The sequence below is a fragment of the Haemaphysalis longicornis genome, unplaced genomic scaffold (genome assembly GCF_048455015.1).
Source record: "Haemaphysalis longicornis isolate Haplotype H1 unplaced genomic scaffold, Haemaphysalis longicornis Haplotype H1 scaffold_6, whole genome shotgun sequence".
NCBI classification, from domain to species: Eukaryota; Metazoa; Arthropoda; class Arachnida; order Ixodida; family Ixodidae; genus Haemaphysalis; species Haemaphysalis longicornis.
Window position 1 is genome coordinate 124,564,342 of NW_027526407.1, and position 144,179 is coordinate 124,708,520.

General features: G+C 44.5%; 1 long non-coding RNA gene across 1 annotated transcript; it reads right to left on the bottom strand.

Annotated features, from left to right (window-relative positions):
* Window positions 1-53,154: 53,154 nt before the first annotated feature.
* On the bottom strand, window positions 53,155-108,507 carry LOC144141927 (uncharacterized). The gene is made up of 5 exons (XR_013316753.1): window positions 108,404-108,507; window positions 76,048-76,178; window positions 75,908-75,981; window positions 56,521-56,613; window positions 53,155-53,396 (listed from the first exon to the last, which is right to left on the bottom strand). It is a non-coding gene; the product is annotated as an uncharacterized LOC144141927 (long non-coding RNA).
* Between the last annotated feature and the right edge of the window lie 35,672 nt (window positions 108,508-144,179).

Genomic DNA, 144,179 nt, shown 5'->3' on the forward strand with positions numbered 1-144,179 from the left:
AGGAAATGTCCCCTTTTGCTTTCCCGCTCACCTCTCATGCTGTTCCTCTACCGTCGGGCTAATTCCTAGGTAAACACATCAAGGGTTTGCTCAAGAAGATTTGAATTTACCGCGTTCCACTGCTACAGGCCGGGTTCCTCGATGCCAGCACTTCAGTACGGTGGTGACGCGCGTAAATCGAGGGGGCCAAATTCAAGGTTTATACAACCGCGTGGCGGTGCTCCACGTGCGTTTCAAGCAGAACGTGGAACATAGTTTGTGGAACAACCGATTGAGCCCTGGCCAATTCCTCATTTTGGGTGCCTACCAAGATTGTTGAGTACATCATCATGATCTTCATCTTTCATTGCTGTGGTCGCGTGATTTTTCCTATTCTGCAGTAGATGTAAAATATATTTTCTATTACAAACGAAGAATCTATGAATTTTTTAATAACAGAGCACTGTAAAGATATCTTGTGTACTAAAAGTCTGTCCTATATTTGTTTAATGTCTTGTTCTTCTTCAACAAAACTGACAAGTAAGAACATATAAACCGCACTTAGACGTTTACCTTTGGCTGTGTGTATATGAGACTATTGCACAATATCTACATTGCTTTGGCCGGGAGGCTCAATCGAGTTCACAGACAGAGAGACAGAAAAACAGACATACAGACAGACCAAAATTTCTGGGTTTAAATAGCCCAAGAAAGACTATCGTCTTTAAAATTGCGGAGTATGTGCTCTTTTTTTTGCAAATGCGGTCGAAATACAATTTTCCGTCTCGTTCCTCCGAAGACAACACATATAAGTGTGCTCAAGCCAATTTAAATTTACAGCGCTGCACTGCTACAAGTCCGCTGTCTCGACGCCAGCGCTGCCATACTACAGAGACGCGCGTGAATTCAGGCACCCTACTAGAACGGTTACAGAACCATGTTCACCTACTCTACGAGCGTTCCAAGCGCTACGTAGATGCCCTCTAGTGGAACCTTTATTTCCTATTGCCCCTACATTTTTAATGCCGCTGGGGGTAACGCTGGCAAAAGTAGGCGACGGATGTGGTTTTTTCTTTAATTACACCGTTAGGCGGGCTAGTTGGTACTCAGAATTTATGCTGAATTTTTGCGCAGCGTTAGACAAGGACAGATACAACAAGGGATACGAAGACCAGCACGCTGGTCTTCGTATCCCTTGTTGTATCTGTCCTTGTCTTACGCTGCGCAAAAATTCAGCATGTTTTTTCTTGGTTATCGCAAAAACCACGTATTCATAGAGTTTAATAAAAGAACACTACAATTATCACATATGTATTGATTTGCTCCCTTATATTTCGGTAATGTCTTCTTCTTGCTTAACAACGTTGACAAATATAAACACTAACACCGGACGTTGACGTTAAGATGTTGCTGTAAGTATATAAGACTATTGTGCAGCTTTTGTTTGGCTTTAGCGGTTGGCTGAATGGAGTCATAGAACACAAGACCGAGAGACAGGCAGAGACACAGACAGACAGACCAAACTTTCCGCATTTAAAAAGCCCACGAAAGAATCTCGTCTTTAAAAACTGCCCACTACACACACGCAGGTAAATCTGTACGGTGGTAAACAGAACAGAGCGAGCTGCTGCCCTACTGCGGTAATACAGAATTATTGCGATAGCTCCCTCCCCACAAGGACGTCAACACACAAACATTTGTTTTAGCCAGCTCTCACTCGATACCTCTGAAGAAAGGGTTTTTCCGGAATAAAATGGCTGGGTTGCTCGGGCTGGAGTTACAGAATGAAAGCATCAGACTTTATGACTGAACGAGCGGACAAAATTTTCGCCTATCTTTTCCTTAAAAAATGCTTATTTATTTTCCGGCAATAGGGCTACACAAATGTTCTTGTTATTTTAAAGACGGAGAAGCCAGTTCTTTCATTTTGATAAAACGAGGCTCACTGCGTTATTATTGGCCTTTTTTACGAGCTTGAGAAGCGCCATGGTGCTTCTGCGGTGGCTTTTTACCAGTTATCGGCTTATGGGTTCCCGCTGCCAGTTTCTCTCGGTTCCATTTTCTACAGGGCGCTGGTGGGGCAGGCTACTCTGTCATGTTGCTTTACGGCGGCCTTATGTTCCAATTGAGGCGTTCTTGATTTCTCGACACCGTGTCTTTGGCCAGGTTCAGTGTGCTGATTGATAGCAAGCCAGCAGACTGAGTGGCCTTCGGCCAATCTGACGTGGCTGAAATTTATTCCTTTATCCCCTACCGAATGACTCATGACTGGCTTCTTCGACTTGCTGCCCCTTATGTTTCCCGAAACGCAGACATCGATTGTCGCTCTTCTGTTGTTTGCGAGCTCAAGCCTTCTTTAAGCTGTAGACAAAACAGACAATTGGGTGCCAAAAACCTTAACTCTTGCTACTAAAGAAAGTTCACAGAAGTGGGAATATTTTCTCACATAAAAACTAGTCAAAAAATTTGGAACGTTTGCTTAAGTTGTGTCCTGCTTTAGCTAACCGTTCATCCTGGAGATCTTCAGACCTTCAAACGTGCAAATCAGAAGCGTAAAATGAACTCATGCGGCAATTTTTCGCGTACAAGGAGAAAGAATCGGCGAATCATCTATAGTCTATATACCATTGCGTCATTTAAAAGACAAATGTTGAGGTTGTACTTTCTCATTATTACCGATGCGTGTATGGTCTTGTCTCGAATAGAACCGTTTTTTTCTGGCGCTTTTAGGTAACCATGTTTACACAATGAGTCTTTGGTTTCACGCAGGCGCAGTGTGTCTAGAAATCTTATCATAGCTTTTCGCTTGACCAACCACTCAATAAAAATGCATCTATTTTTTGACAGCAGCCCATTCGTCCTACTAACAAAGGTATTGCTTTAAAAGTACTCGCGATTTTACACACGAAGGGCGTTTCTTGGGCTACTCGGACGTAGACATTTGTGTCTCTATGGCAGTCTATTTCGCTGTCCGTCAGTTCGACCACCAGGCCAAAGTTAACACAAATGTTGAATGAGATTTTTTTGTACACGACACCATTTCTAGCCGTTTAGTTCTGGTGGCAATGTTCATAATGCTCAAAAGTATCGAGTAACAACCAAATATTAAACATGTTTGAGACAAAACTGCTTTACATAGTGGTATTTGCAGTGTCTCCTACGAATATTACACTAATGCGTGACTTCTCCGATAACACTTCAGACACAACACCGAACATAGAAAAAACGTTGGCCGTATAAAACATTTTCGAGGCATCCTGCACAGTTCTGGTACTGGTCCCATCTGCTACTTGCCATGTGCTTATCAGGGGCTGTTCCGTGCTTCCCAGGGGTAGTTTTAAGTGGCACCAACTATGTCAGCGGAAGTATATTTGCTGGTGCGTTCGTGGTTTTTTATTTTGTTGTTTCATTTCTGTGCTGCACGGCGACGAAATTGTTCTCAGTCGTTGATTACCGCATACATTGTGTGAGGAGTTGTAAATGCTCCAAACATGACGGCACAGATCACCCGGTTTTACACCCTACAATGACCGAAGAAGACAATAGTCAGTTTACGACAATTGGAGCGAAGCAAGAAGATACGTGCCCAATTTTCGTCGGCCATAACGACAAAGACCAGCATGAAAGAAGGCTATCTGTCTATGGGTGCTGCTTGCTAGAGTGGCGTAACATATTTGAGTGGCCAACGATGAATTTTTTTAGAAAAACTGCTAGGACAAACTACAGTTCGCCACATAAACACCGTTGCTGTAAAAAATCCAAGACGGCGTTTTAAGCAGCCTCCAGAACACAGCGATAGGCGGAGCGGTATTGGGACGACTATAACGGCCATGCACGGGCAATGGAAAAGCTGCTTGAGGACATTGTTTGGACCCCGTTGCAAGGAATTATTACGAAAAAAACTTCAAATGCCAGTTCGTTTAGAGAGAAAAGCTGAGGATAATCTGCAGCTTCGTTACAGATGTCGAAACAAACAGGCTACTCAGCCTCGTCTTGCCACAAGGCAAGTGAACGAATCATAGCCACCCCTCAAAACAACTGAAGCTGGAAATGACGAATTTTGATTAATCGAGGTTGTTCAAATTTCTCACTTTTAGCACGCTTTACCCACCAAGTCGCGATTCTGTACGAGGAAGATGTTTTTGCCCGAAGAACCAATCACTATTTTAGTGGCTTCAGCACTAACTAAATATCAAGTGACAGAGCAATGCTTCAAATCGGTGATTCGAATACTACAAATGTCATTCGGTGACCACAATAGGACATGTGGGTAATCTATATTATTACAGCTATATCCTGATCAACCGACGTTACACGAATAAAAAATCTGTATGGCAACGTATAGATACCCTGTAAAGTTTGTAGTGTTTTGAGATGAACGGTAACGTAGCATAGACAAAACTCAAACTAGAAAACCGTTTCAAAACAGTTTGAACTTTTTTGGCGAATATTTAATTGTCCAGCTTTCAGGAACAACGCATAACACAATGGCCAAGCCAGAGAAAGCGTGTGGAGTAGGAAATTTCGGTACATCGGTATTCTGCCGCAGTCCTAAAGCCACATCTACCGAGATCATAAAGTCCCTGTTTTATTTTTCATCACATGATAGAGTAGATTGTGTGGATGACATCATTACATAGAAGAAAAAGTACACCCTCAACAAATTTTAGACATGGTTTTTTTTATCGTCCACACGGGGAGACATCGACCAAAACCACAGTAACAAAGTTAATTTGCACGCCTTGCCAACGACAGGAAGTTCCCTCTGGGTAAAACGTAGACTCTGGGATTTATGAAACAAAAGTTAATACTGGTCTAATTCTCTCTGGTCTACTGGGCGGCGTGGTCCTACTTCAAACGCTGAACATCCAAGCAATAGGCTTCCGCAAGGTAGAAAGATGCCTAAGTCTCTTCGGCGGAGATAGTCAACGACCCTCAATAATATTGAAATGTCGGGGCCTTAGGGTGCGTGTTCTTATGAGAATCGTTTTCAATAGGTGCATTGCGAAGAAAAACCCAAAATATACCTCTAGAAATGTCTTGAGTTCAACAGTAAGCCATAAATTTGATTTCAACACACTGATCAAGCAAGCATGGGAGGTAACGTCCATCAGTAACCTGCCAATTCTGGTTCCAGATAATTGTTTTCTATACCAGAAATTTCACTCCATCTACACGGTGGCCGCATTGAATAACTCGGATTCCGACCAGAGCTTCTTAATTTCGATAGGGTCCTATATCTGTTGGGAAATCGCAACAGAGAACGTTATTACAGTTGGGATCAGAATTTGCGCTGTTGCATTGAGACTGGGCAAATGTGTGATGGACCCTTCCAACTTAAACAAATATTGAAATATTTTTACTGTATGAACACTATAGTTGCACATACTAGCCGATCCAACGTCACTTCCTCCAAGTATACCTTTTCGCAAATAGAGAAGACTGGCGCTTGGGGAAGAATATCTCGTAGAAGAGCCAGAAAACACACGCTTTTTGCACGCGCAAGAAAAAAAGATCCCCTTTACCTTAAAAGGAGGACACCAACGTAGGTGATGATTTTGAAGTAGCAGAGTGTATAGCTTTTCGTCACAAGCCCGATCAGCCCTTTGGCGCAGGAAGCGACAATTTGCTCACACCCTAACATAAAAACTGCTGAATCACTGCTGCACTCCTGGTGAAGCAGTGAATGACACCAACAGATATCTCGCACTGGTTGGATTTCCTGTCCAGAACAAATAACAGAACAGGCAAAAGAACAGGCTTTTACCCCTCTGGCATCGACCTATAATCCCCCACACATTGCCTGAAGGAGCTATTTGCTTTGAAAGCACCCATTACTCTTGTGGGTGTATAGATGTGACCACCCAAAATTTTATCAAGTCATTCATCCGGAATGGACGTGGACTGATACTTTTTGAGACGAACCAGCAAGCGCTAGAAAATTAGAGTAATGGAATGGGTACCAACGGGCGGGTATAGAAGGGGAACGCCAATTACGCGATGGGGGGATAAGATGTGGAACTTGGGGACTCGAGAAGCACAGGAGAGCCGTGGTTGGAGAACAATAATCAGGTCTGCGACGTACAGTAGACTTCGCAGGCTGATGATTATTAGCTGGGAGACAAAAATCCGTGGGCCGTCAACTACTCATGACATTTGAAAAACAGAAGACTAGTACGGCCTCTACAATTTCGGAAGGACCACGCTTCCCCCAGTCTCCATGGTTGAGCAATGCCTACGTTGCCTTGTTATTCAGTTCCGCACTACATCGTAGATTTTATTTTTATCTCACTGTTTTTCGGACTAAAAAAATAGATGTATATGCATAGATGTACAAAAGATGTAACACATAGAAGAACGTCCGCGAGGCTTGGCAAAAGGAGACTCATACGTCTCCTGACGAAGCCTCCAACCAGGAAGTAAAAATAGAACAGCAGTGTTTGCAGGAAAACAGAACAGTGCCAAACTTTTCACTAGAGCAGGACGACGAACACTTCGAACATTTAATAAGGATAGAACAAGCGAGGCCACTTGTTACAGTATAGAAATAAGAGGTTGGTTACATGCGCATTTGAACAGTAATCACATGTCTAAACTAATGTGCCCTGTCTCAACTAATATATGATCACATGTTCACATAGTTATTTTATTAGGTCGAATAATGGCTTCCGATTACAGAAGTGCAAGGTCCAGTAAAGGGAATAAAAGATTTGCATGGTCTGTCTAAAAACAACTTCTGGGGTTAAGGGAATAATGCAAGTATCATGATATAAACGGGGAAGAGTAACAGATAGAGAATTGAACCACGGAGAACGCCGTGTTTCATTTTACCAGGCACTGTCTGAAATTTACGGAGTCGTTTAAAAATATTTTACTGTAATGAGGTAGTGTTCGATGAGTTGACCAGACAGTCCACAAAATCTTTACATATATGTTTTTATTACGCCGCCTTGCTTGATAGAGCCGAAATCTTTGCAATCTTTTATAAAAATACTGATGATTGACACCTTGTGCTCGAATTTTGACAGTATTTTTAGTGTCTAGTAGAGCAGCATCAGCTGACTTACCCTTTTTATGCCCAATCAGCTGTTTACAAAACACGTATTGTTTTCAAGAAAATGTTCTTTCTCCTTGTGTATATAATATGCTGAGCTATAGTTGGGCATGGGAGCGGTGTAACTGCTAGCATGGCTGACACGTCGTGCCTTTCTTTCGTGCAGCTTTTAGTCTCGTTGCTGTCCTGCTTTCACCACGAAGCGGCCACTGCCTTCCCGTCGAGGGAAGTTCTGGGCGCTCCACAAACTGACGACCGTGTTTTCCATCGTCCAAGTGCTAGCTGCGCAGGCGCAAGGACTTTCATCGCAGGCATTACAACAGCAACATCGCCGGAGTCTGCCGCATCTGCGGTGGACTTAAAGAGCCCTTTGATGTGGAACCACTTCAGTGGGCATGGGAGCGGCGTAACTGTTAGCATTGCTTACACGTCGTGCCTTTCTTTCGTGCAGGTTAGTAAATCATACTCCATGTACGCCAAGCAGTCTAGTAACCGGCTCTTGTTGCTGTTCCCATTCCCAAGCGCTGTAATCAATGTTTTTGAAGAAATCGTTGATGTTCTTAGTATGATGTTACTTTGCTCTGGAGATGTCGAGCCCAACCCTGGTCCCGCACAACAAACACCAAACGCTAAAAATACTTCGACCCCTGCCACAGACGTGCAGACAGAAAACTACAACATCTGTGGGATCTCAAACGCCAGTCAGAAACTTTAACAAAGGGGCAAACTGAGCTCACGAAAGGTCAAGCTGCACTTTTGAAGGGCTTGAACGATGTCAGACTTGCGCAAGATGCCCTGGAAAATTAAAATCTAGCCATTACGAACGTTTAGCAAAAATTGAGGCCTGGACAAACGATCTGGACACCACTGAAGAAAACCTTCAGTCTGTGCAAGACTCAATTGGAAACGTAATACAACAGAGCGACGATTTCAGTAACCGTCTAGACGAGCTAGAAGACCGAAGTCGACGAAATAACCTAATTTTTTATGGAATTACGGATGCTAAGGAGGCGTCCGAGGAAACGGAAGAAAAGATTGTTAACATATTCAGAGAACACCTAGAACCCCCAATCGACTATAACCTAATCGAGCGTGCGCATCGCCTCGGCGGCCCTTATCGTGAACAGAATTGCCGGCCAGTTATTAGAGAGTTTGCAAATTTCAAAATAAGAGAGAAGGTTTTTGCACAGCAAACAAAACTTAAGGACTGTCGGAATCGGTTGGGGAAGACTTTTCACCTGGTACAAGGCACATTCGAAAAAAAATAAATAGCATTAGGGAAAGCACCGCCGCAATCGCCACAATTTAAGCTACGATACACAAAGCTTAGCGTTTGCAGCACAACATACGTTTATGACAAGCAGAGTGATAGCATCAAGGAGTCATCTCAGAACACCATGCATCGTGCTTTCACAAAAGGGAATGTGAGTTCTGGTGCAGGCCGGGCATCTAATACTCGGGCATGTGCCAATCAACAGATAGGCTTCTCTGGGCCGCAGCTGCCAAATACTGAGAGATAACAATTACCCAGGGGCGGTGGGGCGAACTGCCCCCTTTCTTCACCGATTTCAGTCTGTTTTGTAAATGTAAGAAGTGTCATGCGCAAGCGGGATGAATTTAATTATGTCGTAGGTTGTGCGACGCCGACTTAATCTTTTTAACTGAGACATGGCTCAGTGCAAAGTGCGCAGCAGCGAGATTTTTCAGAGGCGTAATAAATATGAAGATTACCGCTGCGACAGGAAGGGTAGGACTGGTGGCGGTACGTTGATAGCCATCTCTAAGAGCATTCCATCTACTCATATAAACGTGACTTCCAACTTGGAAAGTGTATGGGACTGTGCTACATTTAAAAGCAACAACATAATTTTTGGTGCCTGTTACCGTCATCCAGATGCTTCCTCAGCCTTTGTTGATGATCTTCATGACCTTGTTAAGAGTATTGTGTGCCGTTATATTTCTTTGCCAATTGTTTTGTTGGGAGATTTTAATTTTCCGAACATCTGTTGGTCCAGTTTATACCCTGTGCTTGATCTGTTTTCATCCGCCGGCCAAAACTTCCTAAATTTATGCACGTGTTTTAACTTTACTCAAGTAGTTAAGCAACCCACACGATGTACGGGTACCTGCTCTAACACATTAGATTTATTTTCTCATCGCACCCAGAACTTGTAAGTAGTCTTTCGTACCTGTCCGGGTTAAATGATCACATGTTGCATTTTTTTATTGATGTCACCATCTCGCGTATTGTTGACGCCATAAAAAAATTTGAGATTACGGCAAGGCAGATTTCGAGAAAATAACCCAGAATATGTGTAGGTATTTTGATACCTATTTATTAAAATTTAAACAGCGCAGTGTACATGAGAATTGGGACCTCTTTCAGAACATGGTGAATGAATTACCGATGCGCATGTCCCTATAAAATTTATTCGCTCGAACCCGGGAGCACCTTGGTTTAACAACAGCTTTAAACATCTATGCCATAAAAAGAAACGGTTGTTCCGCTCCTTAAAGCTGTGTAACCAAATCGATCGATGGGAGGTATACCGCAAATCGGAACCAGAATATAACAAGGCCGTTTGTGAAGCTAAAAAGCATTTTATAACAGCTACTTTACCAAACTTGTTGTCAAATGACCCCAAAAATTCTGGAATGCTGTAAACCCAAAAAAAGACAACACAATTTTTTTGCTGAACAATGATGGTGAGCCTGTTCTGCCCGCAGAGGGTGCTTTATTGTTAAATGGTTTTCTCCCATGCATTTTGCCTGCCATTGAATGTCCCTGTAGTTGGCGATGCTTTTGAGGAAGAATTTCATCTTATGTATCCTGTGGTTATTCAGCCCTGCAGTATTATGAAGGTATTCGAGTCCCTCAAAATATCATCGTCCTGCAGTATTGATAATTTAAATTCTAAATTTCTGAAACAGACTAAGGTGTACTCTTTTCTCTTTCTAAGTAAGTTATTTGAACAATCACTTCATTATGGCATCTTACCCCGACAGTGGAAAAGAGGAAAAGTAGTCCCGCAGTATAAATCTTGAAAGAGGCAGTCGCCACAGAACTATAGGCCAATTTCATTGACCTGTATACCATGTAAAATTATTTAACACGTACTGTACACTAAAAGTTTCAACTTTTTAGAATCAAACGGCTGTTTTTCTTCCGCTCAACATGGTTTCCGTCGTTCACTCCAATGTGAAACCCAGTTATTTCTTTTCACTCATTTTTTGCACGGCATACTTGATAAACTTTCACAAGCAGATTGCATTTTTCTTGATTTCCAATAGGCATTTGACAAGGTTAACCGCACATTACTTATGATAAAACTCTGAAGATTAGATTTAGACACTAAGATATTAACCTGGCTTGAATGCTTTCTTACTAACCCTGAACAGTATGTAACTCTTGATGATCATGATTCCCCTCTATTTGAAGTGACATCTGGTGTACCACAAGGTTCTGCATTAGGTCCATTACTCTTCCTTGTTTACATTAATGATTTACCCTGCTGTGTCTCTTCTCACATGCATTTATATGCAGACGACTGCGTCATTTATCGCGAAATCCATAATGACCATGACAAGTTTTATCTACAGCAAGATTTAGACAATATTATGTCATGGTGCGAGAGATGGAAGATGGAGGTAAATTCAGATAAGTGTAAATTAATGCGCATCTCACGTGTGAAGGAGGACCCCACAATATATAAGCTAAACAATATTCACTTAGAAAGCGTAAAATCTTACCGTTATCTTGTCGTGCACCTAACTTCCACATTATCGTGGAAACCACATATCGAGACCATAACAAGCACTGTGAACCGCATGCTAGGTTTCCTGCGAAGGAATTTTAGCAGAGCCCCCGCTTCATTAAAACTACTTTTCTACAAAACGTTAGTTCGACCCAATCTTGAATATGCCGCCGCCGTATGGGATTCATGTCACGCTAATCTTCATCAAACCATTGAACTTGTACAAAACAACGCATGTCGTTTCATCCTATCAAATTATAACCGCACTTCCAGTGTCCCATCCATAAAATCTGCACTGTCTTTACCTTGTCTATCGCTTCGTCGGAAAGGTTTTCGCCTTAGTCTCTTTTTCAATATATATAATTATGCCTCACTTAAACACAATCTTACCTCGCTGCCTGGGTACCGCTCTGCTCGTATAGATCACCAACATAAAGTCGCAAAAACACAATGTCGCACGAATACCTGCTTTTATAATTTCTTCCGAATACGGCAAATGACTGGAATCGTCTACCCAGCGACATTGCGCAGATATTTTACTTTACTCTTTTTCGTCAGACTTTATGTGCTTTTTTCTTGGGCGATGATGCGGCATGACTAATTTTTGTATTATTATATTACGTGAGCGGCTGAGAATGGCTTATGCTATCTTTTGGGTTGTTTTTGCAGTGCTGCTGTTCTTTCAATTTTTTTTTTGTATTACCAGTGCCACATATCAGCCCACGTGTGTTTTGTGTGAGAGTTTTGTCAGTGCCCCAATTATGTTCCCTTACATTTTCTGTTTTTTCTCTACCCCACTCCCCTCTACAACGCGTAAGTACTTGAGGGTATGTAAAATAAATAAATAAATAAATATTAGAAAAGTTTGTGATACATAAATCGGTCTATTCTTATTGAAGTCCGTTTTGTTGTGTCCATAAAAGTAATACAAACATGGGCAAAATACATTTTGTCGGGGAATTCACCAGTAAATAGCTTTCTGGTAAATATAGCGTAAGAGAACCTCTAATATAAAAACAATAGCTGCTCTGATAGGTGCATCTTCATTATCAACGTCCCCTGGAGAACAAGTGTTTGTCAATGCAATTATTATATGTCAGATTTCTTCTGATGAAGGCATTAAAAGAAGGAATCACTATATATGTAAAATATATACGAACAATTGAACTTTGCATGAGGCCGCTACTAAACGTTCTCAGTTGCGCTCGTATTCAAAAAATGTGAATTAAACTCATTTTTGCGAATTCGGGCACAGCAAGGAATTTTTTTCGCTAGAGCTGAAGGTAGTGATGGTTTCTGCCTACTACAAGTCGCTTTATTTCTTGCAACAGCAACTTACTGACCAAAACCAATACCGACGGAAACCACCCAATAAAAACTACCCCAGCATCAAATGCTGTGTTCCACACGGTTTTGTCACACTTGTTTTTTTTTTCTGCAACTGTGACATTGCTTGTCTATTCGACGGACTTTCGTGTTGATTTGTGTCACACAACCTCGTCTCCTTTGTTCCCACTGGGATGAATTATATTACTCTATTTTTGTATACTGTGTGGCGATATTAATTTTCCCGATATTCATTGAATAATCTGGTCGCTCATTCACCCCTTTCCAAAAATTTCCTTGATTTCTAAGTGATGTTTAATTTCGTCCAAACAGTTACGATGCCCACTATGGGTACTGACATACTTGATTTAGTTTTAGAATCAAGTCCTCAACTTGTGAAATTGGTTCTGTGTGTTGAGGATGTCAGTGACCACAATATGTTGTTGGTTAACCTATCCAATCCTAACCCTACCCGGCCACCTATCAATAAGTACATTTTAGATTACAATAAAGCCAACTTCTCTTTAAATAACGAACTAGGAATATTTTATAAAACATTCTTTCAATCTGCCGCTTGAAGAACTGTGGAACAAAATTGGCTGCTATTCAAAAACAAAATGCTGTCTTTCATTGACAGATGTGCCACTGGTCTGCATTCGTGAAGACGCCGTAAGACCCTGGTACACGAACTCTCTAAGACGGCTGTCAAAAAAGAAAAAAACGCCGTTTTAGAGAAGCCACATTAGTGAAATCCCCTGCTAAATGGGACAGGTATCGCGCATGCCCTGCGAGAGTACACCTCTTTGTTAAAGAATTCAAAAAGAAAATTTTTCAGTCATGTTTTGCTCGACATCCTTCGCTTCAACCCGAAGAAATTTTGAAAATACTTGGCTCCTAAAACCACCGCTGTGGATAAAGTATCCCTCACTTCCCCTGGTGGTCACTCTTTCTGATTGATCGGAAGTCATGAATACGTATTTCTCAACTGTCTTTACCCGCGAAGCCGACACCAACATCCCCTTTTTACCGCCTAGGAACTTCCCAGAAATGCCCCCTATCAATGTCACGAGCGAAGGAATCATGAAGATAATTGGCAACCTAAAGTTCTCGAGTGCCCATGGTCCGGATAACATTCCCAAGAAAATTTGAAAAGCACCAAAATAATATCCAGTCATATCTTACAAATCATTTTAACCAATCTCTGGACACTGATGTCATTCCAAGAGACTGGGAAATAAGCAAGGTCACCCCAGAACACAAATCCGGAAACCGTTCAGACACCTCAAACTACCACCCAATTTCTCTAATATGCATCGCCTGCAAGCGCCTAGAACACGTAATCTACTCCCACATCACAACGCTTTGGACCTAAATTCCTTCTTTTTTCGGAACCAGCATAGGTTCCGGCGTGAATTCTCGTGCGAGACGCAGCTGTATGAATTTACTACTGATCTTCATTTTAAACTTGACTCCTCCTTTCAAACCGACGTAATATACCTTGACTTTTCAAAAACATTGGATCGTGTCCCCCATCGGCGTCTTATAAGTAAACTTTCCTCCCTCAGCCATGACGCAATAATTATAGCTTGGATTAAACATTTCCTCACCGATAGGGTTCAATTTACTGTTGTGGAGAATCACCAATCAACTCACGTGAAGATAATATCTGGTGTTCCGCAAGGGTTAGTACTTCGGCCCCTTTTATTTCTGATCTTTATCAATGACATTCCAGACGAAATCTCATCAACCATTCGCCTGTTCGCAGATGACTGCGTACTCTACCGCCGCATTTGAAGTAGCTCTGACCAAAATATTTTTCAAAATGACCTATCAAACATACAAAAATGGTGTTCACGATGGCTGATGCAGTTAAACATAAATAACGGTAAAGTCATGCACGTTTCCCGCAAGCGCAGTAACTTTTCTTTACAGTATTCGGTAAACTCCAATTTCCTAACCCAGGCTGATTCGTAAGGATACCTCGGAGTAGTGATATCAAGCAATCTAACATGGTGCGATCACATACAGCAACTAACCGCCGCCTCGGCTAAATCACTCGGATATATCAAAAGATCGCTAACCTTCTGTCCCCCCCAAATCTGAAAACCGGCTTATGAAACTTTTACGCGTAGTAAACTTGAATATGCGTCGGCTATGTGGAGCCCCCACCAAAATTACTTGATCGACTCACTTTCGAGTCCCGCTAGATTTATTTCCTCCTAGTAGAACCCACGCGTATGTATTACCAGTATTAAATAATCTCTTAACCTCCCACCCACCAAATCCACCGAAACGTTACTCGGCTATGCCTCCTGCACAAAATATTTTATAATTTCCTCTCACAACGTGGTACAGTATTTCTCCCTCCTGCTCGTTCATAGCGTCGCCTTTTTAACTCATTAAGTTTGCAGCGCCTGCATGGGTCAACTAACGCTTTTAACGAATCCTTTTAACCTGAAGCCATAGAAGAGTGGAATAAACTACCCGAAACCATAGTCAATGAACGTGACCCCTCAGTGTTCAGGCAGTTAGTCAGAAACCATTTCAGTTGTTAAGTTCGGGCTCCTCTCTTCCGTTGGTATGCGGTCGTTCGCCAGGGCTGACGGGCTGACGGGAGGCGAGGGAAGGCCGAAAAGGCGCATGGCGTGGATGCCGGCTCGCCAAGGTTTACACAAGAATGCTACGCTGCGATTACAGCAGCTCTTCCCGCGAGTCCTGCTGCGGATAACGGCGTTCCTCGGGGGTATAGCAGCTACTCCGTCGTTGTGCCGGCGAGCGCGCGCGGACAACTGCGGGGTGTCGAGGCGAGGTCACTAGGATGTTGTCCGCGCGGGGACTGAGCTAGGCGTTCGGCTTTGGCCTTGTGTATGTGCTGCCTGCCTGGCGAAATGGTTTGACCACTCCGCGCGGTCAGTGACTCTGTCTATGAGTGCTATGTGTGCATGAGAGTGAGTGGTTAGAGGGACATGTGTGGGATCAATTGGTTCATGTGGCCAATCAATGGCTCATATAATTATTTTGAAAGGGGTCTTCGCTCCTTATTTTTATTGTTACAGTTTCTTTAGGTACATATATATATATAGTTGCTGCCATTTCTTTATGAATCTGCCTCACTTCTACGCCTGTACCATCGACCATCACCCGCTGTGGAATTTCTGTACTTGCTCCTCCTTTATGTAATACCCCGCAACGGGCCCTTAAGGGTATAAAAATGATGATGAAGATGTTGATGATGTATACCGCCGGCTGTAAGGCCTATTGGCGCTCCAGGTTATAAATAAATGGGTAAATGAACAAATAAAAATCAAGAAATAAACCAACAATAAATAAACAAACGTATATGTGAAGTATTCTGATCTGGATAATCCTTTAGGTCAGAATTCAGTGCATCACATAGTTTTTTAAAGTTTATAAGATCGTCATTAGGTCTCGCTTTAAAACATTAGGAAATATTCTATTGTTTTTGTTTATACGGTTATAAAAATCTGGCGTAAGGCAAGCCTGACTGGCTTTCTTCTGCTTTATTTGCTATACATTCAAGGGCATTGTCACAGTTTTAGGCAATTATGTAAACAAATATTCGTTCGCTTCAGACGGCTTTGGTTTACAGTATATTTGGGTCCGGTTAGTCGCTGCCATAGAAGAACAAAATCCACCATTGTTCCTCCGTTTATAGAACGTCGTGTCGATTTGGTGTCTCTGACATCTATCTGGAGCAGAAAAACACAGAAAAAATTATCACTAATCTGAAACTTTTACAACTGATAAGAAGTTAGGTACGGCTATACTTGTGAAACATACATGAATATTGTATCTAAATGCTCGGTAAGTGGTGTGGGTGAACCACTGATATTACATAACCGTATGACACAGTTATTTCAAGCAAGTTTACTTGGTTCACTATATGTTGCTTAACATCTATATTCTATATTCGAATCTCCAAAAACTATCACATCTTTATATTCGTGCGTGCATTTTCGAGAAAATACTGCACGTATTCGAAAACTACCTGAACTGTACCAGACGGGGGAAGATAGATAAGTAACATAGCTGTGTTGGGGTAGATTACAGCTGCAGTTCTTATATTATCCTGCAAAACAGCGTAATCATGCACTACATAATACTGTATGTTTTTTTTGCAATAAACTGAAAACTCCTAGACATAGTGTTTTTAAAATACGTATACTGTGAAAAATGAATAAACTCATTGATACCATCATCTAACAAGCAGCAGGTTTCTGAAAAACCAATAGTGCCAAACGTACACTTTAGTTGATGAAGGTCTGCTGGAATCTCTTTTATTTCTTTCGAAGACCTCGTGAATTGATGCGATACCAAAGGAACTTCTGCCGTGAGGAATAGTCATTACTTTTACGTCAGTTATGAAAAGTATCTGAAGTGAAATACACTGCCATGGTAAATTCTGGTTGACAGCAAATGAGCTGAGCGTAGCTTCAGAGCTAATCACTTGATTATATTGAGGGAGACGTCAAGGGCAGCCGTCACCCAGACGACACGTCGCAGAGGCAGTGAAAACAGCGCGTTTATTCTGAGTGGTAACCAAGAACTCCAGCCCCAGGAATGATGATGAGGATGGGTATGAAGAATAGATGAGGTACGGCATGATGATGATAATTGTCCTGGGAAGCAGACGAAGTATACGATGAATTGGCCACGACAGTAGAAGGGCCCTTATCCATGTCTCCTTGAAGTGGGCAATAGCACATCGGATAGATTGACTTTGACACTTTCCCCCTCCTGGCGAAGGCGAATAGACTGCAGTTGGTCCAGCCGTTGACAAGTCTTCCGGACATCACTGACGCTTGCAGGATTTTCCACAGCCAAAACGTTAAAGGCAAACGGACCGATACCCTTCATTACATGACGCACCCTGCAGCCTCTGGCATGGTTTCATCCACATGGCGACAAAGGGCGACGACGTCCTCAATGTAGGAGGCGAATGTCTCATCAGGGCGCTGAATACGAGCAGTAAGCGTTTGTCTGGCTACGTCAGCGCGAATGGACGGCGTGCCAAAATTTTGTCGTAGCTCCTGAGTAAAATTGGTCCAGTCGGTGATCGTGTGTTCGTTGTTACGGAAACACGTCTTGGCTGGCTCGTGCAGGTAGAAGGAGACGATTTGAAGCTTGAATGCGTCATCCCACCGATTAAAGCTGCTGACCCGATTATAGCTATCCAGCCAGTCGTCGACATCCTCACCTCGAAGGCCAGAACAAGCTGGCGGAACGCGTTGGTGGCTGGTGATTGTAAACGCAGCAGGCACAGCAGCTGGCGATCCGGGGGGGCTGTTCCCGCTCTCGTGCTGCATCATCAGAGGCAAGCGCCTACCGGAACGGAGCTCCAAGTGTGCAACTGGGAAAGACAGAGGACAGGACCGAGGTGCACCTATACCACTTGAGGGAGACATCAAGAGAAGCCGTCACCCAGAAAACACGTCGCAGAGGCAGTGGAAACAACGCGTTTATTCTGAGTGGCAACAAAGAACTCCAGCCCCAGGAATGATGATGAGGATGGGTATGAAGAATAGATGAGGAACGGCATGATGATGATAATTGTCCTGGGAAGCAGACGAATTATACTATGAATTGGCCACGACAGTACAAGGGCCCTTATCCATGTCTCCTTGAATTGGGCAATAGCGCATCGGACAGATTGACTCTCACAATATGCATTTTCCTTCGCCGCTTCAATGGATAATCTGTTTTGCAAGCCCTAACGGGAGTTGTTTTACTGGTTGTCTCATTTTCATCAGATACTGCGGGCAGAACATTACATAAAAAAGTAGTTTGCGTCCTTCACTGCTTCGTACTTTATTTCTAGAAGAGCTGTTTATCCCCAAAATCACGTCTACAAGAGTTCGCACAGCATTAAACAAGGATTACGCCATTATTATAGCGTTGCGAATTGTGGGAAAATGTATTCACCGAATATATTACACTTCCGGAAGGCCACTTCTACCCCTCTGTCTTATAAAATACCACCTCACAACTTCGGCGCAAAGAAGATATACATTGTCTTTGAAGAGAACAGGTTCATTTACATTGATCGCCATCGGACGGCTGCGCCTAGCCGATAGCTTCTGTGGAATTGAATCAATCTCCCTTGGAGGCATCAACATCACTAAATTTTATGCGCGTGACCGCACCCAATGTCCTTAATGATTTTTCCTGGCAATATTGTGTTAAAATGGCCGAGATGTTGTTCCTCTGCCTCCTTCAAATTAAAAGCTCCTTCATTTGATTTGACACATCCCGCAAGCTTTGTTGGCCTTTTAGGGTGTATGCCGTCCATGTCTCCAACAGTTTTTACAAGTTTCGAACTTGGTTAGTAAGGTGGCCAGAAGAAGTTGCTCGGACCGTTGCAGTGCGCTCTCACGCCCTGTCGCTCATACAACGGCCTGATTGTCCAATATAAACAGACTCGCCCCTTTCGTTCCACTATATTCAGGGTATCTCGTGTGGTGTTTCTTGCCCTAAACTGGCGTTTATGACCATGTGTTCACCTGGTGGCACATGCCGTTGGCTTTGTTAGTCGTGGAAAGGACAACCTTGACGCCATGTCTTGTCCCCTTTTTTAGTGGCCTGACAGAACCCATGAACGTATGATGAAACAGCAATATGTTTGCGGTTCTCTTTATTGTGTACCCAAGCCCGTCCCTGCTCTTTTCCGTTTATGCTCTCCAGAAGCACTCCAGAAAATGTTCTCAGCATGTGTTTCAGGTAGCCGGCATCCTGTAAAAGATTTGCCCGTGTTTCAAAGCTGAAGGCCATCCGGTGCGGACATGATTTCTTGCCTGCCGATAGCAAAGCTTTGGTGTCCACCGCTCTCTTACACTCTTAGAAAAACTAGAGATATGTAGGACAAAGGTTTTGAAGGAACGTGTTCGTACCAACAGCAGGCGTGTTGTTTGTCCCAGAAGTAAATGATGACGTTCACAAGCCTTATTCATGCTTTTTCGAGATAGGTGCTCAGCCTGGTCCCACCGTTGTCCAGTTAGCTCCCTAGATGCAGATGCACCTACCTAGAAGGTAGATGCAGGCAGGTCTGTCTGTCGTGATGGGTCAGCAATGTCTTTACCCCATTATCATCGCGAGCCAATGGTTTGTGTTAAAGGAGGCATTGCCTCTGTCGTTGCAGGTGTTGGAATTACAGGGCTTTCTCAGATATTCATTTCTCAGAATATGAAAAAACAGACCTCACCGATCAAGCAGATGCGACTTGTGACGCTGGGTATGTGTATTCAAGGGCACCTGATATAAGGGTTCCGTCTGAAAATTATCCTGAAGCGAGCGTATGCCCCAAGTAAATTTATATCATGAGCGACGTCAAGAGATTTATGGTAGCATTTTTTGTGTACGTATGCGTTCTTGCCGCATATTTTGTACGCTGCCTACCAATGATAAAAATTGCTTAAAAGAGGGCACGTAACAGGGTTTCAAATGAAGAGCACAAACACTTTTTTTGAAAGCTTAATGGGGCTGCCGTCATCGCCAATTTCAAAATGCACCGCGACTTTCTTAAATTTAACCAGTGGTAATCCCGCCACATATATTTAGGAACAATTTACTTACCGGTGTACCAATAAAAAGTGAAATAGCGAAATTACCTGATAGAAAAATTATGCATGCAAACTTTGTTTCTGTAATAAAGAGAAGACTTGTAACAAGAAACTCTGCCTCTAGAAAAAGGATTCTATGGAGGTGGATATATTTGAAAGGGAAGCATTTCCAATAAAGGGGAGGCGTTTTTTTGGCCAACCCTGTGTAAATAAATAAAATATACTCACAATGATGCATCACTCAGGCATCGAGCTCTTTCTAGAAAACAAAGTAAAAAGATTTTTAGAAGTTTGTTACAAACATAAAAAATAATTGCGATTTAATTATTCATGATTCGCGATGTGCTCAAAAACAATCTTCATCAGTGAAGTGGCCGTTTCAAAAAGCGAAAACATTTAGGAAACGTTACCTGAAGTTACAATAACCACATAAAAATACGCCGGTGAGTTTATTTGTGTAAACAAAATATGGTTTGCTATAGAAGTTCAAAAATGTTTGTTTTTTTATTTATGGAATCAAACGGTGGTTTGTAAACTCCATTCCTATTTGGGGTACATTTGAGAAGTGCAGGTAACGTGCTATAATAACACGAAGTCAGATTTGGGTGTTCTTGAATTTATGTTTTTCCTGTAGTCTTGTTTTACTTTTGTCAGAAAACGCAAGTGTGGCAGATGGAGCGCAGAAAATTCAGTGAGGAAACGGCCTTATACAGAAGGACTAAAAGTAGGTTTAATGCAAATGACATCGGTGACGCACCAAATGAAGCACTGGATCACGAAACACCGTATTGTAGGGCTAAAATTTGAATAAAGAGGTTATCACTCTCTAAACAGTTTTGTTTGTTACAACATATGCTGAGTTTTGAGGGCGAACTATAGAGAAAAAAAGAATGGAAATCCCGTAGATCAATATTAATATGCGGACAAGTTGTAGCGGCACGATTCATCAAGTAAGTGAGGACGAACTAATTGAGTGTTGAATATATGCTGCAAGAATTGCATTAGTGCATCGTTACACTGCGATGCGCCTCTTTTACGGTGCGAAGTATCTTCGCCGGAAATTTGAAGTTTTAGTTGAGCGGAAGTGGGGCATGGGGTTAGAACATCGTAAATGGGAACAGATGTGGCGAAGGAGGTTTCGAGAACGCGTCACGGAGAGAGAAACAAAAGTGACAATGGAGCTTTTGCCACTGCCTTACAAGCCACTGCCTTACAATACAAGCTGCCTTAGAGGTAAAGGTGCCGACGGAGAAAAACGAGGAGGGTACTGCATATGTAGAAACAGTCAAATGACCATGAAGGGAACCTGTTAGTTCTACTGCACGGTTAAGTAAATTGAGGCCAAATAATAAGCATGAAAACAAGAAGTTCAAAAGTTATTTCATTACGCCTTTTTCCTCGCTTTCTGAAAACACTTAAAGCACGACCCACAATGTTTGTTTTCTCACTAGCAAATAAAGTGACCCAGATTATCTAGTTGCTGCTTTTTGTGCTACTTTCTTTGCTTGGTGTCTGATATTAGGAGATTTACAATTGGGTTCTGTCTTTACCCCACACACCCTACTCTTCCCTTAAGGAACCTCTACCTGAATAAAATGTTTCTGGGGATGGCCATTCAAAGCTTCTCGCAAATTAGATAAGCCCGATTATTTATTACCTACTGATTTCTCCCAGTGTATATACACCAATTGGGCACAAAACTTCTAGTTAGTGCTGCGGCGTTTTTTTGGATACGTGTTCGTCGCGTCTGTTGACATGAGTGCTTTTGTGTTTGTTGTCTACAGAGGTTAAGGTTCAAAACGTGTCGATACCATTCTTGTTCGTGTATTACGTTCGTCGTTCAGGTTAAGGGCGCAATGAACTTTCCCTCGTTACTCGCGCCTCCAAGTACTGCGGTTGCTGCTAGCCGATCTGCTCGGACAAACCCACCACTCAACACTTGGTATTTCTTTGTAATCCGATATACCTGTATTGCCTCCACTCTGCCCTAATTTACGGGCTTCTTTAGCAGTCTAGAGTGGTTCTCCGCTTATGTCTGTCTAAGAGGAACATATTTTTGCGTCGGCCGTGCAAGCGTCGGCAAGTGAGTTGTTACTACGCTAAAGGGGCGTTCAAAACTAAATAGGAAGGCCTAAGCATAACATGCCCATTTACGAATATTTTTGGCGATTTTTACCCGCGAGGAGCGGCACGCTAGTGTTTCTTTCGTGCCGCTAAATTAAGCAGTAATGACGGGTTTGCTAAGGGACCCACGACTTCTTCGAAGAATGAAGCAAACGCTGTTTCGGTGGATGGCAACTCTTATGTTGAGCAACTGCTTTATAATGTCCTCGACACTGTAAACCAAATGGCCAAAGATATCCTATATATTAGAATTTTCACCATACTGTCCACGCTAGATTTGGTTCTTTAGATTCACATGTTACGGTCCTTGAATCTTCCCATCTCTTTTCTGCAGAGGTTGCTTCATCGGTATTACTTAGCAGTGAGTTTGCTGCGCTGACCAAGACGGTCAATGAACTGCGCTCAAAGAAAGATGACCTGGAAAGTAACATGACACACAGCATGTTAAAGGGGACCTTAAATACCTTCCACCGATGCATAAATGTGCATGCAACCAAATAAAGCAATGAATTAGCAATATCTTGCTGCAAGAAGTTTGTTAAAGGGATGAGTATTAGCTGAGAAGTCATAAATCAAAAACCGCGCAGTATCGTCGCGCCGTATTTCCTTCTCCTTTTAACATTTCTTTGCTGTTGACGGCGCGCGAGCCTTCCCTCCTATGATGCTGTGTTCTTCAGCGGTGACTTACTTCCGCTATTGCGCTCCTCATCATTGTTGACACCATGGACATGGCTTTTCATCTTTGTTGACACCATGGACATGAATCCCGAACTCTTCTCAAGGCTGGAAAAGCTAACAAAAGACCTGGCAGCATGAGTGCGGCCTAGCCTTGGCCGTTCGCGGTTTACCTTGCTGCAGTTGCTATCGGCGGCGAGCTCGCAGCCCCACAGGGAGAGTCGTATGCTCGTTCCCTTTGATGCACCGCGCACTGTTTATCCAAAAAGCCGTCTCAGATGCGACCCGCTGGTGCCGGGTTTTATTTTGCTACGGTGGTTATTCCTACCGGCGGCATGTGAAAAAAAACACCCGCATTTCCCCGAAGGGGAGCATGGGGAAGTGCGAATGCACGGGTGATGCTATGAGGGGGAGTTATGTTCAACAGTGTTGGCATTCGCCCGTTAGTTGCATTTAACACCCCCGCGTGATCAAGTGGGGATTCGCACACCCCGTTAGTCATTCTCTGGAAATCTTGGTGAATTAAAGTGTATGTTCAAGGAGATCACACACTCACGCAAGTAAAGTGAAACGACAGTATTCTTTATTCAGCACTTGATGGTGTTATCGTTGTAGTTGACGGACATTATGACCGCCTTGTGGTCACTGAAGTGTACGGCGGTGGACGCGTGATTCAGGGTCGCTTAAGAAGTGCATTCGCACTTAAAATTCACCCGCATTTCCCCGTAGGGGAGCATGGGGAAGTGGGAATGCATGGGTGATGCGAAAAAATTTTTCTTGGCCAATCGCCCTAAGTGGGTATGTGCTAAAGAAATAAGGAACTCTTCTTGGCCAATCGCCCTAAGTGGGTATGTGGTGCGGATGGACGGACGGCGGTGGACGCGTAATTCAGGGTCGCTTAAGAAGTGCATTCCCACTTAAAAGACATTTTAAATCGACACAGAACACGTGCACAAAACGCGCCGGATCGGATCGCTTTATCAGTAGCGATGAACGAGAAGGCGCAGAGCAAACAAGTGCCGCACTCGAGTAGGGAGCACCCCTGTTCTGACAAGCTGCACCCATGTGTTGCATTCAACATTGACGGGAAAGCGCTTGTTTGAAATTGTTTGGATTCCCGTAAAATGTCCATGGACTCCAGCACTCCGCTAGCATATCAGCGGGTGAGCCGACGCTGAGCAGACGACACATCTCTTTGCCGGAAGTGCGTGAAATAGCCGCCGAATAGCAGGATGTCTACCTCGTGACGAACATCAAGAATCGATGACGTAGACATGTGAAGATGGCGACGTCCAAAACACGCAGGGACGGGTGAGAAAAGGGCGAAAAATATTGCAACAAAAGTGTGAGCTTTCCGCTGCACGTAAAATAGTAATACTTGGCACAGCTCACGCTGACGACCCAATCTAACAATTGCGCTAGTTCGTTTAGTGTGCTCAAAACGCCTTTCAGGGCGACTTTATTCTTGCATGGCTTGAATAAAGAAGACGAAAATAGTGTTCAGTGTCCTGGCTAAAGTATGTCATGTACTTATTGATAACTTGCTCATAGACTGTCATGCCATTGAACATAGCCATATGCTAAGCCGGTCCCGAGTTAACCATGTTCGGCCCGTTATTATGAAGCTTCAAGACAATCAACATAAAATGAATTTACGAAGAACGGCTACAAGTTCAAAGTACCCCACTGGTACGTTACGGAATAATATTCCGAAATTGTGCGCGCTGTCCGAAGTAAGTTTTGGGATGCCCCTGCTTCAGTTTGTAACAGCGGGTCTGAAGTACGTTAGAGCTTTGATAAACTTTTTATTGATAACATTCAGTATATCCCAGATGCCACATCAAACACGCTTCGTAAAGCACCATTCCGTCAATCTTCATACCACCCTCCATTCCCTCCTGGATATTAGTCTCCTCCATGACTACCCATCCACCCATGTATTGACATATTAATTTTTAATGTCAATGCAAGAAGCCTATTTTATAAATTTCCTAGCTTTGTCTCCCTCACCATAACCAGTTTATCTCCCTAGTTTGCAGGTTTTCCACCAAATATTAGCTGTAACTGAATCAAGGCTACGTAAAGGAATTTATGACTGAGATAACTCCCGCCGGGTACGTCCTAGTTCGCAATGATCGACATAATGGCAAATGCATGGGTAGAGCTTCTCTATGTTTGTTTATTTTTCCCATGGCTCTAGATGGTGAAACGGTATGGTACAAGCTTTACTTAAAAAGCATCATCTTGTGGTTGGTGTCTGCTACCGCCTACCTTTCACCTCCGCCGATCTTATGCGCAATCTTAATAGTTATATTCCAATCTACAGTATCGATTTATCCAATATTATCTCTATACCACATTTCAATGCACCCTGAAATAATTGGCTTCTCTGAGACCGTCCAGTCGTGAACCAGGCCTCGGCCGAGAGCCAATCAATTTTTCACTGTCGCACGCCTTGGTGCAGTTGGTTGGTGATGCCACCTGACCGGATCCACTTCGCGTCCGAACATTTGTAAGCTCTCACATTGATGCAGCAGGATTTATATGTCAAGTTACCGAAGGTTGTCGGATCATGAGGAGGTCATCGTGACCCTGTCCTGTCCTGTGCTCAAAACGTTGTACTCGTTGCCAACAATCCTGGATTTTAATCGTACTAAAGATACTTCGATTTTGGACGCCCTTGCTGATGCTTTTTATCCAATTGAATCCATGATCAGAGTGAGCCAATAATAATATTGCGACGTACTTTAAACACGTTATAAAATATCGGAATAATCGCTTTTTTTAATAAAAAAAACAAAAAAACTTCCTTGGATGAACAGAGATATTCTTCACTTATCTTGCCGTGTAGAAAGACAGAGGCGTACCAAAAACTTTGATAAACCCGGAAGGGAGAACCACTGTGAGAAATCTAAAAGGACAACTTGCCGCAACAATGGCTTCTGCGAAGCGGAGTGTGTGCTACGCACCCTACATATTCGCAAGCTTGGCACATACGGGCGCTAGCTCCACACGCAACTAAATCCACTATCAATGAACATGTCCAACATATACTAATACCGGCGCTAAGGTTGCGTCATTGAAATAAAAGACGCACAATAGCTTAACGCCAGACACTGTCAATTCCTTAAAAACTTTGATTAGCACCAGAAGTACGAAAAGAAAATATTTCGCAATAAAAACATAAAATGAGTATTGATTGATTGATTGTAAGGTTTAACACGCAGACGCCGCACAGGCGATGAGGCACGCCTTAATAGAGGGCTTCAGATTACTTTTGACCACGCTCGAACATTTCACGTGCGACTAAATCTTGTTTACAAGGGAGTTTTCGCTTTTTGCCTTCATCAAAAGCGGCCGCAACGGCGGGGAATTCAACTACAGTCAAATCGCGTTATTTCGGACCTCAGATTGACGATTTTTTTAGATTACGGAACATTTTAAAAATTTCTTACCAAATCCCCAATAATTTCCATGTAAAAATACTTCTTTACTACGAATATAAGAACAGTGATTATTTCAGAATAACGTATCGAATTTTATCATCCTCATATAAAACAATACTTCAGAATACCGAATTCCGAGTGTACTAAATTACTCCTGTTTTGTTAACGACGACTAAATGTGGGAATGTACAACTGTCATCATCAGCATACTAAATTCACATAAGCTCTATCGCGATTTCCTGCGCTTGGGGGGTCTCACCACTATTCTAGCCTTCTGTCGCCGCCTTTGTTCCGTCGTCCAGCTAGGCAGCTACGTCGGCTAGCTACTCTTACAGATTTTTTGTTTATATGTGCGCGATGAGCTCCGGAGCAGTACGAAAAAGAAACGGACGCATTTTTCTTTGGACTAAAAAGGGGTCATTCTTCGTAAAGTGGACGCTGGGAAGAAACAAATCGACATCTCGAAGGACTGGGGAATGCCATCGTCAACGGTTGCAACAATTTTGAAGCATCGGCAAAAGGTCACGGAGTTGAACCGAGGGTCTGAACTTTCTCGTAACGCCGATGTTTTGCACTGCATAGAACAAACGCACAGTTTTTTTAGTAGGTGCACAAATGCCACCGAGGCAGTGCACAAGAACGTGGACAGCTTCGAATCGTCCATCTTGCAGCAGTTGAGTGGCACAGGTCCGGCAAAGATAACCGATTTCTTCAAATAAACGTGCATCCAGACCTGCGTTAGAGGCTAAAGCGATTGTGAACGTGTTCCCAGTAAAGGTAGGTGGAGCTGTTGTTACGTTCACAATTTTTGCCTTGCATTTTGAATTTTTTCACTATAACGATTATTCAAAATAACGAACTAATACTAGCCGTCCCTTGAAATTCGTTGTATCGAGATTTGACTCCAGCAAATTTTTGCTCAGCAGCACAACGTAAAACTTACTAGAAGGCTTAGTAGAAGTACAAGAAAACTTAGAAGAAACCTAGTAGAAAACTAAGTAGAAGTAGAAAAAGAAGCATTTCCAGTATTTTGAAATAATTTTTTTTAGTTTTTATGAGTTGACTGCACCACAAGCTCTGTCCTGCAAACTATGAATAGTGCCACACGGGAAATTAAAAAAAATTCTTAAAACATCATAATGTGATCTCAGAAAACTGTCATGTAAGAATCATTGGAATGGTGATACATAGAATCGGCAAAGACTATCAGGGAGTCGCAAAAACACAGAGGATATATCAACATAGGCATAGCATTGTAAAACGCCCATACACGGGCAACGGCCATAACGGGTCGAATATCGGTCAGCCTGCCGGACCAGAAACTTATCTCCACCTAAAAAAGCCAAATAATTGTCATTCTCAAACCAGCATATAGGGCAGCCGGGCGCGCGTGCTTCCTAATTTTCAAGATAGCCGCACACGTCCTAAAATGTCTGCTAATAACTTGTAATATGCTTGACAGACCCATTAGTTAGCACGACAGGAGCACCTGGAACAAAAATTGGGGCTTGCAATCCCAAGGAATATATGTCGCACTTTTAAACAAAAAAGTTCTGGACGTTACGATAGATATTTCACCAATCCAGCGGCCCACCGTTGATGCCCTCCTACTAAAGCTAAACATGGACCCAGACCTAGACAACAACACGCCAAAAGCTGGGATAAAAGTGTTTTAGCAAAGCTCTGAAAACATTAAACAGTATACGGTTACGCCGGGACATTTCAAACGACGAAGGCCGCAATTGTCGCAATGTACTATAGTGGCAATCGCTGTGGCTACGCTAGCCTCCACGCAGGAAAGGAAAGCAGAAATCGTCTTCGCAATCGGCCTAACAGGACTATGCTTAAACACCGCTGCACACGCTCACAAGGCAAATTAGTCTCTTGGTTGAAGCACAGTACCTAAACAGTTGAGGAGGATTCCTAAATCCACGAAGATGAAAGTTAACGCACCATTGAAATGAGGACACGGCGGACTGGAAGAGAGCGATGCAACGGACGAACATCTACACACACGCACATACCGTTTTCAAGGTTGACGACGACTATCACGCTTCTCTTGCTCAAAAATATTGGAAACTACGTATCTTATGCCTAACAATACCGTCTTTCCCCGTGCCACACAAGGATGTAAGCGCCGAACAACTGAAAACTGGACGCGCGATACCATCCAATACCTATATCCACAAGTCTACATAGGCGAAGATGTCGACACGTGCGACATTAAACATAAATTGTATCAAATAGAAGGCAAGACCTCCGTCTGCTTAAGCAACGTGGTCATATTCAAATTTATGCTCCGGGGCGAATAGCTTCAAACAAATCTTACTCAATAAGAGCTCCGAATCTGTCTTTCTCATTCTCTTGCTCTCTTACTACGCCTGTGTGTTATTAATAAACAAATAAATGTGGTGAGACACTGACACTGCCGACACTATAAGCCACATGAGCGGAAATGTACACTGTATTTCCTGTGTTGCTGCAGCTAGTGTATCTGTCGTCACTCAAATAAAAAAGCGTAAATTACAAACGCACGATTCACATCCAAAACACTGCCTCGCCGCCGAAATAATACTATAGCGCGATACAACTTCAGACCTATACATAGATGTCAAATAGAACATTTTCAACTTATTTCAACCCGCATTTCAACGGAATACCGTACACTATTTATTTGGGCTCCGTAGGCTGCAGGCCTCACACAGGGAAATTTGATGCTTCTTTAATGGCCGTTGAAGGGAGCATGCGGAATATATAAAAAAATTATGGGGACCATGATTTCTCAATGCGCTTCGTGTGAGCCGATATTACACCGCGACAAAATTCTAGGCAGAAGCCAGAACCAAAGAGGCGGGGAACTATTAGAGGCCAATCAGATAAAGAAAAACGCAGGCGATTGTGTTACCAAATGTTTGTATCTCTGTATGCAATCGAAATGTGTTGGTTCGACGACACTTTCTCGTGGTGAAGTTCCGCTCACAGCTCTTCCGCGCATTTTTCTTCGTTTCCTGTATACATCGTTCCACGTAATTTCTATAAAACCAATTGCTAGTAAGTGCCTTTCATGCGCTCTTCATTGTCTTAGTTTATTTTTATAGCTAAAACCATTTTGCAATCTTCTTAAGATTGTGGGAGAGCTGAATTGGGTACGGCATTGCCGCTATCCTTTTTCTGGGTTGAGTTGAGCCTGCAAGGTCGTCATGCTGGTTCCTCTTTATTTTTCTTATCAGGCCTTGATCCACTGATATCAAGCAGCGGCCGGTAGTACCCAGCAATTCTCCGCCGGTCAATATGCGAAAAAAAACCTTTCCTCGGTCAACTGTTCACAATTGTGTTCAACAACGCTTAAAATTTCTGCCAACTACATTGTTCAGAAACTGTAACCCGAAACGGCTGCTCTACGTAGTGGGTCCTATCAGAAAAGAAAATGTACACGCTCAAGTTATTGTTATTCTCGATGGACTTGACCTAGTGGCTCAATTCTAATTCTGTGCCACGATTCTGACTTTAAGATTTATTCTTCTTCAATGGCACGTTGTCCCGGCGGTCGAAGAACGGCATAATGGGATCAGAGGCTTTCTTCCTTGAAACATCGTGAGGTACCCCTGAAGATGCACCCTCCTTATTTGCAAGCAGAATCCACAACTGCTGCTGTGCCGGAAAATGGCAGCGCGTTTGAGAGGCACCACTTTGTCGAATGCGGTAGGACGGTCGAGTATATCGCCCCAATGCGACACGCAGGTGGCGTTTTCATCGTCAGGGGAACGTCTCGCAACCTACGAACAACTCACAGCAGCGCTGTCGCCCTTCTGGTTGGCTACACTGCCAGAAATAGCACCTAGCCGCTGTCCCTGGCCAACCTTCCATCCAGTGAACCTCCCAAGCAAGTCAGAGGCACCATCCATGTGTACACCATAGGAGGTATTGACCTTCCGGTTGACGTGCAACCTGTTCTGCAGCTCCGCCAAAAGTACGCGGTGGCGCCAGCCAGAAATGCGCCCGATCTCCTTGGAGTCGTTAGAAATGTGAAGAGACTTGACCATGAAGATAAAAGTGCCAGTAGCATGGCGCATGGATTGCATTTACTAGACATTTCCCCATCATTCGGGAAAGTGGTGCCTATCATGCGCGTTTCCAATTTTCTAGCAGAGGGAGATTTCTCTGCCTCCTATAGATAAAAACACTCGATTTCCATGGCTACCTAACGATGTGTTTGTGAAGAATTTATGATGTTATTCTTTCGGGGTTTTGGGCGGCTATAAATTATGTCGCTTTCTGCCGATAGCCTCTTGAAGTATTTTTTGGTGGTTGCAAAAATATCTTACTTAGGACACACATTTATTGTACCTACGCATATAATCAAAACTCGGCACTGCGATATACAAAGTACCAATAAATTTTGCGGTGATCAACACCATGTGCGGTTGCTTTTACTTTGGCCGTATACGTTTGAGCTAAGTGAATTTACTGCAGTTTAGTGTTTTCTAAGGTTGAATAAAATAAAATGTGGGATGTACAATATGCACATGTATCTCATTTTTCCTCGCGCTTTAAAACGTCCCGAGAATGGTCAAAGTCTATATTACAACATTCTTTAATTGGTTGTTTGAAGCATATATGAAATTTGGAGGGGAGCAATCTACAAAATATTCCTTTGATGCTCCTAAATAATAGGGCAACAGTGCTTTAAAGTATTTATTTATTTATTTATTTTGTAGTAAGCACGTTGCACGGCGAGGCGATGAAGTACGCAATGGTGCTGAAGCTACTGGGGTTACTTTATCTACGGAGAAGAATATTTGGTTATAATTCTAGCGATACAAAGTAACAAATATACACAATTTCTATGAAAAACCCACCTACCTAATGGTAGTTAGCTAACCATACTTGACTCACGGGGGATTCCTCGGTTGCTCTCTTTTGGTCAACCGACCCTCGTCTCTGCCTTTTCTAGATCGACCCCCAAGAACACCAAACACTTCAGTTTTATAACACAGAAACCGCACCTCTAAAAGCGTCTGCCAACAGATAGTGTGGAGAACATGCTAACTAAGGCAATCTAGGCCTCTCATTGGCCATAAAAAACAACAAATTTGGGCAAACAAGCTATAGGTTGATTTAAACTTTCTCTCATAAATTTCCGAATACTCATGAAAAAATACACGCGCACGACTAAAAAAATAAAACTATCCGCTATTCTGAGCGGTGCCCATCTATATTCGGACGACCTGTCTCAAGTACTCTCCATACGAAGCGCTCCAAAATTATGACCAACGGCTACAACAAGCCTATCTCTGTCAACATGGCAGGCGCAAAACAAGAAGAGCGGCCATTCTGTTGGAACTATTTCCGCAGTCTTAGCACCACTGTATACCCATGAGAAATCCAAACTCGCTTCATACCTTGTACGACGCGTCTCCTCCAGACAGGGTAGCAGGCCTTTCCCTATTCATAGTTGCTGAGCGTTCGGATGACCTCTCAACGAGCGGAACTCCATTACGCACTTAAGCTTTCATTACTTTAATAATTTTGGACGCTGGTGTCACAGGTGCCCTCTGCGCCGGTGGTAGTGAAGGCGACATATGTGTGGCTCTCCGCCACTTCCTGGACTTTCCAGAAAACCTATGAGGTGCAGAAATGGTATCTGCGGTAGCTAATCCCATCTTAAAACACGTCAGCCCACCCGGCACGAAGAATCCACGCAATCTATAAACAATAATAACGAAACTTCCCGGATACATATTTGATAAACGTTTTCACTTGAGCTTAGAATCCGGCTCCGGGTGTGACGTTTTCAAATAAATGCAAAAAGGCTCCCACGCTAACTTGCAAAAGAGTACACAAAATGACTTCCCGCCAATATCTCACATATTGAATACGCTTTCTCAACGGCCGTAGCCATAGTCGTCCAAGTTCCCGCACAATATAAACAGGGTAGGCTGCACCAAAAAATCATAAGGCAATATGGCAAATTTTGTTACGCAAAAAACTAAATATATTTTTCATATAAGATGAGTTTTCTGCACGTCGAAAGCCACAACCCCTAATGTATCTCCTTCCGCTTGGGTTTTTCCGTTAAGCCACAGTAGTCACTGTCATTCCAATTATGTTCACTTCCGTGCACGGTGTATTTAACACCGACTTTTAAAGATCTCTGAAACCATCTAACCTGGAATACATTTCTATGCTTTTAAAATTAAGTCACAAAACCGTCAGACATCACTCTACGGACGCCGCCTGTAGCCATTAGGTCATAGAATCATTCGGGCATGCATTCAGCGTAATGACTCGTTTTTTTCAATGAAATGTAAATGGGCTATATCGTTTATTCAAGAAAAACTTCACAGGCGTCGCCATCTACTATTCTTTTAATAATGCAGGATAGAGTAAATAAACAGCAAATGCTAAAAGGCACACCCACTTTACAATAAATTAGGCAGAAGAAAAGACAAGTGCGGTGGCGAAATCCCCAGCCTCTTTTAAAAAAAGTAAACTCACACTGTCAACATTATCGTAGGCAGCTGTTTTCTTATGTTATTCTACAATGATGGTACTCACACTGGATCTCTGGCCGGCGCTTTTCCTTTGCAGAAAAAAATGAAGCTGTTTTGCGCGATATTTTTGTGCAGGATGCTATGATGGCAAACTGCGCATTATAAGTAGGACAATGGTGTTAGAGTAACGTTTGCGGCTGCACGCGCCTCACTGCACAACGTGTACTGCCATCAGCTTCCCGAAGAAAATATGTAGCATATAATACACCCGTCTACTATATAACAAAAACATTGGTATTTTAAATGCCACAAACTCGTATGCCACAAAATAATACAGACCCAGTGCATTCGAACATAGTATAAAAAGCCTGCGCACTTGTGCTCATACTGCCGTATTTATGGCTCCACGTTTAAAGTACAAGTGAGGGCCACTACGGGTCATGGTTTGTAAATTTAGGCGAACAGCAAGCCAAGGATCGTCAATGGCGATAAAGCTGTTATCTGTTCAAAACGTTTCTTAAACTTTTATTAAAAATGGTTAAGTGTATCATGATTTTATTACCAGCTGGTATGGTTTGAAATGCACGCCGAGTAAATGAAGTTGAAGTTGAAGTTTATTTCACCACAACGATACACCGTGGTTTGCACAAAATAGAAACAATTGTGGCATGGAAAGTGGGAACAAAAGCTGCGCTATAGCAGCTTGACTAGCCCTACCTCCCATTTGTACAGGGCAACAGGAACAATGGCACACCAAACCCCATACGGTACTCACGTATGAAAGAACAGAAAACAATATTCTAGAGGTTGTTTTTCAAGTACAAAATAAATGCACACTTTTGTGTTCACAAGCAGATAAAATTATTGGGAAAAAAAGGCAACTTATACCACAATAAGACGCTACAACAAAAAGGGGTACACTTGAAATTTTCATGCATTTACAAGTACTGGGTACAATTTCTCTGGGTGTACAGTTCCTTATACAAACAGGTTTATTATATTCCTATCTGAAAGGAGACGCAAGTGGTCTTATATGAGCTTGAACTTGTTTAGTATGTGTGGAACAGAGTGTTTTAACATTAGGAGTCCGTAATTTGCTCGCGGTCGGGGGATGTGCCAGTGGTCAGAACTTTGCGTCGGACGCAAAAAAATTTTCCTCTGTAAATACGCTAAGCCTCTCAGGTTTACACACGTTTTTCGAATTTCAGACCTCAAAGACAACAACAGGTTATGTTCATATGCACCACAAAATTTTAAAACCTTACACTTGACAACTAAATGGGATGTGTTATCTCGGTAACCTAAATTCGCAGCAGCCCGTAAAGCGCATTTTTGAAGTGTATACAACTTTTGTTTTGATTTTTGAGTTCCAGAAGCCCATACCAACTGACAGTAGCGTAGATGAGAACAAAAAAGCGTAATAAAAATAAGAAGTTTCTGGGGGACCGGTAGAAACGTCTGACATCTTCTTAGCACGCCAAGGGCTTTTCTTAGCTTAATACACACTTGTTCAGTGTGAAAATCTCAGAACATATGTTGATGAAAGATGACGCCTAAAGTTTTGGCAGTCTCTGAACGTGTAATATTAAAATTATTTAGCAACAGTTTTTGTGTGTACGTACATGCCATTTCTTTCACACGGAAAAGAACGGCCTTGGTTTTAGAGCTGTTGATCTGTAACGAATTATGACAGGACCATTTCGAAAAATTTGCTAAGAACTTATTAGCTGCTGTTATCAAATCGTCTATATTTGTTCACGTAAAAAATAAGCGTGTATTGTCTGCATAGATAATGCACGTTATTGATTGATCCACCTGTACAATATCGTTGATATCAAGGGTAAATAAAAGAGGTCCTAATAAGCTTCCCTGCGGTACGCCGTGTTTGATTTTTCTGGGCGTAGATGTTTGCCTATTCATACACACACACTGGTAACGGTCACTAAGGTAGCTTTCTAATAAATCGCGCACGATGCCTCTAACCCCGTAATAAGACAATTTTTCTAACAAGGTTTGGTGATCAATCCGGTCGAACGCCTTCGTAAAATCTATGAATACCCCTAGTGTTAGCTTTCTTGCTTCAATGTTGCCCAGTGTGAACTCTTTTTGATGCAACAGTGCTGTATCCGTCGATACACCAGAGCTGAACCCGTATTGTGCTGTTTTAATCACAGAATGAGAGTTTAAAAATTTATAAAACCTAATGAAAATGATTTTTTCTAGAGCCTTTGAAAATATAGGTAGTACTGATATTGGCCGGTAATTACTCATTTCGTTTTTGTCACCAGCTTTGTAAAGTACTGCAACTTTGTCATTTTTCATCCACTTAGGGAACGTACCTGTGCTTAAAACGATATTAAAAATATGGGCCAGGCAGGGTAATAATAAAACAATAACAAAGATAACCGTTTCCTTTTACCTTTTTTATGACGTCAATGTCCTCACATTTGCTTTTTTTAGGTTTCATAAAAACGTTGTTTAGCTCAGTTTTCTCCGTAGGGTCAACAAATATTGAGGGGGCTATAGGTGTTGGCATGTAGCCTAAGGCATTTCCGTCGTAAGTACTTTCTGACAAAGCAGTAAAGTACGCATTGAATTTATTGGCTAGTGCTTTTCCTTTAAATATATGATTGTCAATTGTTATTTCGCCGACACAGGCCGTCCGTCTACTCGAAGATATAATTGTAATTAGTTTTTTCCACATTTGCTTGACATCTACGATACCGTTAAAAATAGTATGGTAATAGCCGCGTTTGCCTTGCCTTAACGTTTTTTCAAGATTGTTTCTATAGGCCTTAAACGCTTTCAGTGCATTCAAATCGCGATTTGTCATCAACAACTGATACATCCTTTTTTTTGCACGTATCCTTTTTAATAGACTTGACGTTACCCAAGGTTTACGTGCGCGCTTTGGCTTTGTTATTTCTTTGTACGGAAAATGTTTTTTATATACAGACGAAAAAATTTCTATGAAATGGTCATATGCGGTATCGGCCGTAGAGCACGCAAAAAACCGCGTTCTAGCTTGTCCTGGAGAGTTCATCTCAGAACTGCGTTAGTGTAACCGCGTTCATGTCTTGATATATATTCACAGCGAATTCTTTCGCCGTATTGTACGTATCAGTGACTAAACCGATAAGCTAAGTGTCGCTAAGTGTCACAATAATGGTACCAGAAAATAGGTCATGAAGCGGTAGATTAGTAATAAAAAGGTCAATAAGAGTTTCACTAGTTGCAGTGATACGTGTGGGGGTGGGTATTACGCTAAACAGAAAATGGGAATCGAGAATCGAGGATAATTCGCCCTGTTTATGAGTTTTTGTCAGCATATCAATGGCAGCATATCAAATGGGAATGCACAAAGCAAACTTTCATAGTAGAATTTTGTGATGAAATTAAAAAAATGTATATGGTCAAATCCAACCAAAAGGTTTTATTTTCATTTTTAACACAGGAGTGGCCGGACCCAGGAAGCAGCTGGTGGAGGCGGCGTGAGAAGGCGATGGCACCAAAAACAGGAGCTGGTTACATACCTCGATAAATATGAATCAAATAGAAAATACACTCCCGATAAATCATGTGCATCTCATTGCAAGCCGTCCAGCTTGGGGTACACACATAATTAACAAAAATAAAGCAGAAATTAACAAAATGTTGTAATATACATCAGCATTTAGCAAGTGCAATAATAACCGAAGAACACGCACAGATTCACACACTGAGACATGACTACGTTTGTCTCTTAAGGGGTTGATAAAATATATTAGTAAACATATTGGCCTCCAAGATCAGTTATAGCATGTGAAAGTAAAAATAAAAATAAATAAGAACATCATAATAATGATTACGGTAACAGTGCAAATTCACATAGAATAATCGGCTAAGATGTGTAGGATGGGTTTTTTCTTGGGTAAATGTTTAATGGTTTTATATTAACACCAAGTGTGCTAGAGAAAAAATAATTCATCCTGCGGTTTTATTAATGATTCAGCCGCTCTCAAACAAGAAAGTTTGCCTGTCATAGTTTTTTTCCACGCTTTGGGCTCATGCCTCTTTATGCGCCGAAGTAAATACTGCAAAGTTGATGCAGGATCTCTTGTCAGGGCCAACTTTTCATCGTACGCAATCTGTAGTAGTTTAGGAAATATGCGTGATCATCTATAAGCATGCTATACTTCAGAAAGAGTGCTTGCGTTTTTAGGTTGATTATGAAATGTTTGTATTTCATATAATTTCGAAGAATTGTTTTTGCAATTTACTCAGCTTTGCATAGTTGTGGGCCCTTGTGTCCCAGGCTACCATACCATAGTTTAGTTTGAACGAAAAAATAGCATTACAATGTTTCTCTTAATCAGACAAGTGGTCTTGGTCAATCCCACCGGAGGGTTATGTGCATGGTGAAGACGGAGATATGGCGTGGGACAGGATGGATATCAGAACACTGCGGGAAGTGCTGAACGATGTGCGCACAGCAGGACCAGCTGAACAGCGGTCCCTGGGGAAACGGATATTCCCGTAAATGTGTGGTTTCAGGGTACGCAGCGTCTTTGAGGTGGAACCTCGGCCGTGTGCAAAGAACATGGTGTCGCATTCGACCCAAAACGTGGGGCAGGGCGGGGGTCGTGTGGAGGAAATTTTGGTCTTCTTCGTTGTTTCGCTAATCCGCGGGGGGTGTTTTGCGGGGGGAATTTATTTGGCCTTCTTGAGTGGCTCTCACGATTTTTCGGTAGCTCTTGACGTATTTTGAGGCGCACTTTTATGGGTGTGTTTTGTATAACCATTTTTTCTTCCAGTCTTCGCTTCATGACACGCGAAAGTGTTTCTTGCCAGGGACCTGCATGGCCGTGGAGCCGCTACCCGTCGGAGCCCTTTGGGTACTCTGCGCGAGGCCGCAAGAAATGTGGAGGCCACTGGGCTCGTGGGCATGCTCCGCCCGATCATGAACCTATGCGAGGAACCTCACGAACCAGCCGGCAGGTGTTAGGCTAGGACACGGTGGGTACCAGCACGTGCCATCGTTGCTGCCGAGCCCTGCCGGTCCACGGTTCATGGGCTACGATGAGCACAAGACGGGGGCGGACTTCATGTGCCACCTCACCGTATGCAAGGTGGCGTCGGTTGCCTAGGACAAGTTTGTCCTGGCCCCCATCTTGCTGTTTGCTTTGGAGGGGACCTGCGGTCACTGGTGGCGTCTGCAGTAAGTTCGCCTTCTGGGCCGACTACGAGGCACGCTTTCGCGAGGCGTTCTTGCCCTCAACCACGACCTCCGCGCCCGGCGCTACTTGTACGCACGTACGCAGCACCTCGCGAGGGCTTGCTCGAATACATTCGCGATATTCAGGAGCTATCCCAGGTGCGTCTGAAATAGAAATCGTGATTCGCGTCTTACGACGATGCCACCCATGCCGCCAACCTTACCTAAGAGGTCCTGACTACTCGATGATGACCCCGCACGAAGCACCTTGATCAATCTAGGTGACGGTGTTGGCAACTTTGCGGACCCCGTGCCCCCCTACTCACGCTGTAACCGACCGTGGTTATGAGATTTAAGGTGAAGGGTATAAACCTCACACGGTGGCCGTCGGAGCCCAGGTCAAGCTCCGGCGGATGGGCTCCCTGTCTGTTTACCAGGCAGGGAGCTCCGGGTCTTTTTTAGCTATCAGGGTAAGGCTGACGAAGAAAGTATCCCAGTTCCCTGCTTTTTGTCAAGCAATATGGTTTTTTTTTCAAAATTCCCCAAACCCCATGATCGGCCCCCCAAAAATGGCCGGTCCCAAGTGAATTTCCAACCCCTACTTACCATATCATTTTCCAGACCTGACAATTTTCCGTATTTTTTGATCATGGAATCTGCAGAAAAATCTGAACCTCTTACATCTAAGTCAGTCTTCCTCATTGCTAAGTTTCTTGAAAACATTCTGGGCAAGAACTACAAAGCAAAAAAGCTCAGCAGTGGTGAAATCCTTCTGGAAATACAGAATCAGCAACAGTCTAAAATTCTCCTCGAACAGGGCATGATCGGCGACTTGCAAATTAAGGTCACTCCTCACCGCAGTCTAAACACATGCCAAGGTTTAATTTCTCAATTTGACCTGAAGGACGAAAAAGACGCCGACTTGCTGGAGGGCCAGAGGAGCAAGGCGTTACTGCAGTAAGACGAATCACCATCCGTAGAGACAAACATATAATAAAACAAAGCATGTAGTTCTCACTTTCCACTGTTGCAGCCTCCCTCAGTATGTAAAGGCCGGCTTAATCTGCTTTGAAGTCCGTCCCTATGTTCCAAATCCGCGTTGGTGCTACAAGTGCCAGCGTTATGGGCACGGCACTTTACAGTGTCGGGGGAAACGGACGTGTGCCAGATTTTCTGATCACGACAACCCTACAGACAATTGTAAAGCCAGTAGTATGAAATGCCCAAATTGTGAAGGACCCCATGCAGCATACTCGCGTACCTGTGACAGGTTTAAACACGAGAAACGTATCATTATTTGAAAGTAACAGAAAACATCTCGTACCCAGAAGCACGCAAAACGTTTGCCTGCTTTGCTTCTCCAAGGTACGCCAATGTAGCTCGCCAGGGGGCAGATTGGCGTCTTGTCTCGGTGGCGACCCAGTCCAGTGAGTCTGACCTGGTCCCACCCCACCCCCCCACTGGGTTGTCTCCGACAGCCGAACCCGTCACCACACCGCTTGTTCAGTCACCAGCCGCTGTGGTGCCAACTGAGTCAGTTGGGGGCGCTCCTGCATTCACCATTTCTTCTCCACGTGTCCAAACCGCAAGTGAGGGTACGGAGATACGTTGAAGGAGATGGGGGATGCCGCAGCAGCTCCTGCCCCTGCCGCACCGCGTGTGTTACTTCTGGCAGTGCCGATGCCATCGGTGGCGGGGGTTGCAGAAAAGAGGACCCACAGGGGTGCCAGGTCCAAGGAGCCCAATCCGTTGGGCACTCCAAGGACGTCCGACGAAGACATGGACGTTGGACAGCACCTGTCTGCAGTGCAGCGGAAGGAAGAAGTACCATCATCCAAACCATCTCTTAAGCCCAAAAAACCAAGAGTCACAGCCACGAAAGACAGTACGTAAACACTCATTCTCACACATTTCCAGTGGGAAAATATTATACAATGAAACTGTAGAGGACTCATCAAAAATCTTAACGATATTTATCATATACTGCACACCAAGCAGCCAAGTATAATGTTCCTGCAGAAAACTCATCTGAGTAGCAAAAACACAAACTTTCTGAATAATTATATGGTATTCGGAAAAGACAGAAATGGATATACACACTCATCCGGCGGTGTGGTTATTGTCGATTGAAAATGCATTGCACGTAATACCATCTCCTTAAACACTGGCCTTGAAGCTGTTGCTATTTCTTCAATAATATTTACTAGATAAAAACAGTGTGCTCCCTTTACATACCACCTGACTTCCAGCTCTCAAGCTTGGATTTCGAGTGTCGGGTAGAGCAGTTGCCTGAACCTTACATCTTGATAGGCGACCTGAATGCAGATAATACACTTGGGGGCTTTTCCCGCACCGATGCCCGATTTTAACATTGTCGGGAGCATGCCTTTTCAACAAGAAACAACCAACATACTACAATATACGCCAACACAGTTACTCACACTTTTACCTGACTATAGGATCGGCAGTAATTCTTCCTTCTCTTGAATGGAATGCGGACACGAATCTACACGGTAGTGACCACTTCCCTACTTCATTACCGTACATAGGCAAAGGCCCTACCAGTTAACCTTCCCATAATAGGTACAATGAAGCAAGAGCAAACTGGAATACTTTTACAGAAATATCCAAACTACATTACACATCAATAACACACCTACACGTACATGAAGCCACCCAACTCCTTACAGCGCACATCGTCGACGCCGCCGAAAAGTCCATTCCCCTCGCCTCTGGTGCCCCGCGCAACCAGCGGAGGCCGTGGTGGAATGAAGCCTGTAGGCGGGCGCGAGAGGCCCTGAACAAGGCGTGGGGTATGCTTCGTGTGGTACCCCACGTCGGGTAACCTTGTCATGTTCAAACGGGCAAAGGCGGTTGGAAAACGTGTGCGCCGTGAAGCAAAACGAGAGAGTTGGCGCTCGTCAAGCTTGGTGTCAATAAACTCGCTGACTGTGCAGACAAGAATGGATTTAAGCCTAATCCTGGCAAGTCTACCTGTGTAGTATTTTCAACGAGGCGCAGAATCTATGCTGATCTTGATATTAAGCTTAAAGGTGTTTCAATCCCTCCCAAAAAGGAACACAAATTTTTTGGCGTGATACTAAAGGAAAAACTGACATTTATTCCCCACATAAAACACCTGAAACAGAATAGCCTCAAAACCATTAATATTAACAGGGTCCTTTAGCATTGCTAGTACGGAGCGGACAAACAAATGCTCCTCCACGTTTTTACCAGCCTAATTGGCTCACGGTTGGACTACGGGAGTGTAGTCAATGGGTCCGCCTGTAAAACTGATCTGAAAATGTTGAATCAAGTGCTCCACTTGGGTCTCCATCTTGCGTGTGAAGCATTCCGGACGAGTCCCGATGAAATCCTGTATGCAGAGTGTGATAGGTGGAGCCTTGAACACCAGCGTTCTTATACTTCATTGCTGTATGCTGTTAAGGCCACTTCTATAAAAAACCACCCATGTAGTTTTATTACAAGCAACACCTCATCCGATCCATTGTTCGCTGCACGGCCATCGATACCCACTCCTATCTCTATCCGACTGAGAGCCCTCTCTGAGGAACTAGGGATTTCATTTTAGGAGAGCATGAAGTATTTTATTGCTGACCTTATTTCGCCTTTGGAGAGGTCAGCAATTTTATGTGATATTTTTTTAAACATATCAGCAAACAAAATGCGCCTAGAGAACTTATACTACAGCACTTTCTTCAGTTACTACAGAAATACCCCCCTACCAGTTTCTACACCGATGCTTCGAAGTCTTCTTCAGCCGTCGCATGCGCTGCACACGGCTCCAACTTTACCAGTGCGATGACGTCACACAGAAATAGCAGCATTTTTACGGCAGAAGCACATGGTACCTTATTAGCAGTACAGCACATTACACAAACTAGAACAGAAAACTCCATTATCTTTACAGGCAGTCTATGTGTGGTAACAGCCGTACATTGCTTCAGACCTACGAAAAATATTGTCCTCCAACATGCAATCAAAGCTTTACCTTTGCTCATCACTGAAAACTAAAAATAATTGTTGGCTGGGTTCAAGGTCACAGTGGCATTCTGGGGAACGAACTTGCTGACCAGAGTGCCACTGTTGCTGCTCTCCATAGTAGCCTAAATGTATCATGTTTTCTATACCTCGACCTGAAGCAGCTGATACGGACAGCCTTGCGCAAATCTTGGCAGGAAACATGCGACACAGAAACAGAGAACAAACTTTACACTATAAAGTCACACTTAGGTAGATACATAACTGACAAACAAGACAGACACACAGAAGTAGCCTTAGCCAGGCTATGGATAGGGCACACTTATGCAACACATTCACACTTTCTCACGGGGTCTCCGAGACCTGTGTGCAGCAGGTGTGGAGAAGGCATATCCGTAGTTCACATACTAATCACATGCAAGGCACTCCACACCACACGCCGCAAACACTTTCCACAAAGCTACAGACAACAAATCCCACTCCACAGATCGCACTTCCTGTGTGATGAACCAATGTTTACTGTCAAACGTGTTTTTAAGTATGTACCAGAAGTTCAGTTTCTGAAACTCATACCATTTCATGCATAATGACAACCTAGCCCTTTACACCAGCCACCTTCATTGTCTTTATTTGTTTTTACCTGTGTTGCTATTCAATTTTATTATTCACTTTTAATCTGTTGTAGCTAACCATCTGTTTTTGGCGTTCTTTGCCCTAGCTGCCCTGGCACCAATAAAATGCAACCATCTTCATCATTACTCGATGATGACCATCGATGATTAAGATTGATAAACATCGTTCTGGAAGATGCATGTTTTAAGTACGCGATCGCCGATATGGATGACGTCGTCCCCTTTTCGCGTACCTCTAAAGAGCATATCGTACATCTTAGTGATGTGCTTGACCGCATAAAGCGCGCCGGTTTTACCATTCATCCCAAAAAGATTCAGCTCGCGACAGTCAAAAGTGACTTGTTCAGCTTTGTCCTTTACAACGAAGAGTTTTTTCCTAACGGTGCAAAAAGGAAAGCAATCACAGAATATCCCAGACCGCGCGACGTCAAGAGGTTGCAGCGCTTCTTGGGGATTATAGACTTTTACCGTAGCTGCATCCCTCATTGTGCAAAGCGTTCATGTCCGCTGAAGCAACTCCTACGGAAAGCCGTGACATGGCAATGAGAGGAGGCTTAACAGGAAGGTTTTGAAGCTGTCTCTCACAATCGCGGTAACAGTGGCGTTTAGAATGCCGGACCTTACCAAGCCCTTTGTCTTGCATACCCATACTAGGGACTATAGACGGTGCGCAGGGCTGATGCACGGGTTTCATGGCGTTCTCCGACTAGTCAAATTTGCTAGCCACGCACTCACTCAGGCTGAGCGCAAATACATGGTCATAGAACGCGATACTCTCGCATTCGTCTTTGCACTGAATAAATTTTACGTGAATCAAAACGGCGGCTCTCACAAAACTCAGACACACCACCAGGCATAAACGTGGCTGCAGCATTTGCAGAAACCAGCAGGCTGTTTGGCTCACTGGGTGCTTGAGGTTCAGCGCTACGATTTTACCATCTACACAGGAAGGGTTCACAGAACGAAGTCGCTGAGTGCGCTAGCACGCGCGCTCCTGCCGTCAACTTCGGACGCAGGAGTGGTGGCACTTGTTGCTGCTGCGGATACTGATGCATGCTGGGGTACGCTGGTGAGCATTTCAGATCTGCTCCCGGCGCCATGTGCCGACGGGCTCTGCTGTAAGATTATTGAGCACCTCGGGGCTCAGGGCGCTGCTCGCACCAGCGACAGCGGTGAGTTTGATTCTAATGTGTGGGCGGAGAACGGTCTCCTGCTGCGGTATATACCGCAAGAAAATGAAGAGATTACTTCCCCAATGTGCACAGTTTTACCGCGTAAGCTTTGAAGAGGTTTCTTCCGTTACCTTCATGATTCAAGTCTCGCTATACACCGCTCTGGCGACAAAACTCACAAGAAGTAAAGACGCACTGTCACTTGGCCAGGCATGAGGCATGATGTGCTGAGTTATGCAAATAGCTACAACGTGTTTCAGACGGTGAATCCCAGAGTTGGTTGCCCGCCTGGATTGAGGCCGCCTCTCTAGAGTAAGAGGCCCTGGCCAGTCGTTGCCTGCTATATAATGGGCCCTTACCCACGAAGTCCAAGCGATAATTGGTAATGGTTTGTGGTGATGTAGCATTTCAAAAAGTAGATAGATGGTTCTGGCTACGTAAGGTGGATACCAGCAGGTATGGAGGTTTGTGCAGAAATAGAGGTATGGAGGTTGTGCCCCACCATCACGTTGGTGCAGATTGGCTTTTTTGCCCAACTTATGATGGATAACGCTACGTATTTCACTCGCAAATTGTTTGAGGCTAACAGTCTACCCGTAGGCGTCAAATATAGCGTACGACCACAAGCCACCCTTAGGCAAACATCACTGAGCGCGCATATCGCAATCTCGAGGCAGGGTAATTGTCCACACTGACAAAAAATGATTGGGATGCTAACCTGCCTCAGATCGCGTTTGTGCTCTTACAACAGCGAATCATTCAACTGTGCTCACGCTGGCTTATTTGAAATATGGAGAGGAGATGCCATTTCCTCTCGACATGACACGTCTTCCACAAACGAACGCGGGTTCTGGTCTGTCGCCCCAATTTAGTCATAACTAAGCTTGTGCGAGCTGTTGCGTCTGTCCCTAGAGTCCACGTCCCGGCATATGCCGTTGATGTCACCATATGTATCGAAGCTACGAATCATTTCCTCGGCAGAAAGCGCTGTGCGTAGTCTGCAGCAAGCTCAGTACACGTTCACCAGTCTCCTCCCCGCTGCCGGAATGGAGGTTTCCCTGGCAAAAACCAACTTTATCATCCTGACTTGTAGGCCAGAGGAGCAAGCACTAGTTGCTCTCACCATGAGAGGTCAAACACTTCAGCGGTCCCCAGAACGAAGGATCACGGTACTGGGCATTCCAGTCTATGTGTCCCAGAAATATTCAGGATGGCTTCAACAGTTGAAAGCACAATGGGCTCCTCTGCTCAGCTTAATCAGAAGAATTTCTAATACTTTCGGTGGAGCGTGGCAAACCATCGGCCGCCGACATGTTCAAGCCATTCGAGTGAACAAAGTCTGTTACGGGGATCTGTGCTTCTGTATCACAAAACGTTAGACGGAACAGCTGGAGACGCTTTGCAGGGCAGCCCTTCGTGTCATCAAGAGGCTTGCGAGACACACGAAGGTCACTCAGCTGTACCGCCATGCTGGCCTTCCTACTCTCGAATAAATGGCCATTTCCCGGTCCGATGGAGTCAAGCATCGCTACGAGCTCACACCGCAAGGGTGCCGATTACTGACCGCTGATGGCAACATTCCACCACCAGAGACGCCGCTCATGCAGAAGCGTATTCCGCTATAGGAGGACACGCTTTTTGCAGAGCAAAAACCTGCACCCTCAAAAACTCTGCGTCAGAGCCAGACGTCCCATATGACCTTGCTGGTTGTAGCTGGTGTTACTTCTCGGAGCAGTACAACACTTCAGATTGCTGTGGACGGCAGGGGCCACTGTGGCCAACTCCGATGACCACCAAAGCATTCGTCTTATTTCCCCGGACGTTGACTCCGATATAACAGAACTTCAGCTTTTTGCTATAAAGGCAGGCATTCCCTTGGAACGCCAGGTTGTCACCGATCACCCAACAGGGCGTTATGACCGGGTGGAAATATTGACTGACTGCACTGAGACACTGAAATGCCTCATTGGACCACCGATGCAAAGCAGCACCGCCCATGCCATCAAGCAGACATGCGAGGAACTCAGGGCTGACTCTGGGCTACTGGTAACGGTACGCTGGATTCCTGGACATCAAGGACATCCAGGAAACGAGAAAGCTCATGAACTTGCGAGCGAGTCTTCTTTACACCGTTCCCAGTTCATGCGGCCTGTAAGACCATATACGCTGCTTACTGATCCAGATGTGGAGGGCCGCCGTCGACATAATCGAAGGAGGCAGAAATAGGCAACTACTATTCCCCCAATGCGACAACCCCACACTTCTGTTCAACACTGGGGTGCTCAGTTGTTCCTCAAACGGGCACGGTCGGGGTTCGCTAATACAGACGACGTGGTTTCTTGATAAAAAAATTGCCCACCCCAGCCTACATCTTACCATGGAAACCTTTCTAACCGTGCTTCCGCTGCTGCGTTTTGTATACCAGTCCGATGCTTCGCCTGCAAAACAGACGTGACCCCCACAATCCGCCATCTCCTTTGGCACTGCGGTGGACTAGATCGGCTTCGCCCAAAATATTCACCCGCCTGAGTCCTCTTTTATGAGAACTCAATCAGGCTACGTGATGGGCACAATGCGAAGTTGGCCGCGTTGTGTCACTGCGTTTGCGAGGAGTTCATGGCCGGACATTATTAGCCCCCTTCTTTAACCCTGCGGTATTGAGCCATCCCAAAGACAAAATATTTGTAAGTCTGTCGCCCCATGCTCTCGCAGCTAGTTAGGTGCCTTTATTTATACTGTGTTCATTCATAATATTGCTATGTCGGTACCTTGCAAAAGGCCGCCAATCAGTGTTATCCCATGCTCTATATCGGCTCGTTTTGAATTTACTTAGAACGGGCGCGCGTAGTATTCGCCTTTAGCCGCTTTACGGTTTTCTTATCGACGTATCTACTTCAACAGCATTGGTTGGAATCAAGAAAGTTGACTGGCGTGCCACGTTGACAACCATTGCAATTTACTGTCGTCTAATTATGTTTCAGCTAGTAAGGTGCCTTTATTTATACTGTGTTCATTGATAATATTGTACCTTGTAAAAGGCCGCCAATCAGTGTTATCCCCTGATTAATTACGGCTCGTTTTGAATTTACTTAGAACAGGCGCGCGTGGTATTCGCCTTTAGCCGCTTTACGGTTTGGCACAAGGCGTATCGGTAATTTGTAAAATTTAGATAAGATATCTGGCTATCTTGTGCGTATGAAGTCGTGATAGATGTAATATGTTTTTTATTTCTTTGCACAAATTTCCGTCTATGCATGGCGTGAGCAGTTTTTTACATTTTGAGATGCCCCGAAAGGTAAAGGGAGATCCTAGCATTTCCAAAAAATACTCAAGAAATATGCTTTACGCTTTATTCTTCTCTTTCGCGCAATATATAACTCAAAAGTCAATGTCTTCAACAACCGTCCTAAACCGATAGTGTCACCGTGTATTGGCCAGCAGAGAAGGCTAGTGTTTGTTGGTTTTCAGTGGACTTTGAAGTGGTGAAGCAGCAAATGTCAAGATGGTTTCTTATATCGCCAGAACGTATGCCGGGGACAATATAGTTTTGATTTAGTTTAGATACGCTTATGTCCGCAAGTATTAGCCAGTTTTCTGTAACTCGGTCTGCGTGGTAGTATATAATTTGTACAACCTTCGGGCGAACACAAATTGTTAGGTTCTAAACCCCAGAACTCAGAGGAGCTCATCTCAATGTTCATCTCATTTATCTCATTGCATAAATGCACTATTATTGATGCAACTAAATGTAAGTAACTGTTCAAGGAATTTGTAACCCCTTTCGTTATCTCCGGTCGGTGGTCCCAAGACTACAGAGATTGTGGTTACTCTTATGGAGAACATGAAGCACTAAATATAGGTATTAACTGTACAAATGTTTCAACAATGGCGTTATTTATAGAATTTTATGGAAACTGCCGCACATCTGTCTCGTTTATTTTCGTGACGAAGGTGCTTAAACTGATACCCAGGCATTACGTGGCGTAGTTCATTCATAGTTATCATGATTTCTGTAAGTGGAATAAGTCAAATGCAACACTTAGCATTTGGAGTGTTTCTTAAGCCTCTGCAGTTTGGGCTACAGTCGTTAGGGCTATTACGCGCAGCAAAACAAACAGGAGACTTTGACCCAAAAACTCGAACAGGGAAACAGAGAATTCCATACTCTCAAAGAAGAACTCAGACAAAACGCTAGTGTAATTTTAAACTCAAGAAAGAATATCCTGAACTTAGGGCAAACTTCGTTAAAAGCCGTCAAGATCACCAAACCAAAGGTGCGCGCTCAAGGAAAAAGGCCACGCTTTCCCGCCCTTACATCCAAATCGCTAGGAAAGTGACGACACTTCTGTCATAAACGGGAAGCGACTGCACAACCGCCTGAACACAGCGACACTGCTTACAACGCAAGCAGCCGCTCAAATACAACTCCATGATTATCTCATAAATGGAGCGCAAAAACACCAGAAAATATCTTTATGCTTTTTCAGCACAAATGCAACACGGTAGGCAACAGCAGATAGAAGCTATGAGAAACAAATTTTACCCTCACTTTGTAGTGTTTCTCCGCCCCTGCAAAAACGCCCAGGGCATCAAATATTCAAACTAACACCTCAGTAATAGTTATGCAATAGTACTGTACATGCAACAGCAGATAGAAGGCGTAAAAAACGAATTTTACACTCACTTTAGTAGTGTTTCTCCGCCCCTGCAAAAACTACAAGGGCATCAAATATTCACACTAACACCACAGTAATAGTTATGCAATAGTACTGTAGAGGGCAGCGACAGAAGGTAGGAACTGCCGTCAATTACATTTACATCACGCCTTGTCAACCCGACACCATTGCAATTCAAGAAACTCGCTGCAAGACCTCCTTTCCTATATACTACGTTCACAATGAGCCGACTACAAAGAGCACGAAGGCCCTCATTAGAAAAACAATAGCTTCCACCCAGATCGACACGCTGCAAAGGGGATGCCAACAGATTGTCGCAAAGCTCCAGACCAGAAGCATCGCAGTGCGATTGCAGAAGCTCTTCATCGTGAACACGTACTGCAGGCCCATTGTCTCTGCTTACATTTACAAAACTGTCGTCGACATAATCTATACCATCGCAGCTGGAACCACGCTTCGCATGCTTGTTCACGTAAAACGCACCGCACCCGTTGGATACGATATAGAATATCTTCCTGAAGCCAACCCTATGAATTCCATCGAATAACAAGAACTTCCTGTGTTAATGAACAGACGACGCCCACAAGAAATGGAGGTCTGCGAACTCGAGATGCACACCCAGACGCGACCATTGCCACCCCCGGCATTGCGTGTCAGTGGTGCGTCACGGAACCAACACTGGAGGCGGACCTGCCCAGGATAATCACCATTGTGTGACGAAACATCTCCCAGGCGACCCTTTGCACTGATAGCATGAGACTGGGGTCGTTTTTGATAACACCGTAAATGGATCAAGACCAGCCTTGAGGCTGCAGGAGATGGAGAATATGTAAAATGTTACGACAACCTAGTGCAGGGCATTCTCGACAACGTCTTGAAATGTGCGGAAACTAACTCTCGCAGTCCGAAGAGACCAGAAGCCCACTTCCCGAAAATTCTCGCATGAAGGACACGTATACAAAACATTAAAAAAAACACAATAAGAACTCCAGAGCTCGCCTGAGTGCAGGAAGTATTACGAGGCTAGCAGAGGACCATGCTAACAAATTATAACATGACCGATGGCACAATATCTGCGTACGAATGAAAGAAAGCCCCCGTCTCCGCAAAACATAAAACTACCTAAAGTACCTCCTCGACCCCAAGTCAGGTAAAGCGGTCACAGGTCGCAAAATGGCCAGAATTTTGGTATATGTATACCGGCCGGAATCAAGGCGTCTTCGCTCAGCTTACACAACTCTTTGTTGAAACAGCCAGAAAAACCCTTCACCCTTCTTATACCGCCCAACCGGCCACAAGCTTGGGCGCCGTTATAGAAATACACTAGCTGAGGGTCAAGATTTCTGACAGCTGGAAAGAAAGGGCTTCCAGTTGTGATCAAGCACATCCCACCGCCCTTACGTAATGTATTAGAAACCTCAAGGCTAGAAAACTTTTTTGAAGTTACCGGACAGATCCACAACATGCTGTTTAGCTTCCCAGAGATACATTTCTTCCCAAGACGTCTCGCTCCACCTAAGGCGTCAAGTGATAAATGTATATGGTAAAGACAACCCACGAGGCGATACTGACCTTGGACCTCAAAGGAGCGTTCGATATTGTCCTGCACAAGTGACCCTTACAAACATAAACGACACCCGGTGTTTCGAACGAGTACGGAAGGAATCCTTCGCGAGCAAAACGGTGGTAGAAAAATATGATCTTGACCTTCACTTCTGAATATATCTACCCTCGGGGTAGAGCAACACCTCAGGGAGAAATTTTGTCGCCACTGTTGTTTAACCTGACACTCTTAAACTTCTCGGTCAACTACAGACAGTCGAAGGCGTAGAGCATGTGGTGTACACTGATGATATTACAATTTGAACATCGGGAGGCAATTTAAAATCGCGACCATAACACAAAAACCACAAGATGCAGCATCCCATCTAGAGAACAACACCCGTAGCTTCGGTCTTGAATGTTCCAAACAAAAGCCAGGGTTTCTTACACTAGACGGCCACAAACGCCTCAGCAAGGCTCGCCGCTCTAAGAGACCATCAATCCAAGTGGGTAGTCATGTGATCTTTCTTGTGGTCAACATTCGCATCCTCTCGCTGCACCCAAAAAATTAAGAACTAATGTCATAACTATTCAAAAACCTAATTCAAAATACGAACAAGTCAGTAATTAAAATAATTGCAAGAAAAAAACGTGGTATGACAGTGGGAGATAACGATAATTGTCGAGGCCTTCATAATTACACTAATCATTTACACCACATCATACCCACTTTTTTCGGCTCGTGAAACTGACGAGATAAACGTCCATAAATGGAAATAGGTTCTGGGCCGGCCATAATGGTCCACTACGCACAGACTTCAAAACTCCGTCTCTGTAACACTATCGATGAACTAATCTACGCCCATCAGATATGTCAATAAAAAAGGCGCAAAAAAACACAAGCGGGGTGCACGTTCTCCGACGCCGGGGCCTCCCCACGTATAGGCCCCCCGAGAGTGTAGTAAAGCACTCCTTACCGACCATTTGGCGTTCTAGAATAGACGTCCGTCTCATGCCGAGAAATATGCATTCAGCACAACATCGCGATCGCAGGTCGAAATGAACTTGTACCATGAAAGCTCACATATCGTCCATCCTGCTACACCCGGTTCTCTACATGGATGCTGCAGCTCTCCCCATACGTGGCGCCCGCTACAATCAAAGACGTCTCGTTGCAGTAGTGGCCGATGGGAATCTCCTCGTGTTTGACAATCCTGCCTCAGGTATTTTTCCTTCAAGTCGAAGAAGTCGCAATCGACTTGGCCACATACCAGTCAACCACAATGTCCTAATGAATTCATAGTGTCTGACCCCGCAGATGCATGCAGAAACTTCACCTCAGGAGTCGTCTAGGGGAAAGCACAGGTCAACCTACTCTCCCCCTCATTAAGGCACATCTGCAAAAAGTGATACATTCCAGCTGCTTTGGACCCGGCGCACCCATGCAACAGAGGCAATGAGCGAGCTTACGCGGATGCCAGCGTTGTTACCCACCTGGCCCATCAGTGTCGAGCCCCTCAAATTCGCCCTCCTCCACCCTGTTCCGGAACATCAATTTCAATCGCGATGAAACCGTGGATTACATACCCGACTGTCTGAATTTCCCTGATATCATTGAGCATTGTCGATCCGGGAGTCGATGACTACCCCATCCTTACCCCAACCTCACCAAGCCAGATAAGACAATGTTATTTTGACTGCAGACAAACACACTCATGTGTACAGTCAGACTCCATAAGTTTTATCCAACGAAGTTCATGAACCCCAAGTGTAAATTTAGTGGTGGAGATGGAACCGCGGAGCTATGAAATGGCTTTTCAGTCACAACACATGCTTCCCGCCCACCCCTTGTCCGGATCCTAGGATTGACACTCGCCCTCCCTTACTTTCAGATTAGGCACTCCAAGAAGCAACCAGTAACAGCAGCATCTCTTTCTGTCCCGGCATGCTCCTATGCCATGGAGGCAGGTCCTGCACAGCCCCTCCTTAGAGTACCAGCTCCTATTGATCAGTAGAGCCGAGGCCCTGCTCATGGAACTCGGATTTCCCTGAATAGAAGTCAAGGCCTCCTCTTCTTATCCTCCTCCTGTTCAAAAGTTCCAAAATTGCAATCCGGCAACATCTACAGTTTATGTGAAGAAACGATACGATGTTTTCTCAAGGAAAAGTTTTGTGGAAGGTCGAGACGCTACAATATAGGTCTTTGTTTTGACGGCACTTCATCTTACCAATAAGGCAGAGTTTTAAATGGTGTAAGGCAATTAGAAAGAGGTCTGCGCCACATCTTACTGATTTTTTCCAATTACGTAAGAACAGCACTCCCGATAGCTCGAGATTTTATTCTGTCGACGAGCAGATATTTTGCAATTAGCCTTTCAGAATAACTTCCATTGTGCCTCTTTGTTTTTATGTACAGCCAAGACAAGCAGTCTCATGTTCTGCTTTGTTAGAGGCTCATTCGCACACACTGGTTTGTAATGCTCAAAGGCGAGGGTGATGCTGTTTACCCTATGTTTTCTCGATTTTTCATAAAGAGCCTTGTGCTGGCTTGTTCTGCGAAGCAGACGATTATCTTTCACTCTCCTTGCTTCGCTGTTGGCACCCAAATGCACGTATCAACGAAATCCTTCTGGAGTGTATCGCCAATTTTCTCACGGAGTTTGATTACTTCTACCAGACCGCTCTTATCAGGTATGGCTTTGACTTCCACGTAGTTTATACACTGCTACTGCTCCATTTTGTTGACTTTGAGGGACAGTCTCGAGTTTTCAGCCTGTAATGAGGTAAATTACCTTACTTACTTCTATGCGTATCAGGGCTATCTCCGTGGTTAGACCCTTACCCGCTCACATGCATTGGAGCAGAAGTCCACGCCCCCTTTCAAGTCCCGTTGTTCAGCTGTGTTGTCCCGCATTAAACAATTCAGCTGCTTGGCTCGGTCATTCACGTCTTCAACTTCAGTCGCATCTTTCGCTTCTTTGCCATTTTTTTCTATGATGAACAATGACACCTCACACCCACCAAAAGCCACATTTGTTGGATTTTTTTGGGGGAGCAGTCCACAAATTATGAGGGCTATGTCATTTTCAAAGAGAGTGAACCCCCTTACGTGCATCACCAGAGAACAGTGATGATGCTTGTGCCAGTGGCGCACTTCTGCTAAACAGCCACTTTCTAAAAAGTGTATTGGTCAGAGAGATAGAGCTGACAGGAGGCAGCAATCGCGATTCAAGATGGACCAGGTTCAGTCTTGTGGGCTTGTTACTGGCGATACTGCGGACTGTCGCTCGTCTTTGTCTTCAACACCGGCGGTGCAACTAGTACTATCGTTGCCACATACACAGACGATGCTCATGCTACACAGCCATTCAGATGTAACTGAACTAAGCCCCCCGTTTTTTTAGTAGTGTTTATTTATGGCTTGAAAAATAGTCTATGAGGAAGTTGTCCTTCCGCTTCAAATAATTCTCTTCGCAATTTCAGCCGACTACAATCATAAACCAAAAGAACAACAAAATATTTTCTATTTTATTGATGCAGAGGATCACAAAACGATAATATTACAGGGTTGATGCTTTTCACAGAGTGCATGAGAGGTGTTAGCAACCCTAATCACAGATTATCGAATTGCTTGCCTTAGTGTCAATTTTGGGGCAGATATTGTGAAAAGCTTTTGAGCATTCAGCATCATCTGGATATTTGCCTTCAGTTTTTTTGGCTCTCTGAAAACAATTGTAATGTCTTTCACCTGAAAAAAGTAGTTTCTCAAACTAAAAAAGTTGGCGCAACAAATTACACGTTACTGCCAGCAAAAATTCTATAAAAATATATATTTAGTTGTTTTATTCAGTATATTATACGAACTTTGTGTAGTAAGCTAGTTTGAGCAAGTGCACTTTCTTCTGTAAATTGTTTAAAGGAAATAGGAAAGACAAGAAACGCCAAATACTAGGATAACGTGGCGCAGAAACAAGAGACGAAAACACTCAAGCTGGTAACGCAGTGTCATAAATACGAATTTGCTACACAAATATTTCTGGGTAAATGCCGAAACAATATTTGTGTGCCTTACCCGGAAGGTTTTGTGAATAAATTTGGGTATGTTGAGACCAATGACATGCAAAGTTACGTCTATATTGCATTTCAAGTTTTTTTAACAAAAATCATCAACTGAAGAGTGCACAACTAGTTCAATTGTTCAATCCAGGTAAAAACTTGCACAAGAAATGTTTGGTTGAAAACATGGCTTTTTTTGTGTAACATTTTTTTCCTAGGAGGAATTCGTAACCTGATTACAAATATATACTTTAAATAGTTCACATGCAATATCAAAGGCAGAGTTGGCCGAGTTAAGCTAAACACGCGTTTCTAGATTTGTAAGCAAGAAATGTTTTGTAACTGCAACAAAGCGGTTATACGACACCTAAAATATTCACTGTTGCGACGTTTATTTTATATAAAGACACGATTTTTTGTACATAGCCAAACATTGCTTGATAAACTGCCTCAAATGTCGCTGTTAAAAAGAACTGCAGTAACATAGTGAATTCAGAGCTTTCTGTAACACCTTCCCAAGCATTGTCATGACCTTTTACATTTTTCCAAAATACAAACTATGACTAAAAGTAATTAAGATAGCACGCAAAATGCCAGATGCGCTTCACCCAATTAAATCTACATACCGTCGAGTCATCTGTATGCACAGCTAGTTAAATAGTGCAACTTTAAAACTAATTTACTAGTCTAGAAGCCTGAAAGGAGTTTCTTTTTAGAAAAATTCTGCAGAAATATAGAATAAGTTAGAAATACAGTGCCAGGCTATTGTGTTCAAGTAGAGCAGATAGGTTAAATTGTGCTGTTACCATACGTAGTTATGGTAATGATATAATAAGCTTTCAAACTATACCAGTGCAAGGAAAGGGAAAGTATGTGCGGTGCGAACCAGCGTGGTATTTTAGTTTTCTATCAGACCTTTTTTGTGTTTGATAAAGACTGTACTACAGATTGTGAGAAAAGACCGGCTTGGTATTTGTTTTGCCGTGTTAGCTGGGAAACCTACAATAGAAGTTTATTTCAAATCGTTTCCTCGCAATGAAAATTCAAGTCATTTATCAAAACAGACTGCATACAAGGTATCATAGCGCACTCCGGTGGCCTGTATCATATTTCTTCTAGAAACGATCCTATGCACTAAACTGTGTATTGTGGGTAGTGTAAATGTGCTTTTCACTATCTTGAGTGTTACATCAAGTTAGTTAAAAATATAACACACAAAAAGCTTCCCGCCATTATATTCAGACTTAAAAATTAAACGCAAGGCCTAGGAGCAAGAACAAAGAATCAATAAACACAGGCTTAGTTTACCTACGCAATTTGTACTTGCAATACGCGTTTTCGTCTTGGTTCTTTCACTTATTTGATAAAAATGTGTATTTATGAAGTGCGGAATCTGGTTTTAGGAAAGTAGCCCGCTTCTGGCCGACAGGGTAACCAACTATGTTTATAAAGTGTTCGACAAGTTTGTGCGAGAAACAAAAAAAGATGAAAGAAGCACATTCTCGGGTCAACTGTGGGGGTTTTAAAAATGCCAATATTGGTGTGATTCCATTAAGACATACCTGCATTGATGGTGCTTGAAATGAGCGCCAGAATAATTCTTCTAACTTGTACAATTTTTTTGTCTAAAGCTTAAAGATTCAAAAGTGACTGCATCCGAACTTTTCGGGCAAATACCACAGCTCAGCATAGCCAATCTGTATACCAAGAACATACTAAATTATGGAGCAAGCTGGACTGTTTAATGCTGTGGCCCGTGGTAGCTTAGAGACCCTTTGCCAATGTCGGGAAAGTATGTTGACGAATTTAAACACGGGCAATTTAATACATTATTTTTTTAAAGATTTGGGCCTCAAAGCACCTCGAATGCAATACCCTATTTTAAATGTATGCAGTCAGTTTGGAGAATGGCGGTCATATTTTGATACGAAAATCAGCCTATGATGTCAACACAAATGAAATAATTCATAATGTTATGTTCTGCGCCAGACTAGTACTCGGAGTTTATCCTGTGAAAAAAGATGAAGTGGTGCAAGAGTCCAAAAAATTGGGGAATATGAGCAGTAGGGCAGATGTCTGAAGTCAGGTGTAATTGCATTTTGGCTGTCGTGTTGCGGTGGTGTGATTGGAGTGATTTTTGCCAATGTGTGTTCGACTGCATGTTTTGGGCGTTAGCTTTATGCAAACAAATATTCAGTCTTCAGACGGTAGTAATACCCTATCTTCGCTCTTCCGTTCGTGCCTTGATATGTTGGTTTTAGACATAAGTTGGGTATGATACGATGTTCGTCATTGCCCCAGCTCTCTTAGACCCTCTCAGCCAACTTAACATGCGACCACTAAAAGCTCAACGAACGGCGTTTCCTAATGTGGCTAATGTGTGATTGGCCGTAAGTGCTGGGGCCAGGGTTCAGCAAACAAATATTATGATTTGATTGATTATTCGTGCAGTTATCTGAAATTCTAAAACCACTCCAAGCTTAGAGGTGCATCCTATGTGTTCACCCGACTGCAGATTTCATCAACACTGCCTTTTCACATAAAATACAAAAGCAGCATACAAAAATAGCTCTTTCACTTCTGACTCAATATATTCCCAATGTTCTTTCAGTATTAAACAATTATGAGTATCTTTAGGCGATGCTACTTGCGTGACTCTTGAGAATAGTCGAAGGTGTTCTTACCACTGCTCCCAGAGTTGAGCAGATTACTCAACGAATAAGGCCACCATTCATTTTCACTGCCTTGGGTGAATGAGGCAAATGGACAGTTTGAGCTATTGTGAATACATGTCTGCTTTTGTAGTGCATACTTACGTTTTGGTAGAGTTTTGTTGTATGTGATAAAGATTCCACAGCTGCCCTTTGAGTCTCGAAACACCATCATTTCCACCTTTTCCTCAGTCGCCTCTAAAATAAATATAATGGTATGACATACATATTAACGAAAGGTTGTTAGAGTGCACTAAAATGATTTCTTCAGCGCACGTAAAGAGGAACGTCGCGGCTTTCGCTGTTTGAGAACAACTCTGGCGTTGTTCTCAACTAACGCACGAGTTGTTTTGATATCATGCACAGCTTGCATAAAAAAGGCCTAAAAACATTTTTGTAATACAATAAAATATATACAATGTCTGAAATGTGAATTTGGGTTCAGAAGCTGCTACATCGATATCACAATATTTATCACGTCGGCCTTCGCTAACGTTCCCGCTTACCAAAAATCAATCTTTTGTGGGTGTTTATGTGTGTTATGGTTGTTTATTTGAAGTATGATATGAAGGTATTACTTATATTTCTGCTATGTCATTCACTTTAAAAGTTGAGTTTTAGGGCAGCCTTCTGATGCACCAAACATATTTTATTGTGACATTTCAAGCTGCCCATTTGTGCTTAGAGATATTTTTACTCTCAGTGAACAGACACAATGCCATTAGAATTTTGTCATTTTTTTCATCAAGCGTACACATTGGTTGTAGTCTCAGAAGTCGCAGGCTTCACGCTCAAACCCGGCTTATTTATGTTAAGGTAATATATTGCAGAATCTCAAAAGTGGGCGTTTCGAAGCCTTGCACAAGATATTTAATAAATATTACTTTCCAAAAATGTTTAACGAAGGGCTTACAGCTCGGCTCTCCAACGTTTGTTAGGCATTTTCTGGTGCAAACGCCATTTTATCTTCTGGATCGAGACGTAGGCATTCAAAAGTAAAGCAGCAGTTCCAAATAAAAAAAATACAATTAAAATACGATCCAACTGGCTTGACAAACAGTGCAGTATGCCTAATATCTTTTTTTGTGTGTGGATATTTCTGAGTTTTATATGTGAAGGCATAAACTTACATATTGTATTAGAGGTAAACAGAAGTAGCAATGTTAGCCCTTTAAAATAACACGTGTACAATAGTAAGATAATTAGGCATCGATAACAGCTTGAGCGCACGGTGACACTGCGGCCTTTTTCGAGCAGGCCGCTTTGCAATCTCTGTCCCTGGTGCAATAAACTCAGTACCTATACACGTAGGTTCAGAGTGCTTTTCCGCTCACGCATGGCCCCTTCACCTCAGGAGAAGTGGCATCTTTTATGGTGCTGCTCTTTGCATATAAGTGGATGGGAACATCTCTGCCGTTCGCTTGGAAGGGATGGTAACCGTGTGCCAGAGCAGTCAAACAACTTTGTTTAGGTATACAGGTGGCATATCTCGTATCTCTGCAATCGACGGGTGCGGCACTCGGAACCACTTGGACTCTTTCTCGGCGCTGGAAATTCATATATGGCCAGTGCGACATCTACGACAGTCACTTAGAAGGCTTGTAAGTGGTGTGAACATGTATTCAACACTGCCTGTTTGTCAGGTATACACTGTGCGTTCGCGGATTCGTTTGCCAATCGCAACTCTAATATACAGTTGCAGGAGTAAATACTGCATCCTAGAAGCCCAGATAAGGATTATCCGCCGCCCATTATTTGGGCAACAGGGAATCTTTCTATGTACTTCGTTGGTGAAACGACAGCCTGAGTGGCTGGGCTAGTAGCTTCTTTTCGTATAGTTGCTCTAATTTTACGCTACAAAGGGTATATTAAGAGCACAAATATTTAAGCTTGAGTTTGTTCCGGCCATGCTCAGAGAAGGTGTTTGCAAAATAACCGAGCCCACTTGGGCACACTTCTTGTGAGGAGCTCTGGGCGATGTCTAGGCTTGCGCCAGGGCTTCCGCCAGGAAAAGAGCTCAAATACAATACCAAGAAAATAGTTTCCGTGCGCCGGTGCCGCAAGTTGGGAACACAGGATAGCTGGCGTTACAAACGCAGAGTTTTCAAAGCCCACGGGCGTGGGTTACAGTGCCGTCCTAACGCGGTTCAGTTTCAGAGAGATTTGAAAAGCTGCCGAAGAAACGATCCGCACCAGCCAGTATTGCAGTACTTACAGCGGAAATTTTTGAAATCTATGTGTAGTACAACAGCCGAGGCTCCGATGAAGAAAAAAGGGCCGGCTAATGTGCTGTTTCTGCATCCTCGCCATAGTGCGAGCTACGAAAAAATTTAATAAAGTTGAACTGTTTTATTGTTCCTATAAGTGCTGCCTCTCGTTTTGTGCTTAAAGTTTGCAGCTTCATTTCTGTGTTGGAAGAAATTGTATCATTTAGCGAAATAAGAACCATAAAATGTATTGACTGCGTAAGAAGAGGGTTTAATATCAATAGGTAAAATGAAACAAACCAAATACTGGGTACAAAACTCTGCAACAAATGATTTAAAGCTAAAGAAAATGGTTTTTGAAAAATGTTTGCGCCGACAGCTGAAGACCAGGTGTTCCAGAATATTGTGTGCCATAAGAGAAAACCGGAATGCCAAACAGAGACAAATCAGAAGTTAACCGGTACGGTTAGTAGTGCACAAAGGGGCTCATTCCTTATTCTATTTTCCACGTCTGACACTAGCTTCCTGTGGTCAACGCTGGTACAGACTGAACATTTAGGTGTTCCAGAAAAAGGAGAGCTGTGTTAACACAAAAAACGGAATTTCACTACGAAGCTACGTTTATGTTGAAGAGCGCCTTTGTGCTAGGCATGGAAATGCTTAAAGCAACCATGACTGCAAAAACAAGTCAAAATTATTTTTCACGTGCTAAAAGGAGGTTAAGGTTTGTAGTCAAACACGCTGTTTCGGAGAAGTGTAGTGCAGATTTATTTTCCGCAGTGAAAAAAAAGTGCAATAATGAAAGCATTGACAATTTATTATTCTTCTAAATCTATTGTTTTCTAGTTTGGCGTTTAAATTAGAGCCTAATATCGACATCCGAAGTGCGTGAGCTTAAGAACATTCGTGCTTGCCTAGAAATAACATTATTCATGCTGTAAAGTTTTGGGAAACGTTTTTTATTTTTGCGGGGAATGCAGTGTACTAAATGTCTTGCATCAGCCAAGCCACAAACAAAATGCTGTTTTTATTTCCAGAATACCCAGCATTTTACCGATTATAAAACTGCTCCTTGCTAATAAAACCGCACTGAAATATTTATGGCAGAACCTAAAATATTGTAAATTTCGAATAGTTCTTAATTATTATTATTGTTACGTTTGTGTTACGAAATGTGCACACATTTTTACTTGTATAACACTTTAAAAATGTAATTTAAAATTGTTCTCAACATTTTACAGATAGGTCTGTGGTTGTTGGATATTTCCACATAGTTTTGTTTTCAATTTATTTGTTGTAACACGCTCGATAAATACGTAAATCATGGTGGGCGCGATCAGCGACACTCCTAATACCGAGACACTTCATTCACAACAGAACTTCCGGTGGTAACGTTTAAATAGTGACTGAAAACTTTTCAGTACAATTGGCCGCGAAGAGTAGGTGTAGCTCTGGCCTGTGACGCCCTTTTAGGCTACCAGGCAAAACGTTTCGTGCACTTTTCGCGGAAGCACTCTGCACCAACCATCACTGCCATAGCTGTTTTCTTGTCAATTTGCGGGTTGTATTAAAACGCAGTTCCTTGCCAAAAGGCTACCGATTTTCGTCCTTGTCGGCAGTACACATATTCCCCAAGGACAAGCTTGTCCCTGTGGTGAAGTCAAATATTCAGGCCTCCACTGGCATGCCAAATTTAAGATGCTCGTCGGATGAGGAATGTGGCAGTTCAAGAGCAGCGTTTACCAATGCGTGGTAAAGCTTCTGCGATAGTCTGGGTCACATAACCCGAAATCCGTCAAACGGCAACGTTTCCTAACTGTGGTTTCTCAACCACTGTTTGCATGTATTGTGCGCTTTCCGTAATCAAGAATACATGGTGTCGTGGCAACCCCAGTTATACACAAACTTGCCCCCGGCGCTATGCTGCTGGTGGGAGAGGACAAAAACGACTACGCTTCTCGGAGTCGCGCTGCCAGTTACTCAAACGCTTCCCAGCTTATTTGGACTTGTAAATGGGTGATAATATACGTATTGTTTCCGTGTAACAAAATCATCCGCAAAGTTCCAAAGGCTCAAGTATACCCCTGTATTGTCAATCGAATGTTTTCCCAGTCGAACGTTTTAAATGCTCGACCAAGAAATGCTGGGAATGGTTTTGTAAGGATGGTATCTCGCTATGTTAGTCTCTTTCTGATAGGAAATTTATTGCGTATGTAGTGTTAGCCTGCCATGCTCTCCTTATTTATGTCTTGAAGTAGTGTTGAGAAGGTGTTTTGAATGGGTCACGGACCACACAGGCGGATTGGAACGCGGTCAACGCATCGAAGACTATATTTAAAAGAATGAAGGAAAAGCACGAGATAGTAGACGGTGATAAGAAGAATGGGTTTGGGTCACACGGAAGCAGAGTCAACACTTCGAACATACGCGAAATAGTCTCGCGGTTCGTAGCTACCAGAGCAATATCTGATTTGCAAGTCAGCTAACGTTCCGCCGGGATGCGATTCCAGCGGCTCAAACAGCAGGAGCGACAACAACCAACAGCCGGGATAGAGGTTACGCAATTCGCGCATCAGCACCGCAATCACGCTGCCCAAATTCGCTTTCGAGCCTTGAAGGGTGGTAGCGACGGTCCAGTTCAAGGTGGCCAACGCCTCTGACGGGGTACATTCCACGGCCCGCGCCCTGGTCCGCCGCTTGGACTCCAGCCGCTGTAATTCAAGCCATAGCGATCACTTTCGCGCGCTCCTCTTCTTTTCGTCGTCGATGAATCTTCGCCGTCTCAATTGAGTGGCCAATCATTACATCACCCCCACCTTAAGAAAGCTTTTAGGGGACTAAACAACTTTTCTACTAGTCACTTGGCAGGAGCTGAAATTGGTCACGTGTCACAGCGAACCCATGCACAGCATTCAGACAAAAATAAATTCAGTTATATGATAGCTTCTCCCCCTATTTGTCCACGGACGGAGTATAGAAGCGGAAGCAAGGTTTGTTCTCAAACTATCAAAGTCACTTGCTTGCATAGGCCCGTCTCATTGAGCGTGTACGCAGCAGAAACTTGTCAGTCGTTCTTCTGCTGCAGATGTGGCTTGAGTGCACATATTCTTAACAGCATTTGGCAGATACGGCGAGTAGAAAGTTTCTAAAATTATCCAAAGCCATGAAACCATAAAAACAAATTAAAAGCAATCTTCCGAATACCCGCATCTCAAGGCTTGATGCGCTCATGTGCTGCTCGGATAATAGACTCCTGGATCATATTCGGCACTATGATCTGCTTCAACGTCTTTCCCGCTGAAAATTGGCACTCTCTATATAATGACGCTTCGCTTTCAAGAAAGTGTAGTCTTTCCTCCCAACTGTTAGGTAACAGGACGTCAAAGTATAGTTCTGGGCTGCTCTTGAGTTTAGTGCAGCTCGGTTGAAAAGGAGTTCACGAAGACGCTGCCACGTTAAAACGTGTGGTCTGCAGTGCTTCAGTCCATGCAGCGGCGGGAATCAGATACCAAGGCTCCGAACGCAGTGTTCGTTCAAGGCTGCTCATCGTATTATCACTGTCCCCAGCAACTTGATACTCCCAGTCACAATCTGGTTCGTGAGGCTCCCTGGCGCCTTCAATCTGGCCTAGAATCAGGTCGTACATTTCACTACTCATGGAGGCTGCGATATTCTCCACCACCAAATACGGCGTTTAGACATGCATTTTGCCTCTGTGTGTTCCTGGACGCAGCCGTGAAGAAAAACTCGGCGTGTCATCCCAGTCAAACAATTGTCGTCGAGAACATCCCGGCTGACGATGGCTGTCTCGCTTCAAGTTTCTCGGAGCACACTGCCGAATTTTCCTACCACTCGTTGAGGAACACTGCAATTCCCTTGATGAGAAATGCTTAATTTCTACCGCTGGTAGTATTACAGTTTGAGCGACATCGAGATACGCTAACATCTGGCCTCTATGGGAGTTGATTTTTGAGGCTCTCCTTGGAGACTCGTAAATTGCACATTCGGTCAGTTTGTCTTGATATCCTGATCCGCTTCGACAATTGTCGGAACTGTCACCTGGCATTCCACACTTGAAGAAGTTTGCATCTTCCTTGGTCACACTGCGACAGTCTTGCGCACTTGTGTCGACAACGATCGCATAAGAATGCTTCTGTGTTGCCTTGATCCGGTGTGTTGGCTGCATCCTTCGTCATTCCCGGCGTGTCAGTTGGAAGCTTTCCTAAGTTCACAAAATTTTGCGCCTCCACGAAACGGTCCGTGACGTCTACAAAGATATCCTGGGTGGCGCACTGGCGTTCCTTGAGGAAGACGACGAGTCTCGGGTGGCAACAGTACTAATGCTCTGAAATTAACGATTCGCGGAAACCTTCGTAGGTTTTCGAAATGTTGGCGATTTCCACCCAATGGTCGAAGTAGCTCGAGAGGTTCGCCGCAAACTGTCTTCCCGTCTGGCCGTCTTTAGTCCGGCCTTTCCGAAACTTCTCCTGGCGCCCAATTCCCATGAATCTGAACCGCTTGTGCAACGCTTTCTTGAACCTGGTGTAGTCAAGCGATTCTCCTGCAGTCATACGACCAATCATGGTCAGCGCTTCCTGAGACAAGCACACAATGCGACCTACGGCCCAATTTTTCTCCGACCACCCCTGTCCAGTCCCCACGTGCTCGACGCGCTATAAGTATGCGTGTCGGTCATCGCGTCTTTCATCAAACACAGATAGGAGCATATCCGGGATGACGTCAGGCACATTGGGGTGGGTTTCTTTCCCGGCAATAGCGGTGGTGGTGTGTTCCGACACTTGTTGAAGACGCATCTTCCAAGGATTTGCATTTCCCTCTTTGCAGCTTCCTTGGCTTCCTCGGCACCTTGTCGCTGTCCCTCCTTTTCCAATTATGCAGCTGTACTGGCTATCTCGGCAGCTTCCTTGGCTATCTGGCAGCTTGTCGCCGTCCCTCGTCTTCGCGTTCTGCAATTTCACTGAGTGCTTCTCTCTCAGCTGCCCTCTCTGCACGCTGCTCCACCCGCTGGCTGTCGATCAACTGGCAAAGTTCCATCCTGAGAGACCCAGCTGCACCCCGTTAAGATCTACGTTTCCCAAATCAGTCTTGAATGACGTGTTCTCACAGCACTCCACTTCTTCCCGCACATTCCAAGGGTGATATCGTGGCAGGCTCGCCACATGGGTAATAATGGGCCACGAACCACGCAGGCGCACTCGAACGCTATTAACACGTCGAATACTATATCTAACAGAATGAAGGACATACACAAAAAAGTAGATAGTGGTATGGTATGTTATAGACCAAGACGGGTTTGGGACACACGGAAGGACAGTAAACTGTTTGAAGGTACAGAAAATATAATCGCAGCTCGGAAGGGGCGAGAGTCATGCATGATAAGCAGGTGAGCTCATTTTTCGTCGCGTAGTGATTCTAGCGGCTGAAATAGCAAAAGCGACAGCACCCAACAGCCGAAATGGATCGTCAGCAATCGGCTCACCAGCGCCGCGATGTCGGGAATCAGATGAGCACTCGAGCCTTGGCATAATGTAGCGTCCGCCCAGTTCAAGGAGGCCCAGGTTCTTCACGGGGTACTCTCCACGGAGCGCGCCCTGTTCCGCCGTTTGACTCCCAGCCCATCTTTCAAGCCCTCGCGATCACGGACACACGCTTCTCTTAAAAGCTCTCTCTCTCTCTCCATTGCCCGGTCAATAACTCGCTTCGCGATTCATCACAGTAAGATTTCTTTGTTCTCTGGTCCTTTTTATGCTTCTAGTACCTCTGGTGTGAGTATAAAATCAAACGCTTTGTCATAATTTATAAATCAGAGGCAATCTGGGATAAGAGGGTAAATACAGGCTACGGTTTATGTATTTTAGCGGACGACATCCCCATACTAAGATCCACTGGTCCTCTTCTGTAAGCCGGACTACACTATGTGGCTATGCGTTGATTACAGGGAGCTATCAAACGTCTGGTTGCTGACAGTGAACCGATACCGCGGATCGACGTCGTTCTTGCACAAGTCAGAATTACTACTCAAAATTTCATTTCACGAAAGGGTACCGGCAGATTGCAATGCCGAGCAAAATCCGCTTTTTCAAAAGCCGTGCTAAATGCCGTGGAAAAGCTGCATTTTCGCAGCAGTCAGGGATTCTACTAATTCAAATCCATGCACTTTTGAATCAAAACCGCAATCGTGGTATACGCTAGACATATGCGGAAGGTCTCTGAAGGCACCCCAATTGTGTGTACTGCTTTGACGACGACTTTATCACAACTGAAAGCTGCAGTGAGCACTTAAACGTCTTACAGAGGGTTTTTCGGCAAATTAAAAACACGAGGTTCACCATCTTGTCAAATATATTTGGAAACATGGCAACGCAGTGTCTCCTTTTGAGGACACAAGGTAAGGGATGGTCGAGTAGAGCTAATGAACATGGCGCTGCAAAAAGATCCTTCGTTTGAAACAACCTCAGATCTAGAAGAATGTGGCGTCATTCGTGGAACTCGCGGAATTGTACGGTCAGTTTATCCTTAAATTCGCTGAAGAAGCCAAGCCCCTTAAAAAATAACCCGTAAGACCGTAAGAAACCCGATCCAGTGGAATGAAAACCACAAGAAATCTTTGTCGGTCCTTAAGAAAAACATTGTTCTGCTCCTTTCCGGCAAGCACCAAACAATTCGGACATCTTTGTTTCGCAACTGACCCATCCGACCAGAATATGGGTGCCGTCCTGGTACTGGCATTCATCCTGTATCATCCTGTATGTGTCATCTTTTTTTGTATGCTATGCTAGCCGTGCCCTATTCCCTATAGTTAGCATGTATTCAAATGGCGAACGAGGATGCTTAGCGCTGCACTGGGGAGTAAGGAAGTATCACCTGTACTTATGCTTCAACGAATTTGTTTTGCGAACCAACCACCAACCTTTAAAGTATCTGGAAAGTGCGAAACATTTGAAGATCCGCGTCTTTCAGTTCTTACAGGAATACTCATTACTGTTCAGTACTGTAAAGGGCAGTCACAAGGTCGGTGTTGATTTTCCCTGTAGTGTGTGAATATCCGCGAATGTCCTTCCCCCACCAGTGCGTGTTTGTCGGTGAAGTGGAGAGGGGTCGGGTTGGGGAAGTGTGTGTGTCTTCGCCAACAACTTTCTTAGAGGGGGAGACATGTTATCAAGTACCACAACTTTCTGCTCTGAGACAAGCGGGTATTAGAGAACATAGCCAACTACTATTGCGTGTGTATGCGCCACGGAAAAGAAAAAGAGGAGAAAAAAAGATGATTCCGCTCTGGTAGAAGACGGGGTGCTCTGCGCTTGGAACGCGGAGGTCGTGAGAAAGCAAGAGGCAGCCTTTCGATGGGACGCCGTTGTTCCCACTACTTTTGCATGACCATGGTGCCCCCGTGATGGCCTAGAAGACGTCACATAGAGAAACGAAAGAAGGGACCAGCACCCCACCCCCCGATGGCGTTTCATAAGGTTCCTACAAAGCAACAGCCAAGCTGCAGCTAAGTTCCGGCTACCCTGAGCTTTCCCGACCTTAGAGCTCGTAATCACGGGAGTCCACTAAAAGGGACTCCTCTTCTGTCGTATTATATACGACGAACAATATTTTTCCGCACTTGACACATGCAGAACGATAAACGACCGCTTAAGAAGGATGTCTTACCTTACAAACAAATTTTCACGGTCTCATCTGGTTCATATTATGCCACATTCATCTTCACTGAAGCTTTTCTCCGTTGTGGACGTTAGATAAGGGCAAAACTTTCCTTCGTCTTAACCATAGTGTGTGTTCGTCATAACTGGTGTATCGAGATATATATACATATATATATATATATATATATATATATATATATAAATATATATATATATATATAACACATAAATAAGGCTAGGCAGTCGAGAAAACCTCGGAAAGCAAAGGGGAGGATGTGGTAGATCATTAAAACAGATTAAGAATTTGGAAAGAAAGAAAGAAAGTGAAGAAAAAATGCCCGCCAGGTGGGATTCGAACCCACGACCTCCAGAATACCGGTCTGGTGCGGTATTCTGGAGGTCGTGGGTTCGGATCCCACCTGGCGGGCATTTTTTCTTCACTTTCTTTCTTTCTTTCCAAATTCTTAATCTGTTTCAATGATCTACCACATCCTCCCCTTTGCTTTCCTAGGTTTTCTCGACTGCCTAGCCTTATTTCTGTGTTATTTTCAACGAGCCCCTCATTTCCTATTCTGATTCATTATATATATATATATATATATATATATATATATTTATATATATATATATATATATATATATATATATATATATATATATATATATATATATATATATATATATATATATATATATATATATATATATATATATATATATATATATTAAAACGAGGAAGACTAGGCACCATCGGCGTAACGCTACCAGCGCCGCTACACAGCGGTGAAGTGAAAACAACAGCTAGCGGAGCGTATTCCCTCATGCGACCTGCATCATCATCATGGCAAGACTCAAGATCATCATCACCAGTCTGTTGTCACGAGAGCTGAGCGCGCACGGCAGAACCCCTTCGGACTCAGCTGAGCCTCTCTGCGTTTCAACGCCTTGCTGCCGTCCTGCCAATAAACCTCGCCATAATATATATACATATATATTTATAAGGAATAAAGGGTTATCAACCAAGAAAACCTCGAAAAGCAAAGGGGAGGTGTGGTAATCATTGAAAGAGATAAAGAATTTAGAAAGAAAGAAAGCGGAGAAAAAATGCCTGCCAGGCGGGATCCAAACCCAGAACACTCCAGAACACCGGTCAGGTGCGATGCACACACACATATATATATATATATATATATATATATTTATATATATATATATATATATATATATATATATATATATATATATATATTTATAAATATATATGTATATATATATATATATATATATATATATATATATATATATATATATATATATATATATATAAATATATATGTATATATATATATATATATATATATATTTAGGTATGTATATATAAGGATTGGCAGTAAGAAAAACGTGGGAAAGCAAAGGGGAGGATGTGGTAGGTCAATGAAACAGATAAAGAATTTAGAAAGTGGAGAAAAAATGCCTGCCATGTGGAATCCGAACCGACGACCTCCAGACTATCAGTCTGGTGCGAAGACCACTACGGTACCGGCGGGGCGATATCCCCTCCACTTTCTGGGGTATTTATGTCAATGTAATTTTTTCCTGGGCTTGGGGGTGACGATGTCCTGGCTTCTGCAGTGACGATGTCGTATCGGCTCGATTGACTAACAGGCGTCGCGGTTCCAACCGATGGGACAATGCATTCAAACTGCAGAATGTCGCAATTTCGCAGATCGAAGTGGTTCAGACAAGGTTTCCCAACCACCACAACGACAAACCTGTTTGAACCAGCTTTATTAAACAGCTGTTTCGAATGTTGGGCACTTCCCTAACTTTGTCGGAAGGAGCCCAAAATTCGTAGCCGGAGTGTAGCAAGTAGACGAGAAGTACTCCACCTATATCGAAGATGTCATGACACATGCCATCGAGCTGACAAGGACATGTCGAAAAAAGACGAAGTGCAGCACAACCGGAAGGAGATCACCACGTTGGCCTTTATTACGGTGGCAGTTAAGAAACATAGTGCCATTGAGGATGCACAACCATTGTGTCAACTTTTGAACCACCTGTACTCCATTCGCCTCAAACAAGATTGTTCGCGTCAGCGCTTCTTTTCGGATTTCGAAATCCGTACTCTTGCCCGAAAAAAAATACATGACCAGCTACAGCAGCGTGACGCTACCTGCATCAGAACTCCCATATTCATAAACATTGGGTGCGGGACATAGTAAAGGAGGTGCTGGTGTGTATTACCAAAGTTACACTGCTTTGTCGGTGTGCTCTGCAACACTTCCAGCCCTGCTCTGAATCGGTGTCCAGACCAACCTTGTCCATGGCACCAATCGTCAATCTGACTTATCACGGCTACTTGACCGCTATTTCCGCACGTTCGGCCACAGCGGCTGCATTTCCATTGTGTGAGCAACTCGTCGAAAAACCGACTGGCCAGTGTGCTACTGCTCACATATCACATGACACATTTCTTGTATTTGCGACGACACCAGATGAAAGAGTGCAGGATCTCCTCACCGTACGAAAGGAAAGTTTAGTTTGGCGATGGCCCTTGTCAGCGCGTGTCCTCCCCACCACCGCGTAAAACTTCGCTTGCTCATAACGCCAAAAACTTTCTCGGGATTCCCCTCCCTCCGCTCGACGTCGATCGCCTTCGTTCTTCACTCATGCTTTGCCGTCTCTCCTTCATGTCTTCAGTCAAAATATTACCTAACAACACAAGGAACAGTATAGACGCTGCAGTTTTGGAGCAAAAACTGCATTATTTGGACTGGTAAAAATTTCTCACAAACAGGGGTGATATAGATTGACTGTTCTTGTAGAAGGCTCTGAAGTGCAAGTGTTTGGCATACTAGAGCTAGTATTTTGGTGATTCTGGTTGATCGGTGCTTCCGCCGGCGAAAGGCCTAGACTCAGTACTGTGGCCCCTATTTATAATGGTTTGAATTGTCAACACAGCAGGCCACCTGCCTACTTTACCATGCACATATTCATTGGAGGACTCCGCCATTGTACGCAATGTGCTTTTATTCACCTTGTGCTCAGAAGCCTATTTTTGGATAAAACTTTCTTTCACCTTCCTCTACCATCTTTATCTTTCTCTACCGTGAACACAGCATTTCTATTGCTGACAATAAAAATGCCAGTTGTGCAGATTTGCCACAACATACTCAGAAACTGAATTGTAATCACAGCTACCATCACCATTCATAATGAGACCTGCAACTACCTATACTGAAAGGCATCAGAGAAGGAGACAATATCTATCCAGTGTTATTCACAGCATGTTTATAAGAAGTTTTTAAAAGATTGGATTGCTAGCGGTAAAGAGTAACGGTAATGGAGAATCCCTCAGTAACTTTGGATTTGCGGATGATGTTGACTTGTTATGTAACTCGGGGGACAAATTGCAAAGCATCCTTATGTACTAGAAAAAGAGAGTATAACCATGGACCTGACATTAATACTAATCAGTAATGATCAATTACCTCGGAACAGCACAGGGATTTAGGATAGGTGGCGAGTCAGTGGAAGTGGAAGCCAATTTATCTACTTAGGCTGACTTGTGACCCCGGAGACCATCCATGAGGCGCAGATAAATAGATGGATAACAATGGCATGGAGTGCATTCGGAATAAATTCTCACATAAGCAATGGCGGCCAACGATTGTCCTTGAAGAAGAAAGCGTCTGACAGCTGCATCTTACTGGTACCCACTCACGGGGCAGAAACGTGAATGCTCACTAAGAGAGTTGATCTTTAATTGAAGGCGACTCAGCAAGCAATGGAACAGAAGATGATAGGTGTAACATTAAGGTACAAGAAGAGAGTGGAGTGGGTAAGGAAAAATATGCGTGGTAGGGACATATTAGTAGAAATTACGAAGGAGTGGTCGTGGGCAGGGCCTGCAAGGCGAAGGCAACATAACAATTGGTCATTTGGTGTAACAGACTGGATCCCTAAGAAGGCAAACGTGACAGGCGGCTGCAGAAAGTTAGTTGGGCAGATGAGATCAAAAAGAATGCGGGGATAACTTGGTCGCAGTTAGCACCGGACCGGGATATTTTGAGGTTACTGGGAGAGCCCTTTGCCCTGTAGTAGGCATATACCGGCTGGTGGTGGTGGGGATGATGACGATGGTGGTGGTGATGATGATAATGACTATGATGATGATACGTCTAGTGTGCCAAACAGTAAACAAAAGGTTGCGTGGAATGAAGATAGATGGCAACGAAACAGGCCACTTATTCAGACACCACAAGTGGCTTACCTTGCACTTTGGAGGCGCAGCCCAGGTACATTTAGAAGTCAGTACAACGGGAGGCAGTAATTCGAACCGTAAACAGTTAATGATTATTACTGATATAATGGAAAATGAAATCAGTAGTTACTGGCAAATATTGGCATTACGACGAAATTATCGCCTTTATAAAGCCAAAGATGGGTGAAGCCAAGCAACAAAACCAATGGAAAGGGAAAAAAATCCTACAAGGAGTTGGAATTTTGCAATAGGAGGGGCTACAGACCGGTGTAAAAAGGCGTTGCAAGTACATATAGAGGCAAAGACAACTGGTATGACACCGGAGGTAGCTACGAAAAATGGGATATCTACCGGGACACAAGACTACAACTGCAGAAACTGGTGCCCGCAAAGATAAAAGAGAAAAGCAAAACATTTGTGGCAAAATATAGGGGAAGAAAAGCGAATTCAAGAATTTTGAGAACCACATAAAATCAATAAACGTGAGAAACGACATCCACCAAAATGTTTGATTGATGAGGAGGGAAACATTACACTGGAATAAGGCATTGGCGTATATTTATTGAGTGATTAGTGAGAAGTTTAGGGAAATAGATGAAGAGAAGCCGGCACCCGGAAGAATAGCATAGCCAAAGACAGCGGAACAAGTAAGAAAATTGTGCAGCCTTGAGTAGAAAGAAGCAGCAGAAATAGTTTGCTCCCAAGAAACAGTGGACCCGAACGAAATACAAATGCAGCTGATAAACCAACTAGGAAAAAAAACTGATCTTTTAGGAGGGGAATGGATGAGGTAATAGAAATCGAGAAAATACGAGAGTATTGGCTGGAAAGAAGATTGATTTTATTATATAAAGTCCAAGTAAATAAAGCAAGTAATTATCCAAACAGTCAAGTTAAAGTAACGCCAGTAGTGCACAGTTTTCTATTCCATGCTATAGAATCAGAAATTCAAGCACGGAGGAAAGAAAATAAATATCTGAGGTACTATAGAATGAAGTAAACAAGACAGGTTTTTGGATGATATGGTGATTGTGATAGCACAGCGCATTAAAATTGTGAAAGCGGGGAATTGACCATTATGTATTACGTCCTTGTACATTAAAGCGTCATGTAACATAAAGGGGCAGAACGCAAATAGAGAAATGCTGTCGGCTGCTGAAACTCTACAGCTAAGATGAAGAGACATTAAAGTTGCTTAGAACAAACTTTAAAGATTATATAGTGCGCGTAACATGGGAAGGTCAGACATGTGCACAGCAGGTCAATATCAATCGAGGAATGAAGCAGCGATGCCTTCTGAGCCCGACACTGTTTTTATGTTTCATAGTAGCATTAAGAAGTAACTGCAATGAAGTTAATTGCGCTTAAATGCAGAGGATCTGTGGCAAGGCGAAGTGCTACAACAGCGTATTCTGTCAATGTCGTATGCAGACAGCATTGTTCCCTCAGCTGATAGTCATACTGGAATGCAGTGGTTACAAACATTTTTGGCCAGAAAGCTGCAGACCGTGGGTTATTTTTAGCACTAAAATTATATATATTGGTATTCAATGCCCGAGAACTCCCTCACTGTCAATTAGGCGAGGCGAGTTACCCAGAGTCAAGAAGATACATATATGACGTGTCGGTAAACAAGGGGTCCTACTTAAGAAGTAAGGAGCACCTTAATAAGAATAAAAAAAGTGCAACGCAGCTTTAATAAATCATTGGGCTCGGGCGGGTATGAATATATAAAGTGTGAGTGGATTGTGGAAAGGAGTAATGGTTTTTGGCCTCTCGTTATCGAACGCAGTACTCTGATTAAAATCAGACGCTTTTTTACGCCTTGAAGTGAACCAGAGGACTGTCGGTCCTTGTAAAACACCCTAATGAGGCAGTACCGAGAGATATGGCTGGGCGTTGCTGAAGTTGCAGAAGCTCAGAGTAAAATATGTTTTCAGAAGAGGTAGAGAACAAAGGCTCAACGCAGGTGGGCTGCAAAACATTTTAGGTACCTATAGAAGAAAAGCTGGACACGTAGTGGTTAAGACAAACTGGAAGGCTATCTAGAAATGCGAAAAATACAGCGGAGAATCATAGAAAGCCAAGGTAACCGGAATAGAAGAAAACCAGGCGGAAACCAATAGGTGGAGACAAAAACGGAAGCTAAAACGCTTTTAAAGATGTAGAGGGTCGAGATATTGTGCACCAGAAAAAAAATTTTCCACGATAATTGCAAGGGCAGCACTTTACCTTTTGAGGCTGCAGAAGGTTGCTTGAGAACTGAGACTTTTGAAGAAAGAATACAAAATGATGGTGTATGCGTAGCGTCCACAAAAAAAAAACTATTCGTGAGATAGTTTTATAATGTGAGTTTATCCATCGAATCTCTAAAAAAGGCAAATTTCGCCAGCCTGAATCCTTAGGATTTAGTGGTTGAGCAGCGGGAGTTACCTACAAGCCTGTCGAAACAACTAAAGAAGATTAGAATACTAACCGAAGAAAAGCAGAGAGGAGAATAATGTGTAGGACAGGTGCCACTTGCCACAGAGAGCGTTTTCATCTCGCCCATAAAAATAGCTATTATTAAATTAAGAGTATAAAAGATACCTATATTATTTTTTTCTTGGTGAGATAGCATGCCATCAAAAATTATAAAAGGTATACCACAAGCATTCATTCAACCAATCACTCAAATAATGACATTTTAAGGGCTGGGACAGGCTGTCTCCGAAAACAGAGTACACAACGATCCTGCTAAGAGAGCTGCCGTGAATAATTTTCCTCGACCACTCCAACAAAAAAAAAAACGGCGAAGCCTACGTTGCTTGGCATCATATTTTCGACGTTTTATACGTAACTTCGCCCCACTTCGTATCCTCTGTACATCAGCTCTTATGCACCAGGATGCTTTTAAACAGACGGTTAACCGGCAATGATCACAGCTCCTAGTATGTTGCGCACTAATGCCAGAGCTTGTGGATTGCTTCTGTTCTTGAGCGCGACGCTCAGCATCGGAAAAGAGAAATCGCAGAGAAAAAATACATCCTAAGGAAGCAGTAAAGTAAAGCCGTCGTCTGGTGTATTCAAAACTATTACCTCTGCTTGTCAATTCACCATTGTTGCAGATAAACACACCCTCTGTTGACTATGAATGATAACAACCTTATCACGGTTCATATGCCGATGGATACCACGTCTACAACAGTTTGACTGACCGTTACGTGAAGAATCTGTGAAGAGCTTTCCGAAGCGGTTGCCCTTTCGCAATGTCCACTATCTCGCCCGTCGGAAGTTCACTATCTTGCCTGTCGCGCCGCTGAATGATTATCCAGCAGAGGGGGTCAGAAAGTTGCCTTCGCTTCAGCGGCCGATACTTACTGCCGAACTTTATTAGGCCGCTTTGTGGCTAGGCGGCACCACTAAATAGTGAGTGCGACACCACCTTAAGATTCCGGCTTACGAATAGCGTACTCTACAACTACAATCACCGTCCTTCGAGCCATGAATGAGTGTCTGTGCTTCATCGCAAGCACTGCCTTCGTTTAGCTTCAGATGATGGCGCAACCGCTGAACACCTTGAGTTGCCGAAAATGTACTCTGGTGCACGGGGGCGGTTTTTCTGGCGGGTCCTCTCCACAATTGTAGACAAGTGTGTTGTCTCTTAGGCATCGTGTCAGTACCGCATGCGAACTACGTACTCTCCTATCGATTTAGTGATGCAGGTACCTTGCCCTTCTCTTTTGTTTGAAAGAGTAGCCATTCACCACTACGGAGTACTGCGTTTAACATTGACTGGGTGCCATTGGATACTGATTGCTCTGAATCACTTTACTAGGTAAGAAGATACCCCACCACTTCTGTCAGGCTTGCCACATGGCCTTCTTCTGCGCAACATTGTCTGCGATATGAAATGCCTCGTATTCTGCAAAGTGAACGTGGCAAGTTCCAAAATTGTTACAGAGTTGCTTCGTGCTACCAACAGCACCCACAAAACTTGTTCTAGCTATCAACCTTAGAAAACCGGACTCACCGAACAGCACCTTCGCACACTCTCTAATATGCTCTGCATGTGGGTGTGCTGAGACTTTCGGTGTGCAGGGTGCACCAAACGTCCAGATGTCGGTGTGCAGGGACCACCAAAATCGGGAAGTTATCCTACCCTTCGACATTTTCTTACAATCGCACTGTGCAGCTCCCTACCAGATACTTACACTTTCTTTTGTGATTACGGCTAGCTACCCTGTTTGGCGCTCGGCACCATTTTTTTCATCGATTGTCATAAGAAGTCCGCCGCGTTGATCCCCAACCATAAAAGTAAATTTAAACAAGACGCGAATATGACCGAGGAACAGCAGATGGCCGGGTATGATGATACGCAGCACACCGTTTGCTCATCAGAAGGACATGAGGTCGTGCTTTTGACGATTGTTCCAAGAACAGGACTCCGCATTAAGTTCCTTCACAAGTAAGTAGGCCCATACGTCGCCATCGGCCAGATTTCTACAGTAATTTTTTGCGTGTCACCAGTTATTCCTTAAATAGACAACCGTAACCATAAACCGAAACCTTCCCGGTTTCCGCTGCGGCGGAAAACGTGTGGGCATCAGAGATGTTTTTTCAATATATTCCCATGTTAACACGGCCTCATCATCATTCATTGTCATAACCAGGGGGGTTTTCTCAGCGATCACAAACAGCCATACGCCTATTGTCATATTGATCTGTGCATAACAATCATCATCGTGCGATCGATCTGCTCGAAAAGTTAGGGGTCATCGGTCAAGTAAACACGATGTCTTGCAATAACCCGTCACGCTGAAAATATGCACCAATAGCATAACATGAAATATAATTCGTCTCCATAAAGAAAAGTAGTTCAAACACGACGCTTTCTTTGTTACAACATGAGTCAAAGTGAAATACAGGTTGCAAACTGCTTTTAACGTTTGTGCAAGAAGATATAGGTTGATTTCGTAATGTGAGAGGCCAGAGTCTAGTCTGACAAAAAGATGCGCTTTCTTTTGCGGCGTTTTATCTGCGTTGGTTTAAAGTATTTGTGCCATATGGAAGGCACCAATCAGGCACAGAACCCTTAAAATATCATCACCAATATTTGTGTAATACCGCATGTGTTTCGTTTTATTTCCTGCAGCATATTTCTTCAGGTTTTCTCTTCACCAGTGTGTCATAGAAAGCTTCGCTTGAATCATTATTGGGTGTGTTTATTATATGTTTTTCGACAATTTCATCGATGCATCTAAAAATGTGATGTCATATATATTTTGTGTTGTATATTTGGTCTCACATATTCACAAATACTAAGGTATGTAAATGTATATACTTGAAATAATATTCCCATATCTTACCTCCTTCTAATTCCATCACGTTAGGTCCACCACCAGAATCGAAATCGTCAAATAGGAACGTTATGGAACGTTCTCTGTTTGGAACAAGAAGGAAAGGGTAATTTCTTTAAACTTTCTAGCGTGAAAATTTAACTACTTACCTCGTTCTGTTCAAAATCGGTGTCCTGTGCACAAAAACTTCTCTATGCGTGGTAAACAGCACATCATCTTCGTAACAGCTTGCCGACGAAGGCCATACAGAGATTTCAATCGATGAACTTGTGTTAAAAAACTGGAAAACAGAAAGACTCGCAACATATAGATTGACTCGTGTTTTGTACAGATATTTCTATCTTGGGCAGCATGGCTGAAAATGTTATGACCAATGCTTTTTTTAAGCAAAACAAAATTATTAGGTGTACCTAACTACAGATTAACTGAGTGATAATAAATACTATTCTATTAGGATGTTTGCAATAATGTCTTACTTTTTTTGCAACCCAACGTTTTGGTGAATGCTTCACGGTGACAATTGATACACTAAATACTTTCCTTGGATGTTTAACTACTCACAGAGCGAAGGCCCTTGACATCGTGAGAAAAACAGAATTAGTTGCTGAAAATACCGTAGACACAATTTTTCGTGGTCAAGCGGCCGCGAAACGATTAGAAAGACACAGAACTAGTAAAATATTACAACAAATAAAAGTAAAGCAGAAATAAAAGCATTGTTAGCACTAGCATTATGAACGAATTGGTTTGAATTCGTTTGGTCGTATCACAAAGACATTGAAACATAAATATGGGTCTATATGAGCATATGGCGAACGAGCGTAGTGTCAGGGCAGACAAAGCATTGTAAAGACAAATCACACAAACCGAATTATTACCCGCCACGTAAGGTTAATTTCACATTTCAGCCGAGATTAAGGGCTTCTTCAGTATGAGGGTCTCCACTACACTCCTGAACAGGGCGACACTTGCGCCCGCAGCCCAAACAAGCGCTTCAGGTGGGCTGTTACCTAGATTACTTTGCATGCATATATAACTATACCACCGAGGAAAATGTCTAGTGATCCCTAAGGAAAACTATAATCATGGCACCTATGAGTGTACATTTTCACGAGTTTTTCTGTTTCTTTTATTGCACCTACAAGAGGTTCGTGGGTATAGCAAACGGGTGCAACTCCTGGTTTGTTAAGCTAGACCCTCAAAAATAAAGCCACGTCACTGTGCTTGTCACTGTTTTCAGGAGGTGAGCTTAGAGTGGATTTAATAATCAACTCAACAGATCGCCGGAGACGAGGTCTACAGTCCCAAGACAACAGGTGACACGAAGTGGCTGTCTTAAGTGCCGCTTTCGTCGAAAAAAACGGAAGGAAGGAGACAGACCACTGAATCCTAGTACAAACAAAAAGATTCCATTAATAAAACCGGCGAAGTATGCTACAGGTAGGAGAGCATAAAACATTGACGAGAGATAATAATATCACGGTACAAATTTGAGATTTACATTGCAGAATGATGGAAGGAAGGAGCGCAAAACAACAGTGGATACAATGAGGAATTAGAACAAAAAGTGCGATGCCAGTATGTGACATAGAATCGATAATCCGCCCCACCGACTTGGCGGCATGATCCCTCGCTGTCGTGAGGCAAATGGCTACGTATGCACCGTTGAATCGGTGGGGGTTAGGCCATCTGCTGACAAACCGTGTGATTCCGTCCGGAGGTAATGTGGTCCATCGTAAAGGCTCCCGGACTTTCTATGCGCCGGGAAGGTGCTTGCTTCGCGTTTCCCGGTCGTCGTATTAAGACGGGCTCACCTTCGGCTCGATCTGACAAACAGTAATGGGGCTCTTCGCTAATCGAGGCAGTTCCACGACTGATGTCGCTGGAGCGCCGTGGAGAATGGTGCACGGCGTGCTTTCCTTGCGCAGTGAGGTCCCGCTTCTTACGTGGTTCTCGGAATTGACCAACCATCTAAGAGAACGGCGCTAGGTTCCTCATTCTGTGTGTATTTTCGAAATAAATAATTTTTCACAGTGAATGGACTGCTACCCGGGTCTTGCTGAACGTCGAAGATATCTTTAAAAACAGTTTCCTCCGTCGCTAGCACACGTTCGTTGGAAGTGGTCAGGCCCGACGTCATGATGACTGTGGTGCTGTACTGTGCCGGAACGTGGTGGTGTTGGGTTGACCATCCGAAGATGAACGAGGTAAGGTCTTCTATGGAGGAAGAGAAAGACGTTCGGGGGACTTATCGATCGAGACGTTTGGGGGACTTATTCACATCAATGCGGGTTTTGGTGCCTGCTGTGTCGGATTCCGGAATTCTGACTGCCACAACTTCACCTTTGCTGAGTCTTGGATCATTCTGGTGGATGCTTTCGAGATGTTCCATGAAGGCCCGGCTATTCCGTGTGTGATCTGAAGGTGGTTTGTGTCGTAGGTGCCAGGTTAGACTTCGATCCGCGCCAAGCATCCAAGGCAGGACGTGGGGCGTGTGCTACACGACAAGCGCACCGCGACCGCGTATCGCCAAGCTACGCCAGGGCACAGTCATGGGTTAGCGGTCCCTCCTCCTTAGCGGGTCTCTTCAGCTGGTTTCGCCAACATGGCTGGATTTTATGACACACTGATTCTGACGTGTGAGACGGTTCATATCGTGAATGGCATGTAGACCAGCGAACACTATTTCAGTCTCGCATGAATGTGCACGTACGACGCCTCGTTTGTACCTTCTACCCCTGTGTGCATTTTGTGCCTGTTATCGTACTCGTTCTGCGTGACTGAAATACACCTCATCGACTGTCTGCACCCATCCTTACGAAGACTTAGTGAGAGGTGCTTTTGGGAGCCTTCATCACAATGCCATTTAAAGCACGGATTTTATAGACATCACTAGGCTCTGCAGAGCCATTGCTAGAACTATGTTCTGGTGATGCCTTAAGTGGTGCACTTAAGCGCAAAGCTCGCCGTGTTTCATGGCCGCTACTGTATGCACTCTCCGTGTTCCACCATGCTTGTTCATAAAACTGTAGCGACGCCATACCCATCGTGTTCATGAGCGCTAAGATCATAATTAGTGGTGGCTGGCCAGCGTCAGCAGTTCCGCGCGACAGAGGGAGACCACGACTGCGCTCCAGGGGCAGTCGCATGTCTACGCCCTCTATGTTCCGGGCGGGGCTTGCACACCAACAATAAAAGTAGGAGAGCCACAGCATCACCGAATCTACGGCCCCTCTCCCACATTTTATGAACCGGACGTGATACCCGGCCAACCGCACACTGACATGCCAACGTTAGGGGCTGGCCGATACCGGTGGTCGACGCATGCCACCTCAGAGGTTGGTTTTCAAAGCTAGAGGCCACCTTCTCACTCAACTACGTCACCATTCAGCCGCTCAAGCACTTCGTTCCTTAGGAGACGCTTCCCTCGATATCCGCTGCGTCCTCGCCCTACCACCGCCTAGCAAAAACCCTCTACGATGACGTTCGCGCTGCCGTTCTCATGCACTACAGTTTCGGGAATGACTGATCCGGCCTGCAGCCTTTCGCCATCGTAGACTTGACCTCCAGCGCGGCAGCCACACATTTACCGACGGGACTGGCCGCTGACGCATCGCGAATGTCTACAGACCCCCGCCCTACTCGCCCCCTTCTGCCACTCCGTGCGAAGGCACCGGTGAGCCACGCTATATCGAGCGGGCGACCTCACTTCCTCCTCGGCTGACGGCTCCACCCCAGGACATCTCCACCTCCACGCTACCCCTCAGTACCAGACTACAGGGCAAGTACCGCCAAGCACGAATGAGATTCGGATGGACGCACCCATCATCTGTTGTTATGACATTGCGTCTCTTGTCCCGGTAAAGCAATAGCCACACTGTGACTCTTCCAGGCACGATGCTCTGAGCAGCCACAACAATCTGCACAAAGCTACCGTTCCCACGCGTGACTCGCCCGACAACCACGAACCTTGTGGGCTAGCCAACCCTGAGCGAGCGACGGAAGACGCCCGAAAACTTGCGAAGCACGAAGCTCTTACGGCAACAGTGAGTGAGAACCTCGAAGACTCAATTCCTTGATATCCTCCCTATCCACCTGATGTACTTCCATCTGGTGGATAAGAAGGAAGTGTCTTCTGGTCTGAGTCAGGGCAGCTGGCCGCGAACGCACAAACTCCGTGCACCTCACGCCCGACTCGTCGCGCCATGTCAACTCAACCATTCCACGACAGTGTGGATGTCAGAAGCTCTGTGGAGGTGACTTTTTGTCCGTCCCCATTGTAGATTCGTTCCAGTTCAGAGAGCATTTACCGCTCATCTACGTAATTCCCCTACCTTGAACCAACATAAGCAGCGTCACTTCAAGCCACCACGGCGTTCAATGGCTCATCACTCGCACATACTTACACGAACAGGGTGGCGACTGCGCCACTTATGCCGCACACGAGGTCATACTCAGCGCAACGACAAAGCAATCTGCATGGCCGAGATTTCCAACACTCGTACGCCGTGTCCTCCCGGTTCCTTGACAGGTTGTGTTGCTCCGACAGTGTACTCGAACTTTGGGGCACATCACTGTCATCTCTGGCCGCTGCTAGCAGCTGCTTCCTCACCGCACGACGCTAGCTTCCACCTACGACCACTGCGCCACTCCCGGGCAAGGCCCCCCGAGAGAAATGCACTAACTTGGCGCCCTCAATTGACCGACTAGGACAGTCTAAGGAAGTTAACGGTGGACAAGTCTTACTTATCCATGGTGTTGTACATACCTGTGCATAGTTTTTTTTTTGTTCCACCCAACATCCGCTCTCTATTTGTCATAACGCGCGACGTGCTAGGGAGGGAGCCCTGTAGCGACACCATCACCATCGTCATCATGAGCGCCAGCATCATCCTCAGCGGTACCTGGCTAGCGTCAGCAGTTCCATGCGACAAGAGAGAACACAACTGCGCTCCAGGGCAGCCTCACGTCTACGCTGCACTCGATGTTCCGGCCGGGCCCTGCACACGAGCAATAAAGGTAGGAAAGTTATAGCATCACCTAGTCCACGGCACCTCTCCTGCAAAACCAACGGGAGCCTTAGGTGTTATGAAATCAATACGGTCGTTGTTCACAACCCTTCCTGATACATTAAACGGGTATCAGAGAAGCAATGTTTCGGGACCCTCCTGTCCACCTCTGCATTTTCTAAACCTTCGTTGCTAGGTTACGCTAGAGGGGGAAATCTATAACTTCCAATTTTATTTTTTACTGGAAACGCGTAGCGAAAATAAAACATCTCGCGTGACGTCGATTTTTAGGCGTTGGAACCCAGTGATTGTCGCTGCCCTCTCGGTTGGTGGACCGGGGTTCACCAGTTCGGCAAGCTGATACCGTAGTCTGCTCGCAGATACGTCTAGCAGGCACGGCATCCAGGCTTAAGGTTCAAGCCTCGTTCGAGTGGCCTCGGCAGATCCGGGCTACTGCATAGCGGGAAGAAAAATCTTGAATGCAGCCTTTAGTAATCTTGTTCGCTCGCATTCTTTTTCTTCACGCTCAGCTCCTGAACTCAAACTCGTGACCCGTCTCTTCATCTTCTTCGACGTCACTTTTTGTTGCTTCGGCTGTTTTGTCTGTTAAATTGGGGCAAGAGTCTTCATGGCACATATCCCCACACGGGCGATTGTTCGTCTTCGGAGATCAGATGACAATATAATATCAAACATTTCGATGCATAGGTAAGATAATAAACACCCTCAATAGTGAGCGACCCGTACAGATGTTGCACCGATGGTCGGACGCAAGTGGCTACCTATGAAACGTTGCTTTGGTGTAGGCTCGCACGTCGTACTCGTTATTATGAATAATCACACGTGACTCCAAAAACTATGAAGGCTTAGAAAAAAGAAGGTTTAACATCTCGAAATTTCTGCAATATGGCCTGGCCTCTTCATGGGCGGTGATTTTATAATCGCGCTACTGCGGAGAAAGAAAAACAACCCACAAACGCGGGCCTTCGACGGCTGCCTACTTTCCTGCTTTCTCAGTTTCGAATCTTTCACCGCTAATCTCTGAAGGCTGTTCCTACGAAGCGACCCGGGTTTAATTCTTGTTATTTAGTTTGCTTGCGGTCACACGTGGACGTGCTGCTTCGTGTTTTTGCGTGCAACCAAAGTGTGAGTGACAGATGTTCAGTTCGAGAATTATTGCGGCACTGGAAGAGGGGGTTGAAATTAAATGAGCAGTGCATACAATGGGTGTGTGGCCACTATAAACAGTATATAAAAATAATAGGAAATTGTGCGATAACATTAGATTTTGTAAGCGGGAGTTTGTGACAGAACTGCAAATACTGACGGTGATGATGATGTTTTATTTATAATGGTACAAGGCCAACTAGGGAAAACACAGCCAGAGAAAGTTATATATTAAGAGATACTGAGGTAACTACTAAAACCTAGTTAAATACTAAAGCATAGTAATACGAAACAAAAGACAATTCGGATGACAATTGTGTACACGATGATGATTACTCGTGATATAGCAATAGCTGGAGAAATTGTATCTCACGTAAATACACACGAACACGTTGAATACAAAACATTGGTTCATCGGCTAAGACGTATCTGAGGTGGAGTGGAATGAGTAATCTGGAGAGTTCAGGAAAATATTCATGTCGTGTTGTGACAATGGCATTGAATGGGGTGGGTATCTGGACTACGTATTGGCGCTTCCCACACCTGCTCCGCAGGTGTGCTGCATATCCAGTGAGCAAGTGTGAGTGCGTTGATGTGTTTGGTCTTTCCGTAGCCTTGCGAAGATCATTTCAGGGCGTCTGTTGTGTAAGTCAGTAGGGTAACTGCCTATGTCTGGTTTTAATATGTGTAGATTGTAGTCTTTGCTTACTCCAGTGTGATTGCCAGATGTTACGAGGCTGCTGTCTGAGTTGTGATGTGAGGTCAGTATAAGGTACCGTTGGTATGTCAAGTATATACACGGCTGCAGCCACAGCTGTCATTTGATTGTCAGCCTGAATGCGAGGGATTCCACAGTTCTCTGCTACCCAGGCTCTAGCAATTTCAAGATTTGAGGCATGTGCAATCAATAAAACATTCAAAATAGGATTGACGGCATATATTTAGAAGCCTCCTTTGATGACAGTGCCTGCACAACGCTTATAAAGTTTGTGAACACGATGGAGTTGGGCATTCTATTTGATGATGTAGGATGCTATACAAGTAAGATACCATTCACTTTTGAAATGTAAATACTCTTATACCTTCAAAAGAGGATTGAGCGCATAGTCTTATGAGGGTTCTTAGATGACAGTGCCTGCACAACGCTTAGGAATTTTGTGACCACGATGGAGTTGGGAATTTTATTTGATGATGTAAGATGCCATACAAGTAAGACACCATTCACTCCTTCCGTTTAAATATTCTTAGGAAAATTCACTGTCTTAGTGGTACTTAAACTTGGCCTGTGGACTTCACAACTGACACTAGATGCAGTTTTCGATGCGTCGCTCCAAAATTCTGTGAAGTGTTACTTGTCCGGCAGAAAAAATAAAGACCAGTAAGTTGCACGATAGAGTACACTATGTTTTACTTGGGTGAAGAACAGGTCACTTGATATAGGGTGGAGATGCCACGGTGATACAAATATAATTTATGGGTGTCTTGTGCGTGTCTCTAAGGGGTTCCTTCAGTTCAGCTTTTTCCTCACTCTAAAAGAGAAAGGTAAAATATAGATGGCCTGTTTGAAAATAGTTGTAATTATGATGAGTCGAAAATGATGAAAACAAAACGGTGGTTGGTAAAAGACCATTTTTGTTGTGTACAGCATGTCAACATACTCCCGCTGATGCTCTAGGCACTCTTTGTCACACCATACATACCAACTTTCTACAGGGCTTGCACGGAAAAAGCTGCAAGAAATGCGAAGTCCAACATGCCCCACTGGACCGAGCATTCTCAGTTTTTTTATCACCGATTCATACACGACTCTGCTGCAGTCAACCCGAGGCCCTAAGGAGGCAACCTAAAAGCACAGGAGGAGTTGTTTTTCGGCCCCATAAAATTGTTTTGAGAGGGTCTTCAGAATTTTTATTGTTTGTAAGCATCTGCATTTATTCCGTTTCATGTGTGAAATAAATATACCCTTTTCATCGAATATAATACACAAAACCTTGTGCTCTATGTTCACAGGAATCGGCACGCCATGAAGAGTAATGTCTCGGTCACGGTGTACCCCAAGCGTACTGTAAAACACAATTCCTGTTCACAGGATTACGTTAAAGTCATCCTTCTCCGCCAATCCGTGAAGTTTGTTCACGCCAAGCAGGACTTCACTTTCGCAGATTGACATATTACGCAATTTAATGGACATCCGGACATCGTCGACATATAATGAATAATAAATTGTAGAAGGGAATTCCTTTCTAAGTGAATATATTTTAGGTAAGAAGTGAGTGTAACTTAACTTTGCCCATTGCGGCTCGCCATTTTCTGGCACACGAACCTTTGAGAGTGTGCAACCAACCCTCAGGCGAAGTGTTCTCTCTGGCAAGGAACTACCAAGGCTGCTTTACATATTAGTCGAAACACGAAATGACTTGACGTCACTGAGGATCCCGTAACGCCAAATGGTGTGACCATGTGGTTTGACGGCAATTATCCACCGGTTACCGGCGTCCAATAAAGATAGTAGATGTACACTGTGATGAAAACGCGGTCAAAGGGTTTCGATGGCCACAGTAGCGGTTGCAACTGGGTCGTAGAGCGAGGAGGTGGTGATTTGCGGTGTTGATATACCGGGCACGAGCGAAGTACTTCCGCACGTAGTTTTAATGTCCCTCCAATAAGAATGGACGCGGAGTCACTTGTACGTTTTTTAGAACGCCAGCACGAGCGCAACTTAAGTTGGTACGTTAGGAAGTGCAGATGTTGGCGCGCGGATGGCATGGAATAGCTAAAAGCCTACCTGCTTGCGTCTGAGTAGTACTTCCGACGATAAAGGTCTCCACGCAGTTGGTAGTGAGAAGTCTGTTGCCGGAAGGCCCTGGGTGCACCGCCAGCTCAACTTCCAGGCAAGCTGCCCATGACGGAAGCCACCCATGTGTCCTCTGCTGCTCCGCAGGAATGTTGGTGACACTGAGTGACGGCAAGCTGCAGCCCATTTTCGCAAGGTGGGACACGTCATCCGTCAGTGGAGAATTAGAAAGCGTCAGCATTCGAATGCTTGCGGTCGAAACGGTTAACCACGTGGGTATCATATTCTTGCAATCGAAGAGCGCACCTCCAAATGCGACCTGAAGGATCTTTCAAGGGGGCAAGCCAATAAAGCGTGCGGTGATCGTTCACTAGGTTGAATGGGTCACCATGCACATTAGGGCGGAACATTCCTAGCACCCATTTTATGACCAAACATTCCTTCTCAGTGTTGTACTAATTCATCTCTGCTTTCGCCAGCACCCTATTCGAATACGAAACATATTCCTCAATTTCGGATATCTGCTGTGCGAACACGGCAACAGGTGGGCAACGCCCACTCGCGTCAGTGTGATTGCGGTTCCAAATGTGTACTATAGGCGGCGAAGTCCGCAAATGACGCAGTGTCGCAGACGTATAGTCACATCATGGTACCACGATGAAATGCCGCTCTCGCTACTGAGGACCTTTGTAAGAGGCGAAATAACGGTGGGAACGTTTCGAAGAAAGCTTCGCAAATAAGAGCCTAGCCCAATGAAGCCTTGAAGCACCTTCAGTGCGGTTCGCTTCTGGAATGCCGCAGCCGCTCGAAGGATTGTCGCGTCGGGGCTAACGCCATCCTTGGAAACAACACGATCTAGGATGGTCAGTTTGCGTGCGCCGAAGGGGCACCTTTTGTGTTTCTTCTGCAGCGCAGCATTTGTAAGGCAAGTCAGGACTTGTTAAGATGTAAAAGAAAAGGACCACGTAGTCTAGGCAACAAAGGCACGTATTCTACTATAGGTCCAGAGTTCTTTCGAACGTGGTGGGGGTGTTGTAAAGCCCAAACGGCATAACGTAAATTTCGTAAAGGCCACATGGGGTAACAACTGCCGTTTTTTGAGCGATTAGCCTTTGCCATGGGAACTTGTTTGTAGGCAGAGCGTAATTCAAATGACGAAAAAATTCTGCTCCCTGGAAACATCCACCGCGTCGTCGATACGCAAAATAAGGTACATGTATTTTCTTTCGATGGAATTAGGAGGCGATAATAAACGAAAAACCGAATAGAAGCGTCTTTCTTCTTAACCAGAACCACTGATGAAGCCAACGGACACCTCGAGGCACGAACAACGCCTCGATGAAACATGTACAACACATGGGCTCAAATGGTTCGAAGCTCTGTCGTGGACACACTAAACGGACGCTGTAGAAGTGTAGCATGCGATCCGGTGTCGACTGCATCATAACAGTGGAATAGGTGGCTCAGTGATGTCTGCGTCCGGTACACCAACAACTACACAAGCATCTACAAGCTTTGAGAATCCGCGTGTTTCTCTCTTTAAAAGAGCAGCCGGGGTCGCGAATGGTTTGGTGACCAACGTAGTGGACCCGCAATCACGAAAAGTTAAAATGGTCGAAGTCAGATGTAGGTATTGGCGGTTAAGAAAAACGTCTGCACGCAAAAACAAAACAGTTGCGTCAGTGACTGAGGTGCAACACAGGGTTACAATGATGGAGGAGCAGGGGGGACATCGGTGTCTTCAACTATAAGTAATTTCGTAGGTGTATGACAGGAATCTTCCAAGGGAACTAAAAAATGCTCGATTTCAGAACAGGAACAAATATCGTCGCAGTTATTTTTGGAAAGGAAGTCCCACCCGACGATGATGTGAGAACATGAAGGCAGCACGATGAATGAAACGATGCACGATCTGTTCTGAATGAGGACACGAGCAGTGTAGTTGGCTAGCGACTTAATGGGCACGTAATTGGCGGTACGAAACAACAGTCCAGAAAGGGAAGCCAGAACTTTTCGAATGAAACAACAGGATGACGGAAACAACGCCTCCAGTGTAGATGAGAGTAACGCAGGGACAACTTCAACAATTACTTTGATAACATTTTAAGGAGAAGAATGAGCACACCTACGATTTGATGGTGACGCAGCACTTGCCTACAAAAGTGCAGCTTCTGTATTTGCTTTTCGCCATTAGTAGGGCAATAATGCATGAGAAATACAGAGCGGCGACATAGAAAATATGCGTGCCAGTCTATCCTGCGACGGTGGTTGGAAAGCAAAGTTGTAAGCGGCACACTCAACGCTTACACATGCGATGTCACCTACATTCAGTCACGTGGCTCTTCAAATAGTGAAACCAGAGACAACTGAAGTGCACCTAACCCTACCCTTTATTACTTGAAACAGATATTTTTTGACAAGGGTAAATCAATGCATGATGCATGAATGGTGTTTGGCTTAGTTTTATTGGTGTAGCAGAAGAGTGGAACTTCTTTTTTATAATATAAAAGAAAGCTCAAACCCGCTGTTACTTGATGTCCTTCGCCATCTCTGCCGCCGCTCGTCGAGGCGGCGAGATCTGTGGCAGAGACGGGGGAGCAGGAGCAGAAGCAGGAGTAGGAAGAGAAAAGGGGGCGAATGGGAAATACTTTTCAGATTTTAGAATGGCCTAGACGGCGGCGCAGGGGAGTGGTTCCTTCTTTGGAGCTCATATGCCGTCCGCACTAGCTGTGCTCTGTCCACCAACTGAAGCTTGGTAGACAGAGAGGGTCTGGATTGTGGTCTCTCCTATTGCTCTTTTTGGGTAGTTGACAGGAAGAGATGAGGGTGCTCAGGGATAAAGTCGCACACCCCGATTATGTGGCGGAGTGTTCCTACTTCAGAGCAAAAGTTATATGAGGCGTCGTAGCTATTTCGGTGAAATAATTGAAGATATGTAAGGTATTTGAGGAGTAGCACCATATGTGCCGTAAGGTAGCTTGTTCACTGGAACGTTCTGGGTAAGGCAAGCGTAATGTCTGTCTCTGAAGGCGAGAAAGCTGTGTTATGTCCCTGAATGTGACAAGCGGTAAAACTGTCTAAAATCGCTGGCTTGTTGGTCGGCGTATTCGTTGGCCTCCATAGAAGTGTGAGCGGGTGTCCAGATGAACTGAATGGAACCAGTTGGGGAGCGGTTTTTTAGCTTACACAGTGCAGCACGGGACACCCACCCCGACTGGTAATTCTGGTAGGGTTGTTAGGAATCGGTGACTGCCCTCGAAACCTCTTCTTGAGTGAGAGCCAAGGCGAAGGCTGCTTCTTCTGCTCCCCTCATTACTTGGGTTTGGACTGAAGCACACGCCAGAAGGTTGTTTCTCGAGGTAGCCACGATGATGGCGTATTGCTACCCTCGAAGTTGGAGGCATGTGTGTAGACAACTACATTATCCCAACCGAGGGTGGTGTTGACCGCTTGAACCCGTGCTTGTCGGCGACCCTCGTCATGTGAAGGGTTCATGTTTTTAAACAAAAGGAGCCTCTTCAGTTCTTGTCGACCGGAGTTCTTGATTAAATCACGCGAAGTGACATTTTGCACTGCCCAGCCAGTCTGGTAAAAAATGCGGATAAGAACTGCAGGTCTGCTTAATAGGAGCTTCTAATTAGATAGATGACCCTTTATGAGATCTTCGACCATGTTATGGAGTCGCATCCTAAGCAGCCTCTACGTGGGGGTACTCATGGGAAGACCAATGGTTGCTTAGTCGCCCTTATAATCATATGAAGCACCTTTGTTTCGTCCTTGCCGACAACCAGATAGGGTGGTGGCGTGAGTGATTCTCTGGAGGGCAAAAGCTCGAAATATTCGAAAGGTATCGGGTGTCTAGAGGCCTCGCTTATTGGTGGCGACTCGCCTGATTATATGTATGATTTAATTGATGCTGTGTTTGAGTCACTGCAAGGACACGTCACTTTTGGTTTTGGCCTGGCGATGTAGGCCCAGAATCTGGATTCTGCTTCTCGGAATGATGGCCTGGCCATCAAGGAGTATTTGAATGTCTTCCTTGATGTGGCGTTTGATGTGAGTGCGGACGAGAAGGATCGCTGATTTTTGTAGCCAACACTGGAGGCCACAGGATTTAGCACAATGGAGTACTAGAAGCGAGATGCCACGCGTTGGTTTGAGCTTACTTTAATCTGCCGGACACGCCGACGAAAAGTCATCCGCCGTACAGTGGGCTGCCCAACACGTGGCTCCACCGAGATATTGCCATGTCAGAGGTATGGGTATGGGTAGCTCAATACCCGCTCGGCAGCTGGCCCTGACCTCGTTACCAACAAGATGCTGCGCAACCTCAATTATGCATCGCTCGACGCCCTAACCCGTTACTTTAACGTATGCTGATGGTCGGGCAAACTCCCTAGACAGTGGAAAATGGCATGAACAATCCTGATCCCGAAACCTGGCAAACCACTGGACATTAGCAACGTGCGTCCCATCTCGCTCACGTCCTGCGTGGGCATGGTGCTGGAGCACGTGTTAGCCACCCAATGGCAAGACTACTTGGAGAAGGAAGGCCTCTATCCAGACACGATGATCGGCTTCAGGCACAGACTCAGCACACAAGACGCCATGTTGCAACTGAAACAAAAAATCATCGACAACAAGACACAAAACCGCAAAGTAATTCTGGGGCTCGATTTACAAAGTGCATTCGACAAAATCAAACACTCAGCCATACTAGCCGAACTATCAAGACTCAACATGGTGGTAACGAGCTACAATTACATCGAAGACTTCTTCACCAACCGCACGGTGGAACTGCACGCCGGAGACCTCAAGCTCCCTGAACGCAAGCTCGGCAGCATGGGTACACCGCAGGGTTCGGTCATCTCGCGTTTGCTGTTCAATCTCGTCATGATCGGTGTAGCGAGGGTAGTGGCGGCGACCGGCGTCCGGCACACGATCTACGTCGACGACATTACCCTGTGGGTGGGCGGTGGCACCGACGCCAGCATCGAGAAACAGCTGCAAGCGGTGGTTACCACCATCGAGCAGCACCTTGAAGGCACCGGCCTAGTGTGCTTGCCCGCCAAATCCGAGGTGTCCGTATTCACACCACTACGAACGGGACGGAAACGCGCTCCCCCTCGAGAGTGCAATCACATCAAGATCGTTACTGCATCGGGGCAACGCATTCCCGAAGTTTCCAATATCAGGGTCCTGGGACTGCTGCTAAACACGAGCGGCCGCAATGACGACACCATCAACAAGCTTACCACCAAGGCAATGGAAGCCATCCGGCTTATACATCGAGTCTCGACGCGACGGGATGGCATGCGTGAAGACAGCCTCGTGCGCCGCGTCCAGTCCTTCGTAATGAGTCACATCGCATACGTTGCGGCCTACCTCAACTAGCACGTCACCGACAGGACAAAGATCAACACACTGATCCGACAGGCTTACAAGACGCCGCTGCTCTTAACAAGACCACGAGTACGGCTCGGCTCCTGCAGCTCGGCGTCCATAACACCCTAGAGGAAATACCCGAGGCGCCGCTCACCGCGCATATGGAGCGCCTCTCTGCCACCAAGAAGGGCCGCAGTTTCCTGGTGTTCCTAGGTTACAACCCGCGAGCTCCCAGGCGGCAACCGTACGAGATCAGCTAGGAGACGCGGGCCCCCATCCACGTGGACCCCATCCCGAAGAACGTGCACCCCGAGTACAACCAAGAACGGCGGCAGGCGCTGGCCAAGGCCCTCATCAAGCAACATGCCCAAGACACGCACGCCCGGTACGTAGACGCTTCGGAATATGAACGAGAATGCTTTGCGGCAGTGGTCGTTGCGGCGGCTACCGGCACCAAGACAACGGCAGTAAGCGTGCGGTGCACAGGCGCCACAGACGCCGAGGAGGTTGCCATCGCTCTGCCTATCTCTGAGGCCGAGTGTCGCACCGTGCTAAGCGATTCGGGGAACGCCATGCGCAACTTTGCCAAGGGGCGAGTGTGCGCGCCGGTGGCCGCCATCTTCGGCAAGCTCAAGCTCGAAGACCGCGGTAGCACCATCCGTATCAAGTGGTTCCCGGCTCACGCGGGCGAGTGTACATCCTCACCGAACCACAACGAGACGGCCCATTCGCCGGCGTGAGCGCTTACCCTCCGCTCCCCCGAGAGTGACGGTTTCATGTGGTGGTTTGAAACCAAGGACCGAATGACCAGTTATAGCGAAGTTACCAAGTGTTATCGCCTAGCTCGACGGACAATGCCGCCTCTTCACCCGGCACTCAGTCGGGAGGAGGCCGTCATCTTAAGGCAGATACAGATTAGGTCACTCCCCGCCCCGGCAGTGCTACACGTGCTTCACCCAGAACTCTATCCGAGTGGTACGTGCAGTGTTTGTGCAGTGGGTTTGGCGGATCAATGGCACATCATGTGGGACTGCGCCAGGTTCCCGACTGAAGCTACCTCTAGGACATACCCACCTGAACCTCAAAGTGCAGTGGAGTCTAAAGACAAGGACACTCAACTATGGGCCGTCCAGCAGGCCCGGGGCACGCTCGAAAAGCACAAGCCTCACGACCTGCCACAAACGGGCCGAACTGGGGTATTGCAAAGTAGGGCGTAACCCCGGGTCGACACTTGGCCAACGTCACTACGAGTTAAACCGTGGGTTACCGGCATCAATAAAGTTATTCCTACTTACCTACCTACCTACTTTATTTTTGTACCTCCTTGCGCATGCGTAAGGCGTGCACACGGCCGCCACACGTCATGTGGGTGGAGCACATAGCGGTACAAGAAGTCCCGTGAACCAAACACGTGCTATTCAGAGAGACTGCAGGGGTAAACCCGCAGATGTGCTTGGTGAGTGCACCACCTGTCTTCCCCGTCTCTGCAAGGGCTCGTAATTCAATCGGTAAGACCGCGGTCTCTTGCTTTGTTACTCTATTAGTTCCAGAATCGATTTCTGGCCTTGCCAGTAACTTCTTTTATTTTTTGCGGGAGTTTTCTGTTGAGACCAACGGTCGGGAAAGAACCCTTCAGGAGTAGAGGTAAAAAACTTTGCCTTAAAAACGGAACTGCGGCGAACGAACGTTGGCCGGTCATTCGGCTCAGAGGGCAAATTGTACGGCGATGGTTGAGGGCCATATGGAGGAAAGTAAGGGGTGGCGTAAAAAGGCGCTTGGGTATAGCTGGCTGGTGGTAAAAGGCCGCAGGCAGAGCAACGAGCGACATGCCTCGGTGTCCTAAATTCAAAACAAAGCGGACGAATATCCTGCGTCCGCGACGCACTCGTTCCATAAAGACTGGTCTCCGCAGCTGGGCGGCTCTAAATATATATATAGGAGATCAAAGTTAAGTCGACAGGTTTTTTTACACATAGGCGCCTAGATTTAGGCTAAGGTGACCTCTCCAGTGAGGTTATGCACCCAGGAGGACACATAAATAGGAAGTGATTATTGATTTCCGAGGCTTAATTAAATAGAATTGACTAATTACTTTTTAGTTGCTATACTAACCAGGCTGGTTTATATTGGGAAGTGAGACGCAATCATGTTTCTGGGCAGTTTCAATTAGCAGAACCCTTCTGGCGTAACCGTAGTCCGAGATATCAAACGGCGAAGTTTAATTGCCGTTCGCATTATTACGTATGCAAGACAGTCTCCACTGGCGCAAAGCTCCTCGGTTCTGTGACGTGCCTGCTGTGTACGGTGTTTAGTTCGACAGAGGGGTGCAGGCACAGAAAAAAGTGATAACTGGCACCCATTCATTCTTGGCTGGTGTTAACGCAACCTTCAGTACACGGGACCGCTTTTGAAACAGAGAACAAAAGGGAGGAGCTATGCGCCGCTCATTACTTCTATCCTGCGTAAACATGCGAATGGCAATTAGACTTTGCCGTTTCACATCTCGGACTACGGATGCGCTAGAAGAATTCTGCCAATTGAAACTACGTACAAACACGATTGCGTCTAACTTTCCAATACAAACATGCCTGGTTACTGTAGTCACTAAAAAGTTAATAATTTATGGAGTTAATCAGGCCACCTACATCAATTATTACCTCCGAATTATGTGTCCCCCTTGTACCTTAACCTCACTGTAGATGTGGTCTTTGCGTAAATCTAAGCGCTTATTTAACAAAAAACATACGTTGGTCACCTTGTGTGTGAATAGATATATATAAATACATATATTTATATATATATTTTTTTTTCAGGTAAAAGATAAGAACAACTTTGCTGTTAACTTTTTCATTAAAAATTAGTCCAACAAGTTCCACTTCCGAAACTGTTGGACTAATTTATAATAAACAAGTTAACCACAAAGTTGTTCTTATCTTTTACCTGACCGTTTCTTCTGGCCCGTTGCAAAACTCATCATATCAAAAATAAATATATATATGTTTCTTGGACACCGGCAAATATCAAGAAAAAGAAAGACACACGTCGAAAGATAAATGGTATAACGTAAGACCATTCCTCCTTCGACGTGTGTGTGTCTGTTTCTATATATATATATATATATATATATATATATTTATATATATATATATATATATATATATATATATATATATATATATATATATATATATATATATATATATATATATTGTTGCGGTGTTAGATACCCAATCATTTTTATGTTATCTGTAACTTGTAACTTTCGCCATCCCCCAATTGCCTGTGTAGGGTATGTGGAAGTGGAAATGGTACGGCAGAAGCATCGCATGTACAGAATAAGATAAAAAGTGCTTTTCTTGACTTCCGTCCCACCGTCCTTCGTTATACCACGTCTTGCTTGTAGTTTCGCACACTTCGTAAATAAAGCCGTGAGAGAGAAAAAAATATATTTATTTATCCAGTAAAGGCAGGTGTGTGGCCTCGCGCATTGGAAGGCGTCCCAAGTACGGGATGCCTTTACATCGGCTGGCCGTCCGTTCTCGCGTCACCAGTTTAAGCTGGATATCCGGGTCTGTGCTGGCCCGAGAAGCCCTCCACTGCTCGAAGATGAGGTTGGGATGTGTGGCAAATCAGGAGTTCGTTCGTACTCCCAAGATAGAGCTTTCTTTAAAGACAAGCTCGGGATTGGTCCTGTCGGATTTGAAAGAATACATAGGCTAGGCAATCCTGCCGCTAACAAAACAGAACGGTAATTCTTACGCTCCTCGACTTTCGCGACAAAACTTCAGTGTTCAATATTTGACACAAGCTAAAAGAATCTGCTTTATCAGTTAGCAAAGGCTTTTCGGTGCGTGTACGGGACATAAAAAAAAGTTGTGGAGCTATGCAAAAGCAAACAAGCAGTCTGGGGAAAAAGTCTTATTAGCCTATGGTAAGCACGGGATAAACAACGTCTGGTATCACTGGGATGAAGAAAAAAATCACCAATTGTCTCACGTCCTGTTTGCAGTGCTTCTTCGGTTGAAAAAAAAAGGGGCAAGTCTAGGAAATGGCACCATGCCCTTGGCGTCCTAACCAATGTGCCAAAAAGTAGTCTTTGCAAATGTAAACACGAGAAGTCTTTTAAATAAATCACATTCGGTTGAATCGTTGCTACTTGCCATATAACCAGACCTCTTAGCAAAGACAGAAATCTGGCTCACGCACGATGTCATGGATTTTGAAATAACACTGCCCGGCGATAGTATCGTACGCAAAGATAGAGGAACACGAGGAGCAGGCGTGGCAATCCCTAATAATGAAAAGATGCCTTTCACTATTAAGCCCGAAGCATGCTACGTAGAGGCAGTGTTCTGCAAACTGATATTTGGTTCGTGCACTTTTCTGGTAGGGTGTGTTTGTCGATGCGCCAGTTCCTGGACAGATAGCTTTAAGCTCTTCATGGTTACATGCAAAACCTTCTGGGTGTGGCAAGTATTATCTTGTTGGGAGATTTCAATCTGCCAGCCATTAACTGGGAAACACTGCAATTCGCAGCGCATGCTCGAAAATGCTCCTTCATTTTATGTCTTTTAACCTGGGTTAGATCGTGAAGAAACTGACATCTGAGCAAGAAACAAAATCAAATATAGTCGACCTGGTCTTTACAAGCAACCACGTCCCATTACATGTCACGAAAATACAAATATTGAGAAGTATAACGGACTACAAACTAATGATATGTACCATCCCCCTTCAAAGAGGAAAAACTGATTCGATATCACAGACCACATTTCCTTTTTTTGCTAACGCTGGTGATACAACCATAATTGATTACCTTTTCTTCTAGTTACAGTGGTTTTTGTATGCTTCATATGAACCCTCCGCCAACATTGAAATAACGTGGCAATCATTCAAAAACATTGTACTGCATTGCTTGCACAACTGTGTGCCAGTAAAAACAAAATGAACGAATAAGCACAACCCATGGATAAAAATAGATGTGATCCATGCGAAAAGGACGGTTAAGAGACTTGGAAAATCGCTGAAAGACAAACCCGGACAAGATACTAAACCAGATTTTAAGAAGGTATGCTCAAAAGAAGTATTCAAAATATTGGAACACATATTCCTAAACACTTGACTACTTACCTCGAACGGAAACGGTATATGTCATCGTCCCAAGATGAATTTTGTAGAGGGCTATGGACTGTAAATCAGCTAGCTGCACTGGTACACGAGTTTTTCTTTTGCATTTACAACCAAACTCAGGTATACCTATTTTTTTTACACTTCAGAAAAACTTTCGATCGTGTCTCGCACAAACAAATAATTAAAAACGTCAGTCAGCTATATGAAATGACTCGGTTATTCGCTGTATGGACTGTAAATCAGCTTGCTGCACTGGTACACAAGTTTTCCTTTTGCATTGACAACCAAACTCATGTATACGTAGTTTTATTAGACTTCAGAAAAACTTTCGATCGTGTCTCGCACAAACAAATAATTAAAAACGTCAGTCAGATATATGAAATGACTCGGTTATTGGCTGTATTAAAGATTACCTTAATGATAGGTACTTTGCAAAAAACAATAAAAAGTCCTCAATAGCCACAGCAAATTCTGGAGCACCTCAAGGTAGCGTCCTAACACCTTCGCTACTTCCTATATTTATAATGACTTGCCCCTAAATATTCCCGTGAACGTAAATCTTTTCGCAGATGATTGTATACTATATAAGGAAATCAACTCCCACGACGATCGCATATCGCTGAGGAATGGTCTGGACGCCGTATCAAACTGGTGCACTAATTGGAAAATGACAATTAAATCTAAAAATCCGTTTTGCTGATAATAACCAGAAAAAAACACAGGTCTGAATTTTCCTACATCATTATCACCATATACTCGACCCGAGTATACGTATACACACCGCCCGCGTTCGAGGGAGAGGAGTACGGGGGAGAGACGCGCATGGGCACACTTCCGTACACAAGCGCGCGAACTTTCCCCGCACCCACCACGCCGTAATCACGTGTACACGCCCTGCAACCGTTACTGTCGAGCGCGACGCAGCGCACGGGTAGCCACGACGCATGCGCGGACAGACGCACTCCCCCCGCACCGCCGCAGCTGTTGTTGAGAGCGACGGAGCGCGCGGGGTACACGCGCTCCTCCCGCAACGCCGCACCTGTTGTTGAGAGCAAGGAGGGTACGGGGGAGAGACGCGCATCTGCGCCTCGACGCGACGCGCATGCGCAGTGAGCGTGTGGACGGCGCCGATGACATCGACGAGTGACATCCCGAGCCTAAGAAATGCTCCGCATTTAAAATGGAACAAGCTAAGTCCTTCCGTAACAAACTGCACTTCATTAGATAATTTTACCGCACTAGTAAAGGAGCACTTACAAGAAGACAATGTTTACTAATTTTCTGGCGAATTTTGTCAATTGATAATGTTCTGTGCGCGTTTTCGTGTCTGTAATATCACGAAAGGAATATTGTTGCTATCTGCTGTCACGGTTTGCTGCTGTTATTATAGTTTTCATCCACATATTTTTGAATTTGTTTTTTGTTTTTTTGCGACGCTACGTCTTGCACCTACTGATTTTTTTTTTCAACCTTAAAATTCCGCCCTAACAAACGATTGTCCAGTGTTGGAAATGTTAGGCTTAACATGTATCCCCCCTCATGTATGTATATGTTAGGATACCTTGAAAGTGCCAATCATTGTTTTGTATTATCGTTTTTTTATAACATGGCCTTTCTGCTAAAATCCCAAGTGTGACTTGCAGTATCAGTAAATAAATAATAACTAATAACATAATTATTATGATGTGGTCGAAGGCGCCAGGCTGGGGACAATAAACGCAGATTAAGGATTGTTGTGTGGTGAAGATGAGGTCAAGGCGAGTGAGATATGGGCACGTATTTGTCTGAAGCCGACGCCAAGTTGTAGCTTCCTCACTGGAGAGAGGCCAGTGTGTTGGTGCGAGGCTGCGGGGAGGTTGCTTGCATATGGACGGAATCTCTGTTGAGCCGCTCAGCGGGTGGGGTTTATTTTGATGTGGTAAACGTTGGCCACCATCGCCGATAGTTCGGTGTATCAAATCGCGAGCCATGGCATGAGCCGATTCATTGCCGGGGATGGCGGCGTGTCCAGGTGCCCAACCTATGCAGATATTAGGGTTTGTTGAGAAGTTTGGACGATGAGTAGGGCTGATAATGAAATGCGTTCAATCTGGTGTTTCGGCAGGCTGTCTGCGAATCTGTCGTCACCGATTCGCAGAACGAGCAGAAATTTTTGTTTGTATCACGTGATTTTCCTTATTGAGACCTTCAATTTGACACCCCACACGCTCTAGCGCACACCACTTTGAATGTTAACCATATCTATGACTCAGCATGAGTGTGTCGCGATTATAGCCAGAAACCATTTTTTCCCACGTGTGAATCTCCAAACCGAGATCTTCAATTCGGTGCGGGGGGACACATTAGCGCCGTCTCAATGAATTTAAAACTATTGTATATTTCACCGTGACTATGCCTCATTAATACGATGATATATTTCTTATTTGTCCAACGTTATTTTCTAAAAGAACATTTAATTTCAGATCCCTTATGCCTTTAGGTCATCAATATAAAGTAAAATCTTTCTTATGACTCACGATAACTAAGTCATTATTGTGCTCACAAAGCATTGTTTGTTTGTGCCTCGTGATTTTCCTTCTGGAGAGCTTCAATTTGATACCCCGCATAGCCTAGCAGAGCATAACTTTAAATTTTATCCCGATCTGTGTCTATCCATGACTCCCGTGTTACACGGTTCGCTTTTTTTATAATTTTTCTTACTTTTTCTTTCTTAGTTTTTTAACATTTCGTTGATGAATTATCCACATTTACGTTTTATAATGATTACGGGTTGAACTTCCAGGATATCTGCAGTTTTGTGGAAATTGAGGGCATTAAACGTCCCTGCCCGTGGTAGGGGGGTACTCGGCAAAGAATGCTGCGCATTAAAAAGCAAAAGTATATCCATGAACGTCTAGCGCTTAAGAGATTCACGGGGACAGCTTGCATTACAGAAAGCGTTTTTTCAGGATGCAGGCAAAAAATGCAACGAACGGTAATCCTAAAAAGCGTTGACGTAAATCAACTGAGTAGTGAACACACGTCTCTTCGCCCAATGTTGTTTGTTTCGCCCCAGAGCTCGAGGACACCATCGAGTCTGGACCGCCTATGTCATGAACACAAACACGAAGGCTACATCAAGAGTTTTGTGTCCAATATATACGTACAATTGCTTGCCACCAGCGTTAATCGCCATGGCTAGCAGATATACCTGTAATAAATCCAGAAACAAAAAATTTTCCGACCTCAAGAAAGTTATGGTGTCATGTCGTACCGAATGCAAGGGTTTGAGCTCACGAACTTGCACGCATAATATTTTTACCATGCGTGAATTTTAAAACTCTGAATGCTAATGAAATCAGAGTCCATCTCAGCCCGCGTAAATTCTCAGCAGGAGAAAGTTGTGAATCCATTTGAGCTTTTAATTCATTTCCAGTTTTCAATCCATGTTGAGTTCTGAGTTCATTTTCAGTTTTGATACGCTTTCAGGTTTGAGTACATTTTCAGTTTTGAGTCTTTTTGAATTTGAGTACATTTTGAGTTGGAGTAAGTTTTTATTTTGAGTACATTTCGATTGTAAGTACAGTCTAAGTTTTGAGTACATTTCGAGTTCCAGTACGTTTTGAGTTTTAGAACATTTTGAGTACTAAGTACATTTCGAGTTTGAGTACATTTTGAGTTTGAGTACATTTCGAGTTTTGAGTTCATTTTGAGTACTGAGTACATTTTGAGTTGGATTACATTTAGAGTTCTGAGTACTTTTTGAGTTTGAGTACACTTTGATTTGAGTACTAAGTAAATTTTGAGTTTGAGTACATTTTGAGTTTGAGTGCACTTTTAGTTTAGTACAATTTGAGTTTTAAGTCCGAGTGAGTTCTGAGTTTTGCGCTCACTGTGAGTCTGAGTTTCAGTGAGCGCAGATGTGCTGCTGAGCATTCATTCTGGGTTTGAGTGAGTGGTGATTCGAAAAAAAAATTCCGAGTTTGAGTGAGCTGCGCGAACTTTGCCGATGTACACTCCGCCGCTTTTCAATATTCTCAGTTTACCCACGAAGACTGCAGAAAGTGCTTGAGGACTGCTTTGGCACCAATTAATTTTCTGGAAACCCTTATTAGTCAGCTACCTACACTGTGTAAGTATGGGTGACATGTATAAATGCAGCTCCTACTTTGTACTCTCCGCAACACATAGACCTTCCTTCCTATAAAATTGCTTAAGCGCAAGCGTGCCCCGTATAACGAACTGACATCCGCCGTTTCGTCGTCAAGGGCATTAATTCCGGGGACGATCCGGGCAGCCACCGAGATAACATCAGGTGGGAAACGGATAAAGTGCTGCTTGTGCGGTATACGGGATCTGCACGCACCTTTCTCGTTACGTTACTCGGCCCACTGGAGCCCCAAAACCAGATTTTTTTAATGGTTGTGTCCTCCGACACACTCCTTTACAAGCAGGGGTGGTGCACTGCTACGTTTGCTTTCGTAGAGCCCACATAAGCTCTACATGTCTGTGCCCAAAACCGGATTGTAAGCAGATCTATACTACTTTACCCCAACAGCCAAAGTTCAAGTGTGGTGTCTTTCGCTATGATGATCATAAGATTATTGATAAAGGCTGCCTAACCAAAAGCAAGGCAACGCGTGCGAACCGTTGTGCATGGCGTGCTCGTTTTTAGGCCACAGCCAACCTCAACGTTCAACAATTTTCACTGTTTGGAGGAAGAAGATCAGGATGCAGTGCAGAAGGGGGGCTTCGTGGCCGGCATATCGATACGCTGTTCGAGGTTTACGCCGTCGCCGGATAGTGTTTCTCAGACGCCCTTGTCTCTTGAGGAGGATGAGCTTGTGGCCGTAGATCACCAGCTGGCTTTGCTGCATGTTGAAATAAGGAAACGCAGCCAGCGAAGGCCTCAATTAACACGCCAGGGGCAGAACTTGCAACACCCACCTTGTCTACCCCGTCTTTTCTCCAAGTCTCATCATTATCCCCTGTATACGACTGACCTTCCTTCTCAGCCTGCCTCCTCTACTCAGGCTGACAAGGAGCTTCTCCACATTGTGGTAAACCAGCTACAGGCACTGGTTTGTGTACTGGCCAGAAAACTTCAACTAGTACGCTACTATGCCTGAGCCTCAACAATATTGTCACGGGACGCCTAGGCGGCCAATGCCCAGTCGTGGCTCATCAAAGAAGACGACGAGACCGACGAATAAGTGGCTGGCTCGCAGCGCACGTTGTTATGGCCGCATTGTAAATTCTGTAAATAGATCGTTCCTCATCCTTCAACATCGTTCGAGTCATTGGCTCTGCCGCCACGTTACATTTGTTGGAGAGTGCGGGTCGTCATCCCTCTCCTGGGCCGAGCTTCACTCCTCATTGGCACCACTGGAATCATCGAGGGTGTGTGAACCGCGTCGGGCAGCCCCAGCCCCACCGCTACAAGAACTCGACGACGTCCCCCCGCCCCGTGTCCCAAGCCCGTGACGAGCCGATCTTAGGACGACGTTTGACCTGACGACGACGACGACGTATCCCGAGCCCTGTGGTCCGACGTGGTAGCAAGCCCAAACCGGTTCGTCATTCCTTTGTGGGCGCGTCGCTGCTCTGCGCCGGAGCTCACTAAACCCATCTCATACATCCGTGGTGGCAAGAGCTTCACTGTACATTCTCATGACATCGTTCACCTTCACCGAGCTTATCATGCTACTGCGGCCTCGACCGGGACGGTCGCCTTCGAGGAAAGGGGCATTTTACGCCATCAAAGGCGATGAAGACAGCGGCCGCATGTGGCGTCACAAACAAGCATCTGCGACGACAACGAAGCTTTGTGGGGCATGCTGTCTGGCATGCGTGTTCCCAAATTGGTCCTCTGCGTCCCTATCGTCACCGCGCTGCAGCTTCGACCGGGACGGTCGCCCTCGACCGGGGGGGTAATGTCACGGGACACCTAGGCGGCCAATGCCCCGTCGTGGCTCATCACAGAAGATGACGAGGCCGATGAATAAGTGGCTGGCTCGCAGCGCGCGCTGTTATGGCGGCATTGCAAATTCTGTACATAGATCGTTCATCATCCTTCAACATCGTTCGAGTCATTGGCTCTGCCGCCAAGTTACAATATATTGTTCAGCAAAACTGACGGGTTCTCTCTACAACAATTGGAGGGATGCGTGATAGGCTACGTCTGGGAAAGCTCCATGCCTGGGCTTTCTTGCTTCAGGAGACAAAATCACTCTCGGACGGCCGCAATTTATGGCATACGCTGAGCCAACCGTTCCAGATCGGCGGTGCAGCTCAAATTCTACTCTTCCGTGCAAGGCGGCAACTTATGTTCTATCTCTGTTTCGTAAATACCCTATAGCACTATCCTCGTGGTGTACAGAATGGTTTGAAGGGGAGGCGGTAAGAGTGCAGCTTCCGCGTTGTCCGGTGAAACTGGTGTCGTTCTACGAGCGCCCTTCTAGTGGTTGTGGAACCCGCCTGCGGCTCGTTTGGCATACCCAACTACGGCGAAATAACCCTAGGTGCCCCATTCTTGTTTACGGAGACTTCACTTCTGCTCACTGTGACTGAGGATACCCGTTTCACCGAATCCAGCTTTACACTTCTAAATGGGATTACTAGCCCAACACGATGGTGTACGCCCGTACTGATGCCCCCCGATTCACCTGCCCTGTAGTAGTGGCTGGGTATGCAAGTGGTCTTTGGGTATTGCGAAGCGGACTGTTGCGGCAGCGATCCCCACCCCATTCGCATCGCTCTGATGCCGAAGTCGACGGGTGGCCTTCGTCGGCGGTGCACTGTGCTGAACTGGGATACCTTCCAATCTAATTTTAACGCTCGCATCTCAGCGATCATCCCAGAACCCACCAATCTGCTTTGCAGGTTCCTTTCGTATGCCTTACCCCATACGTGGGGGAGGACACCGGCCCAAAGACCAATTCTGCTCCTGGAGCGCTGGGCCAAACATCAGGAAGCTGAAGTAATTGCTGCTCGGGACTCTTCGTCGATACCAGCCAGGCTACACTACCAGCGCTTCACTGCTGCTGCTAGACGGCACGACAAAAGACTGTCCAGGTAGCGATTGATTGTCTGGTGCGCTCCTCTTGGTCGGTCATCTTTTGCGACGTCTGTCTGGCGAACTTTTTGCGACATGGTATCCTGCAGTCACCCTCCTGAAGCAGCAGCCTGTGCTTGCATCGCATCAAACATGGACACAGGACAATTTCCCACGCTGCTGCCCGGGCCTTGATATCTGCCTTTGATACTGTGTCTCTTGCAATGCCGATTCTGTTTACCTTTCTGAGCAGTGTGGGCTTTCCGTCAACTCATGATGACATTTGTGGAATTCAGTTACCATTCACAATGGCTTAATTCTTGGCCGCGATCATACCAGCTAAACTGTGGACTGCCCTGGATCCCTATGCATTACTGATGAGGTATAAAATATTGATGAACACGCTCTCACGATGCTTCTCGACTCTATAAATCAGGTATGGTTACCCCTGATTCCGGCTTCGGCCAGATATTGCTCCGATCTTAAAGCCGGTGAAACTACCGCACAACTTCGCAACTTGCGACCAATCGCTTTGACGGCGATGCTGTGCAAGCTGTTGGAGTGGAAGTTTGCCACATCTCTTCAGTGGTTGCTTGATACTTTTCAATTGTATCACCTGACCCAAATCGAATTCAATCCACATCTTGGTCGTGAAGATGGCTTGAAATACCAGTCATTTATGGTTTTGTTGGGAGGCCATTCTCGCCGTGTGAGGACTGTACTAGCAACGAACATATGTACGGTGTATGTCAGCGTTAGTATCGCCACAATATTATAAATCCTACTTTGCCTTCGCCTCCCTGACAAAGTCTGTGACTTGAACAACCCTTTCTTCAACACCGGTCATTTTCTATAAGTATCAATGGTAGAGGCTTAGGCTCGTGTACACCAGTTCACCCGTACCAGGTGGCTCTGTTCTGCCTCCACTACTTTTTAAAATTGTCTTGTTGCCGCTAGGTTGGCACCTTCCCACTACGCAAGACTTTTATTTCCACATGTACGCGGATGACATTACTCTAAGATGAGTTCACCCGGACCTGTACTGACAAACAGAGTGTCTTCAGCAAGCCTTACAGACTTCCAGAAATGGCGCCAGAACTTTATACTTACCCCTCTTAAGGGAAGGCTGCTGCGCTTCCCGTCGTAGATGCTTGGAACCGTCGGTCCCTTGCATTATCAACAATCGCACTGCAGTTGAATTGATCCGCCCTTCCCATCGTTGGTCACCTTCGTGTTTTGGGATTGGAGATATCGGCTTCAGGGTCAGCCACTAAGTGGCTCTAAAGCTGCTCGGCAGAAAGCAGCACCACTGCTCCACCTAGTTCACTTCATATCTCAGAAGTCTGGCTGGCCGGCTTAAAGATTGCCTGCCTCCTAGTGTGCTCCGTGGTACAGTCAAGGCTTGTGTACCAGGCACAGTTCGAGCACATGAGGCAATAAGACTGGGACCGGCTGGAGGCTAAAGCCATACCGCCATGCACTCTATTACTGGCCTCACCCACCTAACACCAGTTCCACACCTCCAAACAGAAGCCTGGGTAAACCAACTAGATGAACTCATTCGTCAGCGTCGTACCACACGCCTGCTGAAACGTGCACTGGCCCTAGAGGAAGCACCTCTCGACACGTACATGCACCGCCCTCCGAATACGATGCCAGCCTTTCCCGCGTCAAGGCCACCTTGGCTGTACCATCAGGTGTGGAGAACAAGCTTCTGACAACGCTGAACGTCCGTACCTAGGGCTTTCACCAGCCTCCAGGTGCCATCCTTCATGTACGTGACTGGGCACCTGAGGCGCAACTGCTGGCTATCTAGGCTTGTGTGGAAGCCGGGGCATACGACAACTTCGTCACCACAGCCTTTACGTGTACCAACTACCATGATCTAAATCAGAGCTGTGCGTGCGAATCACTCCGTACACTCTCAAGCCTGCTAGCAGAACTTCCTGCCATTTTGGGGTGGCTGCAGGCGATTGCATCGACTTTGACTGCTAGGGACAAGGCGGAACTTTATACACACTCAATGTCAGCTATTGGGGATTTGCGTGGTGTTGCGCATAGATTATGGACAATTATATATGCCCTGTCCGCGTTTTGCTGGATTCGCGGGGACATGCTTCCTGCCCACACACCGTTGAACGCGCCTGCCACAGGGACCTCCCACGGCCACTACCATTTCTTCAAGTATCTACCATGAAGGAACTACTGGCGGAAAAGGGAACCCTTTGTCGCACTACGCGTTATATACTTCTACCGCGCCGAACTGACCTTATCAGTGGGCGCGCCCGTTTGGAGGAGGTCGTGCTGCGGAGGCTTCCGTTTGGGTTAGCGTTATCCTAAGCAGTTACCACCGCTTGGCCTGCGCAATGTCAAGCGCGGTTTGGGGACACTTCCGCCGTCTGTGTGCTTCCTGCGTCAGATGATGACGTTGAACATTTACTGTGGACTTGCCCAGTCAGGATCCCCAAACCTCCGAAGCACAGGGCTCTACCCTAGCACACCCCTAGATCTCAAGCGTGGGATGTGGGGCCCCAGCATCAGCCTCTTCATAAATATTTGCGCATTGCGGGTGCAGTGTTGTACCTGTGGAAACTTTTTCTTATGCCGTAATCCAATCTTTCTCAAAAAATTCCGTTTGCCCAGTGGAATAAGCATGCTTTGGAATTCGTCCCCTGAGGTATTCTCCCTTTACCCTTACACACGCCTATTCCCAATATAATGTTCAAAAAAGCAATTGTAAACATGCTGTGAATAACATTGCAGAGGTTGGATCTCGGTGTATGACGTTCGTTTTTATAAATTTTGTAATGCTCTTTTTATAGAAAATGGTGGTAGCGGTGGTCCCGTTGTAGAAAGCCTCTAGTATTTTAACGTAATGCTGGTCTATACCCTGATTCCACAGCGGCTGAATGACTGCTGATGTTTCGACAGAGTCAAATGCTTTATCATAATGTATGAAAGCAATATATAGTCTTTGATTAAACACCACGAGCTTTTAGTATCACCTGATTTATCATGTGAATATAGATGATTGCTGAACAGCCTTTTCATGAGGTTGACTGAAATCTAAGGTGGCAGTTTTTCTGTTAGTGATTACTTTTGTAACTACGATGTTGATGACTGACAGTAAGCTGATTGCCCTGTATGTATTAATGCCATCAATCTCAGTTTCCTCGTGAATAAGGGTGATGTTCACGTTTTTCTAAGGTTACGGTACACACACGGTCATTATATTTTGCCTATTCAGGTTTGGCAGTTTTTCAAGTACAATTTCTTCGCCATCTATCACGTCTGCTGTTATGCAATCTTTTGCAGGTGCTTTTCCCACTTTCATTTCTTTTAAAGCCCTGAAAGGCCTTCTCATACGGAAGCAGTGCCAATTCGTTGGTAAGGCATCTTTTAATCCCATATCTACCCGCAAGGCCTGGATTCGCTACCCACTGTAGACACGCGATTGCCTTCACATTCTTCCCTGTTTTAAATATAAAAAAATACAACAATTAACTGCACAATATTGCAACAAAAGCCCTAAATTTGCTCGCTGCCTCTGTCGACATCATTGGTGGTGAGCGGGAACACGAGCGTCGCTGCGAAGTGCGGCTCTGTGATGTCCGCCTAGGAACTCTCGCATTCGTCGTCTCCTTCACTCGGGCTTTCTCTTTCTTGTGTTTCTTTGCGCTCGTTTGACTCTTGATTTTCATCCGCACCAGTTTTTGCGTGTGCGTATTTTCTATCATATTAAAAGACTTAATATTGCAAACAGCGTGTCATTTAGAGTATAGTCCTTGATACCGCCTCGGAAGAAACGTTGCCGGTGTCTCGCCATTTATTGGGATGCAGGTCCTCTGCTGAGCGTGAAGAGTCGGAGCTAGGCATCAGCTTCTGTGTTTAGCAATCTTTAGAACCAATGGAACAAACAGGCAGCTGCTGATAACCAACAACAGCGAAAATGCAAGTCCAAAACTAATTCCAGGCCTTCCGGGCTGTCGGCTTTGCACGAAGGCATTAAGATTCCCAGTAATTGTGTGTAAGATCCAAGTTTTTTCAACCTTGCCGAACGCACGAAAGTATTATATTACATCACTTTATTTTGTCATGCTTTGCCTTACGCCGACATGGGCTTGGGACCGCAAAAAATATAGGTTGGGTTCTGAATAACATACTGTGCATATAGGCGCGTGCTGCTTTTTTACCAAGTTGCTAATCAGCATGCATACTTGTTGATCAAAACGGATAACGTGTACGCTAAAAATTTAGTAACACTGTTTGTTCAGACCTGGAGGGATAGTTTGGTACCGTTTCCATAGCTATATCTTCCCAATATCAAGATATGTGTGATAGGAAAACTGCACTCAAGAGGAGAAAGCTTTATTTAGAAGTAGAATTGATCTGGTTGTTGCACGGGGTTCTCTGTCCCGGACTAGCAAGTAAAAGCAATTTTATTTAATTCAACGAACGTCATCCCCAGTTATCAAGGATTTGTTGTTAACCCCTTAAAGGGCAGGAAAACAACTAAGAGTTGCTTCGACCTATTCATTCGTTTCGCTTCATGTTCTACAAGAAAGTTGCGTGTAAATTATTTATTGCGTTCGTTCGGGAGAATACCAAGCCTTAAACACCGTATTCATGTCATAATGGTTCGGGTTAATAGTCAGTTCGTCATGACAATGTTGGTTACGATAGATATTGAGAGCCCAAAAGCCGCCTTCAAGCCTTCAGGACAACGTTGTCTGGGCCGTTTCGCGGTGCCTTCTGTTTGCATTTGCATGTGAATAAACTTCTTACCCACAGCCATAATGAAAGCCAGTTTGTGAAGGAAATATATTAATAATAATAGAATAATATTATAATAATAGTAATATTTGATTAAGATATTGAATTTACCTTTCATCAAGAATACATAAAAGATGTATGCCTAAAGCCTGAAGAAAATATTTGGGCGAATTTTGTGAGCCTCCTAACACCCCCAAACCTCCTAATAAGATGTTTGAGATGGCGCAGAAAAATTTGTGTTGAACACAGAAAAAGAAAAAAAACTTTCACACGATGCATGGGACCACCGAAAGAAATAGAAGACACCCGTTTTATTTCCTGCTCAGAAGACTTGCGTGTAGGGGCCCCCAGCCTAATGCGTTGCATTAGACTGTTGATTATTCATAAGAGCATGTCAAAAGTAGACAAAGAGGCCTACGCATTTTGAGTACTTATCTACGAGCGCTGAGCTCTCAACCTCTCAAATGAGCTAGAAAGTACCTCGTAAACACGATCATTTGACCAATTCTCTGAAGAAAGTTGTTCTCTCACTGCTCGTGTGTTCCAAACTTTGGTGGTATAAAGCTTCAAATTATTCAGTGGGGTCATAAGCTGGAAAAATAATTGAATTGCTGGGTATTTTCTACTGCATCAAAGCGGGCGATTTCTAGCACAGGCGCTGTGGCCCCTCAGAAGCGGTGTGTAGCTGACGATAGAGGCGCGACTCCCTAAGCTGACGTAAAAGCCAGGGGCCCACTCAAACATCTCTCCATCAATAGACTGCCGACCTTTTCTTGTGTTTTCATCTGTCCACAAATTGTTTCGCCACAAAATAGTTTTATGGCAACGAATAACACTTTTATTTGCCTAATGTTTGAGACCGTAAAAATTGTTTTTTCAGCCTTCTATTTATTTTTTGCATAGAAAATAAAGCTGCCTATATTGGTCCACCGGTGTGCGTATTTCTGAAAAGGTTTCGGTTGCCTGCAGTAACATCAGTCGAAATTTATCAGAAAAAAGGAGGGGTACTTTGGTTTATTGAATATGCTTTACGTTTAATTTTTATACTAATTTCAGGCAATACTTTTTTGTCCCTCGGCAAAGTTATCGACGCCTAAATAAACTTTTAGAGAATGTTAACTTTGCGCGATGCCTTTTCGTTCTGCTTTTGAGTGGTAAACGTAAGACTGCCGTGTGAATAAAACAAAATAAACCCCACAAGCAGCAATTCTTACCTCTCTTATATTTACCGGGGAGAAACATACGCCCTCAGGATAACTTAGAAGGGTTTCAGAAACACATGATAAAGGAAATAAAAAAGCCAACAATAGTTTTTGGCCACCCATCGTTTCTGGCCTAAGAAGCGACCCGGCGCTTTTTATACAGCAGCAGTCAATTCTCTTTGAAATATAGGTAGTTGACATTAAAACGATATGAATAAGTCATTGGCCAAAGAGAAGCCGTGCGTCATACTCAGCTTTTTATATTTAGTTTTCTTTGCAGGGTAAAGGGGAATTTCTGCGAAAAAAACATGTACTCGGTTTACTTTATCAAGCGGTTCTAGTGATTTTGAAGGAGCAAGCATTGTTAGCACAGGAAGTCAATAATAAATTTTGTATTGAAATCAGTCTTGAATTGAACAGGACTCAAAACTACAGCAGAGTAAGATGCATAAAAAGCTTCAATAGGAACAGGCACTTGGTTTAACTCTAACCGAGCATCTCGAGCGACAAAAGCTCTATTGTCTTTTCTGCATAGCACAGCACTACTTCGGTCTATTTAAGCAGGACTACATCAATAAGCACATAATTTTCGTCAGCGTCATTATCATCATCTCCTCATTGATTTCACTTTTTTCATACATTTGGTGTAGCAAACAAACCCCCTTGGCCAGGCTATCCTCACCAGTATCATTAGGACTATTATGTCTCTCTCACAGGCATTTAAGATGTGCTACTAAGAATAAAAATGTCTTCTTCCACAAAGGATACACACATATTGCAAAATGCACCGATTCATTGACAATGTCTTAAGAAGGCGACCTCGGGTGTCACAGTGAAACTTCATAAGTGTGCCGTGTCACACCGAGAACATTATACTTACCTTTTAAACGAAAGCAATTGATCGACTTGACATCACATATTACAAAGAGGAGATAATGGTACTACCACTCGTGCTGAGAATTTCAACTACAAAATTTTGTCATATGCGGGTTTTGAACATTTTTAGATAGAGACAGAATAAACATCTTTTATTTTGAGCTTAATGGTGCAGAATCGTGAGAGCATAGGGGGGGGGGGGCGTCCGTTAGTCGGATATGCCATGGACCTTGCTGGCTGCTCTTGCCCTCTCTATCAGCATGAGCTGGGTTTAAAGGTCCGAGCTAACAGCCGGTCCACCCCCTCCTGGTACGTGGAATGGGGATTGGGTGTGAGGGTTGGGGATTGTTGACACACCCAAACCAGACGGTACAAGGTGCCTGTCAGGGGGGAAAAGTTGCAGGTAGTATGTTACTGGGTGAGATAGATGTGGTTGAGGCTGTGTCAGTGCCGGTAGGAGCTGGTCTGTACGCACCGGAGTGTTGTCGCCTCGGCTGTGGAAAGGAGAAAGTTGGGTAGAAGGAACCGCTAACGTTCGTGTATAAAGTGAGGGAGAATGTCCGCATAGCCATTTAGTGTGTGTGTGGGGGGGGGGGGGCTCTCCGTGTGTGTGTGTGTGTGTCCAGGGGGCTCAGGGTGTGTACTCCGGCAGCGGCGTGCGCCGCCTCATTTCCGTCGAGAGACTTGCCTCCAGGGGCCAAAAGAATATGGCTCTCGGGTAGCTGCGGGATGGTAATAAGGATCTTGAGGGCGAAGGGTGATATGCGGGCGACCTTGTAGTTGGGGCATGGAACTTGCGAGTGCGTAATGACTGCGACGTATTCGCTGTATCTTGTGGCTGGTGGGGCGATAACCATTTCCCTTGCGGCGTTTGTAAAGGTGGTGCATATTTTCCTGGCTGTGAGTTCGGTACGCTGGTTGTCCATAACAGCGACTGCGTGGGCGGGTTTTCGTGCGTAGCGTGCACCGTCCGTGCCTTGTGTCGTATGGTTCCATGCATGCTTCTTCTTAACCGCATCGAGCAGTGTAATGGTGTCTCGTCCGCTAGGTGTGAGCTTGAGATGGGTGGTTTGGTAACAGCGATGATATTCGTGAAATTTTTCCAGCAAATTGTGCTTGGCTGTCAAGGGTGGTAGGCGTAGGGCGAGTTTGTAGGCTTTGCGGATGAAAGCATTGACTTTTTCTTTTTCCACGGATTCAAGAGCCTGGTATGGTGTTCCGTAATAAAGAAGACTGATCAGTATTGCTTGGGTATTCTTAGAGTGTCCTTCTCCTGAAAACCTAAGCGGCAGTTGGCGATGCGTCCAACGAGGTGTGTTAGTTGTGTGAGGGTGCGTTTAATGCAGTAAGGTTTGAGACACGCTTCCATTTTTCGGTATGCTGAGACGGAGTGTGTGGAGGTGGGGACTGTGGGTATTGCTAGGTGTTTGATGGTTACTCGGGATCGGGGAGCTGGTCTGTTTGTTTTTGTAGTGCGGGCACAGAGCGTGAGCAGGGCTGATTTTTCTTGGGCGCATTCCAGTGCACGAGCTCGGACGTATGTTTGAGTGACGTGCATGGCTTGCTGAAGTGCGTCTCTTGTTTGGCGCCGGTGCCGCCGGTGGGCACCCACAAGGTGAAGTCGTCAGTGTAACGTGCATGGCGTAAATTGGGGATTGCTGCGAGAAGCGGTGGCAGATCTTTCATAGCTAAGTTGAATAGTAGACGTGAAATGACGGATCCTTCTGGGGTCCCCTTTGGTGCCATTGGGAATGGATTGGAACAGTTGATGCCCCATTTCTATCGTTGCCGTGCAGTTAGAAATTATGCTACGTGGGAAAATATACGTTCGCCGCCGTTGCTAGAGGCAAGACCTTGCAAGCTAGCATGGTGCATTACGTTATCAAATGCTCCTGTTATGTCTTGCGCTAGTATTGACTTTTTGGTCTCATTGTTCAGGGTATTCGCAACGTAGTCTTATCTGAAATAGGAGGTCCTGTGCCGATGAGTGTGGGCGAAAGCCGTACATTCTGTGTGGGAAGTACCCGTTTTTTTCGATGTGGGGTGACAGCCTGCTGTACACCAGGTGTTCGAGCAGTTTTTTGACACAGAAACTAGGATAGATGGGGTGAAGGTTCTATGTAATTATCGATATCTTGGGCTTCGGTATGAGGGTGATTTCGGCGCTCCTCCGTTCTGGGGGGAGGGTTCCAGCCTTCCAATGTGAGTTGAAAAATTCCACAACGTTTTCGAGCGGAATGTAATCAAGGTTCCAAACGAGCATCTTGGGTGTCCGGTCTTTTCCAGGGGCTGTGTTCCGGTTTAGATGGTGAACCGCTGCTTCTATTTCCGCCATGGAAAAAGGTGCGTCTATGTCTGGATTGGGTTTTTCCGTGTATGATAGAAGTGTCAGAGTAGTAGCGGGATTCGGTGCTTTAAGCGGTAGCTGAAGCTCTCGCAATAGATCGGATTGTGTACGCTGATAATATGTATGCGGTGCTTCAGATAGTGTTGTGAGGAGGATTTGGAGTCCTCGCTGCCTAATAAGGATCGGAGTAAGTGCCAGTTGCGTGGGGTGCCGACGGTGCCTTGAAGTTGGTTGGAGAACTCTGTCCAGTTTTGTTGGCTAAGTTGTTTGGCGTGCGCATCTGCCTCTGTTGGAATTTGAGCAGTGTGGATGCGATGTTTCTTATTTGTTTTTTTCCTTTTCCACATCCGAAGCATGCCTTGTCGGACATCCCAAAGTTGGAGCAGGTGTGAGTCAGTGGCTGGGCTTTCTTGGGTTAGTGTACTTTCTTTCTTGTGGTTCTTGGCCGCGTCAATTAACCGTAGGACACAGTCATCTAGGTTAGTGACGGTGTCCGCAGGGTTGTCGTCTCCAAAGTCGCTCCAATTAGTGCTTTTGCGTTGCCGATGCGTCGATTAGCGTGTCTTTCGTGCGCAGTTTCCAGTTGTATAATATGGTGACCGCTGCCGAGTGTTTCGTCAAGTTGCCCCCACGTGAGGTCAGGAGTGGTGTTTGGGGAGACGGTGTTACCAATTCTTGTAGGAAGATCTCGAATGTTACCCAAATGTAGAAGGTTCTGCAGTGTTCCGTTATACAGTGTTTTGTCTTTCTTGGTGTCCTTGAGGTATTCCAACGCCGTATGTTTGGCATTGAATTTGCCAAGAACGATTATATTTTTTCGCGGGTGCGCTTCCGCACGGTTTTAAGACGTTCGTCGGTGCCGGTAAGGGGTTTGTTTGGGGGGCTGTATATCTTAAGTACAAATAAACGGGCTTTAGTTTTCTTGCTTGAAATAATTTCTACAAATGCTTAGTCAATTAAAGTTGGCAAAGTGTAGACTTGGACAGTTCAGATTGCCCGCACAACGATAGCGGTAAAAGTCCCACGTTGCTGATGTTGTTAAAGAACACCAAAGGCTGAATAAATATTCGTTTAACTAACCCTACCGTTATTTTGTTGCCATTGCCGCTACTGCTCCAAGAAGAAAGATCAGTTTTTTTGTTGAGAAATATCTAAATACACATTCAATTCCTCTCCCACCTTTATTAAATTTTTTGTAAAATACACTTAGCGTCACAAAGTGGGAGTGAGCACCAGGTGTTGTAGAGAGCGTTAGCTGTCGGTGTTTGAATAGCCTCCCTAGCAAGACGCTCTCACCTGGCAACAATGGCTTTGACGTCTCCAAGAAACGGCCGACACCGACAACTTTTTTGTGGGCGATAACGTTCTCGCTATAAATAGCTAGCAAATCTGCTGCCTCAATAGCGTGTGTATTATATCGGCACCGAAAGCGATCAATAAGAGCGACATTTTTCTAATCCTTAGTGTCCCTTCATAAAACCTTAATTCTCAATCATAGAATCACTCGCTAACGCATACTCCATCATCTTACAACACAATTTCACATCGGTGTAATAGTTTCAAAAGCAAACCACTGGGACTCGAATATTTTATCGCCGTTGCCCCGATACCATTGAATTCGCACCTAGAATACAGCCAATGTCTGCTATCTGCTACAAGCATGCATTGGAAATATTCGAAAGGTTGTTCAGGAGATCCCGAAAGATTCGTACGTTGAGGTGGCCATTCACCGCGTTAAACTACCCTTCCAAGATACGTAAACCGAAAGGGTAACAATTAAACTCTTCATCTGTGAAAAACAAATGTACCACAATCGCAGAAGCCGCACATTCGCAATTGCTTTCAGTACTGCTCTCAGTACTGGTAAATATTCAGCTAGTAGTTTTCCCGGCTGCTGCCTTGTTGCCATTACACCAGTGGCATCATAGCACCTTGAGCCATCTGTATTCAACAATGCTTCATTACCCACGTGAACACTGCATTCTAGATTCTCTTCCGATTCATTTTGGACATTTTAACACATGACGTGGGACTTCTGCTGCAGTTCATTTTTATCACTAGCCCTTCCCTATAAGAAGCAGGGGGTGGCACGCCTTCAAACCATCACCTTATTATTGTTCGCATTAGCGTCGTCAAACCATGCTAGTTTGGTGTAGGAAACTTTTCACCATACATCCTGCCGTAATATGTGTACATATAAAGGAATAAATAAACGAAAAATGATTCTGGCTAGCAGTGATGATTCCGGGGCTCCTGGACTGAAAAGGCGTCGCTTCGTACACAGTCCCAACAACCGTTCCTTCAAACGGTGTTTATTCTTTCGCTTTCGCTTCTCCCTGTGGAGGTGACTGACCAACGGGGTTGATAATAGCAAGCCCGGGTACTTCTCCAAATGGTTATGACGTCTCGGAAATAACGAGTTTCTGGACACACTCCGCAATTGCGTGGATCTTCCCACTACCCCAATGCAAGCAATGAAAACATGAAAACGTTTAGCTTGATTTATCAAGAAAGTCTTTTCAGTGCTGAAAGAACAGATTCGCTAAATCACGATGAATACACCGGCGGGATGCTTGGTACAGGGCGTTAAGAAAAATAACAGAATAGTTACGGAGCAGTGTGTATGCAAACACTCAATTACGCCACATCTAAGACGAATGCCCGTTTTCAGTTGTCATTTCCCGATACACTATATCAATATATCGAATCCAACAAAAGGTTTAGGTTTGCGGTATCTTGGCGCTATTTATGCTCTCCAAGTGAACGATGGAGGTACAGAAAAGCACTTTTGCTAATAAAGGTTCGGGTGGTGGAAAACGTTCTGGGAATAAGACCGCGAAAGCATATTTACACCTCTTATTGTTCCACTTTTCAACAGTTTTATTTCGTTAGGCCGCGCTTAGCAGCTTTAGGGTATGTTGGCCGGAGGCGGGTGCATCCTTCACCAAAAATCTCGAAGATATCGCGTATTTCAGCATCAGCCTAAGCACTTTAGCATGATATCGAGTGAACAATGTCCATTCAACAGGTTGTCAAGTAGGACGAATTCATACGTTTCACAAAAACATTGAAAATTGTCGTTGACGTGTTTAGTTTGAGTCAAAGCGGCAAGGGGATTCAAGAGCATGGCACTTTTCTTGCAAGCTGTTTTCTGAGACGGAAGAGTCCATTTTGGAGCGTTCAACGTGGTCACATGTAGGTGGTAGTCAATTGAATTTCCGGCGTGCTAGAACCGGATGCTTTCTGCTGCTTTTGATGAAGAAATAATCAAGAATTTGGCTTTTTATGAAAGCATACGTCAAACATTCAATTTTATCTGAAGCGCTGTTCAGCTGCTTGAAAATGCTCAGTTCAGGTAGGGTCTCATGGAGCAGACACGAAAGAAGGGAAATACATCCGGCTGGGTAGATTACCACCGAAACGACTGTAGGTACTGGATACGGCGGGTTGACGAGTGCCGCTTTCCAATTCAGCCGAATAAGGGGCGGCGACGGGTAATAGTTTGCTGGGCTGCCCAGTTTCACCTGCGCTACCAGACGCATCTCCTCACCCCGGCAGGCTGCTTTGACATACCTCCCTTGAGAAAAGTATGAAACCTCAGCTTGCGGCCCTGGGAAGCCTTTATGGGAAGGGGGCTTTGCAGTTGAAGATTTTATTTTCCAGTAAATATTTCCTACAAGTTCGGGAGAAAGCGGGTGTGTATGTCTTTGGCGCAAATTAAGTTTCTGAAGTTACAGCTGTCTGTCGGGTTGTCCCGTGCTGCTTATTTCACTCAGGTCTTTCTGCCGCGTAATCAGTACATACCGTTCCCGAGCCGTAATCGGCGCGGGTACAGTATATGCACGCTTTGTTAAACAAAGCGTTCATTGGCACATTCAGGATGTTTTGAACTGTTGAACAGAAAGAAAATAACTTTACGGGGTACTTCTGCATTGTTGTTGTTGGGCGTGATTCTGCACACAGCTTCATCCTCCTTAAACTCCATCAGTTCGGGAGCTCCCTCGTTACGGTTGGTGTAGCCATGATGTGCAGCTGAGCCATTCTTTGTCTCAGTGAGCAGCTTTGTACCACCCTTTTGGCAATTTATATCGATAAAAATTTGTGAGATTTTTCTTTCTTCAAATAAACGAGTTCCCAATGAAGCTATAAAGAAAATTTTATACAATGTATACTTACTATGAGTTAACTGAGTTTTCCTAAATGAAGGAATCTAGTGACGAGAAAGGGATAGCAATTGTCCAACTTAAGGAAACTGGCGGTTAAAAGTGAACGAAAGAAGCGTTCTCTTCATCCTCTTTTCAGGAACCAATCAGATCTTTTTTCGAGGGAAGGCGATTGAATATACCATCTGGCGTTCGAATAACAGAAGAACTGGGGTACTTTCTTGCAGGAGCTGGAGCTTCAAACAGGAGCTTCCTGCCAATTTGACAAAAATAAATCGCAAAAGATGGACGTTGACTAGTGCTGCCACTGCCACCATACTAGGCTGCTAAAATAATTCTTAAAACGAATTGCCATTGTTTGTCACATTGGGAGCGCGGATGCTCGGAGTCCAGCGTATTGCAAATACCGTCGTCTGAATACCGTAGCCAATACACAAGGTGAGCTGGGGTAGCTTAGAGTGGGCTTACGGAATACCCTGTTTCGTATATTACTGCTTGCAAACACATTACGAGATTTTGGGCTCCAGTAGTACCCTAATCCTTTTGGCTACCCCCGACATGGTTCCAGTTTGAACCTTAGGGCACCTATATAACAAGACATTCTAGGTCTCGCGATGTTTACCAGGTACGGTGATATTCGAACGGTATTTTTACATCTCTTTGATGGAGGACCTGTTGATATCAAGAGAGGGTTTGTCACAAGGATAACTGAAATATTAGAGTGGCCGACCTATTGCATGGGAAAAAGGGTTACATTTTTGCCCCCATTAAGGACTCATGTTCCCTTCACTCGATTTTACACCGTTTTTGTTTATTGCGCAAGGTTCTGGTGGAATATGCCTAATAAAAGCACAGGACAATGTGGCGAGCATTTTGCAGACTTGAATGTACAGTTATGTTGGAGTCGACGTGCATGAATTCTCTGCCAGATTCTCCTTTCTGGGAGCATCAGATCAAAAAGCTTAACCCAGACACGGCGCCGTCATCACTACTACAGAGACTTCCCGAAATTCAGGCATAACGTACATCATTGACGTTAAGCTTTTCATCGAGCATTTAGGAGGGCACCCGGCAATCGATGTCTCGTACGCTCGTCAGCTGCGCCAAGGAGCAGCGGGTAACACCATTCGTGTTTATCGCGCATGAACGCAATTACCCTTCTCGATTCGTTAACAAGAATAGCAGTTGCACGTGGTGCAGCTTCCGAGCTTCGGGTGCCTTGATTTCTTGTTGTGTTGATGCGTAAATTATGTGCATGAGCTCTTGTTGGCATCAGGACATGTAGAGAAAACCCAGGTACAACAACACGTAGCACCAATACTCAAACTCACCATACTACCCAGAAGCCGACCAGGCCGCCATCCTAGCTAAATGAAAGTTAATTATTGCACTAGTGAATAGCACAGTGCAGGCCCTTGCCGATTTAGTTCGGCACAATATGAAGACTGAAGGACAATGCCAATTACTACTCATTATGCAGTCCGTTGTTGAATATCCACTGAGGTGATTCGCACGAACAACTTATTGGCGCGCCGGCTTTAAGGAAGGGTTGAATGACGCTAAGGATAGGTCGCATCGGTTTAACCTCATTTTCAGTGACGTCAGTGTATTCGGCGCGGTGAATCCCTGTGTCATCCTAAAAAAGTTGTGGCAGATATTTTCCAAAAAAAGGTGTGAAAGCGGATCAGGAAAAATGTAAGGAATTTGACTCTGACTTCGCCGAAGCACAAGCGACACTCGCCATTTTAATTATTTTGAAGGGAGCGCCGCTATCGAGAGTGGACTGCCAACTGCTGTGAGGTATGCAGAACGTTGTTTGGTCAAATACTTGTCTGCCATATGATCTGCTAGCTAGCATAGGGTAGCAAGGTAGGGAAGTTTAGAATCCGATGCTCGGGCTAGTTCAGCCTAAAAGTGAGCACGCGGTAATCCTTTTCCGGGAATACCACAATGCGTGGGCACCCAGAGGATGGCATTGTAACCGGGTCACGGAATAGGCACGCCTAGTGACGGATCTTCTGTAGTACATGATCTTTGTTAAGAACATTCCCGCATGCTCGATGGGTTGCCTGGGAATCTGAACACACTAAAGTGAATGGGGTCAGTTTCACCTGAAGTTCGGAGGGCCCAATCCAAATAATCTCGAAAGTCCATTTACCCTGCTCGGGCATATCCTCTGTTAGCACGTAGTGGCGTTGGTTCAGGCATCTATTTTTCTGGTAGTATCACGCAGTGGTCGAGCAAGTGTAGGTACCAAAATTTGCCGAAAATGCAGCGCCCGTGTGTACGATGCCTTCATTCAAGGAAAGACAGCTTCTAACCTTAGCATACGTCTTTGATTTGTAATGTTGGCACATTTGCTCATTAGGGTAAATATTAGGTATAAGTGTGTTGCCATCAAGCTACGCCATAAAAAAAACTTATAATAAGGACAAAAATGCACTCTTATGACACTGTTGATAATTTGGGCAAAAAATGGGCATCGCGGGCGAGCTAGCAAAAAAAACTATATTAAAACTTGTCTTTTAAAAACTCACCCCCATAACACCCAAACATACTTGAATACTAAAATTACACCGTATATTAGATTTTTTAGAGTATGGCACAGGATAACGCTAAAGCGTAAGGCCGAAGTGCGATGAAATATCCGCCATCATTTATTTATGTGATGGTGATCTTTTGTTATCTCTGAAACATGGCTTCCCCCACTTATCACTGTCGCTGAAGTTGCTAACGTACATACCTGGATTTATCATTTCCCGCCGTGATCGCTTGATAATCCGAAATGGCACTGTTTCTTTTGTGATAAAGATTGAATTATTCATTATAACTATACCCCGAGAGCGGCCTTGAGGCAATGTAAGTTCGTAGCATGTCGAACCCAATCGGGCCTTGTCAGAATTAGAGTGCAATATTGCCCACCAAAACCATACGCAATTTTGTAGCACTTGAAGGACTTGCACGATTTGAAAGGCAAAACGTGTCTCAGAGCTAGGCTAACAGCATGCCGCTAACAGCATGCCAGCATGCCGCCTATAGGATTTTCAATTACACGAAATATGATGTAGCATACCAGAAAAACCACTAACGTCCCACTGACGCCTAGCAATTGTCCTGCCCGTGTAGCTTTCAAGCTCTTCATTTACTAAAATACCTCAAGAAATAATAATATTTTAGAATTTTTTCACGTTGCAAAAACAGAAAGAAGCCGAAAACAAAGTATTTCTGGTCTATGACAAGTTATAAGTGAACGACGATCCGAACAGATGGGACAAGGAAAAGATGCTATTGCCCTCATAAACTCCGGACCTCACACCATCAACCTCAAAAAAAAACGAAGCGGAAACACCAGTCAAGCTACAAAGCCGCAGCCAACAAAAGAAGTGACATTTCTTACCTTAACCCCCGCAGCATGCTTCAAAAATTAGCACGGCTTGAATCCTTACTTCTTGGAATTGAACCTCAATTTAAAGCCTTGACAGAAACGTGCCTCACAAAATATATGTGTAATTTCGAGGTAACACCCCCAACTATGTAATCGTTCGTAAATATAGGCCAAGACGAGGGGGGGCGTGGCCATTTTATGAAAACACACATTTCCTTTGAAATCTTTCCCGAGATTATCGAAGTCGATGTACCATTTTGCAAGCTTGTCTTTACTTCTCGCCCAGTGTTTGTTGGCTGCGTTTATGGCACACCATCTTCTTCAACGATAGCTTGCAAGCATTGCACACGTATAACCATCGGCATGTACTCAGAGCTAGGCTAATCTTGCTCGGCGATTTTATTTTACCTGATATAAACTGGCAAACAATGCAACACCACAGCACATGCTCGCACGGACTAATTGATATTATATTGACGTTTACTCTCTCCTAAAATGTAAAACAGCCTACTAGTGTTCAAGCGTGCTGTTCCATTGTACTTGACATAGTGCTCCTAAGTTATCAGTTTCCTGCACATAAAGCACAGGTTGAAATACTTAAAGGCATATCAGCCCCCGAAAATATTGAAGGCTCCCTTTCTATATTTGACATTCCAACATTGTTCAACTTCTTTGCTGCATATCTCGACTTTACCCATGCCGATAACACCAGCATACCTGATAACCTTTTCCATGAACTTGCTTCTTTTGTTACTACAGGCAAATGACGCAAACACAAATATAGAAACACTATTGGCAAACTTTAAACCGGTCATAACACACTGCGTTCTTGACAATGCGGCGTCTAAAACAAATAAAACAATAAATCATAATCCCTGGATAACGCGTAATATCTTCCATGCCAAGCCTACTGTAAAACGCCTCAGAAAAACTGTGAAATAAAAACCAATGCTGCAAATTCGAAAAACGTTGAGTCAAGCTATTATTAACATGAAATCACAAAAAAAGGTCCAAAGCAAACTATTTTACAAGAATGCTCCCCTAATTTTTAAAAACGTCTCCTCAGAAGATTTGGAACTACCTCAATCCCAAAAACCATAATAGGCCGGCGCCCCCTGGAGAAAGCAAAAATAGAGCCAACTCGCTACATAACTAATTACAATCTCTTTTTACGACTCAAGACGAAATGTGCCACATATTGACATTTGCAACAGCCGACTTGTTGAACCACTTGTTTTGACAGACTTCGGAGTGCTAAATGTTTTGTTAAAATTAGATCATAAAAGTGTGCCGGTCCCGACAACTTGCCGAACAAATTTTTTAGGAGATACGCTGAATGGGTGGCCAAATACTTGTGTATACTTTTCAAAGGATCGCTATCAACCGGTCAGTGAATGGCAAATCCCAGAGAATGGCAAATCGCAAAGGTAACTAGTGTTTATAAATCTCGTAGTGAAGCTGGCCGTTCAAACTGTACACCTATCTCACTAACTAGCACAACCTGCGAACGACTTGAACACTTATTTCTTAACATCTAACAATTTACTTTGACCAGTAGCACATCTTGTCGCCATTACAAAATGGTTTCCGCAAAAGACTAGCTAGATTTACGCAACATGTTGAAATAATCCACGACACCTTCCTCAATGTAGACCGTCAAAAACAAACTGATTTATTTCCACTGTATTTCTAAAAGGTTTTTAATACGGTGCCACCGAAATAAATTCTAAAAAAATTATAAGCAACAATAGGCCCACGTCCAGTTACTGACTGGATCGACAATTACATAAGTAACCTAACGCAGTACGTCCAAGTCAATCGCAAAAATTCTACGATAGCCATGGTTACGTCAGGTGTACCACAAAGCAGTGTTTTGGCGCCAATTTTATTCTTGATCTTCATTATTGATTTATCTGCTGGCATTGGTGTTAATTTAATGCTTTTCGCCGATGACTGTATACATTACCAAGAAATTACCGCCCCAGAAGATCACCTAAAATTGAACAATGCCTTACAGTATATATATATTGATATAGTGCTCTCTGGCAAATCACCCTGAATTTTAAAAAAATCTGTTCTCTTCAAGATAACCTTAAAAAAGCATGTATCTGAATTCACTTACGTTATAAATAACTCTCTTTTGCCGGTAGTAACTGAGCACAAATATCTAGTCTTAACTTTGTCACAAGATCGTGGACGGGATATCAACCTGAGCCTTGTCACATCACCTGCTTTAAAATTGCTGTTTTTTCTTCGTAGAAGTCGTTGTTCAGCGCCCCATGAAACAAAACTTCTGGCCTACAAAATATTCATCACACTTGTCTTAGAATTTGCAAACGTAGCGGGGTTTCCCTTTACAAACCATCTCATAAATTCCCTAGAGTGAGTACAACGAAAAGAGATAAGTTTTGTCTATAACAAATACCGAATAAAAACTCACTCACAGAATTAAAAAAAGCAGGTCATTTTACAATAAAAACTGCGCTAAACTTGCACGTCAAAATTGGTGTATCAAATAATTCAGGAACAGCTGAACAACGATAGTTCAAATATATGTCATACACAGGGACAAGGCCAACACGACAAAAGCATTCGCAGACACTGAAAAAGTATGAGTGCCGGACTAACTGACTCAAATATTCCTCGTTTCCAGTAGCAATAGGAGAGTGTTATATTTAGCCCATCAGTATAACAAGCAGTCAATCCCTGGAAACTTCCGAAACTCTGCTCAAATGTTATTTATTGTTTTTGGAACAATGAATTGAGTTCTTTGTCAACTGTTTGAAGTGTTCACTACTGGTTTTTCAATATCTATTTGGTATAAACGTTCTTTCGTAAATATATTGTTATAATTGGTATGGCACTCACATAGTCATAAAGTGTATCGCTCTCAGTTTTTTCTCGCCTGGTAATGCAATATTTCACTTGCTACCTTGTACCCTTTGTATAAATATTGTCATTTCACAATGTATGTGCCTTTCTGCAATATTACCAAATTAGAATTGGCCGCATATGTAAATCAATAAATACAAAAAATACACTATTCCAATCAAAAGAACTCAAGTTTTACTTTTCAACATTGGTACAACATCGACAATGTTGATTGCCATCGCGGCAAAAATGTGTAGAGCCAGCTTTATGACATCCGAGTGCTGGAGCAGCTGGAGCCACTTTGCTCATACATAAACATTGCACAGCTTATTTTGTTGAAACCAGTAGTTACACAGAAGCAACATTACAATAAACTGAGCAATATTTCACCTTTAATAATTATTCATGTGGAAATCGAAATTTACAAAGTCACAAACACGTAGGTCCCGAAATGCTGTTCCTTAGATGAACACTAAAACTTTTTTTATACAAATATCACTTCAATTCCTCGTATAAAAAAAATGCACTGATTTCCAACTGATACGGACACGTCAAGTAAGATATCGACGTAATTGGTGTAGCATCGCAGGTACGTTGTGACTAAGCGATTGTAAAATGTAGTCAGTGAAATGATAGAAACTGTATCGTCACGAAATTAAAATTGAAGCATTTGACATGAAGAAAAACTAAGTCGATTGGGGCGAACTTGTGCTCCCCCCCAAAACCTCTAAGAATACGCTTTCGCGAAGCAAGTCAACAAAGGGACGTGCGCAGAAATGTGTCGGCGAATGGAATACCATGGCTCTGCAGGCATTTTATCTTTCAGCGCGAGTGTTTCTCGAACCGTCGATATATTTCAAAACACTGTAGATGAAAGGAGGTTATTCCAAGCTGTTGACGGCATTTCGAAATGCTCTCATATCAAAAACGATAACCCGTGCTGCATAAGAATAAAAAATGGAAAACAGCGGGCTTCACTTGGCACACGGATAACACACAGCACTGCCCGGCGCAGCCTTTGGACAAAAACAAAGCAATAACACACCCGATGCATGGTTCGCGGCACTACCCCCACACACTATAAGAGGGTATCGACGCAATACTAAAATGAAAGACAGTCCGAACAAAGGACAAAAAAGTCTGCCATCTTGCAGTGTAATGTTTAAGGTGAACCACGTGGACGACTTCGGCGCCCTGCGTCGTCGTGATGCTCCGGAATCCCCATCGGGGATCTCCTCGTGGGTAAGTTGGGCAACACATTGTAGAATCCGGTAGGTTCGAAATACCGTCGCCGAAGCGTATAAATAGTCCACGTCGTCGGCTGGGAGTCCAAACCCACACACAATCTCCTGGGTGGTACTCTGAGTATCGGCGTCGGACGTTGTAGGGCCCTGCATCCACCAGCTACTGGTCCGTTGTACGAACTCAAGGCAGCTCGTGGGCATCCTCCGCACGCTTAAGGTATCCTTGGACGTCGGCGTTGAGGTCGTCTTTTTCTACATGCACAATCATGATGGCGTGAAGCATCGTAGACGACGTCTTCTGTAGACGAGCTCGAACGGAGTCATCTGCGTAACTTCCTGTGTCGCTGTGTTGTACGCAAACGTGACATACGGGAAGACTTCATCCCAAGTTTTATGTTCAACTTCGACGTACAACCCGCCGCGGTGGCTCAGTGGCTAAGGCGTTGCGCTGCTGAGCATGAGGTCGCGGGTTCGATTCCTGGCCGCGGCGCCCGCTTTTCGGATGGAGGCGAAAAGCAAAAACGCCCGTGTGCACGAGATTTCGGTGCACGTTAAAGATCCCCAGGTGGTCAAAATTAATCCGGAGCCCTCCACTACGGCGAGCATCATCGCCTGCGCTTCATCGGCGTGTTAAACCTTACAATCAATCAATCAACTTCGACCTACATAAACAGAATATCCGCGATCGTCTTGTTCAGACGTTCCGTAAGTCCGATCGTTTGGTGGTGGTGCCCGTTCAATCTTCGGTGATCCGCAATAAGGGGGCCGTTCCGCGGTCCGTGACTTGTACTTTGGGGGCTCTATGCCGCAGCACATTTCGGTTAAAGAGAACTTCGTCTTACTTCCTGTGCCGTCACCATCGGAAGAGTGGCGGTCTCTGCGTAGGGCGTCATGTGGTCTGTCACCACGACAATCAACTCCTTCCCAGATCGTGACGTAGAAAACGGGTCCACAACGTTCATTCCAATTTTATGAAAGGGTCTTGAAGGGATGGCTACCGGCTGCAGAAGTTGGACGGGTTTCGTCGGCGACATTTTTTCTTCGCTGGCAGTCATGGCAACTACCGACCTGTGGGACACATCGGTTGCAAGGGGGGGCCAGTTGTACTTTGCCCTAATTTTTTCAATAGTGCGAACTGTTCTAAGCTGTCCGGAAGATGAGTCGTCGTGGCAGGATTCCAAAATTTTTTCACGAACGTCTGCAGGGATTACAAGAACATAATTCGTTCTTGTTCGAGGATGGAAGTTTTTCTTGAAGAGGATGATATTTTTAGGCTGAGTGCTTGTAAGCTGCGTTTGAATCCCTAGATACGGTGGCATTCCATCTTAGGAGATAGTCGATCATGACGCGTAACTCATTGTCGCATGATGGCGGGTGGCGACGTCGCTCTCCGTCATGATCGCAGTCTTGTAGTGGTGGGTCGACAGGGGGCACGAGACAAGCAGTCAGTGTCGGAGTGTTTCCTGCCAGATTTATCGCCATTGCAGTGTCCAATTCCTGCATGCGCAAGCTCAACCACCCAAGACAGGCAGAGAAGTACGTCAAAAAAGCGAGCCCAAAGAGCCCATGGTGGTCTGTCACAACCTTGAACGGTCTACCATGCACGTATGGCCGCGAATTTTAAATGGCTCATATAATAACCAGGCGCTATTTCTCAGATGCCGAGTAGGTTTTCTCTTCCTTTGGTACAACGGCTGGCCTAAACGATTACTTTTTTCGCTAATGCTTTGCTTTTCGTCGAGGACAGCAGCCAAGCCTATATTACAGAAGCCACGGGCGGGCTTTTCAGGCGTTGTGGCAACTCGTAGATTGCATCCTCTTGGGGGTTTCTAAGAAGAAAGCAGTTCTATGTTTCGTCAAGTACGTGAGTTCCCCGAAATCCTTGCGAAGTTTGTGATGAAGCGCCAGTAGAATAGCCGCAGTCCGACGCATCGACTTACGCCCTTTTTGTCTCTCGGTATTTAGAATTTCGCTATGGCTGAAGATTTCGTCGGGTCAGGCAGCAGTCCTGCGGAGTTGACGACACGTCCCAAAAACTTGAGTTCCTCCCACGAGAAGCGGAACTTTTTACGCTGCTACGTTAACCCCGACGTGCGAATGGCATCATGTACAGACTCCAACCTTGCCAGGCGTACGTCAATATTCGAGGGGAATACCACAACGCCGTCAATTTCTACAAGGCACGTGTGCCACTTCAGGCCAGCCAGAACAGAGTGCCGACTCTGAAATATTGCTGGCGCTATGCAAAGGCCAGGTGACACCACCCTCATTTCGGATGGGGTGTCCTGAGTTATGAATACGCTCATCTCTGGGTGTCTCACGTCAACCTAAGTTTGCCAGTAGCCGGCCTTCAGATCCATCGATGAGGCGTACTTCGCATGGCAGAGGTTGTCGAGGGCGTTGTCGATTGGAGCCGGGGGATACACGTTGTTTTTGGTGACTTTGTTCCGTCGCCGTAAGTCAACGATAACCGTAATGTGCTTTTTTTTCTTCAGTAGTGCGACTGGCGTACCCCGGGGGCTTTTCAATGAATCTATGTCGTCGCTGATCATGTGCTCGCCTTTTGTCTGGATGGCGTTCCGCTAGTGTGGAGATATGCGGTATTATGACTATCAGGTAGGTAGGGCTCCATTTTCTGTTATGATTCGTGCTTCGCTAGAGGCGTCCAACATAATTTCGAGTGAGACGAAAAACACTCGCTGTAGTGACGCAGCAAAGACAATATTTTTGTTGCGTCTTCCTTGTGGTAGTGCAGGGTTATGTCGAAGGTATGCCGAAGCCTCAAGGCATCCTCCAGTGCGCTTCCAAAGTCGCTGAGCACTATCACGTCACTTGATTTGTTGGTTTCTCCGAGGAACAGAGCAGCAGCGCCCTTGTTTAAATGCTGGTGCTCCTCGGTGAAATTATTGATCCAACTTTGGATTTGCTTTGCTTAAAGACACTACAGTCAAGAAGCAACTTTGCTCAATCTCAACGATAGCGTCGACGGTACAGACAGCATCTTTACAATAGACCGCGATCATCAAGCTTGCGCCGGGATCAAGGGTGATATGATAAGAGCCTCACGGTGTTCGGTGTTCGGTTCCGTCACACAGTGATCACAGGAAAAAGTTTTCGACTTGGTCTGCAGATCTATTATTGCTTCATTGTCCATACAAAAGTTTTACAGGGGCATATCTCGGCTATGCAAGGATATACCAAACGTAAATTATGCTTCAGCTCGTTATCTTTAGCTTTCCTGATTGTCTAGGATTAGCTTGATTATCATGAGCACTGCTGCTTCATTGGCGTGTAAATGATATACGTATTATGTTACGCCCATATTTATCAAACGTCCCGGTGAAGTTTCACCAATTTCCCCAGGGCTAAGCTGGTTCCGTAGGCGCACGCCGGTTTTTCTGCGATGCACGAGCCATCGGCCTCCCGGCCACCCCTCGCATGATCGCCAAGTGGTCCAGTTCGCCACCCACCGTGCTTCCGCAAGACGGCTCTCCAGGAGCCACGCCAAACTGCTCAACCTCGGCAAATGCGCGCTCAAGTTACAAAATTCTTCTCCGTGAATCACGTCCCGGGAGCAGTTAGGCAAAATCCCGAACGCCGCAGGATACGTGTTGCCGTCTATGGTGACGCGCGATGTACACGTTCCACTTGGTGTTACGAGATGGCCTCCTACTGTGCGTATGCGCCAACCGTCCCATCTGGTCATACCTTCTCAAGCTTAGACGCGCATAACCGGCTCATTACTGAGTAGTCAGGTCCCATGCCTACAAGGTCAGGTACTTCAAAGCCGTTGAAGGACAAGTGGACGTCGGACGCCGTCTTCCTCGAGTGCCGGTTGCGTCTGGGCGTCGTATCCCGCCTATTGCGTCTTGACGGTTGGGCCAACTGCGTCGTCGGTATCGTCATCTTCTCAGCGACGCCTTTGTTATGTCAGGTAAACGTCGCGCCATGTCGATTCCGTGATGTTCGGGACTCACGTTCGGGTGAGATGGAATCGTGAGGCTCAGGAAATATTGTATATCATGGCGTTCGGCTATTCTTTGCGCCATTGGTGGATATTGAAATTTCCGCTGTCGGGCAAATTTACCCCCAGAATTTGCTGCATTAGGTTTCTCATCCACGGGCTTGGGGACCTTCTAGAAGCGAAGTGAGCATTGCTAGAGAGGCTCGGGGATTGGTGTCGGTAAGGCGATGGCGAATGGCAGATACGGCCTTGGCCATGGCTGGCCACAGTCTGGCCAAGGCAGGTAGTAGTCGATCTTTGTGGTCGTTTCCAAGGGAGAGGGAGAGGTGCGGCGATGTAGAAACAACGCAGCGCGAGTCTCTTTTACAGAGAGCGACGACAGATGTGAGCGGACTCTCCCCAGTGGTAGCACAGTGGAAGATTATCGGTAGTTTGCCCTACGACGGTCTTCCTCAGCGTCTGGTTTTGGGCTGTGGACGGCGGTTCTGTAGACGGCGGCGACAGTGGCGATGGCGGTACGGCGGAGCTTCTTGACGACGGCTTGGAGCAGGGTCGGATCGAAGAACGGCCGCTGAGTAGGTCACTGTCTGTATCTCCCTGTGTGCTTGAGAGGGCATAGAAGCGACCAAAGCATGTTGAACTTATTTGCCATTAGGGATGGTAATTTGCGTGGTATAGTATATTTTAAAGATTTGAAGTTGGCATGCAAACCATCTGTTCGTGGGCTCGGCAGATAAATTTAGTGGGCCACTCACATTCCTGCAGTGAGCATCTTACCGATGCCACATTCACCTTCAGGAAAGCTCATGCAATGAAGCATACTTGAGGAGTGCAAATGATGTAATATGTTTCCATCACTTAGAGGAGGCAGGAGGCGACAAGGTGGTTTAAGAGCACCACCAAAGAGCGACCGAATCCGAACGCCCTTATAGAAAATGAGCATTTCATTCATTTACGCTGCAAATGATAGGCAGGCTAAGGTAATGAATGGCAAAATATCATTCTCCCTAAAGAAGGGGTATGACACAGCTGCATCTTAGCGGTACTCACCTGCGGTGCATCAACGTGGAGGCTCATTAGGAAGGTTCAACCTAAACTAAGTATGACTCAGAGAGCAATGGAGCGGAAGATGATAGGTGTATCATTAAGAAACTAAAGGAGAGGGAAGTGGGTCAGGGAACATACGCGTGTTAAGGACATATAAGTAGAAATTAAGACGAAGGAATGTACGGGGGCAGGGCATGTAATGCGGTGGCAAAATAAACGTTGGTCATTAATGGTACTAGAGTGGATCGCCAGTGAAGGCAAGGGTGGCAGGGCCCGGCGGAAAGTGAGATGGACATATGAGATGAAGAAGTTTGCAGGGATAAATTGGTCGCAGTTAGCACATAACCGTGATATTTAAGAATATTACGAGAGGCCTTTGTCTTGCAGTAGGCGTAGATAGGCTGGGGGTGGTGTTGACGGCGATGATGATGACGACGATGATCATGATAATGTAAACTCAGGATGCAGTGGCCGAAGCGGCCATACAATTCCTTTACAGAGAGATCCAACAGATGGCGTGGTGATTGGATACAGTAAGAGACGAAGGTTGTGCGAAATGAGCATAGATCAAAACGGAACATACAGCTTATGAAGCGAACACAAGTGGCTTACCTTGCACTTTGGAGGTGCACTCCGGAAATATTTAGATATAGGTAACACCGAAGGAGCTCATTTGAACAATGAGCGGTTAAAGATCATCTCTGGCAGGATGGAAGATGAAATCAATTAATTCTCAGACAAAAATTGGGATTATGAGAAAATGATTGCATCCATAAAGGTGGAGAAAGATGATGAAGTATGAAGGAAGCAAACCAACGAAACCGATAAAAAGGAAGAAGAAACCCGAGACGTTTGTGAAATAAGTAAATAAACCAGCCTATTGACTCATGAAAACACGCGTCGAGAGAACATAGAGAGGCCAAAAGAACTGGAGGTAGTACACGAAAATTGGAATATCTACCTGGGAAAAAACTATAGGTTCAGAAAATGGCTCAGGCAAAGATCAAGCAGAAAAGCGAACAATAGATGCCAGAAATACGAAAGAAGAACAATGGCGCATTCAAGAAGTTTTTGAATCATGTAAAATTACTCAGCTTAAAAAACGATATCCCTTAAATATTTTTGATTGATAAGGAAGGGAAACACTTGGAAGGAGAGCACGTGATGGCGCATATTTATCGAGTGTATGACGAGAAGTTTAGGGCATCCGAGGTAGGGAACCTGCTCCGATAACATCAGCGCCATAGAAGACTGTGCAAAGGGAAACAAGTTTGAGGAACCTAGATTGGACAAAAGCAGAGTGACAGGTTTCCCCTCAGACAGCATTTTTCCCGGAATAAATAGCCATGCCACTGATAAACCTGCTGGGGCTTAAAAGTAAGGCATCGTTTATGACGCCGTTCGATAAGGGGATATAAACGGAACAAACACCGGAGGACTGGCTAGGAAGTAGAATGAATTTATTATATAAAGCTAGAGGCAACAAAGCCAGACTTGATTCATACAGACCACTTAACCTATTGTCAGTAGTATATAAAATTGTTATGCAGGATGTAAAATTAGAAATTCAAGCATGAATGTAAGAAAATGAAATTCTTGCAGCAGGAATTCAGACAAGACAGGCGATTGGGTGATAATTCGTTTGTGATAACGCAACGCATTGAAACTGCAAAATGGCAGAATATACCATTTGAATGGCGCTCATAGACACTAAAAGGGCATACGACTGCGTAAACAGAGAACTGCTTCTGAGAATACTGAAACTCAAGAGATTATATGACGAATTAATACAGTTCCTAAACCAATCTATAAGGGCAATAGAGTTCACCTTTCATTGGAAGGAAACAAACGCGCCCAGCTGGTCTACACAAATAGTGGATTGAAACAAAACTGTCTTTCATCCTATTACGTTTAACGCTTTACATGGCAGGGTTAGGAAAGAAACCGGGAGAAAGTCACGTAGAATTCAACGGAACGTTTATGCTGCGAAGAGAAGTGCTATTGGCAAGGACTTTCGATGAACACCGTGCAAGGTTGGAGTGTGTACTCGAGGCTATTCCCTCATCGTGGTTAACGCTGAAGCCTGAAAAGTACCGCTTCGCTTACGATGAACTGAACCTTTTGGCCCGTATTGTCAACACCGCGGGAGTCCTGCATGACTCGGAAAAAAACTTCAGCAATGGCGAAATTCCCAAAATCGAATAACAAAAAGGGCGTGGGAAGATTTCTCGGACTGTGCGCATACTACTGGCGCTTCGTAGCACTTCGCACGCATTGCTGAGCCCTTCACATGCTTCACAAAAGATAGCGCCCCTTTTAGATAGGAAAACGACAAAAAAAAACATTCAGCGAGCTGCAAAAACACCTGCAAAGCCGGGCCGTAATCGCTCATATGGATGAACACGGCGAAACGAAAATGCCCATGGACGCCTGTGAGATAGGCATGGGTGCAGTCCTCCTCCAAAAACAAAGCGGTTGCGAACACCTAATCGCCTTTGCAAGTCATGGTCTGTCGAAACAGGATTATATGGGCTATTTCAAAATTACGCCCATACGTGGATGGGAGATCATTCAAGGTTGTAACAGACCACCATGCGCTTTCTTGGCTCGCCAATTTGAAGGACCAATCAGGCCGTTTTGGGTAGTGGAGGTTGAGCATGCAAACGTTCGACGTCACAATCGTCTAAAAATCTGGCAGGAAACACTCCATCACCGACGGCCTCTCCCGCGCTCCCGTCGACCCACTACCATAACACTCTGATTAAGACAGTGCATTTTTGGAAGTCGTGATGGAGAGCGACCTAGCCACGCAGCAGCGTGCTGACGCTGCTGACGCCACATAATCGACTACCTCGAAGGATACAACGTCTCCGTGCCAAGGATCTTCAAACGCAACCTACCAGCATGCAGCCTGAAAAACTCCTTTCTCGTGAAGACGAATTTCACCCCCCTAACGAGAAAGAAATATCTTGTCATATCGGGAGACCTTCCTCGCAAAATTTTGGAAGCGTGCCACGACGACCCGTCTTGCCGACATGTCGGCACAGCGCGCACAACTGGAAAACTCAAGGCGAAGTACTACTTTCCTCTCCCTACATTCGACGTCACCCACTACGTCCGGAGCTGCCGTGACTGCCATCGACGAAAAACGCCACCGACGAGATCCGCTGGACTTCTGCTGCAGAACGCAGTCCCATCGAGGCTCCCCGCCCAACCGATTGCAATGGACCTTTTGGGTCCGATCCCTACGTCGCGATTCGAGGAAAAGTGGATTGTCGTAGCGACAGACTACATGAGGCACTACGCAGAAGCCGCCACTCTTCAGAGGGGGACGGCACTAGAAGGTACGACGTTTTTCCTAAAGAAAGTTGTACTGCGACATATACCCCTGAAGTTTTAATCCCTGACCACGGAATGGCCTTTACGGCGGAGCTTATGGAAGCAATCTTACCCTACAACAATACGGATCACCGAAGAACGACGGCGTACCACCCCGAAACGAGCAAACTAACGGAACATCTGAAAAAAACGATCGTGGGTATGATGTCTATGTACGTCAACGTTGGGCATAAGAACAGGGAAGAGGCCCTCCGTGTGTCACGTTAGCGTAGAACACAGCGTTCCAAGAAACTACGCGGATGACACCATTCGAGATGTCTACGGAAGATGGCCGAATACGATGCTTGACGCCATGCTTCCAATCCTAGATTACGACGACCTCAACGCGGACGTCCAAAAATACCTTCAACGTGCGGCGGAGGCCCACCAGCTCGCTCAAGTTCGCACAACGGACCAGCAGCTGGTGGATGCGAGACGCTACAACCTCGACTCTGAGATTGTGAGCACCGCCCAGTGGATCTTGTGTGGGTTTGGACTCCCATTCAACGGCGTGAACAGTGAGAATCTTCTACGATTGTATTTCGGACCCCACCCGATTTTACAACTTGTCGGCCACCTTACTTACGAGGTGATCTGGGATGGCGATTCCGGAACATCATGACGACGCACGAGTCCCCAAGTCGTCCACGTGGTTTGCTTAACACTTTTCTACACAAGATGATGGAGATTCATTTTTTATTTATTTGAACTGTCGCTTATGTTAACATCGGGTCGATGCAGCATTAGAGGGGGGTGTTATGCCGCGAACCATGCATTGGGTTTGTTTATTTGTGTTTTTTCATTTCCCGCCCGTCTGCGGCGGTCTGTGTTATCTGTGTGCCAAGGGAAGCGCATGTTTTATTCTTTCAATGGTATGGGCTGCTTCTTCTGATAGGCAGAGCGCTCAAAACTAACGTGATAATTCAGAGTAATCTTCTGTTTTCTGGATTTTATTCCGCGGTTCCAGAAACACTCGCCACCTAAGATATATCCCCGCTGAGCTGAGCCGAGGCATTCGAATCGCCGACATTCGCCTACGCACGTCACTTTGTTGAGTGGTACGTCGCCACCTCTGTATTCTTTGAGTGGTTAGGGGAGCACGAGCACGCTCCAATAAACTTGTTTTTCTCTAAGACAGTTGCGTCCTCTTTAAGTGCGCGACAATATGTTTGTATCAGTTGCCGTGGCGGCAGAACTTTTGGAGGTTTTCGCAAATGCTTTGGAAAAACTGGAGTTGACGTGAACGCCTTTAGGACAATTCTGCCCGTTTAAACCATACAAGAATAAAAAAAGAAAGAAGAAGGCGTGGCAACCTCATGCGATATTGAATGCCTTTTCGATTGCATAAATGTCTAGAAAAAGACACTAAGGCTGATTGATATTCAGCCCCATGTTGATGTGCTGTCTTTTAATTCTAACAGCTTACATCAAGAACGTCAATGTCGTCTGGGATGGGAACAGAAATCCCCGAAAATGGGGTCCCTTTGCCGTTCACTGAGGATAACACCTTCGTGATCTACCCCCACACAAGCAAAACATCCGCGATGGGGCAAACATAACCAATTGTGCTTGCCAGCGGCATAGAGAAATTTGAGCTTTATTTTTTTGAAGAACGGCTTAGGATGGTGAACGTAAGCTCCCGTAACCTCACAGACTAACGCCTCATCTAAATGCACAGCAGTTACTTCACAGCCAATACTCGACAAATGTTAGAAAACCTAGCTTCAAATAACGACACCCTGTGACCATGTGGTGCCTCAATGTACAAACCCTTTGACATATTTGTGGACCATACGCTGTGTTGTGCCGCTTTGTATATTCGGCCCAATTACCACATTTTCATTCAAATTGGAGACACTACCACATTTTCATTCATTGTAGACTCATTCAAATTGCAGACGCGTTGCGGAAGGTTTCATTTTTAACTCCGTGTCCAATTTTTGTCCGCTGTGGGTGTTGATCACTCAAGTGCTAGGCGTTATTTTAAACTGCATATTGCAAGTCAACTATTTTAGTCTCGATAAACTACTACGCTTCGGTGATTTTATTCCGCCTAAACTTGCTTTAGTACAAAAAATCAATACAATTACGGTTTGAATTATCGGGTTCTCAAGAGGCATATTGGGCGCAATTTGTTTTTTTTTTGTTGTGCCACCAGTTCATGTTTTTGGCAAGTACTCTTTTTTGTGGGGAATTCTTTTCTTTATATCGACATTTTTTTGAAATGGCAATGTTTCAGTTGAACCTGTTGTGCCACAGGCCAAACTTCTCTTCATGCGTACTTTATATGTAAAATCATCAGTTCTTAGAGATGTTTTAAAATTTCAAAAAGTTGTAAAAACCGCATGGCGCTGCTTTTACCTTTTTCACACTAATTGAACTTTTACGTTCCTTGTCATGTTGCCATTATTCCACTAGAATATAGTATAATTTCGTTTGTTCTGAGAGTTTTCGACTAAACATTTGCACACAACTGCCAAAATAAGTCTCTGCGTTGCCACGTAAACAACATAAATTCTAAATGGACAGCGTTCTCCAATATTGAAACACGGAGGATTTTTGAACTTACATGTGATTTGACTTAGGGTGCTTTGCGAGGGAAAGTAATTTATTTTTACCCATCATAACCTAAAATTCTATCGGATGAAGTCTGCCTTAGGATCTCAAACGACGTTTGGTGACTGGCTTTGAAATATCTTTCTCAATTATCTGTCCAGATTATTCACGTGCTGCAATGAACGCGATGAGGTGGTTTATGTTGCAATGACATTTTGATGCCATTGGTGGGTAGGCCTCGAGACTCAAGTTGCCCAAACAAGACAGGCGTTTGCGAACAGGCGGAATAGACAAAGACAACAATTTAACGCGTTTCTTTTAGTGATGACCAATATTATGAAATCGGAACGGAGTCACGTAAAACTGAAGTGAGAAGAAACACTCAGCAGCTTTTCCTTAAAAAGGTGGCGGAAAAATTGTTGCAATCATGCCCCGAAAACGTGTACGGAGATCGTAGGACATATCGATAATGAACCATGTAGTGCCGTTTTACCGATGAAAATGAGTCAAATGAATTTGGCCAAAGGGAGTTTGATTTGGCTTTATTCTTCAGACTATTTCGTTGGTGCTTTCAGAATTTTTTTTGTGCTTCGTAACTGGCCTATTATGAGTTCAGACGGCAATTAAGAGGTCGGTTAAAGATCTGCGCCCAGATGTCAACGACGAAGGAAACGGACGAAGTGAAGGAACTGAAACCGATTTAAAACAATAATTTCATTTCGTCTGCCTGTTTCTGCGAAATATCTCTTGATACATTCTTACTACAATATTTACCATTCCAGTACCTAAATAAATAGCCACCGCTTACAAGCCCTCGCCAATCGCCCGGCTCTGGAAGTACGCGCCACTTTATCGTTGTAAGGAATAACGTATAAACCGCCTTCTTGTGATGATTTTTGCATATTTACGGCGAAACAATGAAGAGCTTGCCTACTTCTGTAGTGCCTTGAGGCGCGCACAAGATAATTATCGTGCAAAAATGTCTTCATCAATGATCATCTCACGCCAGAAAAAAAAGCGTCTCTTCGCACAGGCGCTATCACTGAAGAAAGAACACAGTTGGAGGCACCTTTGGACAGACAATGGTGCTATCAAGGCTAGGAAAACTGAGGACAGCCGCGTATGTCGCATCTCTGGCGTGGAAGACCTCAGATTCATATCTTAGGCTTGTGCATGCACTCTTGATGACCACTTGTTCTTTTCCTTATGGCCTCGTGTGTATTCACATGCCAGGAGGCCAAAGTACTGCTTCGTGAGCAATCACCCGCATTATCACTCGTACACTTCAATATGCGAAGCCTTCGCAAACACTATGATGACTTGCTAGCATTCCTTTCTATAGTTGACCACACATTTTCAATCGTATGTCTCTCTTAAACATGGTTGTCTATCGGTGACGGTACTTTGTATGCGCTACCAGGATACGCTTCGGAATACTGTAACCGGGACAACCATCGTGCAGGAGGGTCTGCTATACTAATTACTTCGTCACTTTCATACAGGCGTCGCAATGACATCTCATTTAATAACATCAATTGCGAATCTGTCTGGCTGGAATTCGAGCCCGCCGTCCTCCAATGAATAATCGCAGTACAATAATCGCGTCCATCTTTCGGTCACCCTCTTCTTCATATTCATATTTCTGCATCCAGTTGACAACCATTCTAGATAGATTAAGAAATGAACACAAAAATATTATAATTTGTGGAGATATAAATATAAACATTATTGACACAAATAGTGCAACCTCTGCTGAATATGTGAATTGTTACCTTAGCTATGGAATGACTTCTCTCATCAATTATCCTACCATATGCGATGCAAATGGCTCATCATCGTTAATCGATCATATCCTGTGTAATATCGACTGCATTTTGAATTCTGGTGTTATTGACTACTTATTCACTAATCATTACCCAGTTTTTATGTGCCTAGGAGCACATACTCCCGTTCAAACGAGTGTCCATACGAAGTCCGTATTTAATTCCACAAAATTTGTAGAACTGATAAGTGGTACTGACTGGGGTTCTGTGGCGGTTGAGCAATGGGCAGAAAAAGCGTTTCGTGATTTTTCCGTGAAAATAAGCGCATGCATCACTTAATGTACATCTGTAACCCATATCACGAAGTGGTATCGCTCCCCTAGGAATTTATGGATTACTCCGGGATTGCTACGTTCCATATCTAGGAAGAAAAACCTTAGAAAAAAAATTAAAACCCCAATCTTCTAATATTTCCCTAAAAAATCGGTTCAAGAAGTAATAAAACGTGCTATCAATGTTGTTGAAGCGGGCCAAACGTGAATACTATGAAAAAGAAATTCAAAAGAATGGCAATGATACCCGGAAGAACTGGCAAATAATCAACAGATTTTTAAACAACTGTACCCCGCCACATTTATCAAAAATATTAGTTCATGACTGTTCTATTTTCGATCCCGGTGACATTGCAGAAGCTTTCAGTGAACACATTGCCAACTGTGATAGCTCCCAGATTAATCCTTCTTTACCTGTTCTGTCACGTTGTCCTCATACTTTTTATTTACGTCCTACTTCGACGGCAGAAGTTTACAGTGTTATTTCATCTCTTAAAACGACCGGACCCGGCCTAGAAGATATTCACCCATCTAAGATAAAACTGGTGTGTCTTGAATTATCGCCTATTTTAGCCGAAATCATTAACAAGTTGTTTAAAGCTGGCAAATTTCCAGATTGTCTTAAAGTTGGTAAAATAACTCCTGTTTTCAAAGAAGGAGACCGGTTATGTATCAATAACTACCGCCCGATCTGTATTCTTCCGTTCTTTAGTAAAGTAATTGAAAAACTTTTTTACACCCGATTAATGTCTTACCTCCTGAAATTTAACCTACTCTCTTCACACCAATTTGGTTTCAGGCCTGGCTACTCTACGGAACTAGCAGTACTTAGTTTTACTGACCAAATTAAAAAGGCTATCGACGAAGGTTTACTCGTTAGAGCAGTTTTCATTGGCCTAACGAAAGCGTTTGATAAAATTACCCACCATATTTTGTTACATAAACTTGAAGCATATGGCCTATCAGGGCCTCCATTGGAATTCCTTCGTAGTTATTTAACGAACCGCTCTCAGATTGTTTTCATTAACGGTACACCTTCCACTTCTAAATCAATCAACACTGGAGTTCCACAAGGCTGCATACTAGGTCCTCTACTATTTCTGTTATTTATTAATGACCTTCCTACTATTCTTACCCATTCAAACTGCCTCATTTATGCCGATGATACTACCATCTTTACATCAGATCAATCAGCCTATGAGATTCAGCAAAGACTGAATTCAGACTTATTAAACGTTCATCGTTGGTGCGCCATAAACAGTCTTCAAATAAACCCAACAAGAACTACATTTATGATATTTTCTTCCCCCCAAACCCCTACCTCACGCGCGTTTCTAACTCTCGACAACCATGTTATCTCTTTATCTGATACTACGAAGTTTCTCGGCGTTGTCTTAGATAGAAATTTGAAGTTTAATTATCACGTGAAATCATTGCTTAAAAAGGTAGCTTTCGGAATTCATGTTCTTATCAAAACGCGCCCTTATTTTCACCAACGCATTGTTCTTTCGTTATACTATGCATATATTCATAGTCATCTTTCATACTGCATTTCATCATGGGGCAATACATATGCTACCCAAATGAACCTCTTAAAATCCTTCAAGATCAGGGTCTCCGAATCATTACATTTGCTCCTTATCAGTCTCATTCCATGCCTCTCTACATTAACCTAGCCGTGCTTCCGGTAAACGACTTATTTATTTTAAATCTGGCTTCATTTATATATCCCCTTGTCCATAATCACATATTCATTGATTGAGTGCCCCGGGAGCATCTCATTAACACAAACAACACCTGATTCTCTGCCCGAAACAATTTTTGACGCCAAAAGTGCAAACGAACTACGGAAAAAAGACCTCAAACATTGCTGGTGTGTCGACCTGCAACAATATACCTGAAGAAATTAAGTCAAGTTATGCATTACATTCTTTTCGTAAATTTTTTAAATTATATCTTCTTAGAGAACTACATATCTAGTAAACTATAAGTGTTTTTGCTTTGTATAATTGATTTTCCAGAATATTTGTGTGCGTATTCTGAATGAAGCGTTATTGCATGGTTCCTGTTCGATATATTGTTTTTTGCTTGTCCTAATTATATTTTAGGATGTTCTAAAACCTGCTGAATGCTTGCTGCGTTTTGTTCTATTTTAATTACGTTATGTAACCAGGTCCCCCCGACAGTTCTCAACTTCGGGACCTCCTTTGTCATTGTACTCGCTTATGTTATACAAAAAAAGTGAAATAAACTTGAACTTGAACTTGAACTTGAATACATTTCCTTCATCCGTACAACCCTCGACTATGCTTCTAATATTTGGAACCCTCACACAGCTATTCTGTCCGACTGTATCGAGTCCATTCAAAATAGGCCTGCCCGGTTCATTCTGCGCTCGTACTCGCCATTCCAAAGTGTATCGGCATTAAAACGGATTCTTAATCTTCCAGACATTACACTCATCGTAAACTCTTCCGTTTGACCTTTTTTCACTCTCTCTATCATGGTGTTACATCTTTTTTGTGTGCTCATATTTTTCCTGCCCATTATGTGTCCAATCGGACTGACCACGATCGTAAAGTCTCGCCCATATTCGCAAGAACCAAAAAGTACCAAAATTCTCCTTTTGTGCTATCCGTAAGCAAGTGGAACGAGCTACCCCGCGAGATTGTAGCGGTGGATGACCCGTCTAACTTCCAATCTGCTCTGCGCAAATTTCTGAATGTGGAAAGTTCCGGCTGATACTTCTTGTGTGCCCTGTTGTATCTTGTGTGCCAGTGCAGCTTTGATGTTCGGCTGCCATGTGTACTTCTTGGCATTGCAATGTACGGCGGGTATAAAATGCGCTGTGTGGTAACTCCGTGTCGCATCTTCTTCTTCTTTTTTTTCCTTCCTTTTTTTTACGAATGTATCTTTCGCCCAGTTGTCTGTTCGCTCAGTGCGGTCTTTTTTACGCCTGTTGACGTATGCATTGTATGGATAGTATCCCCTCCTATGTAATGCCTCTCGGGGCCTTTAGGGTATTCAAATAAATAAACAAATAAATAAAATTATTGTGCACATTTTTTAACAGAATATATTATGACGAAAAAAAAACGGCATGTGCACAAACAAAACAAAAACCAATATCAGGCTAAAAATACACGATGTGCGTGTATTTACACGACGCGAGTATACACGCCTATATTGGCACACGCAGATATATTCGCACACTCCAGCTTCCCATATTTAATTTCATATCAAAACATTCGCCTAGCAAAACAGGGCAGAACACAAACACTTCGCTAAACACAGGGCTAGAAATTGCGCGAGAATTGATTCTGTTTACAAACGCAGCAGCAAGGTGCAAAGGTCTACCGACAAATCTCCGCAACGCAGAAAGTGACTCCCTCAAATTTCTTATGGCTAACCACTTACGGGTACCGAAGTTCGAGAGCACTGTGCTACGTTATATACTTATGAAAAGATATCAGCCAGATATCAGCGCCGACGCAGCGCCAGAAAGCATCCGAAAGCAGGCGACGTCGTCCGGATTCCATATCCATCTGACATTCTGACGTTCGCCGGGAGTACTGACGTTCGCCGAAAATAGAGATTTTTTTAACGTGCGGTAATTTGGGGCTTGGAGGGAAATTGCAAGCTATTTCTGTTCGAAAGTGTGCATTCCTCCGTGGCTAGCTTGGCTTTCATTTGCGAGGTGGGGGTTTGGGAGAGCTTTTTGCGAAATAATTACAGGAGCTCTGGCTACATTGCTTGTAGTGTTAGCATCGTGGTCTTGTCTTTAAGATCGGTGGGTAACAAACAAAGTTGATCATCGCCAGAAATCTAGCGGTGCATTCAATTTCAATCACGGCTACCGTAGCTTGCATAGGGGGAACGATGAAGCACGATAGCTTTTTTTGGCTTAAGTAAGGAAGCTTTGGTTACATCACTTGCAGTATTAGCATAATTGGCCTCGCCTCCAAGATCGGTGTGGAAGAAACAAGGGTTAGCTGAGCTAAAATTTGTCAAATATGACCAAAATCAATCACCTGACAATATTCGGTGGCAGCCTCTATTAGGGTACCAAATTATTGGGTCCTCGCATTGTTTTCCGGCGTGGTCGAGTGGGTTGGTGCTTAGGGGCTGGGGTTGTGTGTTGAAAGTCTGTGGTTCGAATCTTGGCAAAACCTCGCGGAATTTTTTTGTTTTTTTTTTGCAATGAGCGTGCCATAGACTTTTTTTTAGGCAAAAAAAGGCAGAGTACCTTGCCGTTTAACCTACAAGTGACGTTTGACGGTAACCTCTCTATCAAGGGGCAGCCCCAAAATTTGCTTTGCTCACACTTTGAATTCGTGAAGCTGCAGTCGGTACGAACATCAAGGTTAAATCAAGTAGCAGGCAAAGTTGTGCTCATTGCGTCTTCGTTCATCATCCTATCTTATTCTGTTCAGATTTGGCGGCAATGACACCCGCTTCTCTCCTAACCAAAAAAAACCTTACTAGGCTCGTTGGCAACGTCGCTTGTAAACGAATTATGCACTAAGTTCCTGCCTCTTTCCGTGAGGTTCGGTATTAGGCTACTGTTTTGAAGGTCAAAGGTTCAAAGCAATAGTGGTGGATTACAATCTTGCACTAAACCCCTCGGTACAAAACCCTTACAAAACACATACAAAACCACTCGGTAACTTATGTGCAGTACGCCTGCGGAGAGTTTGAAAATAAAGTATAGCAGATATAGCTAAAATAAATGTACTGTGATAGACATGTTCGAAGTAACAAACGGACATACCAGCAACATCTGCACAACGCCAGCAAAGTATGTCTAAATACTGTCCCCAATATAGCAGCAGGAACATCGATAGTACGTATTTAGCAAAGTTGAATGAACGTCCGACATTAAGGTACCAGCAAAGTTATCTCAACATCCAAAACGTTTCATTAAAAATTGCATGTTGTACGGATGTTTAATAGAGATACTGCTGGTACATAGACGTTCGGATCTTTTTGGGACGTCACAGAGATGTTAGTGGTTTGCTTGGTATGACGGCTAATGTGAGGTACCACTATACATAACAACTATATTTCGTAAATGGGGACTCAAAGGACATTTTAGCCCAGCTACAGATCCCATCTGAACTTTCAAAATATTTTTCTGCGTCTGCCCTAACCGCTTGGTGGATAGAAGTAACAACGAATACACGGATGAAGCCATGTCTACAAAATGTGACAAAAGGAAACATGCACAAACCCGGACAGCGTCACGGCCAAGCACGTATACTTCCTGCAGCAGAATGGCGAGGTGAGCTCGTTGGAATATCTGCACAACTAAACCTTCAAAAAGCCCATCACTGAAAAACTCGTCATGTTGTCCTGTTTGCTCGTCCTGCTACGCCAACATTTTTAGTTGAAGTGTACGTTGTACAGCAGGAAGCATCAAGTAGTGCAAGAAATTTTTACAGCAAAATCACATTCACAGATAGTGTAAGTGGCACCACTGAGCAAACTGCAACTTGTAAGTTATTAACAAATGATAGGCCAGCCTCCAGAATTATACTCTGCCTTAAATCTGCGAAATCTCAAAATGGTGTGTTACTCTGATCACCAAGGTGTGGTACACACTAAATTCATTAAACTGAAAATTTCATAGGTGACCGACATTTAACAGCCATTTTTGAATATTTTTACTATGTTCTGAAAGGTTACTTTACATTTGCGATGCCGCAATGATAGTGCAAAGCACAACTAGCGCTGCTCATACTACTGTACCAGTAACAAAAAGCGTGTAGTTCTGACGTTACAAAATAATTCGGGTTGCATACACGTTTACACGTTCTTAATTCCAACATTTCACGTCCAAACTGAGCGTTCGAAAAGATTGAACATTCAATCGAAACGCTAAAAAAACATTCAGATGGCATTTATTTATTTCTGTACTCTCAGAATTCATCCGATGTATGATTTTATTTTAACGCTACACGCACGGCAATCATTAAGTTCTTGTGCACATTTTTAACCGAATATATTATGACGAAAAAAAGACGGCATGTGCCCAAACGAAACAAAAACCAATATCAGGCTAAAAATACACGATGTGCGTGTATTTACACGAGGCGTGTATACACGCCAATATTGGAAAATGCCAGATATATTCGCACACTCCAGCGTCCCATATTTCATTTCATATCAAAACATTCGCCTAGCAAAACAGGGGAGAACACAAACACTTCGCCAAACACAGAGCTAGAAATTGCGCGAGAATTGATTTGGTTTACAAACGCAGAAGAAATGTACAAAGGTCTACCGACGAATATCCGCAACGCACAAAGTGACACTCTCAAATTTGTTAGGGCTTACCACTTACGGGTACCGAAGTTCGAGGGCACTGTGCTATGTAATATACTTATGATAGGAAAACAAGGTTCACTAGTACTCACTCACCTTCACTACTTGGCAGTATGTCTTCATCTACTATATAAATTCATGATAGTCAAGTCACCGAAATAACGAAAGTTGAAGTCCTGCATACCCGTGCCGTCACCGGCCTGTAGCACACGTATCGATACGAAGTGCAGTTAATACAACTGTCTGACGATGTTACTCCCAACGTAGCGACTTCCTGTCTCGTGTTAGTCCGAAGGAAAAAGTAGTTCCTGAAAGACACCCACGTTAATAAAAAGGCGTTGCAAAATAGATGCCCAAGTTATTGGTAAATACAGATAAAAATAGTTGCTAATTATATACAAGAAAAGCTTGAGCGTGGGTACTTTTTAGAGAAAACAGTAATTCTACCAACAATCTAGATTACGGCATATAAGGCAATTTCAGGGTCTACGGTGGAAATACAGCTGCCATGGGGTTGCGGGCACCATACTTTTACTGTTCCTTCTGAGGCCGCAACCGGTTGCAGCGTATTTTCCGCGCTTTCGCGCATCCACATCTCCCTGTGTTGACGGCGTCGGTAATATGCAGGGCGACGTGAGCTGACGCGGGAGGAGGGGATGAAGGAGAAAACTTTATTGAACTGTTAGATCGAACTTCGAAGTGGGCGGGGTTCTCAGTCCAGGACTCCCTTGGTGCGGCATGCGGTCTTCGCCCTTTCAGCGAGCCAAGCTGCTTACTTACGTCCGAGCTGGCAAGTTCACTCTCCCACTGCTTCTATGTAGCTGCGCCGATGTCTATGCTACTCGCCAGATATCAGCGTCGACGGAGCGCCAGAAAGCATCCGAAAGCAGGCGACATCGTTCAGATTCCATATCCATCTCCTGGTTGGGGGTCCTGACGTTCGCAGAACAGAAACATTTTTTTGACGTGCGGTAATTTGGGGCTTTGAGGGAAATTGCAAGCTATTTCTGTTCGAAAGTGTGCATTCCTCCGTGGCTAGCTTGGCTTTCATTTGCAAGGTGGGGGTTTGGGAGAGCTTTTTGCGAATTAATTACGGGAGCTCTGGCTACATTGCTTGTAGTGTTAGCATCGTGGTCTTGTCTTTAAGATCGGTGGGTAACAAACAAAGTTGATCAGCGCCAGAAATCTAGCGGTGCATTCAATTTCATTCACGGCTACCGTAGCTTGCATAGGGAGAACGATGAAGCACGATAGCTTTTCTTGGCCTAAGTACGGAAGCTTTGGTTTCATCACTGGCAGTATTGGCATAATTAACCTCGCCTCCAAGATCGGTGTGGATGAAACAAGCGTTAGCACTGCTGAAATTTGTCATATATGACCAAAACCAATCACCCAACAATATTCGGTGGCAGCCTCTATTAGAGTACCAAATTCTTGGGTTCTCGCATTGTTTTCCGTCGTTGTCGAGTGGATTGTAGCTTAGGTGCTGGGGTTGTGTGTTGAAAGTCTGTGGTTGGAATCTTGGCAAAACCTCACGC